Genomic DNA, 144179 nt, shown 5'->3' with positions numbered 1-144179 from the left:
GGTACAGTTAAGCAAGGAAACAATTCCAGTAAAACATAAATGAGTCTGAGCTATTACCCCCCAAACTCAACCAAAGCAGGAATGAACTCCCCCCCCCCCACAAATTTTAATTATTTTTTTTAAATTAAAGTTAAACTTATTGACATCTCTGCACTTCCTGGTTGTGTTATAAGTAAGCAAGTCCGGCATATATTTGTCCTAAAATTTCTAGTTCAATTGTTATTTTTGGAGGGGAGGGGGATGGAATTGGTAACATTTTATTATCCATGATTTTATTAATTTAAACATAACATCAAGCTTCAGAGAAGCTAAACCAAACTCCAGTTTTCAGAATATGAGATTGTTATTTAGGAACTTTTAAGGTCAACTGTTCTCTTTAAAAGTCTTGTCTTATATATCCAATGCTTGGGGATAGATGGCCATTTTCAAAAATTTATAGCCGTGTTCCCTGGATATTGGAAGGTAGAAATAAATCAGTAAAAAATACCAAATATGCAGACCCCTTTAAAATCTTTATACCAAGAGGAATTTCCAAGTGCAATAGCATTAATAAAATCACCAATTCTTATTCAGATATCCACTCTTAACATAAACAAAAGGTTCTCTGTCCAAATGCCCTACTTTTTTTGAGTAAGCAGATGGGATTAACAGCAAATATCATTATCTATCTCAACTGAATATCTGCTTCAGCAGGTCCATTCTCAGAGACGTTTTCCTCCTCCGTAAATCTTTCCCCAGAATAATTCCCCCTGCCATGGTGCTTGTCCTTGTGCTGAATTCAAAGTTTGGCTGAATACAGAAGTGGTACTTGAGTGTTCTAGTTTATGAAAGCAATAAGTCACATCCTTTAGCCTGAGCAGTAAGTCCTGGGTGAAATCCTGGCTTTGCTGAACTCAAGGGAAGTTCTGCATTTCAGTTCAGTGGGGCTAGAGTTTCAACTTTAAGTCTATGTTGATAAGATGTTTCTTTCCGTCTATGCTGAATCTCTTCCTTTTTCTTGGTTGTTATCATACATTTTCTTAACCTTCTAAATCCATATAGTGTAACGCTGTCTGAATGTCTATGTGTTTTAATCCTACTAATATTAAAAGAACTCTGAAGAGAGTCATCCTAAAGTTTATAGACCAGACTTTTTGGAAACTTTTTTTTTCCAAAAAACAAAACCAACAGAGTGTGCGTGTTGTCTGAACCTTCCCTTTCTTTCCCTATCAGCCTTTGGAACTGGAGACAGTACTCTTATTGATAATTCACCTTTACAACTCCCAGTTTTATTTCCTTTTAAGGTGTTGTTGCTCACAGTGGTCCCGATTCACATGTTTAACTTTAAGCACATGAACAGACCCACTGACTTCAACTGGAGCCAATTAGAATAGATAATGACCCATTTTTGTGGTTTGCATCTGTATTTGTGGGGGGAAGAAATGGATGGAGCAGGTAGATCGACAACTATATAGACCCACTGGTCATGCTTCTCCCATCAATGCCTAGAGAAGAGGTGGGAATAGAAAAGAGTGTTAGAGCAGCTGGTCTCCCCGTCATTGATATGTTTGTGTACTAAAGAACTCACAGACAGTTAAGCTGAGGTCCATAAGTGGCAGTACTATATTTTTCATTTTATCTTGTATAGTGTGCATCAGTAACAAGCCTAAACTAGCCACGTCACTGGTGTGTCTGTAGAATAATGGCCTGTATGTGGTCATCAGCTTCACTGTTGGATATAATAATGGATGAGATCTAATAAACATCTCTTACCCACTACCCAAAGGGCAATTACAGCCATTTCCTTATTGGAATCTGCAATCCCTTATTTGGTTGGCACTAAAATTATTACCTCTTTTAAAAAGTTGCAAGATGGATTAATCAATACAAATGCTCTTTATATTGTCCTGATAATGATCCATTATCCTGTAATCTGATTCTGGAGCATCCTCAGGGTAGGAAGATATTTTTTAAAATATGAATATCATATCTTTGGTAATGGGCACATTGGAAAGCTAAGTGGACTTTCTTCCACAGCCATATTATGCAATTCATTTTCTCTCTCAGGACAAGATACATTTCTGGAAAAATGCTGCATTCAGGAAAAAAAATGATAATGTAACAACATACGTAATACTGACATGTTTAAGTGATGAAGCCAAATATAGCCAAACATATCCTTTTTGTAAGTGAAATCATGAGCAGGGTTAAGTCTTTACTCCATTCCCAGATGTCAATTCTGTGTTACTTGGACAACGATCTTCGATACTTACATTTACAATTAGAAAATCATTTTTTGTTGTTGTAAATGGAGAAGTTAACATATAGCAAGAGTTTTCCTGCTTGTGAGATCAAGTTAATGTTAATTATTTCTCCTGGAAAGGTAATGATTTTAGTACATACAAAAAAAAAAAAAAAGAAAATCAGGGTTAGATGATATCCAATACTCAGATATGTTACCGCTTTCAACATGCTAACAACTGCAAATATAAATACACAGTAGGGACCTGATTCTGCAACGAACTCTGTGACAGGTCAGAGTTCTGTCTGTACAAAGCTCATTGAAAGACTGGGACTTAAAGATCTGATTATAGTTAGGCAAAACAGCTCAAGTAAAACAAGGTAGCACATTCTTCCAACCCCAGTGAACCATGCTCATGAACGATATTAGAAGTCTAGGGCCCTGCAGGTCAGCTTCTCCATACAGGAGAAATCAGTGACATGGAGTCTGGGTATGTGCTAAGTGTAACTTGTTTTATTTACACATTACACCAGCCCTGGAAGAGAGATGGTCGAACAACGTGCAGGCCAGCATTCCAAACCAGTGATCAGTTCCCATAGAGCAATGCTGTCTCAAGTATTGACTCTCATCAGAAAAAAGGCAGAGACAACACAAACTTTTAGAGACAAAAGCTGAAAGACAGTAAGCCTGGCAGTTGTACCCTAACATATGAAACACAGGGATACCATTTTTTTAAAATTACTCACTAAGCTAAGAGTGATGGGAAATGGCAAAAGTTAATTAGCAAATATTTGTTGTGCCCCTCCCCTAATTTAAATTCAGCTCCATGTTTTTAGAATTAAATTGTGTGGGCCATTAGTTAGTCCATAATACATAATTTAAAGTCTTGAACTATTTCAGGAAAATAATAAGTGCTTTTAGTTTAATTTAGAAAACCAGCTACTGTGCATTGTAATCTGTTTGTCAGCCAGTATCAGTAGTGTGTGTTCTGGTAGCAAGTGACAGGTGGTCTGTTAAAAGTTGGAGAGCGCTCCTGGAAAGTCAACTTGTGCATGCTGCAACAGTAAACAAAATGGGAATGATACTTTATATTGAACACAGATTTCATGGCATTTCTTCTACTGTATCCAACACAGAACTAGGTTACAATGTCTCTTGCTTTAGTATACTACAGATTATTATTATTTATTATAGCCAGAGTGCCAGCTACAGATATACTTAAGGTTGCTGGAATATTTCCAGTATAAACATCTGTTTTCAGTTGCTTATAATATTCCAAGTTTCACTTGGTAGTCTGGATTTATCCTGTCCTGGCTTTTCCCTGAAGGTGAATATATATTACCTGGAAAGTTTGAGCCAAACCTAGTCTCCATTTACACTCAATATGGATAGGGATAGAAGCATGGGATTTGATATGGAGATGGGCCTTATGGAAAGGAGTTGCTTTCTGACTCTTGAGTGCTTACGCAGGCAACTTTAATGTTCTCTCAGTATAGTTGTACTTGTGGCACCTTAGAGACTAACCAATTTATTTGAGCATGAGCTTTCGTGAGCTACAGCTCACTTCATCGGATGCATACCGTGGAAACTGCAGCAGACTTTATATACACACAGAGATCATAAAACAATACCTCCTCCCACCCCACTGTCCTGCTGGTAATAGCTTATCTAAAGTGATCATCAAGTTGGGCCATTTCCAGCACAAATCCTGGTTTTCTCACCCTCCACCCCCCCCACCCCTGAAGCAAATACTCACCAACAACCACATACCACACAACAGAACCACTAACCCAGGAACTTATCCTTGCAACAAAGCCCGTTGCCAACTGTGCCCACATATCTATTCAGGGGACACCATCACAGGGCCTAATAACATCAGCCACACTATCAGAGGCTCATTCACCTGCACATCCACCAATGTGATATATGCCATCGTGTGCCAGCAATGCCCCTCTGCCATTTACATTGGTCAAACTGGACAGTCTCTACGTAAAAGAATAAATGGACACAAATCAGATGTCAAGAATTATAACATTCATAAACCAGTTGGAGAACACTTCAATCTCTCTGGTCACGCGATTACAGACATGAAGGTCGCTCTCTTAAAACAAAAAAACTTCAAATCCAGACTCCAGCGAGAAACTGCTGAATTGGAATTCATTTGCAAATTGGATACTATTAATTTAGGCTTAAATAGAGACTGGGAGTGGCTAAGTCATTATGCAAGGTAGCCTATTTCCCCTTGTTTTTTCCTACCCCCCCCCCCCCGACGTTCTGGTTAAACTTGGATTTAAACTTGGAGAGTGGTCAGTTTGGATGAGCTATTGCCAGCAGGAGAGTGAGTTTGTGTGTGTGCGTGTGTGTGTCCCCGGGGAAAAAAAAGGGTGGGGTGGGGTGAGAAAGCCTGGATTTGTGCTGGACATGGTCCACCTTGATTACCATGCACATTGTAGGGAGAGTGGTCACTTTGGATGAGCTATTACCAGCAGGAGAGTGAGTTTGTGTGTGTGGTTTTTGGAGGGGGTGAGGGGGTGAGAGAACCTGGATTTGTGCAGAAAATGGCCCACCTTGATTATCATGCACATTGTGTAGAGAGTTGTCACTTTGGATGGGCTATTACCAGCAGGAGAGTGAGTTTGTGTGTGGGGGGGTGGAGGGTGAGAAAACCTGGGTTTGTGCTGGAAATGGCCCAACTTGATGATCACTTTAGATAAGCTATTACCAGCAGGAGAGTGGGGTGGGAGGAGGTATTGTTTCATGGTTTCTGTGTATATAATGTCTTCTGCAGTTTCCACAGTATGCATCCGATGAAGTGAGCTGTAGCTCACGAAAGCTCATGCTCAAATAAATTGGTTAGTCTCTAAGGTGCCACAAGTACTCCTTTTCTTTTTTGCGAATACAGACTAACACGGCTGTTACTCTGAAACCTCTCAGTATAGTTGTATTAATTATTATTTATATATTACCATAGGTGTGCATGGTGCCTCAAAAGGTAAAGAAAAAAGACAAGGTCTCTGTTACAGATTCTCACAGTTTACCCAGGGAATTTATAATCTAAATATAATTAGAAACCTGGCTAAAATGAAAAGTAGGACTAAGAGTAGGAGATTTCCAGTGCATGAATCATAGAATATCAGGGTTGGAAGGGACCTCAGGAGGTCATCTAGTCCAACCCCCTGCTCAAAGCAGGACCAATCCCCAACTAAATCATTCCAGCCAGGGCTTTGTCAAGCCTGACCTTGAAAGGCCATTTAAACTCACTGGGAGTCCAAAGCTTAGGTTTGGAACCATTCAAGACAACATGCAAACCCTGTTTATTTGGTTTCATTTTTTGGTGGTTAATTTGAATGAGCTTTTTCCCAGCACAGCACGTTATTTGGTTTTCAGCGTATTTCTTGCAGTGACATTATCAATATTTCATTCAACCGACTGTTGTTTGCTGATTTAGTATATTTAATTTCTATAAATAACACCTACTTGCTATAGATATGGGGACAATATAATATAATAAAAGGTAAAATAACCACACATCAAGGATTTGACTTAGTATATTAGGCCTAAGATGCATAGTATTCAACCATATATATCTTAAAAGTCTGCTTCTTCATAAATTCAATACCAAGTTTTTGGGGTTTTGCAGTGACAAATCATGAATTTCAGATTATAATTTAATCTTAAAGCTAAAGGGCATGATAATTTGGAAAATACATTTACCATCTATGAGGACAATGATCAGCATTTTTAAAAGTCTCTACATAATTACCAATTACAGTATACCTCAGTGCCTCTAGAGGAAGTATTTTTGTCTATCAGTTTCACAAACCTTTCTTAAAATGCCTTCAGATCATGTGATAAACATGTGTTGTGAAGTTGGGTGTTAACTGTGTCTCCCCAATTCTAGCTTAATAATTTGACACCCACCTTTTATTAGAATAATTTTGACCAAGACACTCCAAATAGAGTATGGTGATCCAGCAATCTCTAACCATGAGTAATGATGATGACCAGCAGTGACCAAGTCTATTTGCGACCATGACAGTAGTAAGTACTAAGTGTAGAATAAAATATTTTGCAGCAGGAAGGATAATTAGAGTTGGGCAAGTATCTCAAATCAATTTCCACTAAGAGTCACATGAATAAAATAATCAGATTTGCGTTGACTATGTTCATTATCCTTTTCTATTAATTTTCCATGAATAATATTAGTTTACTGGCAGTAATTTTAAGCAAACATATTAAAAAAAAAAGCATAGTGATTTTTGAATTCACTACTCCAGAAACCTGATCTTAATTTGCCACTCACCCAATTAATGAACAGACACTCTGACCTTTATGTATAATGAAAACTACACTGTATAACAGATTTTGAATGAACTACTCATGAACTAACTACAAAGATGTCTGTTGAGTAAAAGTATCTGAAGAAGAAACTGTTTTTGTGGGAAAACTCCCTTCTGATCAGAAAACCATTTCCAAAAATCTCTTCAGAAAACCTGATCCCATAAGATTTCCAGGGACTTCTTGATGTCAAGTGGCAAAGGGGATGCATAGGATTTTACAGGGTTCCCTATGGTTGGATATGGATAATTCACTAAAGGGCGGCACGTGAGGTCTCTGCCAAAAGCCAGTAGCTGACCACTTAGCATAATGATTGTGAAATGTACGTAAGGATAATATTTTGTGTCTAAACTGAAAATTATGTTAAAGGCAGGAGATGACATGTCTCAGACAGGTTCCTTTCAGGCAGAGGATAACAGACTCTTATCTCCCTGTCTGATCATTATGTGTCCCCACACTTTATCCTTATTTACATACTGAGCCAGATACTGATATAAGAGATTGTGAACAAAAAGGAGCATACACAAACAAACAACCTGCAGGCAGTAACCTGCTTATGAATAAGGACAAGGGATTGTTCTGAAATATCCAGGAGTGCAGACAGACATCCGGGATCTCTCAGTGAGGCGGCAAGCTGACAGCATGACTTCATCTCATGAATGGAAGGTCACAGCCAAGCCTGGCTGTAAAACACTGGAAGGACTTTGAGTGAACGTTACTCTGAGACATAAAGGTATCTAGTTAGGTAAGTTGAGGTACTAGATGCATCCTATTTTATAGGTAACCATTTGTTTCCAATACTTCTACTTGCTCTCACTTGAATCTCTACACTCTGTTTAATAAACTTTTACCTAATTTCATTATAAAAACATATCTAAGTGTGGTGTGTTAAGTGAAGTAATAGGCTGAGGTGAAATTGATAAGCTGGGATGTACTACTTCTTTGGAAGCAGCAAATTTGTGAATACTGTGAGTGTCCAGTGGATTGGAGCTAGACACTCCAAGGAGGCGTTTGGAGGACTTCGGGGTTGGAGTGTTCCCATCTCTAACCTTTAGAGAGAGAGCAGAGCCTATATAGGACTAGAGGGACTGCTTGTATGATCCATGGCTGATGGAGTCAGGGAGATGACCCCCAGCAGGCACCAATGAGGCTTCCTTACGGAGGGTGGGGGTAGCGAAGTGCCTCACAACCCTGGGTACCCCCCTACAAGCATCACACAGCCCAAGACTGAAAATATTCAGATGAAGTCAGAATAATCATCTGAAACGTGGGTGCTTATAAAAGCAGAATGAAAGCTCCAAATCCTTGGACATTGCCCATCATCAGTGCTTGCAAACCACTTAATTATTGTAACCCCTTCAAATAGGCATCAATAGAGTTGACATTTACATCTTATCCTTGTTCTGCTGGTGTTATTTGTCATACTCTCTCTGTGAATTTTGATTTTACATCACCACATTTCAAGTAAGCATACAGAGAAGAGAACATATTGGACGATAAATCTGATATTCAATGATTGAGTGTCTATTCAGTTCTACAGCTGAGGAATCACTACTGTGAGGAATCCATTAAGTGATTCAGTGTGGAGGCCTGAATCTCAAATGAATACTAGACAAAATTATGCCACTGGTAAACGAGGGAGAAAGAAAACCAGCATTTTACTTCAATTGCTCTAGGAATTCTGCTTTCAGCAACTTTAAAAGTACTGCTTAGCAGAAACAAAAATGAATTGGTTAGTCTCTAAGGTGCCACAAGTCCTCCTTTTCTTTTTGCAAAAATGTTTATGATTAAGAAAGGCAAGCCTAAGCAAAGTGTGATCACTTGTAACTGTGCCTCCTGTGCTTTTTCAATATTAATGAATCATTAAGTATTGTTTCTGGAAACTCCATAAGTGATTAAATAGCTGATATTACCCCACTAGTGTATTTAAATCTGTTGGTAGAATCAGCTTAAAGCTTGTGCCTACTTTATATACATTATGTATAGATTACATATGGATTTCCAATAAGTGTTGGAGAAGACAACCATTAAACTCATGCTTGAAAAGTCTAAAGTAACACTACTTATTCAGGCTTACAAGCCATCAGCATCTGTCAAATTCCAGTGACAGGATACCATAACTACTGTGTGGTGAGCACTAATTACAATAACTCTGTGCTCAGGATTTTTTGCAGATAAGCTTATTTATTTATTTTATTTTATTTTTAAAGACCTATTCCATAGTAAAAGATTACACCACACTTACTCCCACAAATTTATGTATTTGGAGATAACAGAAATAAATTCTTTCTAAGCTTTCTTCACGCTGTCATTACTATGCAGATCATTTCTTTTCAGATACAAATTTCCCTTATTTTAGCTTTATTACATTTCCAATTAAGAAAATAAAAAGCACTTTGGCTCTCCTTTAAGTGAAATGGTGTCTTTCCAATTCTTAATTTAATTGTTTGGTGATGTCTGGGGAAGATAAAAAATCGTTAGAATTAAAAGTATGAACTTTTGGTCAACCAAATCAGCATTAAGAATTCCAACCCTCTCTGAACTAATGTATACTAACGCTCTAAGCATATTTTAAATTGTTAGTTCCTCTGGTGCTATAGTCTGCATGATAGATGGAATTATAACTATAAATTCAAAATCCAGACTATCTACCAGAGAGAGATTTTATTATAGAACAATTAACCAATATGTTGTGATATACCACTGGAATTAGTGGGAACAGGAGGAAAGGAGCAAAGAAAATTTAAAAACCCACCTAACTGATAGGGCTAGAAAAAATAGCTAGAGGAAGAATGTAATTGTAGAGAGACAATAAGGATATAGATAGTGTCAGCACTAGTTATTGCTTTTTACGCAGCACATGTGACAGGACAGAGGGTACAAACAGTAAATGAACTTGGAGCAAGACAAATTCCAAATACAGGGGACTTTTCATTATTTTAGGTTAATCCATTTTTAGAATAGTGAGGCTGCTCTTTCATTGATTTCTGGTTGCCCTAACAATTAGATGCTGTTTAATTAGAAACAGATACAACAGCTGGATGAAGTACTAGAGAAAACAGTATCTTAAATACTAACAGATATCAAAGAACTTTGAATAGCCTTATTAAGTTTGCAGAATTTATAAGTCTTTTTCTCATGCATGGTCTCCATGAAAAGTATTTGCCTATAACTTTATATAATACACAAATGTTCCTAAGCCTTTATATATATATCTTTTATTAAATATAGCCTTAGCTCATACCCCCTGGCCTCTAGCCCCCACCCACCTATTTTCTATTAACTCTCTACACTGCAGCATTCTGCTCTTAAATGAACTTTTTTCCCAACATGCATTTCTGGGGGTTGGGCCTTTAAATTTGGCAAAGTCAAGCACTTGTAGCCCTAAATTAGCCATTTTGAAACTTGCTGCTGCTGTAATTGTTTGTTAGTGAATCTTTCTCTTCTATTTGAAAACCATTCTCAACGTCCTTTACTTATTCCTGAAAAACTCACATTCTTGCTAAACTGTGTGTGTATCTATATTTTTACTTAACTATATGTGGTAAGTTTAAAATCTGAAAATTACAGTAGTACACAACAATTATAAAATGTGTACTGCATGTATAGTGGGGCTTAGATATCAAGCTGATGTGTGCTTTATGAATGCAGCTGGACTTTGTGGACCTTTTGAAACCCATAGCTATGTTCTCCTCCTTTAATCTGGATGGTTTAGAAAAGTAAAGCAGATTTTCTGCCTCCATTAAAAAAAATGTCTCATGAAGACTGTCCTGAAAGATTAAACTGATCACTGATCACTGATTAAACTGATCCACTGCAAGTTCTTTAATAGCTAACTGCTTGAAACTGATTCAGCTCCTTTGCCGTGAAACCAGTGAAAGTTCTGGCCACACGGGGAGGTATCTCAACACTAAGCAAGAGATTAATCTCAGCTCTGAAACTAACTTCCTTCATGGCTTTTGCAGTTCATATAGGGCCAAGACTTTCATACTTGGGCAACCACAGGTCCACTGACTTTGATGGGGTCTGTTAGTGTTCAGCACTTCTGAAAATCATGCCACGCTCATTCGTCCTTTACAGTAAATGTGCAAATAGGTGCCTACATTTATATACCCAAGTTCAAAAACTTTGGACTTCATTGCATTCGCTGATTTTTGTTTTTGTTTTTTCCCCAATCTGTGAAATGGTAACAATATTTACCTCCCACAAAGGGGCTTGCTAGTAAGTAAGTAGTTCATATTTGCAAAGTACTACCTAAATCCTAAAACTGAGCATGCAAAACACACTAGTGGCTGAGACTTAGCTGCCTCAGAACCTTGGCTTATTTGTTCAATTGTCCTTTGCAAAACATTTTGAATGGTGATAACTGTGTGCAGACTCTAGTACAAGCAACTGGGCTGTGCTTCTTCCAGAGCAGAATTGGGAAGATGACATCAGAAGAGCCCTTCCCTCCCACACATACTATGACATAAATGATTGATCTGTATTATGGTAGCATCCAACGTATGCGGGGTAGTGTGCAAACATATAGTAGGACACAGTCCATGCCCAGAAGAGCTTATAGTCTACCAAGAACAAGTGAGTTCATTTTATTCCTTGGCATTCTAGTGGATGTTGTCATCATAAAACTCTAGAATTAGTATGTTGGGAGAGTGTTTGCCACCAGGAAACAAGTCAAGTGTCTGGAACAAAATACAATTACTAAACATAGGAATTTCCCTGCTGGATAGGACCGATGGTCCACGTAGTCCAGTATGTTGCCACTGACAGTGGTCAGACCAGCTGCTTCAGAAGAACATATAAGAAACCCAGCAGTGGGCAGTTATGGACCATTCTTCCTCCAGGGGATGTTTCCTGAGTACACCCAATAGTTAGAGGTAGGTTGATGCCTTGAAGCATGAAAGTTTATTAACCTTTTAAAACTCTTATTTTCATATGTACTGTTATAACTCTACCTTTTCTTATTTTTCGTCAATCTGGAGGCTATCTATGTTTCAGTCAAGGCCAGTCTTGGGTAAGTGAATTCCTTTTCTCTGCCTCTGTTTTGCCTCTTACCCGTTTGTCTTGTCTGTGTAGATTCTTTGTTCAATGCATGTTTATGTCAATAAAACTATCAAGGCTAGGGTTGTGCTGGTACAACTATATTGGCTTAAAAATCTGGAACTGGAATATTTATTTGTTACAGAAACTGTGAAGACTAGACACAATTGCTTTGGGGCTGGGACTGTCTCTTACAATATGTCTGTACAATGTTTAGTACAATGGCACCCTGATTTTGGGTAGGACCTCTTGGAACTACTTTAATAAAATAATAAGATTACAGATTCAATAAGAAAGTATATACTATTTCATTACTCTTTTGTTTTCACTCTTTGCTCAGCTTGCAGGCCAACAATGGCAATATTCTACATACTTTATTTGTTGCTAACACTTGTGTCCAGTAACATTGCTAGTGTAGCTTAATGTTGGAACACTAAAGTTTCCACCAGGTCCAGATACCTAAAAGCAGCTATTTCAGAAAGACCAAGTCACATTGCTCATCTAGAAAATGGGCTAATCAGCAGAATATGTAGCTCAACAATGGTATGATTAATGTATCCTTCAGGGTAGTAGTCTTTTTTTTTCTCCTCTGCTCCGTTCATGCCCAGTGTGTCTCCAATTCGTCATATATCAAAGTATAGCCCTGCAATATGGCAAGACATTCCTACTGCATTAGTTCAAAAATTGATTACTGTAATTCTCTATCTTTAATTTTAAATGTTTTCTTTACAATAGCAATTCAGCATGTGAAAACCTCTCAGTTTATCAGATCTTACAGGGCCCGATTCTGCCTCCTTTACTCACGTTGAATAGCGCTTTATTCCATGAGTTTTCATATTGGAATCCATGAGAATAACTTTAATAATTAACTTGAGTCAGGATGCCAGAATCTAAACTGTAGTGATTTACACCTTTCTAAATCAAGCTATCCTTCAAATGTGGGAAGGAAGGTACTGTACTCTAAATTGTTGCAGGGAAAAGACTGCCACTCTAGTTTAATAGATCTGCAAATCATGATAATGCTCCTGTTGAACTTGGAATAACATTGGCTGCTATTTGAAGTAACTTCAAGATACATTTGTAAAGGCAGGCTTTACTTTCTGTTCTTGCAGTCCATAACAATGATCCTAGAAGAAATGAACGGCCAATCAGAGAATAGAGAAAAGACCAGGGCAATTTTTTCTTTAGTGTACATCTTTTCAGAGTTAAATCAGCTAACAATCTACTTTACTATTTAATCTTCACTGGCAAGCTTTATATTTCAGGTAGTATTAAGCAGTATTCTGCATTCTATGCTTCTTATTTAAGAAGGCGAAACATTGGATGATATAGTGATTCATGGTATAAAAGATTAGTTCAAGATCAGGATAATTGGGATTGATTGTGCAACTCAGAATACATTTTTAACACTTTTGCCTTAATTGGAAAACTTTCACTATTACTTAACTTGCTTTGCAATATCATATGTGCATGTTTTTTTCTGGTATTTCCCACTGAAAATATTCTGAGTTAACATCAAGGGAAGGTTTGCTTATTTCTTTAGGCAAATAGCAAATATCTGTTCATTTAGCTGTGTAAGGATGAATAGATTAGATTTACATTGTCTTGCTGCCTGTGGTGGGGCAAAGCCCCATCCCCTGACAAAAAGGGCTGAACCAGGCTGGAGAGGCTGCACAGACCAGCAGCCAATCAGTGAAGGCCTGGGGAGAGCAAATCAGGGCAGGGGAAGGGGCAGCCAATCAGGACCAGGCTAGGTCCTATATAAAGGCTGCCCAGCTAAGGAGAAGGCAGTCACTCCCTGGCCAGCAAGAGAGAAGGACTGGCTCCTGAGGAAAGGAGCAGCACCTTGAACAGAGCAGTGTTGGGCAGGCTTGGGGGAGCAGATAGGGGCTCCAGCCCATTACCTGCCAGGCTGCAAAGGGTCAGGAAGGTGCATAGGGCCAAAGAGGAAGTGTCCTAGGGAAACTGAGCAGGCAAGAGGGGAACCAAGAAGGGCAGAGAGAGGCTGCTGCTAGAGGGTCCCTGGGTCAGGGCCCAGAGTAGCAGGAGGGCCTGGGTCCCTCCCTTTGCACTGCACCAGGCCATTAAGGAGAGGGGCCGAGACAGACCGCAACTGGCCCCTGAGATAAGGGGCTAGACTACAGGGTTGCGGTTGGCCACCGAGGTGGGTACAGATAGAAGGACTGCTTTTAACAACACCCTCCCCTCCCCTCCTTCCCCGGAAGGGGGTGAGACTGAAGTGGTGGGCACTGCTGGAGGGTAGTGTCCTGAAGCAGACAAGGACTATCCTGAAGAGGACGCCACTGAGCAGGGAGCAACGCAGGTCCCAGGGCAGCAGAGTAAATGATGGGACTGATACCACACATCGAGGGTGCTCTGCAGCGGTCGAGAACTAATTCCTGGAGCGACCCACAGGAGGCGACAGCGAGGGTGAGTTGAATCCTATCACAGTGCCAAGGAACCTATTATTCTAATAATGTTACATGGAATGAACAATTTTAAGAGACTTTCTATCTTAATATTAGGAAGAAAAATATAATATATATTAAAAGGAAAGGAATTCATGTTAATATTGAGGAACAGATGTGGATTTAAAATTATTTTGACATCTTATGTGGTCCAAGAATTAGTCCTTCCCTGTATAGTGCCTAAAACCACACACATGGAAGCAGCTGTAAAACTCATAACGGTAAGCCACATATTAAAAATGAGAATTTTGAAACTAAACTGAAGAGAGTTCAATATATCTTGCTCAAAGAAACTTCATTTAGAGTACTGGGTACTCAGCACTTCTGAAAATTAACACCAAGTTATCTCAGTTTGGACATCCAAAATGCATGGGCACTTTCAGAAATGTTGGGTAAATTTGTTAGGTAGCCCTTCATTGACTTTGCCTCAGTCACATATGGGGAGAGACATATGAGAGTTCCCTTTCCAATACTCTCTGACTTTGTTAGCACGTTGCAATTGAATCCTTACCTGAATAAGTATAGCTCTACAAAGTAGAACAATAAAATGACCAGCACTCTTGTTTTATATTCTGGCCATTTGAACCAGACTTTGAGCCTGGAGAGTCTCCCTGTCCTCCCAATCATAGTATGATTTCTAATGTTATTCCTAACTCTTGGAAAGATTTTTTTCATCATTTATCTGTATCATCTCCTTTGTCTTTTTCAAAGTGGCTACAGAAGTTTCTCCATTCTGAACCCAGAAAGGGGAGCTGAACTTTACATCGTAAGAAGTAGGTAGACAAGAAGGGCACTGTTTCAGACACGGTTGATAGCTGGATTTGTACAGTAATATACTTCTTTCAGTATTTGAGTGCAACACCTGTATACATAAGACTAAGCAGCTGCCTTCAGTCCTGAGGCGTTATCTGGTTACATTGGTTTTCAGAGCCAGCACATCATCAAAATAACCTTCAAAGGCTGCATTTAAAAATAAAATTATTGAACACTCATCTGTTGAAGGATTTGAATGATCTTCCCACTTGACAGAAGAAGGAAAAAAAATCTGTGTACAGCTGCAGTTCCTGTAGGGAATGATAGTAGTCAGGTTATCCGTACCTCTGGGCTTCAACTAATTAATTTCCTTCCTAATAGTTTACTTGGAGCAGGTCAGATCATTAAACTTTGCATGAAATTGCTTAAGCCACAACATTTTGACAGGGAATAATAAGCACCTGCTGTTCTCAGATTCTGAGCAAAGAAGCATTGCTTATAACGCTGCAGATGATGTGCTCTCTGCTTTCTGAGAAATGTTCATATGTAATAATGACAGAGGGCCATAGGCTGCAATCTGTTTTAAGCAGAACTCCTACTGCCTTCAGTTGGGAGTTCTAGCTAAAATGAGTAACATGAAAAGGCTCAGGTTTGGTGGTTGGAATATGGGACGAAGAACCAGGAACTTCAGAGTTCAAATCCTGGCTTTTAAATTTACTCTTTCTATGGTTTGGGGCTAGTTGCTTAGCTGCCATCTGTCACAGTTTCCGCATCTCTAAAACTGGGGATTGTAATACATATATATACATACCATACCTTGCAGGCGTATTGGTATAACTGATTATTCAAGTGTGCACAGCATCTTGAAGATGAAGGGTGCCTGGTGTATAACTATGGGCGAGATTTTACTGCAGCCCTGCACTCTGCATATGGTGATAGTGTGGCTTGGGAGGTATGGTGTCTGTGGGAGGCACTATTAATCCGAGACGCACAAAGCGAGGGTACCTGCTGCATTTCTTCTCAGGGACATGTAACATCTGCCCCATTCAAGGCCAATGAGGTGTGCAAAGGGGATGGTAGGGCCATTTTCTCCATATTCCCCTTTGGGTAGCTAGTACCCCAGAAGCACAAGCAGAGGGCTCTCCCACTCTTCTTCCACCTGAGGCTGTTTCCTGATGGAGCTCCAAAGCAGGGGACTAAAACTCCCAGCAGGCCCCTTCTCACTGTACATCTCTTTCCTCTTGGCTAAGCAGGGACTATGTTTTCCTCCCCACTGCACATCCCTTTCCCCTGGCAAGGTAAAGAGAGGTCCTGAACCAGGAGTTGGCCAGGCTGTGTATAGGAGTGGGAACTGCATAGCAGTAGCGGTCTGAAGAGAAGTTCCAGGAACTGTGGAACAGGCTGTGACAACCGGACATCACAGCCACTTGCACATCTGTGTGGGTTTCTGGGAGAGCAGCAGAGCCTGGCTAGGTAGCCAGTACAGAGAGGCCCCATGAGAGACTGGGCTTGGAATCCTACAAGTGCTTATTTGCTTGGACTAGAGAGGGCACCCCAGGCACTAGGCCTGAAGAGCCCTGACTCTTTACTGGACTGCCCCATGGAGCCAAATAAGAAACACTGTTTCTCACTTTGAACTGTACCTGTTTAAGCATCTGCAACCTTTTCCCTTTCCTAGCTTATAAAACCTTTCCCTTGGCCATGTGTCTGAGCGGTTATTGGGACCCACCAGGACTAGTGCCTATAAGGCCTAGCTACTGAGGCAGTTACAGTTAGGGTGGCCACTCGCACATTAGCAGAATACCAGATATACCATGACCTCAGAAGCATGGGGTGTGCAAAGTCATGCTGGTGGGGGAAGAGTGCTGCACTTTTCATTATGGCACCCCCCCGCCCATCTGATACCAGGCAAAACCACATCTGCTTTTGTTTCAGTACTGAACAGGGAACTAACATTAGAAAAGCGGGACTGTCTGGTTTAAAACTAGATGAATGTAGACTGCTCGCCTCTGAGAGGCGCTACACTGGGCTCACTACTGCCACATCTTGGGGTAAAGAATAATCCCAGTGATTACAATATTAATCTATTGATTTTATGGATCACTATTGTACAGTTTAATACAAGGCACAATTGTGTTCAAAAATAGTACACCTTAAGGGAGGGTGGATGCAACAGTAGAGATGGATGGGAAATTATTTCTTTTTCCTACAAAAAATTACAAGAAAACTGTTTGATAGTAAATAAAGTCTTTGAAATTTTTCAGGTTTTCTTTCAAAAAAAATCTGAATTTCCAAAACAAAAATCAGGTTTTTTATGGGGGGGGGGAACGACAGAAGAGCCATTTTGCATTTAAATAAAACATTTTGGTGTAAAATGCATAGCACCAGTCAAACAAGGGTTCCATTTCTATTCTCCTCCCAGTTCCCCAAACACACTACAATTGTTAACAAGTCCCATTACAGCTTTTAAAGATAACTCAAGGGCAGCAAAACAGGGAGAACCTCAAAGGAGGTAATTCACACGGGGGAGGTCATTCATCTTAATAGTGCTTAATTAAGGAAACCAGGACAAGATAAGATTATTCTACTTTACTAGGTCTTTTTTTTATATGGCTCACTAAAGGAGGGTAATTTAATTTTAAAGGATCAGAAGTTCGGTGAGATAAGCACACTCCTAGGCATTTAATAGAATTAAAAACACAGGTGAAGGGAAACTTACTCACATTTATTCAAATCTTCTTTAGAAAATCATCTGGGAAATGCCCTTGTTTTTCTGTAACATATTTTTGAAACCAGAGAAATTACCCCCAAAATGGCACTTCAAAAATGATTAGGAAGTGATGTGTTAGGATGTGCTTGCAAAGGACAGAGATAAAACAGAGAACAATGTGTGCCCCAGTCTGATAACAGTAACTGTGTTGCATGGAATCATGCAAAGGGTACCAGAATGAGCACAAAGAGTAACCCTGTCTTGTGCCCTTTTATTAAACAAACCCATTTAGGGTTTAAATCAGCAAAATCTATTCTATGGATATGGAGGCACATGTGATTTCATCCAAGGTAAATACTTTATTGAAGATAATCCAGTAGTGACACAGATAATCGGCACTGCTTCTCGGTCAACCCCTTAAGAGCTTTCCAATACAATTTATACCAGTGTAAATATAAATGGTTACAATGGTGTAAAAACACAGATCAGAATTAAACCCAAACTCATAAGGCCAAGTTCACTGGTCACGTAAGTGGTGGCATAAGTTACACGCAGCGTGTAATTTGGGTCAGAAGACTGGTGCTGGCAGAAAAATGAATTCAGCCATTCTGCTATGGCTGTGTGTGACTCTAGTGGGTATAAATCATCACAGAATTTGGCTGTATGCATGTAATATAAGTATAGCAGCCAACAGGAGACTGTAAAAGTGAAGGCTACTCCCTGCAAGTTGTTTTGCCTTGTACCTATCCTCTTCCATGCCAAACAAAAATCAAGTGTTTCCCTTTACTGTCTCCTCTATTCACTTTCCCACCTTAAATAATTTTAAAAATCATCACTGTTTTCTGGTGGTATTAATCATACCTTTACTACCAAAATTACAGGAAATTAATTCCTTTTGGTGGTACTAAGCCCTGGTCTACACTAGGACTTTAGGTCGAATTTAGCAGCGTTAAATCGATGTAAACCTGCACCCGTCCACACAATGAAGCCCTTTATTTCGACTTAAAGGGCTCTTAAAATCAATTTCCTTACTCCACCCCGACAAGTGGATTAGCGCTTAAATCAACGTTGCCGGCTCGAATTTGGGGTATTGTGGACACAATTCGATGGTATTGGCCTCCGGGAGCTATCCAAGAGTGCTCCATTATGACCGCTCTGGACAGCACTCTCAACTCAGATGCACTGGCCAGGTAGACAGGAAAAGAACCGCGAACTTTTGAATCTCATTTCCTGTTTGGCCAGCATGGCAAGCTGCAGGTAACCATGCAGAGCTCATCAGCACAGGTGACCATGATGGAGTCCCAGAATCGCAAAAGAGCTCCAGCATGGACCGAATGGGAGGTACGGGATCTGATCGCTGTTTGGGGAGAGGAATCCGTGCTATCAGAACTCCGTTCCAGTTTTCAAAATGCCAAAACCTTTGTCAAAATCTCCCAGGGCATGAAGGACAGAGGCCATAACAGGGACCCGAAGCAGTGTCGCGTGAAACTGAAGGAGCTGAGGCAAGCCTACCAGAAAACCAGAGAGGTGAACAGCCACTCTGGGTCAGAGCCCCAAACATGCCGCTTCTATGATGAGCTGCATGCCATTTTAGGGGGTTCAGCCACCACTACCCCAGCCGTGTTGTTTGACTCCTTCAATGGAGATGGAGGCAACATGGAAGCAGGTTTTGGGGACGAAGAAGATAGCTCACAGCAAGCAAGCGGAGAAATCGGTTTTCCTGACAGCCAGGAACTGTTTCTCACCCTAGACCTGGAGCCAGTACCCCCCGAACCCACCCAAGGCTGCCTCCTGGACCCAGCAGGCGGAGAAGGGACCTCTGGTGAGTGTACCTTTTAAAATACTATACATGGTTTAAAAGCAAGCATGTGAAAGGATTACTTTGCCCTGGCATTTGCGGTTCTCCTAGATGTAGTCCTAAAGCCTTTGCAAAAGGTTTCTGGGGAGGGCAGCCTTATTGCGTCCTTCATGGTAGGACACTTTACCACTCCAGGCCAGTAACACGTCCTCGGGAATCATTGTAGAACAAAGCATTGCAGTGTATGTTTGCTGGCATTCAAACATCCGTTCTTTATCTCTCTGTGTTATCCTCAGGAGAGTGAGATATAATTCATGGTCACCTGGTTGAAATAGAGTGCTTTTCTTCAGGGGACACTCAGAGGAGCCCATTCCTGCTGGGCTGTTTGCCTGTGGCTAAACAGAAATGTTCCCCGCTGTTAGCCACAGGGAGGGGGGAAGGTTGAGGGGGTAGTCACATGGTGGGAGGAGGCAAAATGCGACCTTGTAATGAAAGCACATGTGCTATGTATGTAATGTTAACAGCAAGGTTAACCCTGAAAGAGTGTAGCCACTGTTTTATAAAATGTGTCTTTTTAAATACCGCTGTCCCTTTTTTTTTCTCCACCAGCTGCATGTGTTTCAATGATCACAGGATCTTCTCCTTCCCAGAGGCTAGTGAAGCTTAGAAAGAAAAAAAAAAACGCACTCGCGATGAAATGTTCTCCGAGCTCATGCTGTCCTCCCACACTGACAGAGCACAGACGAATGCGTGGAGGCAAATAATGTCAGAGTGCAGGAAAGCACAAAATGACCGGGAGGAGAGGTGGTGGGCTGAAGAGAGTAAGTGGCGGGCTGAAGAGAGGGCTGAAGCTCAAATGTGGCGGCACCGTGATGAGAGGAGGCAGGATTCAATGCTGAGGCTGCTGCAGGACCAAACCAGTATGCTCCAGTGTATGGTTGAGCTGCAGCAAAGGCAGCTGGAGCACAGACTGCCACTGCAGCCCCTCTGTAACCAACCGCCCTCCTCCCCAAGTTCCATAGCCTCCACACCCAGACACCCAAGAACGCAGTGGGGGGGGCCTCCGGCCAACCAGCCACTCCACCACAGAGGATTGCCCAAAAAAAAAGAAGGCTGTCATTCAATAAATTTTAAAGTTGTAAACTTTTAAAGTGCTGTGCTTAAAGTGCTGTGTGGCATTTTCCTTCCCTCCTGCACCACCCCTCCTGGGCTACCGTGGTAGTCATCCCCCTATTTGTGTGATGAATGAATAAAGAATGCATGAATGTGAAGCAACAATGACTTAATTGCCTCTGCAAGTGGTGATTGAAGGGAGGAGGGGCGGGTGGTTAGCTTACAGGGAAGTAGAGTGAACCAAGGGGCGGGGGGTTTCATCAAGGAGAAACAAACAGAACTTTCACACCGTAGCCTGGCCAGTCATGAAACTGGTTTTCAAAGCTTCTCTGATGCGTACCACGCCCTCCTGTGCTCTGGTGTCTGGCTGTGCGTAACCAGCAGCCAGGCGATTTGCCTCAACCTCCCACCCCGCCATAAACGTCTCCCCCTTACTCTCACAGATATTGTGGAGCACACAGCAAGCAGTAATAAGAGTGGAAATATTGGTTTCGCTGAGGTCTAAGCGAGTCAGTAAACTGCGCCAGCGCGCCTTTAAACGTCCAAATGCACATTCTACCACCATTCTGCACTTGCTCAGCCTGTAGTTGAACAGCTCCTGACTACTGTCCAGGCTGCCTGTGTACGGCTTCATGAGCCATGGCATTAAGGGGTAGGCTGGGTCCCCAAGGATACATATAGGCATTTCAACATCCCCAACAGTTATTTTCTGGTCTGGGAATAAAGTCCCTTCCTGCAGCTTTTGAAACAGACCAGAGTTCCTGAAGATGCGAGCATCATGCACCTTTCCCGGCCATCCCACCTTGATGTTGGTGAAACGTCCCTTGTGATCCACCAGAGCTTGCAGCACTATCGAAAAGTACCCCTTGCGGTTTATGTACTCGGCGGCTTGGTGCTCCGGTGCCAAGATAGGGATATGGGTTCCGTCTATAGCCCCACCACAGTTAGGGAATCCCATTGCAGCAAAGCCATCCACTATGACCTGCACATTTCCCAGGGTCACTACCCTTGATATCAGCAGATCTTTGATTGCGTGGGCTACTTGCATCACAGCAGCCCCCACAGTAGATTTGCCCACTCCAAATTGATTCCCAACTGACCGGTAGCTGTCTGGCGTTGCAAGCTTCCACAGGGCTATCGCCACTCGCTTCTCAACTGTGAGGGCTGCTCTCATCTTGGTATTCATGCACCTCAGGGCAGGGGAAAGCAAGTCACAAAGTTCCATGAAAGTGCCCTTACGCATGTGAAAGTTTTGCAGCCACTGGGAATCGTCCCAGACCTGCAACACTATGCAGTCCCACCAGTCTGTGCTTGTTTCCCGAGCCCAGAATCGGCGTTCCACAGCATTAACCTGCCCCATTAGCACCATGCATGCATGCATAGGCAGGGCCCATGCTTTCAGAGAAATCTGTGTCCATGTCCTGATCACTCACGTGACCGCGCTGACGTCGCCTCCTCGCCCGGTATCACTTTGCCAGGTTCTGGTGCTGCATATACTGCTGGATAATGCGTGTGGTGTTTAATGTGCTCCTAATTGCCAAAGTGAGCTGAGCGGCCTCCATGCTTGCCTTGGTATGGCGTCCGCACAGAAAAAAGGCGCGGAACGATTGTCTGCCGTTGCTCTGACGGAGGGAGGGGCGACTGACGACACGGCTTACAGGGTTGGCTTCAGGGAGCTAAAATCAACAAAGGGGGTGTCTTTACATCAAGGAGTATTTCAGGCAGGACTTCACAGAGGGTTCCAATAAGAAATGGTGCACCTAAGTTATCGTTGTTATTGGAACAAGGAGGTTAGCCTGGCCTCTGATTGATACATGGCTAGATTTACCTCGCTGCACCTTCTCTGTGAGTGACTGCAGTGTGACCTAGAGGAATGAATCCCCTAGACAGGGGAGGTGGCAAATGAGTACAAAACAAATCTGGTCTATTTCTTGTTTTGACCCACTCCATCTATCTTTTACATCTTTGGCTGGCAGCAGACGGTGCAGAAGGACTGCATGCCATCCACATCTCTTGCCTGCCTGGCAGAAGATGGTACAGTACGACTGCTAGCAGTCTGTATCGCCTGCCCACACACCATAAGACGGTTCAATAGGACTGACTGGCCGACGTGGCCAGGAGCACCTCGGACACGACGAGGACGACTACCAGTCGTATTGCACCGTCTGCTGCCAGAAGGCAATGGGTTGCTGCTACTGTGCAGCAAAGCCGTACCGCATCTGCCAGCACCCAGGAGACATAGGGTGACGGTTACCTGAGCGGGCTCCATGCTTGCCGTGGTATGGAGTCTGCACAGGTAACTCAGGAAAAAAGGCGCGAAATGATTGTCTGCCCTTGCTTTCACGGAGGGAGGGAGGGAACGGGGGCCTGACGATACGTACCCAGAACTACCCGCGACAATGTTATAGCCCCATCAGAGTGCTCCATTGTGATTGCTCTGGACAGCACTCTCAGATGCCCGATTGTTTGCCGTTGCTCTGATGCCGGGAGGGGCGACTGAGGACACGGCTTACAGGGTTGGCTTCAGGGAGCTAAAATCAACAAAGGGGGTGGCTTTACATCAAGGAGTATTTCAGGCAGGACTTCACGGAGGGTTCCAATAAGAAATGGTGCACCTAAGTTATTGTCCTTATTGGAACAAGAAGGTTAGCCTGGCCTCTGATTGATACATGGCTAGATTTACCTCGCTGCACCTTCTCTGTGAGTGACTGCAGTGTGACCTAGAAGAATGAGTCCCCTAGACAGGGGAGGAGGGGAAGCAAATGAGTACAAAACAAATCTGGTCTATTTCTTGTTTTGATCCACTCCATCTATCTTTTACATCTTTGTCTGGCAGCAGACGGTGCAGAAGGACTGCATGCCATCCACATCTCATGGCTGCTCGGCAGAAGATGGTACAGTACGACTGCTAGCAGTCCGTATCGCCTGCCCGCTCACCATAAGACGGTTCAATAGGACTGACTGCAGGACTAAAGAGAATGACCTGGTCAAGTCACTCCAAATTTAGTCCCTGCGCCCATGTCTGTCCAGGCGCTCCCAGCCGACGTGGCCAGGAGCACCTCGGACATGACGATGACGGCTACCAGTCGTACTGCACCGTCTGCTGCCACAAGGCAAGGGGTTGCTGCTACTGTGTAGCAATGCCGTACCGCGTCTGCCAGCACCCAGGAGACATAGGGTGACGGTTACCTGAGCGGGCTCCATGCTTGCCGTGGTATGGAGTCTGCACAGGTAACTCAGGAAAAAAGGCGCGAAATGATTGTCTGCCCTTGCTTTCACGGAGGGAGGGAGGGAACGGGGGCCTGACGATACGTACCCAGAACTACCCGCGACAATGTTATAGCCCCATCAGAGTGCTCCATTGTGATTGCTCTGGACAGCACTCTCAGATGCCCGATTGTTTGCCGTTGCTCTGATGCCGGGAGGGGCGACTGAGGACACGGCTTACAGGGTTGGCTTCAGGGAGCTAAAATCAACAAAGGGGGTGGCTTTACATCAAGGAGTATTTCAGGCAGGACTTCACGGAGGGTTCCAATAAGAAATGGTGCACCTAAGTTATTGTCCTTATTGGAACAAGAAGGTTAGCCTGGCCTCTGATTGATACATGGCTAGATTTACCTCGCTGCACCTTCTCTGTGAGTGACTGCAGTGTGACCTAGAAGAATGAGTCCCCTAGACAGGGGAGGAGGGGAAGCAAATGAGTACAAAACAAATCTGGTCTATTTCTTGTTTTGATCCACTCCATCTATCTTTTACATCTTTGTCTGGCAGCAGACGGTGCAGAAGGACTGCATGCCATCCACATCTCATGGCTGCTCGGCAGAAGATGGTACAGTACGACTGCTAGCAGTCCGTATCGCCTGCCCGCTCACCATAAGACGGTTCAATAGGACTGACTGCAGGACTAAAGAGAATGACCTGGTCAAGTCACTCCAAATTTAGTCCCTGCGCCCATGTCTGTCCAGGCGCTCCCAGCCGACGTGGCCAGGAGCACCTCGGACATGACGATGACGGCTACCAGTCGTACTGCACCGTCTGCTGCCACAAGGCAAGGGGTTGCTGCTACTGTGTAGCAATGCCGTACCGCGTCTGCCAGCACCCAGGAGACATAGGGTGACGGTTACCTGAGCGGGCTCCATGCTTGCCGTGGTATGGCGTCTGCACAGGTAACTCAGGAAAAAAGGCGCGAAACGATTGTCTGCCCTTGCTTTCACGGAGGGAGGGAGGGAACGGGGGCCTGACGATATGTACCCAGAACCACCCGCGACAATGTTTTAGCCCCATCAGGCATTGGGATCTCAACCCAGAATTCCAATGGGCAGCGGAGACTGCGGGAACTGTGGGATAGCTACCCACAGTGCAACGCTCTGGAAGTCGACTCTAGCCTCGGTACTGTGGATGCGCTCCGCCGAGTTAATGCACTTAATGCACTTAGAGCATTTTCTGTGGGGACACACACACTCGAATATATAAAACCGATTTCTAAAAAAACGACTTCTATAAATTCGACCTTATTCCGTAGTGTAGACATACCCTAAGTTGCACATAATTTGAGCTTGGGCTGTATTTATTAGCCTGAGTCAGATATCTTTCACTGCTGTGTTTAGCATTTTCAAAATACTTTGTTTTGTTTCTTTTCAGATTGATCTGGTGTTGTGTCAAACTGAGCCTGGATACTTTTGAGAGATCTGAATTGTTACTTTTTTCCTCTAGGAAAGTAACATAAGAATGGCCATACTGGGTCAGACCAAAGGTCCATCCATTCCAGTATCCTGTCTACCGACAGTGGCCAATGCCAGGTGCCCCAGAAGGAGTGAACCTAACAGGTAATGATCAAGTGATCTCTCTCCTGCCATCCATCTCCACCCTCTGACAAACAGAGACTAGGGACACCAATCCTTACCCATCCTGGCTAATAGCCATTATTAGACTTAACCTCCATGAATTTATCCAGTTCTCTTTTAAACTCTGTTATAGTCCTAGCCTTCACAACCTCCTCAGGCAAGGAGTTTCACAGGTTGACTGTGTGCTGAGTGAAGAAGAATTTCCTTTTATTTGTTTTAAACCTGCTGCCCATTAATTTCATTTGGTGGCCCCTAGTTCTTACATTATGGGAACAAGTAAATTACTTTTCATTATTCACTTTCTCCACACCACTCATGATTTTATATACCTCGATCATATCCCCCCTTAGTCTCCTCTTTTCCAAGATGAAAAGTCCTAGCCTTTTTAATCTCCCCTCATATGGGACCCGTTCCAAACCCCTAATCATTTTAGTTGCTCTTCTCTGAACCTTTTCTAATGCCAGTATATCTTTTTTGAGATGAGGGACCACATCTGTACACAGTATTCAAGATGTGGGTGTACCATGGATTTATATAAGGGCAATAAGATATTTTCCATCTTATTCTCTATCCCTTTTTTAATGATTCCTAACATCCCGTTTGCTTTTCTGGCTGCCGCTGCACACTGCATGGGCGTTTTCAGAGAACTATCCACGATGACTCCAAGATCTTTCTCCTGATTAGTTTTAGCTAAATTAGCCCCCATCATATTGTATGTATGGTTGAGGTTATTTTTTCCAATGTCCATTACTTTACATTTATCCACATTAAATTTCATTTGCCATTTTGTTGTCCAGTCACATAGTTTTGTGAGATCTTTTTGAAGTTCTTCAGTCTGCTTTGGTCTTAACTACCTTGAGCAGTTTAGTATCATCTGCAAACTTTTCCACCTCACTGTTTACCCCTTTCTCCAGATCATTTATGAATAAGTTGAATAGGATTGGTCCTAGGACTGACTCTTGGAGAACACCACTAGTTACCCCTCTCCATTCTGGAAATTTACCATTTATTCCTACCCTTTGTTCCCTGTCCTTTAATCAGTTCTCAGTCAATCTTCCTTCTTATCCCATGACAACTTAATCTACATAAGAGCCTTTGGTGAGGGACCTTGTCAAAGGCTTTCTGGAAATCTAAGTACACTCTGTCCACTGGATCCCCCTTGTCAACATCTTTGACCCCCCTCAAAGAACTCTAATAGATTAGTAAGACATGATCTCCCTCTACAGAAACCATGTTGACTTTTGCACAACAATTTATGTTCTTCTAAGTGTCTGATAATTTTATTCTTTACTATTGTTTCAACTAATTTGCCCAGTAGTGATGTTAGACTTACCGGTCTGTAATTGCCAGGATCACCTCCAGCACCCTTCTTAAATATTGGTGTTACATTAGCTATCTTCCAGTCATTGGGTAGAGTAGCTGATCCACTTTGGTTCGGGTGGAGCCCATCCTTCCTGTATAGGCTCCCCATCCCAAAAAGTTTCCCCAGTTCCTAATCTAAATCCCACCTCTCTACACCATCATCTCATCCACACATTGAGACTCTGAAGCTCTGCCTGGCTACCTGGCACTGCACATGAAACTGGAAGCATTTCTGAGAATACCACCATAAAGGTCCTGGATTTCAGTCTCTTTCCTAGCAGCCTAAATTTTGCCTCCAGGACATCTCTCCTAACCTTCCCTATGTCATTGGTACCTACACGTACCATGACCACCAGCTTCTCCCCAGCGCTACACATAAGTCTATCTAGATGCCCCGAGAGATCCGCAACCTTTGCACCAGGGAGGCAAGTCACCATACGGTTCTCCCAGTCATCACAAACTGACTATCTGTTTCTAATGATTGAATCTCTCATTACTAACACCTGCCTTTTCCTAAAGACTGGAGTTCCCTCCCCTGGAGAAGTAACTTCAGTGCGAGAGGATACCCCAACACCTGGAAGGAGGGTTCCAACTATGGGAAGGTTTGTTCCCGTTTGTTCCCGTTGACTGCTCTCCTTCTCTGGGCCTTTCGTCCTCCGTAACCCTGACAATGATCCATGAATTTTTGCTAAATGTACTAGCTGATCATCAAATTTGCTGAGTCCTGATTGCCTCCTCTTAAAGGTTTTATCCTTTTGTACAATATTTCTGACAACATTTTATCATGACCCATTTTTCAGTTAACTCAAATATATGTATTATGGCCCAAATTCTGCTGCCCATTTTCCTGTTTAGAGTAGTACCTTACGCCACATATATCTGCCCCATCTGTGGAACAACCCTATTGGTGGCCATTGTAAATTAGAGCAGCCCTCACACAACTCTAACTTATGCCCAAGGGTCCAGGGGGCTCATGGAGGGCATTCACCTGGGTTGTTCCTGAGGTTAGAGGCAGTTAGAATGAAGATCTTTTCTGGTGGTCACCAGCTGGTAGATGGCCCTTTGGGTTGCTCTAAATTACAAGTAGCCCTGGGGTTGCTCTCAATTATGCTGATAATTGAATTGCCCCCTGGGCAGGCCGAGGACTGGGGAGCTGCAAATGGCTCTTTTTGGAGTTTCCCCCAATGAGGCATCCAGCTCCTACTGGTCATAGTTGAGGACTTAATCCTTCCAGTCATGTTGGTCCAAATGTTTTCTCTGTGTACATACAATTTTCTCCCTCACTGGAACTAGAAACCCATGGGATTACACTGAGTTACACAGCTGGATAATATAGATCTTACTGCACTCGAGTGCAGTAATTCAGTTAGGGATGCTATTCCAGTTCTGTTTAACTTGTTCTGGGACCCTTCTTTCCCATGCCTAAGGCATAAAACCACTTTATTTTTTTAATATTCGTTTCTCCAGGTGCCTCTGCCACACACAAACCTCCTGCCTTCCCACTCTTTTTGTGGGTGGACAGGATTGTACAAGAAGTCTGTACAACCTTTTGTATTAAAATTCCGTTTCTGGATCTTGAAAATCTTAAACTTCTATCATAAATCTGGGTATACCACATGTATAAAGAAGTGGGTAAGAGCAGAAATTACATATTTGAAAAGCTGAATTGCTGTATGACACTGGAACAAAGAAAACTAAGATTAGGAAAGTACTTCATGGGGGCTAGAGAAGCTTTACAAGGTCTTTTCTTTGCCAGTGCTGCAGTATATGTTTATCACAGACTTCTCTCCCTGATGGCTCAGCTGTGTGCATTCAGTTCTCATCTATGTGACATAGCCTGAACCTCTATTAGACGTCCATAGTTGTATCACTCTCTGTACCTGGCCCACTGTCTGGGCTTGGAATGAGAAAAGGGGCTGTGATTCAAACAATCTGCCTAGCTATAATGAGGTCAGAACACATTTGGTGGTAAGGGACTGGTTCTCTCTAGGGTAATTTTCCTCTGGTTGATACAGCTTTGGAGAATACATTCTTAATTAAAATGCAATCAAAGTGATTTATACTTATAGCACTGATTAATTATTTCCAAGGCAAAAAACTACAACTGGAGATGAGTTGCACAACTCCCTGTGGTAGGGAGCCTTCCGCAGTGTGACATTATGCAGGATAATAAGGGTAGTTGATGCAAAGCTTAGAGAAGAAGAGGCTGTATTCAGGCCCGAGAGATCCTATGTAGATTGGATAGTCACATAAAGAACATTGTAGAAGAAGAATGTATAGAATGCTTAGAGAAGAAGAGGCTGTATTCAGGCCCGAGAGATCCTATGTAGATTGGATAGTCACATAAAGAACATTGTAGAAGAAGAATGTATAGAATGGCAAACTCCCTCATCAATTTCACTGATTTTTCAAAAGGTCCCCCCACATTGTTGAATAATTCTTCAGCCCTGAAGTTGTTACCATCATCAAGAGTATGTACAGAGATGAGAAGTGCTTGGTAAAGATTAAAACCCAGACAATAGAACTGTTCAATGTGGACACACTGCCATCAAACATGGCTGCATTTTATCTCTACTATTATTTGGCATTGGCATAGACATGGCAATGAAGTATACAACAAAAACACTGATAAAGCATGGGTATATGGCAAGGCCCAGAAGACCTACATTTTACAGTTGATATTGTGTTATTCAGTGACACCGCCTAAAACTTACAAACAAAGACAGATAACCTGGCAAAAAACAGCAGGCCAAACAGGTCTCAGAATTAGTATTCTAAATCTAAAACATCCTTGAAACCCAGATGTCAAATGGTAACATCACATTAGAATGCAAAAATATCAAGAGAGTAGAACAGTTCACCTACCTGGGCAGTACCATAGTGGCCAGCAGAGACATCAAGAAGGAAATGACATCTAGGATAGGAAAAGCAGCCACAGCATTTACTAAATGTAATGGAAATCAAAGACATAACACCATCACAAGACTGAGAATTTTCAATTCAAATGTAACTTCAGTACAGCTAGTAACATACAGCTGTGAGAGCTACCAAAACATCGGACCGAAAACTAGAATCCTTAGAAAAATGAGGGACTCAGGGCACTGGTTGAAGACTTCATTATCAAGGAAAAGATCCAAGAAATTATCAGCAGCTCATTTTCACTAGAATCACAGGGAAGTGGTCGACATATTTGAGTCATGTACTCAATGGTAATTTTTAACTCATGCTTTTGGATCATTGTTCAAAGTTTAAATTATACATACATAGTGGTGTGAAATTCACCCTTGTGCAGAGGATCAGCATCATTAAGTCCCACCTAACTCCTACCTTGAAGTCTTAAGTGTCGTTAACATTGTTCATGGAGCTTGTGCTGACCTTGTGCACAGGGGTGAATTTAAGCTGCTGTGAATTCATATGAATTCCAGATACACAATAAATGGAGTGTGTGGGGGGGAAGGAAATCATTTATAATTTTTATTTTCCTCAAAGAGAAGAAATCAGACCTTTACCTACTTTACCTTGTAATTTGATGCAAACTAGTAACATTAGCTTACTCCTCCCATCAAAAACCAACAACAAATATAAGTAATGAATATATTTTATGGCATTGCTTCTGTTCCATTTGTCTTGGGTGTGTTAGAATGTCAGTGTGAATCTTGCCGTCATGTCTTCATATGAAAAAGTAATTTATATCCTAGAAAACAACATGAAAGAGTTTAATAAGCTCTGGAATCAGTTTTATTCTTTATAGGAAGAATTTGCAAACATTTACTAAAGTTTTAGATATATTGTTTTGTGTGCTAGGAATAAGTAAGAATAAAACTAGTATGTGCACAGATTATTAAAATGGGGATGGGGCTGGAAAGGGGGTTGTTATTTCTATTAGCTTTGTGTGTGTGGACACACTGAGGTTAATTTACAAATTAAACTAATACTGGAATACATGATTTGGGAATTAGTATATGATGTATTTCATTCATTTTGGGGGAAGGAAATTTAACTTCTATCTTTTCTATGGTTTTGTTTGATTTTTTGTTTGTGATCTAAAATCGATGAAGAAAATAAAGAAAATGCTCTTCTATGCTGTTATGATGGTTTGGTTCTTTCAGACCTAATACCACATGGGAAGTGGTGCAGAGGGGTTTCAAACTCTCTTCCAGTCACATGCTGGAATAGCAGCTGTACTCCGCCCCCATCTTCCAGGGATAACTAATGCCTTACAACCTGCTTGTGGGGGAGGAAGCATGTTGGATTTTACTTCCCCTGAACCTGGCACATGGCACTCACATAATTCTCGATTACTGATGCTTTCTGTGGGTGGAATGAAAAAATGCAGCTGAAAGCTCACTTGTGACAAGAACAGGTGTGTTCATTAAACATTTTTCACATATATTGCAATCCATTGTATGTGAAAACAAAACAGCAGAGCTTCCTTGAACAGACTCCTGCAAAATGATTAGATTATAAGATTTTTCTTGTGCAGCAACATTCTCCTTGATATAGATTTGCACAGTACTTAAGAATATAATGCTACCCATTGACACACCTTTATACCACACCTTCTGAGGTATGGCCTGCCCCGCCAAAGGGACCGTTACCATGTCTGCCATTAGGCCAACCTCCATTTACAAAACTACCAATCCTTTTCATAGGGTAGGGATGACAGAGAGCCAGCAATGTTATTTGCCTACCATTGAAATGTCTTCTCTTAATTCTGGTGTCAGCAGATGAGTGTGTGATCAGGGCAGGTAGAGATTGGCAGCTGGTATTATTATCCTGATTCTGTCTTTAAGTATAGAATGGGGAAAACAGATATTTTGTGCAGAACACTGCAAGTAAATATGCCACATATTAAACCATGGAACGTGGTATATACCTGGGTTGTGCCCAGCCCTGTGTGGTTCTGTCCCCCTTGCAAAGCTGGCAGGCCTAGGCCTGTTGCAGAGAACATGAGCATCCCTCTAATAGTGTCCTCAAAGGTGTAGCTACCTGAAAGGCAGTGGTATGATGGAAGAGCCAAGAATTTGCCCTTCCTCCATTTGCACCAGCGAGGGGAACTAGTGAGCCACAGAGGGCAGCCCTTAAAGGCCAGGCAGAACTCCAGATTGATCCAGGCTAGTGCCTGGCCAGTATGACGGCTAGCCTCCTCAAAGGGATGAGCAAGGATAGGGCATGATCCTGTCTCCGCTCCACACCAGCCAAGAGAGCAGGGTTGGTACAAAAATGGGTTGGGGAGCATGTGCTGCTCCTTTTTTAAAGGGATAGCTTTTGTCCAAGCTCTTCTGGCTCTCTTAAAGTCATTGTGCCTATGTCTGGTGTGGTGGACCAATTTATGAACTTAGTTATAAGTGGTGTAAATCTGGGGTAACACCAGTGAAGTCAAGAGCATCTCTCTGGATTCACTCTGAGCTGAACATGAATGAATGTTTCTTGCAGCTCTCTGGGGTTGTTCATCTTTGCATTCTTTTCATACTCCAGCCTCCCATTAGCTTCTGTGGGAGATTCTGGTGCATTGGCCCTTCAGCAAGACTGATTCTCACATATAGAGCAACAGAAGCAAACATTATTTTTAAACACCTGAACATGGATTAGTGAGAAGTCGCCACATGGCATATTGTGAAATGATCACTTCAGGCGTTGGTGTAGCAGTGATCTTCTGTTGGCTCAAATACTAGAGATTTAGCTGAGAGAGCACTTCCATTAGAAGTTTAGAATTGTAACTTAAAAAAAAAGACTTTGGTCTGAAAGGTCTTAGAGCGCAGGGGGGAAATAATTTGGCTGCTTGAATTATTTGATTATGGAGAAAAAAAATAAAAAAAACAAAGGGCTTGTTCCCAATTAACAAGGGTGACTTAAAACAGGAAATGAGTGCAAAACTATTCAAACTGGTGGCAGGATGCTTCAAGTGACCATGCCTATGTGTATTTGAATTAACTCATTGTTCACTATCATAAAAGGGCAACAGAAATTGAGTGATCCCATTCTCTTATAATAATTCCAGTCCATAACTGTAATACAGTGAAATTCATGGTTGGAATTTGTGATTCTCATCATATAATTAATGCTACAAGTTCCAGGAGCAATGATTGGAATACAGCACACTTTAAGAGTTTCTGAATTTATGGGGTTCATCAGTTAACAGAAACAGGCAGGAGAAATCAAGTGATGTGATTGGCCAATAAGAATTCTGTAAGCAGTGACTATAACACACAATATATTGACATGGACCTTATGAGATGCATATACACACACACACACACACATTTTGACACTATTCTGTCTTTGCAGATGACACTTCAGTGAGAATTGTGTTGTATTAATTCACACCTAATTGCTTGACAGCACTGTGCCTTCAGTTTCATGCGTACTGATATAATAGCTATGAATTATAACAACAAAATATAGGCCCTGTCATGTCATATTACTTAAGTCTGACATCCAAATCATCAATTAAAATGTTTGGCCTGATACCACAGACATGAATTATAAATATATATTTTAATGTTGGTTGGCTGTGAAAGGCTGAATGGAGTAAATATGTTATAGACAATGAGCTCTTAACCCTAGAAGCAGTTCCTCTAGGCCATGGTGATGTTTGTTTTCCAGTTAATGTGAAAAGCTTCCATTGTGGCTGCCAACGTTGTAGCTACATTCTGGATAAAGGGTAAATTTTTCTAATTTGCCTAAGTGATTGAAGTGCACAAGGGTTTGATTTTTAAAGGCATGTATGTACCTAAAGATTTTTAGTAAATATTAACCTTTTATTGTTCTTTTTATATTAAACTCTCCAGATTTCTTAGCCAGACATCCCAGAATCTTTTCTTTATTAGCCAAAGGTGCTGGCTAAACTCTTATGTTAAAGAACGCTTTGTTTTGGATCAATGAATGTCTTTGTCTTAGTAGGCCCATACTTTATTATCCACTTTGTTTTACTCTGAACTTTAGCTGGACCCCAGTGTGTTATCAATAAGCTAAATCTTAGCTGGACCTTAGCATGTTATTGAATAATGGATTGTGTGTCCTTTTTACTCTAAACTCATGATCCTTCGGGAAATGTCCAGAAAGGAACCACCTGTAACCTATATGGGGCAAGTGTCTTCTGTAATTAATAAGCTTATAATCATCAAAGGATACTTTTAGCCTATCAGGAATTATTCTAACAGATGGTTTCTATCGTAATGACTTGGTTATAGATATCTTTTGTAATTGATAAAATAGTGGATGTTTGAACAGATGTCTTTAGTTTACCAATTATGTAAACCAGCTACTATGAAAAGAAGTCCATAGTCAATAGCTCTTTTTTGTTGTCTCGTTTCTGAAAACACACACAGTAGTCAAGAGATGTCTGTTGTTATAGGTGTGTGGTAATGGATAAAATGGTGTAATTGATAAGGAATGTTTATAAATGCTCTCTAATCAATAAACTTAGTAATTGACAAAATAGCAAAGGAACATGTGATATAGCAAGTGTGTTCTATAATCAATGCATCAGCAAAACCTTAATGTATAGATTAATGTCTAAGTATTAAGAGCTAATTGTGGTCACAGATGTCCTAGTAATGATAAATTAGTTACAAATATTATGAGCTTGCTGATTCAAAATAAGATCAAGCATGAAAAAAGATTCTTTGTTTTGAACAGTATATAAGAGGTAAGTTTTAGGGAGTAGTCAGAAGTGAACTCAGGTAGGCTGCCTCACTTCTCTAGTCTCATATTTGGTACATATGTTTCCTTTTCTGTATTCTGTATAGTATTGCCTTAAGTAAGACAATCAAGGAATTCTTAATTAAAACATCAACTGAATTAGTTATTTAACAGCATGACTTATTAAATCCAAACACACAAGATGCAAATAGGTGACCACTCAGATTTTTCAAAAGCACCTAAGGAAACTAACTCCCCATTGAAATCAATGGTAATTAGGTGCCTAAATACCTTTGAAGATCTGGGTCTAAGTCACTTATGAAAATGAGACTTAGGAGCCTAAGTCACTAACCCACTTTTAAAATGTTTACCCAACTCTCCATAAGGCTGTCAATTTGACAACTTTCAGTTCCAAATTTAATCTAATTCCAAATATTAATAAAGAAAAGTAAGCAAAGAAAAAAGGTACAAATCCATTTTAAAGATGAAAGACCTTTCTGATGTCACCTTTTAGTAGCTATCCAAGGAGAATAAAGATCTCTGCTTGGTCCCCAGACCAGAGACGTGAAAGAGGAATGATCTGGCATTACAACAGCACAGAGAATAGGGCCCAATAGTTGCATTAATGTAGAGAACCCTGAATATGCAAAAGACTAGTTTTGTGTGGACCTTTCAACTGGTGATCATGGAAGCTGATAGTGAATTAGGGCAAGAAAAGTTAGAAAGGAGATGCACCATGAAAATAGACAATATCAGTGCAGGGGTGAAAATTACGGGACCAGAGTCAGGGTGTTGTCAGTGCTGAAGCAGATCTGTCTGCGGCTTAGCCTAGCCTTTATCAGAGTCGACCGCAAACCCTGCCTTTTTCACAGCTGCATATCAATAGCAACAGGTACTGAAGAACAAAGATGAAGAGATAAAAGCGAGAGAAAGGAAATGAAGTATAAGAAGGAAGGGAAAAAAGATTTTGTATTAAGCAAGGGATTTTTCACTAAGATGGCAAGAGCACCGTCCATTTCACATACCCCTGTAGTTTGTGTAATTTGTGTTTGGCACCTGCATCCACCCCATGAACACCTATGAGATATAGATAGTAAGATGCCAACATATCTTTTGACATCCTTTGAAAATGCTCTTTTCTTTTTAACTATATACAGAGAAAAAAACCTTCATTGAATTAGAAGTCAATTGTACATTTGTATACTCCATAGTAATCCTATGTTACATACAGACCAGAGATAATCAACTGCAATGTTCCCAGAGGTATGAAGGGGAAAAAAGCATATTGAATAACTCTGGAATTAACCTAGCAAACATTAGAAAAGTAGTCAGGGCAGCAGGCTGCACTGTGGACGTAACAATAAGATAGCACCATATTTTTAGCCATTTACATAGCATACATAGGCCCCAGTCTTGGAATGAGTTCCACACAGCTAGACACCTGCACCCATGCAGAGCATATTGGAGCCATAGATAGAATGAATCAAATTTGGAGTTTCTGGGCTGAGTTGGGGTTTTTAGAGCCACAATGTGCCAAAAATATGATTTTTTTCAAAAGTCCAGCCCCTTGATTTTTTTTTTTTTATTTTTAACATTTGCCAAATGTCTTGTCTGAATATCCTCATTTTTCTTTTCTAAAAGATCCTCCAAAGGCAGGCAAAGTCCATCTGTTTGGTTTAGTTTGAGCCAAGTTAATAGGTAGGAGTGGCACTCTGTGCCTCAAAACAGCACCCTGGAACCCCCATATTTACCACTGTCATGTAATTATGATATGTTTTGTACAAAGTATGCCAAGACTTTAGTAGTCTTGATCTGTTGAACATTAATATCCTGTTGGATTGTATGTGCTATCATGGTACATGAATTTATGAAGTTTTGCTATGTGTGCGTTACTGAAATATGTTGTGAGGTTGGGAACACCAACAACCAGCCTTTCAGGTACAACAGTGGAGGAGCCAGACATGCTGATGGCCCATTAAAAGGAATCCACACTCCCAAGGAGAATCCCAAGAACTGTATGCAATAGAGACTTCTCAGAGATAGCCTGTAGAAAATGGAGACTGCTTGGCCCACATCATAGCAAAGGATCTTTACAGCAAGCTGGAAGAAACTATAAAAGAGAGGGAGTGACACCATCACTTGGCCTCACTCCCCCCACAACTCAACATCTGGAAACACGACTGGACAACAAAGACTGAACAGGGGAAGGTGGTCCTGTGTGGGAGGAAAATTCCAGCTTCTGTATTGAAGATCTGTAACTTGCTTGTACTATCTATTGCGGGAGACACTGCTTGATTCAAATCCTGTTTAGTTTATAGAACTTAGACTGCAAATTTATTTATTTTTTCCTTAGGTAACCAACTTTGAGCTCTACGCTCACTACTTACAATAACTGAAAATCTATCTTTCTGTAGTTAATAAACCTGCTTTATGTTTTATTTAAAACAGTGTATTTTGTTTAAAGTGCTTGGGAAACCTCAGCTCAAGAACAAAACCTGGTGCATGTCCTCTTCTCACTGAGGGAGGAGTGGACTGAGTTTTAAACATACCCTGGTCAGGCTTCTGACCATAGTAGGACGATAAGGCTCAGGGGAACACAGTTGGGGAGCTGGGGGGAATTGGCTGGAGCCTCCCTATTGTTAGTTCATGTGTGACAGGGAGAAGCATTCATGTAACTCAGCTGGGTGTGTCCCTGCCTGTGGATGTCTATATGAGTGCAGTACCTACCAGAGGTTTACAGCTTGTCACAGCATCACAGGGTGAGAGGGAGCCCAGGTTGGTGGAACAGGGGGCTCAGCAGTGTCCCAGTTCCAGGTTGCACCAACCACAGTAGGTCAACATTAGAATTATAGTCCTAGGACCTAAATATGCATGTATCTTGCAGGAGTTTTCTTTCCCTGAATGCTGAATAATGAGCCCCCTTCTTGCAAGACAGGTAGAATGTTAAGGCTCCAGAAGTATACAGATAAAAGCTAGTAAAAACTTTAGCTAGGGACAGACTGCCATATTTCCATGATATTTCTCAGTTCTCATATGGTACGTAATTAAGAGGTTCTAAGTGGAGGTGGCTAAAATTTTTTACTGATGAATTTTTATAAAAAAAATATAGGTGGAAAGTTTCTCAAGTTTCCACAAAATTGCTGTCCCATTTTTAACCATCTCTGCTCAGTAACTATCTTATGTATCTGTCTAAATATAACTGTTTCTTATATAGATATATATTTAGTATGCATCTTTGCTCTGTAGATAGTTTAAAAAATATGCTAGAACCAAATACCTTTTGTCTATATCCTACTTAAAAGTGTAGTTCTTGAAAGATGCATTCTGCACTTTTCAAATCTGTTTGTGTCTTAAGTGCATTAGCCAAGGAGACGGTTTGAAATGCAGACACCATCAGGAGATCACACACAGGCTGTTACCTGGGTATCCCTGTGCATTCAGGCTGTTTCACTGTGATAGAGAGAGAATTGAGGTGTCTGTGATAAATTGCCAAGCACTTCTTTTCTTCCCCTGCACGGGCTAGACAGGAGTTTTGGCACACATCATTTAAAACTTGCCTAAATGCTTCTGCAGAGTCTGTAGCTCCCCTCTTACTGTACTATTTAAAGAATTAACCAAGAGAAGTTTATTTTTGTCATTGAAATTTCTCAGGTGTTATAGACTAGGCACAATGTGCACTGAATATCTGATGCCTCCTTTCTAGCAGGAATGCACCTGGAGTTTAAGAATAAATAAATAAATATCCCTGTGTGAGAATAAATGGATCTCATTTGGCTCAAGGAAATGTCAAGTCCTACAAAAAAAATTAAATTGTGGTTGGGGAATTGTTCATTTCTTTAAAAGAAAGAATCTGGGGGAAAATGAGGTAGCTTCTGGTGCCTGTTTCAGTGGCTTTGCACCAGGCACTCTACATTCTTCCTGTGGGCTTATAAAGAGTATAGGGCCAGAATTTGGGGCAATTTAACTGGATCTTTCAGAAAACTTACACTATAAAGGACTGATATGAAAAAAAAACCTGGATATGGAAACTTTACATTGGCCTATTATGCAGGCTAGGTGGTTGAAAGGGACCCAAGAAGTCCAAAGTTAGAACCTCAGATTTACAGTGGCCATGAATATACTACAGCAGTGAACATACAATTATAGTAACTACTTCACTACTTTTCTAAGCTACACATCTACTTACAAAGCTCTTTGTGGCAGGGACAATATATTTGTTGTGTATGTGCATAGTGCATAGCACAATCAGCTCCTGCTTCATGACTGAAGCCCAGAGGTGCTACCTCCATAAAATAAATAAAACAATAATAAAATGCTGTCTGCCTTCTACAAAGGAAGCCACAGGCAAACTAGCTAAGCCATATTTCTACTGTGTACACAATGCACAGGGAGCAGGTCTGAGCTCTTGCTGCTTCTGATGTAGCAAGAAAGTGTCACGCTTCACATGATCTATTATTTAAAAAAATAGTGCATTTATATGTATATTGTGTAAATAAATGGAAGACCTCTATGGGGCAAATCCTGCTCCTCTCCCGCAGCCCTCCATGGACAAAGAAATGCTAATGCAGTGGCTCTGCACAACCTCCCTCCTGACCACCAGCAAAAGGGATTGTGTCTGGGGTATAAGTCAAGTGGCTGGATCTCCTAGCAGTTGCTTCTTCTTTGGGATCTGTTACTATCTGGCACAAAGTGCAGCCCCAGGATCAGGTGGGTATAAAGGAGTTTTCAATCCTTCTCTCTTCCTGAGAGAAAAGAGGACCAAAAATAAGACACGATGATTTTCTGGGAAGTTTTGAGGGCTTCTTATTTTATCCAAAGCAGTTTGCCTATCCCTATCCGTTATACAAAAAAGTGAGTACTTGTAAATAAGTATCGCACAGAAGTAATCAGAGACTACAAGAGTTTCCCTTTCGACATAGAATAGGAGATGTCTGTCATAACTGTGTTGGAACAATTGGCCTATTGTTGACTTTTTAATGGCTTCTATTCTGCACATCGTTCTAAACATTTATTTGTCAGGTATTTTTCATCTGTCTGGTATTTTGGGGGGGAAATGTCAGTGTTCTTTAAGTTAAATGGAAAACAGATTTTTTTTTTTGTTCACTGTTTGCAAAGTAAGATTTAAGTTGCAAAGAATGATAGACATTATCTTGAAGAAAATATATAGGGATATATAGAGACTTTCCTTGTTTGTGCTTTCATTTCTTCCATACTAGTGTAACAAGGTGTCACATCTTTCTGCCTTCAAAGTAGACAGGTAAATGCTTGCAAGTGCAGTCTGTAAGTGGCTTAGTCACACAATCACTACTGCTTAATGTATTAAGCTTCTGAAATCATTGTCTTTTCACCTATTTATATATTCAATTGCATGCTCATTTATAGCGTTCTTGAGTGAGCATTTTATCATGCACATTCCCTCTGGAAAGCATTGTCCAAAATCTATCCTTAGTCATCAAAAGCATGCTAGCCTTAATCTTCTTGGCATAAATGTAGAAGGCAGTCATCTCCTGAGAATAGGCTGCTTTCTCGACTCAATGTTTTTTCAAGTGATAAAGCAAAACTGGGCTTCTTATCTGGCATTGAACCAACAGAGTGTTAACCACATGGGGAAAGATTTCAGGCATTCATGAAAGTTAAAAAAACAACATGAAATGCAGACAAATAACTGTGTCTAAAGTTAATTTCTATTTTCACAGCCATCTATGCAACGGGGTAACTTGATAGTTTGGCTTCATATCCTGATCATGAGAATGAATCAGGTGCTTCTGTCTGAAAACAAATTGTTATAGTATGACTAACCTATTCAGACAAATGCACTATTAACTCAGTGTGTACGCCAGGTGTCTGATTAATAATGGAGAGGTGATTGCTCTCTTTGGGACAAGAACTTAATATTTTGTGCAGGTTTTCTTCTTACTTACTGTTTTTCCTCCCCCCCCCCCCATCCTTTTTCCTGTTTGTATCACAAAGAGTTCAAGAAAAAATGAATTTTTATAAAAATGAATTAAACTTTCTGGGCCAGACCTTCAGCTTGTGTAAAATGATGGAGCTCCTTTTAAGTCAAAGTTACATCGACTTCAATGGAGGTAGATTAGTGTACACCAGCTAAGCATCTAGTCCCATAAATGCAATAAGAATGCACTTTTAGAGCCATGTATTGTTGATTTTGTACAAGCATTTTTATTACTGAAACAGTGACCAAAGGAGAGTGGTTCGGGACTACAAAATTCTATCCCATCAGTCAGTGAAACAGTTTGGTGGATACTAGAAAAGAGAAAGCAGCTCCCAAAGTCTAGCTCAGGGATTGGCAACCTTTGGCACGCAGCCCACCAGCACATCCCTCGGCCTGCACCGCTTCCTGCAGCCCCCATTGGCCTGCAGCAGCCACTGGGAGCTGCGATCAGCCGAACCTGCAGATGTGGCAGGTAAACAAACCAGCCCGGCCCGCCAAGGGGGCTTACCCTGGTGGGCTGCGTGCCAAAAGTTGCCTATCCTTGGTCTAGCTCTAATCTGTTTTGGACCTAGAATCTCATTGATTATCCTGAAAAGGGCTGTAATATACAGGTGCTTGTTTGGTTTGTTTGTATTTATTTTACAAGTACCATTCCAATTGTACAAATTGCCTCCTGCCATGAGTTTCGAAATGGCAACCCAGAAAGATCACACCAAGAGCAAGGGACAGATCTTCAGCTGGTGTAAATTGCCAGAGCTCCACCAATTGAAGATCTGCCTTCAAGTTACATATGAATGAAATAAAACATGCCATTTTTTCTCCAGACATATCTGGTTGTATATGCAGAACAGAAGAGTGAAAGGATTCTGATAAAGTAAAATAATCACTACTCTTTGTTGCCACACTGGAGAAAAATGATGGTACAGAAGACAAACAACAGCTTAGCTCTGCTTTCAGCCACCCACCAAGACCTTTTCTCCTTTAATTAGTTTTCTTCTCACATAATCCAATTTTCAAAATAAAAATAAGAGACAGAATTACTTCTTTTAGAAAAAAGTGATTCAAAACAAGCACACAGTATAAAGTAGGATACAACTATAATTACACAAATATGTTCTCCTGAAAGCATTATTTAAAAACGAAACACCACAGATTTGGATCACCCCATTTCCATGGAAAGATCTACAGGAGATGGTCAGAAGGAAGAAAACTCGATAATCTTTTCTACACAACAGAACTACACTGTTGTAACTGGGCCAGTCTGATTGAATCAATGCAAGCTGAAGTGATGCATTACATCCCCATTAACTCCGTGGATTGTCCATGTTAACTATTGCAAACCCTGTGATTGTTCAAACTATCCCCAAATGACAAGTGCAATTAAGTGGAGTAGTTGCACATTGCATATAATGTCTATTTCCACCTGTTCACTGTTTGCTTTGATCCATGGGATGCTGTGAATGAGTCTGTCCTGGCAATTAGCTACAAACATGTCCTGAGGGATAGGAGCTAAGGGCTTGTCTATATGAGAAAGTTGCACTGATTTACCTTCAACAGATACATTTAAACCAGTGCAAAAAAAAACCCCAAACCAAAACCAAAACAAAAAACTGTTTGGACTCTTTTATATGCAGTGTTGTAGACGTGCCAGTCCCAGGATATTAGAGAGACAAGGTGGGTGAGGTAATATGTTTTATTGGACCAACTTCTGTTGGTGAAAGAGACAGGCTTTCAAGCTGACACAGAGATGAAGAAGATAAAAGATATTACCTCACCCACCTTAACTCTAATATCCTGGGCCTGGCACGGCTACAACTACACTGCATACTCTTATTACAATCTAACAGTGTCTTACTTTGGTTCAGCTTAATTTATTTAAACTAAACTGAAATAAGCCACTCTTAAGTTGGGTTAACATTATTGGTTTAGAATAACACTTTAAGTCTAACCAGCACAACTTTTTCATCTACACAAGCTCTAAGTCCTCTCATGCTTGCAAATGCCATGGCAGAGGCACGGACTTTGAAGGCCTCGAGCTTGAGGATGAGAAGGAAGGCAACAGCTGGGCTTAGAAACAAACAAAAACTTCAGCCAGTAGTGATTTTTTAAAATTTAAATTTATTTATTTGACATAGGTCTAGAATCTGCACAGGTCACTCAGCAACCATCTTATCAGAAGAGCTGGTCATAAAATGGAACAGTTTTCATGAAACTTTTCACAAAAAAAATCATCTCTTTTTCCCATCAAAATTTTGAATTCCAATGAACAGTGCTGTAAAAAAAATATCTAAATTCAGAACGTTTCAACCAGCTTCAATTATGTCATAATGGCATAATAAATTATACAAAAAATATACAAAAAGAAGTAGATGTTTATATACATAAAATATCTAGAGTTACCATTTTTAAAGTAAGTTTTAGAAAGGATGTAAGCCCTCCTGCTTCAAGGTATAACACAACCGCTAAACTGATGGGGTTTAGGAGGAAACTTTTCCTGTTAAAACTATTATTGCAGTGTTTCTTGTTCCTTCCTTTGGAGTTTCTGATACTGGGGACTGTCAGAGACAGGACACTAGATTAGATTGACCTCTGATCTAAGCCAGTACGGATTCCTTTAATTGCAATGTTACTGGAACTCATCAGAAAACTTGGGGTAAATATCAAATTAGCCCTTGCCCTCCCTGGTCAAATGCAACATGTTGCTGTGATTCTTCGGAGCAAAGTTCTTTAAAATAGTAAATAATCAGATATTAAGAGTGAGCCTTGGCAGATGGTTGTTCAACATATTAAGAACATAAGAATATAAAAATGGCCATACTGGGTCAGAACAAAGGTCCATCTAGCCCAGTATTCTGTCTTCTGACAGTGGCCAATACCAGGTGCCCCAGAGGGAATGAACAGAACTGGTAATCATCAAGTGATCCATCCCATCACCCATTCCCAGCTTCTGGCTTTGGCAAACATTTTGCGACATTAGTTAATGTCTGAGAAAAATGCTTGAAATTGCATGTAAATGATACATTACTGTTTCATGTATTGGATCCGGAGATTGTATTTCTCAGGATGTTGGTGTTAAAAATTATTTTAAGCAAAATTGAAATGAACTATGCCTCTTGCGTTTGGACAAAATAAATAACACTCTTAGTTCTGCACCTTTGCATACTGTTAAAACATGGGGCTATAGCTATCAGCCCTGAAACTATTAGAAGTTTCTTCATCCACGCATCCCCCCAGGGCTTCCTTGTTCTAAAGTCTTTATGTGGTAAAGGTACAATAACTGAAATGATTCAGACCACAGAGAATAATGTTTTTATTTAGTCTTTCGAAAGGTCAGTAAAGCCAAACAGCAGTAAATTACATGACTAAAAATGCATTGTCTGTCAACACAACACACTTTCACAGCTGGTTTCCTCACTGTTTGTTAGATTTGTATTTATTCAATCAGCATAATGTTCTGGTTGTGAGGCAGATACTTTGAGCACGGAATTGAGGGATTTAGAGAAGGAGAACTATCTTCTGTTTAGAAAAAGAATTATCATTAATAATAGTTACTTGGCCCACATCCTGAATTGCTATGAGGCAGCTTTGTGATGCACTACTGCAAAGTGGCACTCAAACCAACATATCTAGCTTTGGAAGGATCATCCAATTACAGGGGAATCTCTAGGACAAAGACCTAGTATAGCGGTTCCTACACTAACCTACTCCATGCTGCCAGCGTAGGGGTCACAGCAAAAGAAAGGGGCATGGGTGGGACTTCCTTATACCCGAGTCATCTTCATGCATTGTATTGGCTTCTTGGGGCTGCTGGCAGCTGGCATAAGTGGGAGAGGTTTAGCATACAGCTAGCACAAAGTCCATCAATGCTCCTAAATGTATTGCATTCCTTGGCCATACCCAAGGACATAGGCACTGACTCTGTGGAGCACCCACAGAAAAGAATTAGTGGGTGTTTAGCATCCACCAGCAGCCAGCTCCCCATCCTCCCCCAGCACCTCCCATCTGCCAGCTGCCCCACCGATCAATTCTTCCCCCTCCCGCCCACCAGAATCAGCTTTTTTGCAGCGTGCAGGAGGCACTGGGGGTTGGGGGGAGGAGGGCAGATGGGGCACGCTTGGAGAAGAGGGTGGAACTGGGCGGGAAGAGGTGGGACAGAAGTGAGTGGGGGCGGGAAGAAGTGGGGTGGGGGTAGGGGCTTGGGGAAAGGGGCGAGTGGAGGAGGGCGGAGCGGGGGGTTGAGCACCCCCGGCACCTGTGCCCAAGGATCTGGGATGCGTTTGGCTATGTGATGATATATTATACTTGTAAATATGAAAAATAAACAGCTGTTTCATGCTGTGAAAGGTCCTGTTTAGAGCAGTAACCACAGGTTCTAATATATACACACAGCTGTGCTTGAAGTATATTTTTGCTAATCAGATTAAGACTAGTAGTTGCCCAAATCTGTCCAGATGGCCAGATGCTGTCCAGGGATTTCTTCAGATGTGCAGCCTGTAGACTGAACCGTAGAGATAGTTAAAAAGGGTTTTTCTAATCATGATTATCTTTTCAAAATATTTTATGTTTTTTTTTTTTTTCATTTTCATTGATTCCAAGGCCAGAAGGGACTATTGTGATCCTCTAGTCTGACCTCCTATATAACACAGGCCATAGAATTTCCCCCAAATAATTCTCATTTTGAAAGTTTTTGTTTTGTTTCTGTGAGAAAGTCCCACTCCGTCACTTTTATTCTTCCCTTCCCCTCCTTTTTCCAGTGGGGAAAAGGGAAAAAATAGTAAGAAAAAGTACGTGTGCTAGGGGAAATTTCCGTCTCGCTTCTTAATTATTTTCCACTGGACAAAAAGCCAGTGTTACTTCATTACCTGCTCTCACAGAAAATTAAAAACCAAGAGAAAGGGTTTGTTTGTTTTTAAATGGAAGTGTTACTCTAACGGTGTTAAAATTTCACTTTCAAAAGTGAAAAACGAACACTTTCAGAGAAAGTTACTTTCTCTCGCTTTTACATTTTCTTTTTAATGAAATATTTCAATTTGAATTATTTTGGTAGAATGAAATCAAATCTGAAAAAGTCATAACAAATAATTTTTGATAACCACTCTTTTTGGAAAAAAAAAACACTTTGAAAAGATTTGGAAAACAGGCCACTGGGATCAGGGCACACTGGGACCTGTTGCTGCTAAAGTCCACATTTCCCTGTTAAAGTTTGGGCTAAGTGTATTTCATTCTGCTCTAGTGCATACAGATTATATAAAGCCCTTAGGCATCTGCTAAATTACCAATTAGGCCCTTTTTTGGTTAAAATTTGGGTGCCTTAATCTGTGCTTTTAGTTCCTTATGTAAAACACATTTTGTTTTTAACATAATCATGCAGAAAAAAATGATTAGCTAGTCATGATTTATACCTAATCAAAGTTGTAAGAGGAAACTTGATAACATATCTTCTAGTATAGAGCCAATTGAAACTTCAGAATAGCTACCAAAAAAAAAAAAAAAAAAAATAGCACAGGACTCAAACCACTGCATATGGAACAGAGATCAATTCTTTCTAACCTTATAACACAGGCATTTCAGGGATTTCTTCCAGAAGTCAGTGGGGTTTTGAAAAACAAATGGACACTCCAATTAATTGGAAAATATCTGTTTGGCAGGGCTTGGAGGCTTTGATTATTTTTTTTTCTTCTGCTAAAGATTTTAATCACAATGATCCCATCTTGGCCTAGGTCATTAGACCACCATAAATACTGCACCACCATTAATACTACAAGGAAATGGGATTCAAAGACATTTATAATCTAATACAGAATTATAGCAATAATATGGTAGATCCTTCAGGCAATATACATGCTACTGAACTGAGGAGGTGACAAATAGTGGCTTTATTATTTATCCAAGTAAAAAAGTATATTATAAATAGAAATAAAGAACACATTTTGCAGAATCTTATACATCATGCTTAATTGGCAAGTCTTACTGTATCTGCCATCATTACTGGATAGTTATAGAAATATTTTTTAGAAGTTCAACTCAATAAGAATATTAGAATTCTATTACTTTCAGATTGTGCAATATTGCTGTAATTAATTATACATACAAGCATTAGTAATAGAGCTGCAAGAACAGTTTGGGTCTCTCTGAGTTTTATCCAAACCCACAGATAATTAGCCCAGGTCCTTTAAAGTTATGTGGACCCTGGCCAGGCTATCCACATAGGCATCACATTGCAGGGCACCTACCCCCTAGCTTTCCTCTTGTCACAAGGACATTTTGACTGACACCCACCCATGTTTGCTATTAGACATTGCCATTAAGAAATACTTGCCCTTGTGTACTGCAGGCAGGTTAGGATGACCAGATGTCCCGATTTTATAGGGACAGTCCCGATTTTTGGGTCTTGTTCTTACATAGGCTCCTATTACCCCCCACCCCGTCCCGACTTTTCACATTTGCTGTCTGGTCACCCTAAGGCAAGTTACACCTCCATTGCTTCTGAACTCTTCCAGTAGCTATCTGTGCCCCACCTCAGAACCAAAACCTTCTGGATTCTCTTTGTATAATGACCATGACATGAACCATGAAGGATGTGTGCTGGCCCTGATCCAGCTTGCAGCAAAACACTGAAGACCACTCCTCCTCCCACTCAAGCACTCCCATTGTGCATCTGGGAGTGATCAGCACTTTGCAGTCAATGTCTAGAACACACAGTGTATTTGATTATTATTAAACATTTTAATGGTAAAAATAATCAAAATAGGTAATGGGCCATATCCCACATGCATTTCACCAGTACAACTCCCATTGACTGTAATGGGAGCTCCAGATGCAGTGTTCTTCCAGGTTGGGTCCAATATAGGAAAAAAGAATTCAAGTACTATACAATGAATAAGATGAGTCAGACACCGCTAAGTGTATTCTAGTAGTTGTCTTCCTTATAGGGAAAGCAAAATAATGTGCAAGATTTTGGACTGCTTAATCATAGTTATTCACATAACTAGTCCCACTGATTTCATTGTGGATTACTCACATGAGTAAGGTCTATGGACTATGGTCCTATCACTAACACTGTGTTTGGTTATATTTTCAGGTTAACTAGCATTAAAATTACACACACACACACAAATTATCTCTCTCTCTCTCTTAAATACAACCTATTACTAAAATGAATGCAATGACTGATATTTTCCATAGCAATACAGGAAAGTTAGCCACACATTTTCCATTACTTTTAAGATAAGTGGCTAATTCCACTACACCAGAATTACTACAGAGGATGTAAAGAAAAATATTATTGCACTACAGTGCATTAGATATTTCTATGGCAGTAAATATAGGACATTAGTAATCATGTTTTGTCCCTGACAGGTACCATTTTATAAGTCAGCCTCTGCATACTCTAAGAAAGAAGTTTGCTTCCATAATAATAATCAGCTTAAACCTCTTCAGTACTCAGGGATCCCTTGGATATTTAAAACTGAAATGTTTGGTCAGCCCAATGAGAAGTTAAACAAGGAATGGACAGTGCTTTGTTACCTGAGTCCACAGAAAAACTTCTGAGATGAGATTTTATCTTCTTTAACTTCTGAGATGTGATTTGAGAATATTGAATAGGTTAACATAACCTGGGTCCTTCACAGTATAATGAAGTTTAAATCTATTCCTATTATCTCATTAAGAGAGGTGCTGTCTCAGTCTTCCATATTCTCAGCACTTCGATATTCCAGGGACTCTTCTGAGCAGCACAGTTGTCAAAAGTTTACTGGACTTGACTGACTTTCTGAAGAGTTATTCCAAATAAAACATAACATGTTTCTTTGTTTACCCACTGGTTGAACTCAGGCAGTGCTTCTGAATTGTATATGGCTTATCACAGCACCTGACATATGAGATCACATTACCCTGAGAGAGTGTGTTTTTATAAATGGTGTTTGCAGAATTATTCCCATATTGTTCCTTCAAAAATATTTTAATAGAGGCTGCCAGCAGCCCCTATTCCTTTCCAGTCTTATGAGGGAAGAGTTTATATCCCTGGTTCCCTTTCCCCGCATCCCTTTTCGTGGCTTACAATTCCTATCAATCTCCCAGAGCACAACTCCCAGACAACCCCTGTGCTGGGCCAAAACTAACAACAGAATAATGGCAGACCTGGAGGCTGCCTTAACGAGTCAGTACATCCTGTTCCAACACGATAAAAAAAAAACAGGTCAGAATCTGGATTTTCAACACAGCTATTTCTCATAAGAATTCAAAACGGAAACTTGTGCACAAGAGCAGTGTAATTAGCTATATTTTAATTTTATCTAATTTGCCCAATGTCTTGTCTTGCCCATCTGATGCTGGTAGGGAAGGTATCAGCTCCTGCCAAGGCTGTAGTCATAAGCTGAGCACTGACAAATTCATAGCTGGAAATCAGACCAGTTCACCTGCATGTTAGTATTGTTCAAGATAGGTGTTAAACTTGTCAGGGTGTGATTAGACTTTATAAAATGTTGCTGCATATATTAACCTTACTTGAAATGTATGTATCCCATGCTATAAGGTAATATGTAAATTTTGCTTTATAACTGTAAAAATGCCTGCTCTGAACTTGTGAACCCAGGCAGAAGGAGTGGTTCCTCCACCCATCGAGGAGGACTATCAAAATTAGATGGGCCACTGTGGAACATCAAAGACTGGGTTACTGGTCATCTCACACTCATGAAGGTGCTACATGTAAGAAATCTCGTCCCACCAGCTTGAATTCTGGAAGAAGGAAATAAAGATAGCTCACATTAAAATTGTTCATCTCTTTGCTGTTTGGATTCTCACAGGGCTGGAGCTAGGAAACAAAAGCAGAGATTCACCAGGTTCAACATGAGTTGGCCCTAAAAGACATTCAGTGCTGACAGATCACTACTACTCTGTCGCCTGTTGGGAACAGACTATAACACATCTGTGTATATATCTTTGCCTGCTTTAACCTGTAAACAACATTCTCATTTCTTTTTCCCACTTAATAAAGCCTTAGTTAGTTTACCTTGGGATTGGCCATAAAGGTTGACTTTGATGTGAGATCTGACATACAAATTGACCTGGGGTAAGGGACAGGGAACAGCCTGAATATTTTGTGATTTTTGGTGTTTAGTGACCATTTATCACTAAATCCAGCTTGTCTGGGAGGCAAGATAGATTGGAGTGCCTCAGGGGACTGTCTGTGACTCCACGGTAAGACTATTATAGTGTTTCAGGAGTTCACATTTGTTACTGGGTTGGTGAAATCTAATTATTGAACATACAACCAGTTTGGAGTGTCTGCCCTATTTTTTGACAGTCTGCCCTGCGGTTGGCACTCATGGTTGTGAACCATTCCAGATAGTGTGACGGCCCACATGCCACCTGAATGGTATAGCACTCGAGAATGATCAGCTTTATTGTTGTGTCACCAAAGAAAAATCTGATTAATTGCCACATTTGTTGTTTTGTTTTTGTTAATTGTGTCTTTTCATTGAGCACAATTTCAGCAGATACAAAGAATGTGAAAATGAATAGAAATATTTCATCACATCCCTTATTTAGCTCTTAGAAAGAGGCATCTGGATTAAGGGATTTTAGAATGGTGTCAGGAAGAAGAAGGTTATTGGTGTGTATTTTTGTCTGTGCTGAATGACGGATAAAGTTCTAAAGAAAGAACACAGTCAGACAACATCCATTGTGTTGGTTTGCAAGTATTCAGGCAACAAACCAAACAAAGTTCAAGACAAATGGACTCTGTAAGTATACTAAGGACTGATAAAGGATCACAAGGTGCTGATGACTTAGAACAAGGACAGAAGTTGGCATAAAGCTAATGCATCACTACAATATACAACATTAAAGCACTTCCCAAATAGAAAAATGTGATTTCTGTCTATACTTATTCAGCTAACACCATTTCATGCCTTTGGATATGCACAAAGACACAAGATGCTTATTGATTGGAGTGTTCTTTTACAGTGTGTGTCTATTTCAACAACTGGGCATTTTAGGAGATATTGTACAAACAATTCCACCCAGAGGGCTTAGAATGACTTTTTGGATCTTGCCTAATGAATAATGGTATACAGGGCTGTCCTTACCATGAGGTGAACTGAGGCGGCCACCTCAGGTGCCAGACTGGGAGGGTGGGGGGAGGATGCCACTAGGACCCAGAGTGTAGAAAATTGTGTCTGCTGCTGGTGCACATGTACTCTCTCTGCTCTAGATGCACAGAGATGGTGGAGTGCTGCGCTGGAGGAAGGAGGACACAAGAGACATAACAGGCAGGGAGGAGAAAAGGTGAGAGGGAATAACAGAAAGCAGCAGGAGCTGCAGGGAGTGAGAGGAGGAGAAGCCTCTTATGTACCTCTCTAGCACACCCAGGAGCCTGGACTGATTAACACCAGCTTCTCAGGGACCTTCCTGTTTCCTTCTACTTCCTTGAACCCACTTGAGGAGAACAGGCAGTCAACTGAAGTAGTAGGAGCCAGTTAGGCCCTTACGAAGCTGATATTTTCCCTCACTCAGGTCCTGCTACCAGCCTGCTTATTTGTCCCCTTTTTTTGAGTGTGGAGAGCCACTGTAGCTGGCACAGAATAGCAGTCATGAGTGAAAGAAGAAAACGCCCATATGGGGCAGCATTCAGAAAAAAAAAGAAAGGAAAGAAAGCTTTTCTATCTAAGCAGGAAGGAGCTCTCCTGAGATACATAGACACAAATGTTCACGGTGAGCCTTCTGGCCCCAGTGAGGATGTGAATGGTGAGGAGATGCCTAATTTTCCGGTTAGTCGGAGTGCAGGTGACCTGGCAGCTACTGCAGCATCCATATCTCCATCTCAAATGGATGTAACCCTGTAGATTCCTGAAGAAAAGTGTAGATCAGAGAAGAGTGTGGTGGAGGCACAAGAAACAGCTGCTGCTGAATTTAGTTCCTTAAGTCTAGATGATCCAGGACTGTGGACCCACTTGAGCAGCAGCCTGAGGGACTTCCTTGTACTGCGTGGGCCAAAGCAAGTGAAAAACTTCATGTTCCCCAAAGCCAGTGAAAATAGAAGTTTCCATCCAACACGCTACTGGCATGAAATCCCCAATGATGACAAAGTGGAGAGGCCATGGCTTATGTACTCAAAAACCCAGAATGTTGCATACTGTTTTTGTTACAAACTCTTCCAGCCATATTGGGTTCTACAGGAACAAATGACTGGAAAAATCTGGCTAGAAATCTGGCATGCCATGAGGAGACAGCAAATCACCAGAGAGCATTCCATAGGTAGAAAGAGCTTGAGATGAGACTAAGGTTAAAGGCCACCATAGATGATCAATAGAAGATTGCATCAGAGTCACTTTACTGGTAAATTGTTCTGAAAAGGCTCATTTCCGTTGTAAGAATGATTCCTACCCACAGCCTAGCACTGCATGGCGCTTCAGAACAGCTGTATGTGCCAAACAATGGAAACTTCCTTAAAATTGTGGAGCTGATGGCTGAGTTTGATGCTGTACTCCAGGAGCATCTAAGAAGAGTCAGCACCCAAGAAATGTACACACACCACTACCTTGGAAAAACAATTCAAAATGAGATCATACTGTTACTGGCAACAAAAGTCAAACAGAATATTGTGGCAGATCTGAAGTCAGCAAGATATTACTCTGTTATTCTGGACTGCACACCTGACATCAGCCATACGGAACAAATGACTTTAATGATGCATTTTGTAACAACAACAGAACCTAATAAAAATGTCCCTGCAATGGTAACTGTCAGAGAGCATTTTCTGGAATGTATTGACATTGATGATACCACAGGAACTGGTATGACAAATGTGCTTCTTAAAAAGCTGGAAGATATGGGAATTGCGATAGCTGACATGAGAGGTCAGGGCTACGATAATGGTGCCAACATGAGAGGAAAGAACAGAGGAGTGCAGACACGGATCCGAGAGTTAAACCCTCGAGCTTTTTTTGTTCCATGCAGTTCTCATTCATTGAACTTGGTGGTCAGTGATGCTGCATCAGCTTCTAGTGAGGCTGCTGAATTTTTTAATGTAATTCAAAGCATCTATGTATTTTTCTCTGCATCAAGTCATCGATGGGCAAATTTTGAAGCAACATCTGGAAACATCCTCTCTGACACGGAAACCACTAAGTGCCACATAATGGGAAAGTCGAGTGGAGGCGATAAAACCTATCAAACACCAAATTGGGAAGATAGATGATGCCATAGTTGCCATTATGGAGGATAATGCTATGACAGGAACTGTTCATGGGAGAACAGTGGCAGAGGGAAATGGAATCACCAGAAACATGCATAACTTCAAATTTGTGTGTGACTTAGTGTTGTGTCGTGACATACTGTTTGAAATAAATGTTGCAAGCAAGAGACTCCAAGGTGTTGACCGTGATATATTTGGAGCAATGGAACAACTGGACAAAGCAAATCATACCTACAGTCTTACCAGTCAGATGAGGGATTTCAAAATGTTCTGAAGAGTGCACAGAAGTTGGCAGAGGAACTTCACACTGAAGCTATTTTCCCACTCATTGAAGAATACAAGAGTCACCGAAAAAGAAAACATTTTGATTACGAGGCACAGTAGAATCCCATAAGAGACCCAAAACAACAATTCAAAGTTGAATTCTTTAACCAGGTGCTAAATTGTGCAATACAGTCAGTTGAAGAACGTTTCATGCAGCTCAAGGAACACAGCAGCATATTTGGGATGTTGTACGATATTCCAAAACTCCTCGCTATACCTGAAGAAGACCTACACCAGCAATGCAGGGCACTAGAGACAGTGTTGACACATGATGACATGCGTGATATTGATGTGAGTGGTTTAGGTGACGAACTGAAATCCCTTTCAAGATACATTTCAGCAGGATCAACTCCAAAGGCTGTTCTGGAATATCTGAGCACAGATAAGATGACCACCTTCTTTTGTTGCTCTGCGCATACTTCTAACACTTCTTGTAACAGTTGCCAGTGGAGAACGCAGCTTCTCCAAGCTGAAGTTCATAAAAACACATCTACGCTCCACAATGACACAGGAGAGGCTGGTCGGCCTTGCAACCATCTCAATAGAGCATGAGCTGGCCCAGACTGTGGGCCTTCAGCAGGAAGCAGTTCAAATCTTTGCAACCAAGAAGGCATGGAAAGCACCACTTTGATTATTCAAACAGATAAAAATGCCAGTGTTTACTATGCAGACAAGAAAAATTAACTTTCAAACACCTGAACAGAAAATGTAAGTGATACCTAAATTTTTTGAATAAGGCATTTTAAGTTGTTTGTTCTCCTTTATTGGGGTAGGCAGCAGAGCAGTACCATGAGAGGAGTAGAACAGGAAGAAGGCAGAATTGAGACCTTTCAAAGTTTTGGCCCAAGCGAGGAGGCTTGGGGGTGTCATTTGAGCTCTCCACCTCAGGTGCCAAAATGTTGTGGGCCGGCCCTGATGATATAATTCTGGAAGTGTCTTTTCTGAAAACTGAGTTGAAAAAGGTGATTAGTAGATAGTTAGAGAAAGTCAAAAGGAGAATGGGCATCATGAAAGACTTCCAGGATAGCAACAAAAAAAAAAAAGCAGAGGTGGAAAACACTTGTACTTTCTGCCCTAAGGCCAAGACTGAGAAATACAGTTAGCTGGCTTTGCTAATGTTGAATAAGTAAATAATTCCCCAATACAAACCAAGCAACAGCAACAAAAAATCTCTGATAAAAGATTAACTCTGTAGCCAGACTAGGTAACATTTCAAAAGAAAATAAAGGAGGTAAGCTGTCCAGGACAGGCTCTATGCAAATAGCGCAATGGGACCTTACCCTGACTAGAGCCTTTGTACATTGCTATAGTAAGATTTATTATTAACCAGAGCAATGGTGTTTTGCTAGAATATTTATCGTGTTTGAATATAAACTGCTTAACTAAAGAAAACCCTAAGATTATATGGGTATTTGCAGTATTTAACATAGGGATATGTAATGTAAATATAAATGTGGCAGCTTGCAAGAGGTCTGTTTGATGATATAAAGTGCTTCTGATGCCTTGTATGGTAAGCAAAAACATTTTAAATATTAAATTTTGAGAGTAAATGGGGAAACTTATTTATGTATAGAGCCTAATGCCTGTGAGGTGTTTTGTTTTTAAAGAGAGTCATTTCTGTAAGAAAAAGCCATGCAATGCCTGTTGAATGATACAATTTTTTTGGTCACTCACATTCTCATTCTGAAGCCATATTGCTATGGAGGAGAAATGTTCTACCTTGGGCAATGGTTTGTGATAACTTACAATGTAAAGGACAGGTGTACAAAATAAACAAATCAAGTAACTTTACATTGGCCTGATCATTATACAGGTTGAGTGTTTTGAAAAGGACCCCAGAACCAAGAAAGCTAAAGATAAAACTTTAATATTGCCCTCAAATTTATAATGGCCATTGCTATATAAATCAACTGCAGTGATGGGCATACAAATGCAACCACTAATTAGTTGCTGTTTTAAGAAACACAGCTTGAATGTTGGAAGGCATTTCAGACACTGGAAATTAGGTAATTTTTACAGAATTGTGCCTTGTATACACAGTTCTCAGGAAACAGATTTGATTTCTTGCTGCTTCCAATGTAACAAAAAATCTTTACATCTGGTTTAAAATATTCTTCTTATTGGTGTAATTTTATGCATATTGTTTGCATAAGTGAAAGGCTTTGGCTGAAAATGGGAAACTCCACTACTGAGCAAACTGTGCTCCCTTCCCTCAGAACTCCATGGGCTCACAGCAGCTGATAGAAGTGTGCAGCATGGAACATAGTGCTCATGCCCCTGAAAAACTGACATCACGGGTTGGGGCTGACTGAACCTTACTGTGCAGATGTGCCTGGAGCGCGTCTGGTAAATCCACAACTACCCGTATCTTATGACAAAGTGGAGGTGAGAGGTGTCTCTCTTGAAGAGGGTCTAGGGCTCTAACAGCAACTACGCAATTATATCACTAAAAGAAAAGGAGTATCGATGAAGTGAGCTGTAGCTTACGAAAGCTTATGCTCAAATAAATTTGTTAGTCTCTAAGGTGCCACAAGTCCTCCTTTTCTTTTTGCGAATACAGACTAACACGGCTGCTACTCTGAAACCTGTAATTATATCAGTGTCACTCTTCAGGCTGAAGGAGGAAGCCCCTCTTCCCAGCAACACTCTTTGCACAAGATTCAGGGTTTGGAACTAAGTATCCTAGAAGAGACAGTAGAGGCCTAAAAAGCAGAAATTGAGCACTGAGCTCTTTTCAAAATCTGTGCCAGGAAATCCAATTTCTAGCCCTTTCTTAAATAGAAAAGCATGTATGACGTTAACTGTTATATCCCTTGAAATAGAGACAAGTTTGTTCAATAAATGTGTCAGCTGTCCTATTTCCCTAGCTTAGTATTTCTGGTTTTGCACAGTAAAATGATTCTTTGAAAATTAGGATTTTTAAAGGTGCGCTACACATTTTAATAGAAATGCTGGTAATCTGCAGAAAGTTGAGGTTTTTTGTTTCTTTTTATCTGATTTTTTGCCTTTTTTATATTGGAGAATATTATATAACTTTTAATATGACAAAATATTGTAATATATCGTGTTTAAATATTTACATAAATGTATAGTATTTAATAAAATGATGTTGTCAGAAATCCTTTAACATCTCTTTCGCAAAAAATGATCCCCCTCTCTCCCCATTTTCTAGTAAGTGACCACAAAGCTTAACTGTGAGATAACAGAATACGATGGCAAGTGGTAATTAAAGTACATCTTCTCCTGCAGGATAAATCAGCAATTGTGAAGTAGCGTATAATGCATTTGTAATTCTCAGAACAACAGAGGTTTTTTAACTAGAGTGAATAAGGTTAACAAGGGAAAAGCAAAACTTAGTCAAAGCATTTTCTTGGACGGAAGGTCAAGTTAAATAAAAGTCCCAGGGGTTTAGAGACTCTAGCAGCATTTAATGATGGCAGCATTAATGCAATCAAAGTTGTCTATATTGTAGGTATTCTTTGATATCTTGGTGCAGGAGTCCAGGTGGAATATGCTGGCAGCTATCCTCTCAGACCCTGGTGTTTACAAAATAAACAATTCGAGAGAATAGCCTTTTAAGCGGTTTCATTATTTTGCTTAAACTGGTAAAATTAATTACAAAAAGCAGCCACAATAATTTTCTATTAAGAAATGTTTTTGTTAAAAATAAAATCCTATGTCCTAACCAAGTAAGGTAATAAGATCCTCTTCTAACAAAGGGCTTTTCTTTCAGGCTTTTCACAACATGATGTCAGAGATAATTATATTTCAGTGTTTAGCCAATTAAAAAATCTGCTCAATACAATAATATTCACTGAGTTATTTAAAAGGTATTACCTACAATGAGCAATTATAGTGGGCTTAGGAGCTATTTTAAATTTTGCAAATAAATAATTTTTCGTTTACTGTCAACTAGAAACATTGGCATGATTCTGATCAAAACAGAGGCCTGGTTCTCACTTAAAACAGATGTAAATCAGGAATCACTTCACTTAGAGTTAAAGGAGTTTAGCCAATGAGAGAATTGGAGAATCACACCCAAAATATTGATGACATGCACTGATTTTTTAAGCTGTAATGGACGGCTATGATACATCAGGGAAACAAATACTTCTGGTTATTGCAGGCATAGCATCATGTCTTCTGTAACATCTGAGAGGGTGAAATGCAACACAATTCTGTCTTTTAGTCTTTAAAAGTAAGGCACTAATGTCATGGGCACCATAAAGCATATACAGTAGTCACACTTTGATTAAAATTATAGCACGTTGTTGCATCTTTTTTAAACATAATCATATGAATAATATTGGAAAACATAGAATCCCACAGCTGAGTTCCAATCATATGCTGCCTCTTGTTTTTATTAGAGAGACAATGTTCTGAGACTGACACGGCTACAAGTACACCGCATATAACAGTGGAAGACATCTTCTTTGCATTGTCACTGCTACATTATGTGCTGAACATAGAATGAAATTAAACAGAATTCAGAACACAACACTGGTGACAAAGTTGATGGCAATGGAACGTGCATGATGCAAGTGTGATTTCTGTTGGTTTAATTTTTCAAATAGTAGGAAAGTACTAGAATATGTGAGTATTGTTGCTGGCATCAGTCAATGACATGAAAGTGTAATTGAGTGCGTTCAGGCATTCATTTGAGGAATTGCTTATCTTTATTGAATATCAGTTTCAGATAAGTGACAAGTCCACTTTAATTTTCAGGTAGAGAATAAACCCCTGAAATGTTAATGGTTACTAAATACAAACCCATGTGAGAAGATAAGCCACGGTTTCTGGTGAATAATAAAAACAAAAAAGGCTAATTTATTCCGGTAGTTCTTTAACAGCAAATCCATAAAACTACACTATAGCTTTTAAAAGCTAAACCAAAAAAACTAGTTCACGTAGGAACTACTACACATAGCATATCTACTCATATCACACCAAATTCACTTTTGGAAGTGTGATGCTGTATGATTCAAATATGATCTCTTATATCATTGATATTGCCACTGTTAGGCAATCTTGTACAAAGTATGTCATGTAAGGTGTTAATGGAAAAGTTATGATTTGCTAAATAAGATTATTCTGTTTAAATCCATGTATCATCACCGTACCTGAAATTATTAATATTGGCTATGTATCTATATCTCATGTTGATGGCTGGGGTAACAGACACAAGGTAGTTTACATCCGCTCTAGCCAGCACATTTGTGAATGGACTATTCAAGTTTGATGGCCCATCAAATACACTTCACTCTACCAATGGGCCACAGAAAAAACTCTTTCCACCGTCATAGATCTTCCTGTGGATGTCTCAGCATGGATATGGGCAATGGCTGCCTCTGGGAGTCCTCAAAGCATGTAAGAACATGTGATATGTTCATGTGACACTGGATTCCATCTCAGGCCAGTAACTTTCCACAAACTGAGCTGTGAGCTTTGTTTGAAACAGAAAATTTCCAGGCACATGGCAAATGGTATAAAAGACCCCTAGGATGAGTCCATTTTGCCTTTTTCCTGCTCTCATTCTCTAGACTATGGATTTACAATGAAAAGGAGCATATTGAACTATGGACTGAAGACTTCCAATCTTTTGGAAGTCACCAGAGATACTTTACAAGCCAGCAGTCTATAACATCACCGCTACAAAGCTGATAAAAGGACCTTGCAATTATTGTAGATATATGGTCTAGAAACCGTTTTAACTCTATATTTGTTATATATTGACCTGGCTAAGTGGCTGATCTCTTGAGATTGGAACGACCCTATATTTGATTAAATTGATTTCCAGTAACCACTTATCATAGAATCTAGTGTCTGGGTGGTGAGACAAAGGCTGGAATGCCTAAATAGACTGCATTTTTGATTTCTTGTTAACCAGTGTGGTGAGTCAGAAGTTTATTTTTGGTACTGGTTTGGTATAATCCAATGCTAGAATAACCACTAGTTTGGGATGAGCCTGGCCTATTTTTCAGCAGTTTGTCCTGAATCTAGAATTCTCGGCTGTGACCCACTGAGGCATGGGTGACCGTAGGGTGTCACACAATGCCATTTACATTATTAGTAAAATACTATATTGCATAAATTAGAATATGTAAAGCATATGATATATAAACTAATTAGTCAGATACTAAAAATGGCAAAAGGGCGCTAAAAAGCAACATTCAATATTGAAACTTATTGGCCAATTTTAAATTGTATCCTGGCCGACTGCGACATCTATATGCAAAATATCGGAGTGCAATGAGTGAATATAGCTTTGGCATGGCTATGCAGAGCTCCAGGGAAAGACAGCATGAGAAAAGAAAGTTCCGGAAGGCTGATAGAATTATGGTTCTTCCAGCCTGCAGAGACAGTTGTTTACAGCATATTGGCCTTTGAAAAATACAGAAAATGTCCTCTTTCCATAGCATTTTCATTAACAGTATAGACTAGCTATTATTATTATTACTTAGTGTTTCTATAACATGGTCAGCATACATATTGTACAATCGGTGAGCTGTGCAACTAAAAATCAGTCCATAACTTCCCCCAGATACATCACACACGTCAGTTGTAATATCTGCTCTGGTTTTCTTTAAAGATTTCATAACAACTCATCTGTCTTCCATGTTTATTTGGGGCTTTTCGGTTTTTTGGTTCTTTTTGTAGTTGAACAGTGGCACTGAAAAGCACGTTGATCTTAAAATGAAAGTCCAAACTTTTCTGGTCTGTCATCAGGCCTGAAATGGATTTTAAAAGCTATATTTTCCTGGCTCTGAGACCTTCGTCTAGGGCTTTTTTTTCGTTTCGGTGCACTGTCAGTGCTTGAACTCCAGATTTCACCACAGCAGTGTGTCACACTGCAGGCTTAGCAGGAGCTGACCTTACAGGATTGCACCTCAGATGGAGCCAGGACAGTGTCTGTAGCAATCATCTAGGATTCTGTTAGTGAGTTGATACTATTATTTCAAACATGAGAGTAAAAGCTTTCCCCCGCACTTAACAGCCAGTTTCTTAACATGTTGTTATTGAAGTTCCACCAGGTCACAACAACTGGAATCAATTGTAGAAGAGCCTGTCCTAAATCCCTTTGTAATTTAGAGACAACAGAAGAGTGCTTGAAATGTCTAATCAGCTTCTGGTTTTTGTTCTAACCATCCTTCCTTGATGCAAAGCAGCTGGACATGTGCAAAATATCCCACTCTGTGTACATTAGAATCATTTATACCTTTTATTCTGCTAGGGACCATATAGATGTTACTAATATCTTTGTCAACCTGCCATTTTTCAACCATGCCAAAAATGTTTCCAAAATGGTAGCTCCCGTGCCTTTGCTATGGAATGCCAGTGAAGTACAGCTCTTCTACTTGAGAATGTAGGTGTCCAGCTAGCACCTCAGCCATAGGACCATTCTTCCTCTTGTGGTTTAAAGTAATGGGAAATAACTTCTGGCTATACTGTGGTTATTTTCACTTGTAAAGTCTTACCTCCAGACAAGTACCAACTATCATAACCTTAACCTACCCAGCTGGCCTCTCTGTGTTCAAAAGCAACCAATCATGGACTTGGCAGATTTAGCATGACACCTCAACATACCCTATTTGATAGTCTGATATCTTTCTTCAAAACATTGTCCATGTCATTTTAAATACCTTTCCTAATGATAGATGTGGATTTGCGTACAAAATCAAAACTGATCTGGGCATTCATACCATCCCTGATCAATTCACTCTTGCATTCATTTGCTTAAGCTATTGTTCAGTAGTTTAGCTCTCCCCTGGGGTTGACCTAATATACATATTGAACTTTTCCAAAATATTTCCGTTATTTTAATTCACTGGGAGTCAGCCTTTTTTGCATGGTTATGCAGATATGAGTGCTCTATATGCTCTCCTGTTCCACTTTATGGCTTACTCACCTACAGATTGCAGGTAATTGCCCTGTTGTGTGCCAAACATTCTATCTTGATAGATACCAATGTTGTGCAATTTATACGGAGGACACAACCTTTATGATTTTTCCATATAAATTAAATCAAAATTGTCTCTAGATGGGGCATAAATCATTCATGAATGAAGTCGTAGGTGGATAACTATATGGTACCAGAAATAATATTTTACTTTAGGCAGCAACAGAGATACATTATATTTCTTCTGGAAATATAAGATAGATCTATATGTCCACAGGAGAAATGTTTGATCCAAGTCTTTGATATCATTTTTATTTGGGAATATCATAATGTTCAAAGTAAACTCAGAGCAACAGAGCATTAAATAATGTAATGTAGTCATCATATGGATTTTAGACAGTGTGTCATTGAATAAAAGTGTTTCCTAAAAGATGGCAGAAACCTCCAGTGGGAAGTCAGTGGGAGCTGACAGCACTCAGTATTGTTCAAGAAGCAGTCAACACCTTGCAGATCAGGCCCATACTCAGCAGTGGCTAAAGAAACAAAGCCACTTGAACAGCAAATCAACAAAAGATTTCAGAAATCTTTACAGACTATCTCCTTGAGAATAAAATTTAAATATAAACATGGAATTAGATGGTAAATATTTTTATATATAAACACTTTAAAACTCGTATAGTTCTTTTAAATTCAGTGCAATAGACTTTTCACTATAAATTCATATAGACATAGGGACAGATTTAAGTACCTAAAGATGCAAATAGGCACCTAGTGGGATTGAAAAACATGCCTGAGGAGTTACGTGCCTAACTCAATCAGGCTCTTTTTTCAACCCCACTAGGCTCCTATTTGCATCAGTAGGTGCCTAAACAGCTGTGTAATATTGCCCATAATTCATAGAACTCTACTGTGACAATCAAATTGTATTGCTCTTCCAAAATAAGTAGGTTGGTGGCAAATACTTAAAAAATATTGTCAATATAAGCCAACATTTTCGAAGTTAGATGCCTAAAGTTAGGCCCCTAAGCAAAAAGGAACCTGATCTTCAAAGGTACTGAGAAAACACAGCTGCCATGAGGTCAATGATGCAACATATTTATTTGAAGGTGGGAGATTTCCATGGACCTAAAGGCCATGGCTGGCCACCTGTATTTACCTGCCTAAATATGGATTTAGATGCTAAGTTCCGGTTACCCAAATTTGGCTGGCATGTATAACTAAATAATTGTGATAAAACATAAAATAGTTTTTTAAAACTTCACTGTTCTGAAATTAATTTAATACTAGACAAAGTCATGGCTTTTTTCCTTTCACATTATTCATGATGAAAAAGATACAGGATACTTGAAACAATAGTGCTGATTTTCCTCACATTTACCTTTTTATTTATGCTGGTGGTCTTCATGGACTTCAACAGAGTTCCTCCAGACTTAGGGCCCAAACAATTTCCCATTAAAAATCAATGGAAGGCTTTCTGTAGATGCTGGATTTGGGTCTCAAACCTGGCAGAATCAGATTGAATAATATATTGAGGTGTAATCTGACATTACCAGCCACCATAGTTCTGCCAAGAAGTAAAGTTTTTTGTATAAGGAAAATGAATCTGTTGTTGTCTTTATCTTGTCCTGCAATGATGATATCGGGCCATAACATTTGAGAATAATGTCCTTTGTTAGGGCTTGATCCAAGCTGTTACTTTGCAGATATGGATCCAAACATCACAGGATGGGATTCATACAAATCACAGTCAGACTTTCAACACTATTTCCATTTTTAAATATACCAATGAATTAACGCTTATTTTTGACTTGCGAGACTCCATTATAAAAAGCATCGCACACCTTTATTCTTTATTTCATTTACTTATTCAATAAAGAACTTTAGAACTCTGCTCTGTGCCATTCACCAAGCCCAGGTTGCTGTAGGACTGTGCATGACTTAAGTGCTACACTTTTTATTTCTAAAACCATCGACAATTATTAAACACTTTAGGAATAAATGTCCTTATTAGCATGAAGATTAGAGCATTCAAGGTGCTGTGAAATGTCAGCTGCTTGTCAGAAGTCATTTGGAGTGGGCTCTCTTGACCGATCCCAATGTAAAAGTCTGTTTCACTGGAACAAGACAGATAACGAGTGCACACAAAAGCAGCTCATTAAATGAGCTATACAAAAAAATGGTCTTGCTAATTGAAAGAGCATAAGCTAAAATTATGGTACCTTAGTTAAATATCCAAAGTGTTTAAAAATGTCATGAGAAATAAATAACTTCATTTTAGGACTGACTTTTTTAGAAGTTAATTAAGTAAATTAATTGTGGATTAGAATAAATGAGAATATATAATGAAGCAGAGTCAGAAAGCCTATCAGGCTCACAGGAACTTGGTCAGAGAGTGAGAGAAGGAGAGATCACAACAAGGAGAGTCAGGCAGGAATTCAGATGTAGGATGCAAATAAAGTTCATCATCAGAAGAAAGAATGTGATGGGGAAAGATCTTTCATGTCTACTTCTTTTAGAGGAGTTTTGAATAATAACAACATAGTAGTAGATCTTTATATTAAATGGAGTGACATCTCAGCCTGGAAGAAAACATACACTACTAATAAAAACAGTTTTAGTCCAACTAAACAGTCATCCTAAAAGAGTCAAATCAGTGGTTATTATACTGAATGTCACTACTGAGCTAAGTCACAGTGAATATGTAGGTCCTGATTTGGATCTCATTTATGTTAGTGTAAATCAGGAGAAACTCCAGTGAAGTCAATGAATTATACCAGTGTAAAACTGGTGTACACAAGATCAGAATCTGGCCTTCAGTTTAGAGATGTCAGGGTTGATAATCCCTTATGGTTTTGGGAGACATTGACTAGTTTCATTTAAAGATAGATAAGCATTTGTTAGGAAAACTATGGCTCATTTACTGTTCTTGAACGATTACTGTTACATACCATCTCCATCTGTTTCATCTATTTCTGATTTTATCCCAGGCATACATATCATTATATGTGTGTGTGTGTATTTATATTCATTCACTGATTTATAAAGGTTATATCTCAAATTGTTCTGCCAACACACTTAGGAAGATTGTGATAGGTATGTACTAAACACAAATCTATATTAATAAAAATAAATACTCCCATACAAACTAGGCCCAAGTAGAGTCAATTTATTACTTAATTTGCTAACCAATACATATATTATTATTTTTTGCCAACAGTGCTTGTTTCATTCAGGGACATCATTTCAGAAAAAAAAAATAGGATGGGGTGGGACAAAGTGGTGTCAGCATATAGAACATCAGATATGATTATAACATTGGGGCAGATGTAAAAAGTGACCTATGAAAAGTCTGGGGGGAGGTGGACTACTACATCCCTTGCCCCATAGCAAATGATGCCCCAGATTTTATTCCTAAACTAACTAATGCACTGGGGGGGACGGGGAGGCTATTTTAATTTGGGCTAAGAGCTGGCTATCTGATTATGAACACAACGAAGTTGCATTTGTAACTGATTTGCTTGTGAATCAACATGGTTTTTGTAAAGGGAAATCATGCCTCACCACTCTACTAGAATTCTCTGAGGGGGTCAGCAAACACGTGGACAAGGGTGATCCTGTGGATATAGTGCACTTAGACTTTTAGAAAGCCTTTGACAAGGTCCCTCACCACAGGCTCTTACACAAAGTAAGCAGTCATGGGATAAGAGGGAAGGTCTTCTCATGGATCGGTAACTGGTGAAAAGATAGGAAACAAAGGGTAGTAATAAATGGTCAGTTTTCAGAATGGAGAGAGGTAAACAGTGGTGACCCCCAGGGGTCTGTACTGGTACCAGTACTTTTCAACATCTTCATAAATGATCTGGAAAAAGGGATAAACAGTGAGGTGGCAAAATTTTCAGATTATCTACTCAAGATACCACTCAAGACACTTAAGTCCAAAGCAGACTGCGAAGAGTTACAAAGGGATCTCACAAAACTAGGTGACCGGGCAACAAAATGGCAGATGAAATTCAGTGTTGATAAATGCAAAGTAATGCACATTGAAAAACATAATCCAACTATACAAATAAAATGATGGGGTCTAAATTAGCAGTTACCACGCAAGAAAGAGATCTTGGAGTTATTGTGGATAGTTCTCTTGAAAACAGCCACGCAACGGGCAGCAGCAGTAAAAAAAGCTAACAGAATGTTGGGAATCATTAAGAAAGGGATAGCTAATAAGACAGAAAATATCATATTGCCTCTATATAAATCTATGGAATGCCCACATCTTAAGTACTGCATGCAGATTTGGTCACTCCAACTCAAAAAAGGTATATTGGAATTGGAAAAGGTACAAAAAAGGGCAACATAAATAATTAGGAGTATGGAACAGCATTCATATGAGGAGAGATTAATATGACTGGGATTTTTCCGTTTGAAAAAGAGATGACTAAAGGGGAGATATGACTGAGGCCTATAAAATCATGACTGGCATAGAGAAAGTAAATAAGGAAGTGTTATTTACTCCTTCTCATAACAAAAGAACTAGGGGGTCACCAAATGAAATTAATAGGCAGCAGGTTTAAAACAGACAAACAAAAGGACGTATTTCTTCATACAATGCACAGTCAAACTGTGGCACTCTTTGCCAGAGGACGTTGTGCAGGCCAAGACTATAACAGGGTTCAAAAAAGAACTAGATAAATTCATGAAGGATAGATCCATCAATGGCTATTAGCCATTAGCTGTTTACCAGAAGCTGGGAATGGGCGATAGGGGATGGATCACTTGGTGATTGCCTGCTCTGTTCATTCCCTCTGTGGCACCTGGCATTGGCCACTGTCAGAAGACAGGATACTGGACTAGATGGGCCTTTGGTCTGATTCAGTATGGCCATTCTTATGTTAACTACTCATATTTTTCAGCTATACTGAAATTGCAGGTACAAAAATGTGAGCACAGAAGACTATTGCTCTATCATTCACTCAAGAGCAAGATGGGTTGGATAAATCTGTCTATGTAGGCTTATGAATTTCTGATCTGATTTTATGAACTCTATTTCTGACTATGACCTTCAGTGTGGGTTAAAACTTATTCTATATTGCAGAAGACAGACCATGTCTGTGAATCTGAAACAGGGTCATCAAGTAGTCATCTACCTTGAATAGTTCCACCCTAGTGGGACAATGGGGGTTACCTGCCGAACCATTAGCTTTTAGTGACCCTCTGATAGCATTCCTTTTCAGGGGCTGGAGAATGAAAAATCACAATATATGAACAGAAGCAAGAAAAGGTTTTAGAAACCTGTTTAGGGAGAGAAGAGGTTCTGAAATCCTCCCCTTTAACTCTCTCTTCCAGAGGAGGACTAAAAGAGCTGCATTTTTTTCTCCAACTGACCATCTGGTAAGGTGTTCAAGCTGCTTTTCAAAAGAGACATGAGCTCTGAGGAGGGGAACCATATCATCACCATGCTGAAGACATGCTGAAGAGTGGAGCAGGAAGGGCATTCCTTCCCCTGTGAAAGACACTGACCAAAAACCAAAAGACTTTCAGGAACTGTGCAGACACTCGGGAGAGATTCACATTCAGGTTTTGGTTATTTTTCCATAAATCTGTATCTCTCTTGTACTCTCCGAGAGTAAAGTGTGTGTGTGTTTAAGAAATTCCTTTGTAAAGCCTCTGTTCCTTACTTTATCTGCCATGTATCCCTGAAGAGTTCAGCTACACATCAGAGTGCTTGTGAGGATGATGCTCTGGGGGAGGAGCATATATAAAGCTGGTGGGGGACTCAGGAAGGCTGAGGCACTGGTTTCAGGGTCTAGATCACGGGTGGCCAACCTGTGGCTCTGGAGACACGTGCAGCTCTTCAGAAGTTAATATGCGACTCCTTGTATAGGCACCGACTCCGGGACTGGAGCTACAGGTGCCAACTTTCCAATGAGATGGGTGGGGGGATGCTCATTGCTCAACCCCTGCTCCTGCCTCCTCTCCACCCCTTCCTGCCCTCTCCCCGAGCCTGCCATGCCCTCTCTCCCCCCAGCCCCAAGCCTCCTGCATGCCACGAAACAGCTAATCGGGAGGTGAGGGGAGGGAGGGGGAGGCACTGATTGATAGGGCTGCCGGTGGGCAGGAGGCGCTGGGAGCAGCAAGGGACCAGCTGACGGGGTCTGCTGATGTATTACTGTGGCTCTTTGGCAATGTACATTGGTAAATTCTGGCTCATTCTCAGGCTCAGGTTGGTCACCTCTGGTCTAGATGGCTGGACCACAGAGATCTACTGCCAAGAAGGGTGTCAGTCCTAGAGTCTGCACCAGTGGAGCACGCTCTGAGTGACCCAGGGGTAGGAGCAGCGTTCAGTCACTATCTAGACCCAGAGAGCTCGCAGCACATGGGATCCAGAAGCTTGGGTCCAATACAATACATTTGGTGCCCATCCGCAAGAGGAAGTGGGTGGCAAACTCAGCCCAGGGCTGTAATAGTTGTGCTCACCTCAAGGCAAATGCATCTGTTATTATGGAATTCAGAAACTACTCTGTACATATTAATACATCCAATTTAATCCTCCCAGCTTCCCTGCTGCTGATTCTACAAGTGCCTCTCATAAGATGTTAAGCATTCCCAACTCCCATTCATATATTTATTTAGGTTTATTTAAAACACACTTCCAATTGTTTAAATGTTCAGCAACTTGAAAGATCAGTTCCATTCAATAACTACAGTCCCCCCCAAATCTTATTGTCTTCCAATGGTTTTGAGTCATCATGTTAAGTGTTGGTCCCCTTGTTTCACACGTAACATGGCACAATTACAGCTTAATAACAAGAAAATTAATTATGAATTTAATTTACTTATACAATCCCAATGTAACTGAGTTCATCAAAGGTCAGGTATACATTATTTTTACCCACCAGCACGGACAGAAAAAGGAGTAATGGATTAAGTTAGAGCAGAGAAAAATTACATTAAATATCAGGAAAGCTTTATAACTAAGAATGGTCAAACAATAGAACAAGCCATCAAGGGAGGTTTGCTAGGCCAATTACTAGGGATATTAAAGCCACACTAGAGTCCAATTCATTAGAAATCAAGCATCCGGAGTGAAGTAGATGAGAATTTCACCATTCATATGAATACAGTCAGGATGTCACTCCTAGTTTGCAAAGCTGACTCAGACTGGGGCAGGTGTGCATGCATGTGTGCATTTAAAATGGTGGTGTAGACATTCACTCTCAGGCTAGAGCCTGGGCTCTGGGACCCCATTATGAAGGAAGGTCCCAGAGCCCAGGCTCTAGCCTGAGTAGCTACATCGCAATTTTACAGCCTTTCAGCCTGAGCCCATGGAGCCCAACTCAACTGACCCAGGGCCGCCAGCGTGGCCTCTCTTCAGTGCATGCTTAACTTTGCACTCGTATTAACGCAAAGTACACACAGCACTGCTCCTGCTCACCACTGAAGCCAACGAGCAGTTTGTTAGGACCAGATCTGCAAAGATATTTAGGCACCTAACTTCAAATGATTTAATTGGAAACAAGATCTGGCCCACAACTGATAAACCTTAACATCCTTTGTATATATACAATTTCTGTCACCTGTGCACATGTATAAGTATTTGAAAAGTGCACTTGCAGTTATCTGCAGGTGAAACGGATGGGAAATTAAACCACTTTATGAAATTCAGCTCCCAGATCTATGAAGAAAGCTGGCTCATTAGAGGTCTCTTATTTCTAACCAAGGGTTTAGCAACATGAAAATACTCAGGAAAGTTAAGTGAGTCAATGAAAGCTGTGAAGTTAATGCACTTTAACTTATGCACATTGAAGCCCTGTGTGGGTGCTCTCATTCAGAAATAAAGGATTAAATTACAGTGAGCTACTTCTGAATGGGGGTGTTAACTTGTGCACATTAGCTTCACACCTTTAGTTAATTGAGTTTAACTTTCCTGAGTGAGCCCATGTAGAGAAGCCCCTAATAATTCTATCACTTAAATCATTTCAGAACCACTAGTTTCACCAGTCCCCTACACCAGAACTCTGCCCAGTTTATCACACAAGCCTCAGGAACCATCGACTTTGGAATGTTGCAGAGTAGTTTCTTTTGTAACGTGAAGATGTTGGGGAACCAGATTGCCATATTACAGCAGAATTTGTAACAGTAAATCTTCTAATGAGGGCAGAGTGTACACATATTCATTAAAAAATGGTGGGGGTTGCATAAGTTACAGTAGATAAGGGCAGCTGTAACTTCCAGTGCATACATTACTGTGTATATGACTTTGTGCAACTAATTAACCTGCCAGTCAATAAAAATGAATAATTACCTTAGCAATAAATGTCATTAAGTATATTTCTGAATGTACAAAGGAATAAATTGGTTTATTCCAGTAACATTTTTAGTTTGCATTCTAATTTTTAAGATAATAGTTTTGAGAAGCTAAAATGGCTGATACTGTAAGGTTCATCCCCATTAGATATGTGCCGTGTAAGGAAATATTCCCAAAGATTCAGCTAGCAGAGGGTCTGTTTTTAGGATTGGCTGTTAAAGCCAGTTGCATTGCAGTCTTAAAAGCTAGGTGGTAATTCTGTACAGAAGTTCCACTGAGGTAATTTCCTTTAAAGAAATCATTTATTTCTCAATTTTTAGAATAAAAGGTGTATTGGGGAGATGGTGTTCTCTATAGCAAAGATTACAAGGGAACCTATTCACCAGCAGGTTTCAGAGTAGCAGCCGTGTTAGTCTGTATCCGCAAAAAGAAAAGGAGGACTTGTGGCACCTTAGAGACGGACAAATTTATTTGAGCGTGAGCTACAGCTCACTTCATCGGATGCATACCGTGGAAAATACAGTGGGGAGATTTATATACATAGAGAACATGAAACAATGGATGTTACCATGCACGCTGTAATGAGAGTGATCAGGTAAGGTGAGCTATTACCAGCAGGAGAGCGGGGGGGAAAACCTTTTGTAGTGATAATCTGGGAACACAATCATAGGGCCTAATCACATCAGCCACACTATCAGAGGCTCATTCACCTGCACATCTACCAATGTGATATATGCCATCATGTGCCAGCAATGCCCCTCTGCCATGTACATTGGCCAAACTGGACAGTCTCTATGTAAAAGAATAAATGGACACAAATCAGACGTCAAGAATTATAACATTCAAAAACCAGTCGGAGAACACTTCAATCTCTTTGGTCACTCGATTACAGACCTAAAAGTGGCAATTCTTCAACAAAAAAACTTCAAACACAGACTCCAACAAAAGACTGCTGAATCGGAATTAATTTGCAAACTGGATACAATTAACTTAGGCTTGAATAAAGCCTGGGAGTGGATGTGTCATTACACAAAGTAAAACTATTTCCCCACGTTTATCCCCCCCACACACACTGTTCCTCACATGTTGTTGTCAACTGCTGGAAATGGCCCACCTTGATTATCACTACAAAAGGTCCCCCCCCGACACCCGTTCTCCTGCTGGTAATAACTCATGAAAGCATATGCTCAAATAAAATTGTTAAAAGTAAATAAAAGTAGATAAAGCATAAAAAAACTTGCTTGCTTGCTTGCAACACCCTTTGGCCAAGGCTTACCGGCTCTCTTCATAACAAAGCATATAAAGCATAAAAAAAACATAAAATAAAATCATGGTGGACCACGGATGTTGCTGGACCAGAGTGCCGGACTAGAGAGGTTCAGCCTGTATTAATTCCTGTTTGAACTAGAGCAGATCTTTTAGAAAAACATATAATCTCAATTTTAAAAGGACTAGTGATAAAGAATCCACTACAACCCTTGGTAAATTGTTCCAGTGTTTAATTACCGTCACTTGTTAAAAAATTTGGTCTTATTTCCAGTCTGACTTCATCTAGTTTCAACTTCTAGCCACTGGTTCTTGTTATATCTTTGTCTGCTAGATTGAAGAGTCCATTATCCAATTTTTGTTCCCCATGTAGATACTTTTAGACTGATCAAGTTACCTCTTAACCTTCTGTTTATAAGAAAACTGATGGCACTCTTCTTGAGTTTATCACCCTCTATCATTTATCAACATCCTTCTTGCATTGTGGACACCAGGACAAGACACAGTATTCCATTAACAGTTGCACCCCTACCAAATACTCCTATTCAAAAATCTGCAGTTTATACATCCATTTATACATCCAAGGATTGCATAAGCCCTTTTGGCCACAGTGTGTCAAAGGGAGCACACCTTCAGATGATTATCCACTGGGATCCACAAATCTTTTTCTAGTCACTATGTCCCACGATAGAATTGCCCATCCTGTAAATATGGCCTATGCTCTTTGGCCAAACAAAATTTCACATCTAGGATCATATATAATGTATTTATAAATATAGAAACACAAGTGCATTTTATGATAAATACATGACCTTTGTACAGAATTTTCTACATAGAAAAAAATTCCACCATGCTGAACAGTTAAGACACAGAATGAGAACAAACAATAGGTCAAAATTTGTATAGTGAGGCAGGACTCTTACATCGTTTCAAAAGCATCTTTCTATGTAGATAGATGAAAGCAGATCTCCTTTCAAGCCCTGCCTCTTTCACTGATGCCTCAACTATTTTATGGGAAGGAGGCAGGGATCTTTTTGAGCCTAATTTTCATTCATACACATCTTCAGCTATTCTAATGAAGGAGTCAGGACTCTATCAGATTCCTTGACTTAGCACAAAACATAAATGTCAGAGAAAAAGGTAAAGCTCTGAGAAAGTGCAGAGTATAAATCACTGTAGAAGACTGAAAATGCGCCTTTACTGTAGGTTTTGCTATCTACAATTCACTTAATCATTAATGACTAGAACATATTCTGATCCAATGTGTATGTACGGGTAGGAAGGGTGGTAAAGGGGGTAAGATTCAACCAACCTCTCTTTGTGACTGTTAGCACTGCAGCTCTGGGTGTGTGTGCATATGGAGAGAGTAGGACTGTGTACTCAATGTTTCTATCAATCCCACCAAAGGAACAAGCAGGCAGGACATCCAGGGGCGAGAATTCTGCACCATTTTATGGTCCGTAGCAACTCGCTTTTTTGGTCTGTAGCAACTTCGCTCCAGTGCTACAGGAGCTAGTGTCTCAAAGAAAAGACTTTGCAGCATGAACCCTTGCAGTGTTACTCCTGGGAGCTGAGGTCCTACGTACGATCCCTTGCACGGTGCGTGTCTAAGGGAACAAGCTAATCTTAACTTACCAATTTGAATGACAATTGAAAAGATGCCATTGACAATTATACCAAAGAAACATGCAGTAATGACAACACCATTTCATTTTCTCAGCCAGCCAATGTGAAAGGCTGATTGCTATTTCCCACTACATTGCAGGCTAAGTTAGGGAACAATACGTTTACGTAGTTTTGAAGCAATATGGGAATGTACAGTGGTGGCTCTACTATTAAGTTAAACACTGGTGCACAGTATAAACCATTGTAGAAGACTGACTGATGAGATGAGGGCCTACAAAAGATGTTCTTTTCTTCTTCCTGACATTAGCTGTGCTTCTACAAATTTGCTCATGTGGAACCTCTTTTTTTGCCCCTCTTCATTAATTCTATTAGGAGGGACAAGTAGTTTTGACAAGACCCTCTTTAAAATCTGACAGCCTCCTCTACTCTAACCATGTGTATTGTCAAGTCACTCTAACAATAGTGTAGGTGTAATTTAAAAGGGAAACTTAAATATAAGTGTGATTGTGGAGGTTGTGATGATGTGTATAAATCTATATCTATATTCATCTCAATATGTACATGTGAATCTGTTATGCATTTGTTGGCATCTTATTTATTTTTAAGATAAACAGGTAATCTTTTTTCTCACAGCTTGGGAATGGACAAAAATATTAACAAGGGGCAAGGCTGAAAAATGAGAGTGATGAAAATTCACTTCTGACACCAAATACATGATGGACTTTCCTGGGGATCTGGTGACATTATCATTAGATTGTCTTTTTAGAGAGGTCAGTATTCCTGTATTTTAGGGCCAAATTCTCAGGTGATGCAAATCAGTTTAGCTCCATTGACTTCATATTTCTGTCTCTGTATTGCATTGGTTGTGATTTAGATATTTTAAACTACCATTCTACCTTTCAAAAGTATTTTTCATTTTATCTGCAGTTTTGTCTATATTTAAAGGTAATAGCAGTTCTATAGCACTATAAACCTTCAAACACCCATAAACAATAACTAACCAATCCTTCTAACACCTCTGTGAGGTAGGTGTTATCCAAGTTATAGAGATGGAGTTACTGAGACTAAGGCTATGTCTACACTGCACTTTCTTTGTTAAAACTTCTGTTGTTCAGGGGTGTGAAAAAAAAGTCATCTCTCAGACCTTCAACAAAGACATACCGGTTCTTATAACCTTTCCCATTCCATGGATTGTTCCAAAGAAAGGGTCTAATCTCTGTCTTTTATGACCTACTGGTTACTAGAATTCCTGCTCCCCAGTAGCAATGGGATCCATTGGGAACATACTATATTTACTCTCTGTATCTAACAGACTACATCCAGTACATTTGTTTCATGTTCTGCATTGGCTCCTTTGTAACCATCTCTTCACACTATATCACTTATTCTCCCCATAATTAGTAGCCCCATAATTGTAGTAGCTCTAACTATGCACACAGCCAGAAACACTCCTTCCATAGGGTCACTCAGTCCAGTAAGCTTAAAAGGATTTTTGGGTCTCTCCCCTCACCATTTTCAGTATGGACTTCCATGAACTAATCGATCTGGGGACAAGAGGAGTTCTGGGACCTGATATCTTAAGACAGCAGCTTTAACAGATTTGCTATCCCCAAAATCTTATTAGTCATACTCCATTCTTATTCAAGAGAAATTCCCATTGGAGCAAATAATCCTCTCCTCAGCACACAGCTCAAATAAGTGTTCTGCATGGCAGGGAGGTCAGTAAGGAAAGAAACAGAAGCCTCCCTACAATTGTTATGGTTGCCACAGTCCTACAATAGCCTTGTTGTCTACTGGTCAATTATTGATCTATTTCACAGAGATATATATTTGGGGTCAGTTATTTTCTCATAAATGTGATATTGATAAATCACATGTAGATAGTATATACTGTTTCTTCACTTATGTTTAAAATACAGCCAGTATATAGATTTTAGCTTTAAATTTTGCAAAGAAATGTACATAAATGTACCATGCATGAATCTGGCTTAACACATGCTTGTTACAGGAAATACCATCTCAAACTGAATATTTTTTAGCAGATAGTTTTTTAATACGATATCTATATCCATCATCAGTTTCTGCAGCAGACCATACACAGCAATTCATTTGGCACCAGGTATGAGCTCACTTGATAACAGAAATGTAAGATGTCAAGCCTCTAATTTAACAAGTATTACTTTATGTTATAAGCCATTAATAATCCAAGAAAACAAACAAAAATGCCCCAGAAATGACAGGAAATGAGTAACTAATGATAACTGCAGTACTATCATGACCATTAAGCAGAATCATATCAAATGAAAATTGCAATATTACTTATTTATAAAATTAACTCAATATTTTATCATAATAAGTATGCAGTAATTATCTTAACAAGGTGAATTTCAGTTATTACATATTTGTTATTTAAAAATTGCCCTTGGATCAGTATTACAGTGGATACAATTAATATATCTTCTCCTAAACATTTTAGTTAAAGATTTGTCATGATAAGAAGATACAGAACATGTTCTTTTAACTGATACAGTCAGTTTTGGGGTAATAACCAGGTCATTTTACAAGGACAATACTTCACCTTTGGAGAATGCATTAGATGATCATGCCTGAACTGCATAATTACTGGTGATTTTTAATTGTTTTGTTCCATTTCTCTTACTGCAATGGTACTTAGAGTAATGCAATTATTCACCTAATTATTTAACATGGTTGTAATAAAACAAGCATTTGGACTAACTATTGATGACATTTGAAAATGTACTTTGAACCCGCAAATATATAGGCAGAATGTCATTGTATAAATACAGTGTTGTTTTTTTTTAAAATTAGTTACCTGTGTTATAATCGTAGTAAGGTGCCCCTGGGTTGCAGTTAGTAGTGCAGAAAACTACCAGTTTTCAATGTGAAAGACTATTTGTATGCAAAACCTGGCACAGTAGCTGTAGATTTCTTATAGACCTCAAAGCACAACCCCCTTTCCAAAACAAACAAAATCCTAATTTTTTCATGGTAAGAACCACAAAATTGTGAATCAGGGTAAAAGAAAATCAAGGTTTTAAATTACCTATTTTTCAAATGAGTAGTTTCCTTCTTCTGTCCAATTCCCACTTTCTCATGATGGACCTAATTGTGCAGCTGAGTCCAGGGCCTGCTCTATATTCTGAAATGGACCCCATTGATGACAATGGAGCTCCACAGACTCAGAAATTCAGTCATGTGCAACAAGTTACAGAATCTGGACCTATGTTGTTTCACTGGTTTTGTCAGTGGTGAGAAACTTTTCATTCAGCTCCACATTGGCAGACTAGTTGACATCAAATAAGATCCAAACTGAGCATGTACCCATCTGTGACCCTAAGAGCCCCTCAGTGCCAACTGGGAAAGGGTTCACTGTCATGTAACAGCAACTCCCATTAGGCCTGAATAACTCATTACACCTAACACATTGCTCTCCTAGTATTTATCTATGAAAAATATTATGTAAGATATCAAATAAAAACTTATATCATACTGGTCATCGTAAGTATTACAAAATGTATGTGCAGGTGTCATGCAAGAAGGTGTAGGTATGTACTAAAAATATGTCTGAACTCTGTAACGAGGCAGGGATGATGAACAAGATTTTCCCAGACAGAGGAATGTTAATTTGCCTGTTTGCCTAGATCTCTGATGTAAAGTAAGGAGGATATAAGCCAACACAAAGGAAGCCTCATGTGAATATTAATTCAACAGGAAAACAGGTTGAAGGTGGGGGTAGGAATGTGAAATCAGCATAGGAGACCAAGTTCACAGGGGGCTTGCCTATTTCTGGGGGCAGAACAATGGGGAAATATAAAGAGAATGACATTTTGTTATCCATTTATGGAGGACATCTCTAATAGTGCATGGAAAAATTATGAAAATCTGAATTCTGATTTGATTGAAAATCAGCAAGCTCCACAGAAGCTTGGGGGTAAAGTAGCTAAGCTAACTGCTGATGTACCATTGTGGCAGGTGCTTAGGCAGGTGCTTAAACCAGCACTGGAAGTGTACTTAGGGGAAGGCATCCTCAGAAGAAGCTGGGGAACTGTTTGAGGGCTCCTAATGTCTGGTACAGTGAGAAGATGACCCTTTCCCCCAGCTTCTCAACCTCTATATAATGGGAGTCCCAACAACAGGCTGGAACCAGGTGTGGGGGATATTGTCTGCTCTCCATCAGGCAGAAATGAGAGAGGAAGGAATCATGCTTGTATGATATGAGTTATGGTTGGATAGTTTCCAGATGAGTTATGTAAATAAAGTTTTGGCTGCATTAAACCACATTGCTTGAAACTTATCTAATACTTAGAGTCCAAATCAAAAATATTTGTGCAAAACACTGGAGGTGCAAAAAGTGTCATATTCTGAGTCTAAGCAGAGTGTCTTTTTATTTATTTTGGAAGCAACCTTAGATAATGAAAAAGTAAAAATTTTGCAAATGCGAATAAAGAAATAAAAATAAAAATAATGATTGGTTTATGGCTAACATTAGTTTCCTCCTCTTTGGAGGATTTAATTTACCAGTACATGGTTGGAAGTGTACGATAACTAATTCATTTTCAAATAAGAGAAATTTCCTAGGAAAACGTTGAGCCCCTGTATCTGTTCAAAAGAAATTATTTTGGAGCCAAAAGTCCTTTGAAAGCAAAAAATACATATTTGGAACAAAACAGAATAGACTTATCCTGTGCTTGTCCATTTGGGGTTTTGTTATTTGTGTGTTTTTTAAATCTTTCAAGAATTACTTAATTTAGAATCAAGCTATTTAATTTTGGATGTCTGACAAGAGACTATTCAAAAATTCCTGTGAAGGGCTAAGCACATAGTGGCATTTTATTCTGAAAACAGAAATGAGACATTTATAACCATATCTGTGACAGACAATTGCCAGCCAGGGAGAAGTATTTGTGACTTAGTGCAACAGCATCCAACAGAAGGAAAAGCAAAGCTCTCTCCTCTTCAGATGCTTTCCTAGGGCTTTCTGAATTTAAGCAAAAAGTCCCCACTTTGTAATTTAAAAAGATGTTTTGCAAAATCATGATAAAGAAGAAATAAATCAAGTTAACAACTCACAAGAGAGAAATAAATAGATTTGTTCCATGATTATGTTTTTCAGTCCATCTGAGATGGAGGCATAAACTATCAGCTATTTAACATGAGGATCTATGGCCCAAATTCTGATAACTCACACACTGGTTTACTGATGGAGGGGGAGAAGCGGAAGAGGGAGACTTCCATTCTCCCAGAGTGCCTACAAAGAAGCCATCCACAACTGACAACTTTGAGCCCTATGTTAGGAGCTTGGCTCACTAGACACGCTGTATAGAATACCCTGAACCCAACAGGGTGAGACCAGTTTGGTTCATGGCTTAGCGTTGTCCCTATTCCCACTGAACTCCAGCTGGCATCTGAGGCAGGCTGCAAGGAGAGAAGAGGCATTCATTTTGCACCTTTCCAAGGCCATTGGTGACAATGCTCAACCTGTGCAAAGACTGGCAAGTAAGCTACACCCTCCAGCAGACATTGTGCCTCAGACACACATCTGAGTTGCAGTTCTTCACGAGTCCTCCTTGCTTTAAGAGGGCAGCATTTTATTGCTGGTCTATACAGCAATAAATGATTAGACCTAATACTCTGCCTCAGCTCCTCTGACCAGTGAAAAGGGGGAAAGCTAAGGTTCTCTATTCCCTGGACCATTCCCCTCCCACCTACTCCAGAGATGATGTAATTGGGTGAATAGCCCTGTTTGCTTCTGTGTTCCCAGACCCAAGATGAAGGCAGCCCATGTAGATGATTAAGAGGAGTTCTTACTCCCTTATGCTTGGGTATGTAGGCCAAGCCACAATCTACTTCATAGAATTTAACAGAACCCTATAACATGGATCGAAAAATCTTGCAGATCTCTATTATATTCTATAGGAGTATAGAGAAATCAAGAACATTCATAGATTCCAAGGCCAAAAGGGACCATTTTGATCATCTGGATTGACCTCCTGTATAAAAGAGGCCCATAGAACTTCCCCAAAATAATTCTGTTGAATAAAGAACATATCTTTAAATAAAATCCAAACTTGCTTTAAATATTGCCAGTGACAGAATCCATGATGACCCTTGGTAAATTGTTTCAGTGGTAAATTACTCTCATTGATACAATGCTATTCCTTATTTCCAGTCTGAATTTGTCTAGCTTCAACTTCTAGTCATTGGATCTTGCTATACCTTTGTCTGCTAGATTGAAGAGCCCCTTATCAATTATTTGTTTTCTATGTAGGTACTTACAGATTGTGATTAAGTCAATTTTTAACCTTCTCTTTGCTAAACTAAATAGTTTCCAGGGGCTCAGTCTATCACTATAATACATGTTTTCCAATCCTTTAATCATTCTTGTGGCTCTTCTCTGAACCCTCTCCAATTTATCAACGTTGTCCTTGAATTGTAGATGCCAGAACTAGACATGGTATTCCAGCAGCAGTCACAGCCATGTCAAATAAAGAGGTAAAGTAACCTCTCTACTCCTACTCAAAATTCCCCTATTTATGCATCCAATGACCGCACTGGCCCTTTTGGCCACAGTGTTGCACTAGGAACTCCTGGCCAGCTCAAATCTTTTTCAGAGTCATTGCTTTCTAGGATAGAGTCCCCCATCTTGTAAGTATGGGCTACGCTCTTTGGTTCTAGATGTATACATTTAGCCATATTAAAACACATATTGTTTGCTTGCACACAACTTGCTTACCAAGAGATTTGGATTGCTCTGCATTAGTGACATGTCCTCTTAATTATTCATTAGTCTACCAATCTTTGTGTTATCTGCAAACTTTTTCGGTGATGATTTTATGTTCTCTTCCAAGTCATTCATAAACATGTTAACTAGCATAAGGCCAAGGACCCATCCTTGCAGGACACCACTAGAAATATATCTGCTTGATGATGATTCCCTGCTAACAATTTTGAGACCTATCAGTGAACCAATTTTTCATCCATTTAATGTATTCCATGTTAATTTTGTCTCATTCTAGTTTTTAAATCAAAATGTCATAGTGTACCACATCAAACGCCTTATAGAATTCTAAGTATATTATGTTAACATTATAACCTTTATCAATCCAATTTGTAATCTCGTAAAAAAATATCATGTTAATTTCACAGGATCTATTTTCCATAAAGCCATGTTGATTAAAATTAATTATATTACCCTCCTTTAATTCTTAATGGTTTTCCATCACATTGTATAGGACATTTCCACATGGTACAATGGTTTAAAATAAAAATATATTGATATTTTCATGAAAATCGTGAAAGACCTAGGGGCATGGAATCAAAAACATCTTGATTTAACATGATTAATCTCTGCTATTTTTAAACTGCCCTTGTTAGTTTCTAAAATAAAGCAATTTTGTAATATCTTCTGGAACTCTGAATGTGTCTCAGACCGAGTCATAGCTACCACATTATGATGCTGACTTTTTTCCTCCCTTCAATTATGCATCATTAAATGACTTTCAAATAAATATGATATAGGGTTCATCTAAAGTTTCTGTCAGGGTCTTGAAAATGCAGGTCTGATGAAGCTAAGAGGGAAAAAAATAGGAAAAGAAGAACAAAAAAGGGGATTTCAGACAAACAGTTGCAGGCTGTGTGATGCCTGTTTAATATCAGCATGGAGCCTCAAGATCAGAAGATTACTACTGATTACTGAATGGCATGCTAAAATATAAATATCACATAAAAGTTTCAGACTATTACAATTATAGCCCCTAAAACTTCTTTATCTTTCAACTACTTGGCTGCTTAAAGTCACTGGTTTCAAATTAAGGTTCAGGAAGGTGTAAAATATTTTCCTTTCAATTTTAGTATTTTGATACATTGTTTTGGGGCACAATTTTGACTAACTCTAGCCTTAAAAGAGATGTCCACTGTGCTTTTTAAAAAGTCTGCAGTAATAGTATTGTGACACATTTCTCTTGTTGTTACTCAGTATAGCTCTACTGAAGGCAGAGGAAAATGGTCGCTCCGTCTGGTCCTAGGTATGTTCATTCTTGACATCATGAGGATCTTTAGTATAGCCATTGTAAAAATTAACAAAATATATACAAGAAAACAAAGGAATGTGCCTGAATTACTATTGTTCAGGAGGAATCATACTGCCGGCTACTCCCATCAAAATAAAAAGAAAGCATTTGTGAATTGTGGCATGAGGAGACCGAATACTTTGGCATAATGAGAAGAATTACTTGGAAGATGATTTCTTGCACGTTTTTCATCATGTCTTAAGAAAATAAGTGCATTTAATGCTTTGCCTCGCACACTGGGTACCTAGTCCATAACTGAGGCTTCTAGGTGCTATGATAACAAACAAACAAACAAAACAATAACAATGGAATGTCAACCCTACAGACTGAAGTCCTCTATCTACAGGAGAAGTATAATGTGACATTAGGAGTACAAGTTTCCTCATAGTACCCCAGTGGGTTTTAATGGTGAGATGAAGATGCCACCTCTACAGCTATGTTCTCCATGCCCATTCTGGCCTTGACTTCTCTGAAACCACCACCAACTGGGAGAACACATTCAAAGGCCACATGGGGAGTTCCGATATGGGGAGTCCCAGTTAGTATCATGTCTAATTTCTGACACAAATTCTATCCCCATCTGAGGTTTGACCATGAGAAATGCCAGAGACTCTATGAAGTCCACTAGGAACTCCATTATTTTCCAGTGATTTTACATGGAAGGTACTCAGATACAACGGTATAAAATCCTAATACAGATAGATATGTGAATTCAGATGAAGTACCTGTAGGGCTGTTTAATGTGTGCAAATTAACTAGAGAAAGTCATGATTCCAATGTAAATGAATTCAAGTGATATATAAAGAAATAATTAGCAAAAATATGACAGATTCATTGATGTTTTTATCCCCACTGCAATAATGCAAATTTAGTTATTAAGCTTAATGTTTATTTTTCTTCAGGATTTTACACTTTGATCCAAAAATGCCTTTTCAGGTGCCAGAGATTCTGCCTTGAAAACAAACAAATGCAAGAACCAAAACAAAACCTCTCTAGAAATCTTTTAATTAATAGGATTGGATTAAATAATAAGCACGGACAATAAGGGAATGAATTAAACCCAGAGATAGAAAATGGAACAACTTTTCTGTGATTGATATAAAAAAAACTATTTATAGAATGTATTGTGCAGATTTCAGGCTAAAGAAATACACACACAAGGAAACCTGAAATGCTCACTTGTCCCTCAATAGTTTAGTAACAAATACACTAATAATCTAGGGACAGATTGTACCTGGTTCTTATGTAGATGCACAGTGAAGAAAGGGAAGCATCCAAGGAGTCTTCTTCCTTTGCTTAAACCCACATAACAATCAGAGAAAATTATAATACCTGCCTTCTAGGGAACCTAGGGACAGGTGCACTCCTACTGCCAAGTTAGGGATGTGCAATACCCGAAAAGGGACAAACAGCAGCATGAGGGCATATCTCTGAGCATACAGCATTTGATTACAAACTACACAATACCATGTAAATGTTTAGCTGTAATTAATGAAAAAAAGACTTATGTCCTCTTTGGTTGGAAAATACAATAGTTCATATATGGTAATATAAATTGCAAGATGTATTGCTATCATGATTCATATTCAGACTAGTTTTTGCACTTATGGGGGACATACAGAAAGTTATTAAATGCACTTATTCCATACCTTTGAATCTATTGCACCATTCTGTTGCTCTCAGATATAGTTAATTAATACTCATTCAATAAACTCGCAGTCAATTTGTGTCTTTAACCATTTTCATGTAACTAGTAAAATACGGCAGAAACTTTTTATTTTAGGACAGTGGGGAACCTGACAGCAAGAGAAAACAAAAACATCTCTCTTTTAAATCTAAATAACTTTTTCTGAAATTGAAAAACAAAATGAGCTTTTACAAAGTTCTTTTGTTTCTCCTCATTTTACATATTCTTTAATTTCTTCTTTTTGTTTTAATTGCATATCAGAAGTAGATTAAATTTACATTTAGATGCCCAGGGGTCCCTCGCAGACAGAGAAAACAAAATGAGTACTTGATAACCCCGCTTTCTGATTGAATGCCAGACAAATTGAGAAATACATTAGCCAGATGTCATGCTGAATAGCCCCTCTAGAAACAGCGAAAAAAAAAATTTACGTGTAATGCTAAGTGATGAAAGAGTTGATCACACAGCATATATATCTATATCTATCTACTGTGGCAAGGCATCTCCTTCGTCTCGCCAGATTTAGTGCTTCTCCCTCTGCTGATGGCAGGCCTGAGGTAATCAGCCCCACTCACAGCAGGGTTTGCCTTCCCCGTTCTGTGCTTCCTTGGTCGTCATTTCAGGATGGGCTTGAAGGTTGGCCTAAGGGCTGATCCTCCACCAAACAAAATAGAAAACAGTCTCATAAACAAAGAAAACCCAGGGGCTATCTTTAGCTGCCTCCTCCCTGGTGCAGGGTATCGCCTTGTTGGTTGCCCTGGGGTGTCCGTCGTTCCCCAGAAGGCCTCAGGTTTGGCAACTTCCCCTATGGGAAGGAGCCTAGCCTGCCACGCTGGAGAAGCTTCTTTCTCTTAGCAGTAGCTTCTCTCTCTCTTTCCCCCCTTCTCTCACAAGGGTTGTGGGGGGCATTAAAAGGCCTCAGGCAGGCCTTAATTGGAATCAGGTGTCCCTCATTGACCCGGAACCCAACATGAGCACCCTCTTGCAGCCTTCCAGCCTGACTTTGTCACACTATCTATATGTAAAAAGTAAAACTGAATATTTTGGTCAATAAAAGTACAGAGTTTGCTCACTATGATTTGTGAAATTATTTTGGGTTTGAATCTGCAACCATATATTTGAAGATGCCAGCTTCTTTTATATGGGCTCTGCACAGGAGCGAGAAATTCTTGCTTCTAGTTCCTTTCAGGATAAAGGTTATCATTTATTACTTGTGAATATTTGGACAGCGTCCTGGGTTTGTAATAATGTTTGGGGATGCAAAGAGTTTCTTCATGAAAGTGTATTTGCTGAAAAGTTTGACCAAAAAACAAATTATTTGTTATTTCTTATTTTTCTTTTTAAATCATTCAGTTCATTCAGTCAGAAACATAAACAAGGCCATGTAACAGAACTGACTGAAATGTTTGGAACAAAAAAAAAAGGAGAAGCCCTTTTAAGATTATCTCACATCTGCCTGCTGCAGGGTTCTTACAACTTCCTCTGAAACATCTGATGCTAGCCATTGTCAAAGACAAGATATCTGATCAGACAGACCTCAGGTCTGATCCAGTATGCAAATTCCTTTGTGCCTATGTTATTGAGACATTTACTACTGCTAAGTGAAATCAAATGATTTGGAGTTGCACATTATTACGATTTCAAATATCAGCTGTTTACCTGAATCTCCTGACTCTGCAAAGCTGGGCAAGAAATCCCTTGAGAATGGGCCTTGGTGTGAGATTTCGGAGACTCACTCATTTCAGTCAGGCTGGGAATAGCATAGGAACAGACTATTTTACAGCATTGCCATTTCCAGCCCCAGGCAAAACCCAGCAGTGCTGCTGCACACAAAATTGATAACTGTGAAGACAAGTTAGCCAAGAATGTTCAAAGGTGCACACACACAAAAAAAAAAAATTCTCGGTTCAGGTTCTGAGTGAGAGTTTTATTTTAGTGTAACCTTTTTACCCATGCTGTAAATTACTTGTCTTGATTTGAGATAAATTGGACAGGGAAAATGGTCAATAGTGAGACCATATCAAAGTGAAAACAAATTTTGTCATCTCAATGTACTCTTCCCTTTTAATTCCACTTTCTCATATTCATTGGGATCTTTTTTTCCTTTATCTTGTAACAGAAATGCTAACCATTCAGGCAACTCTTAATCTAATTCCAGGTACTTTGGAGAAATTGGGTAATTTGAATATCTATATCCTGATCCAAAACCCATTAAAGTCAGAGGGAGTCTACTAATTGGGTTCCATGGACTTTAGATCAGATCTTTAACACCTGCATTTTAACAGAGCCACTCAGGAAGTTATTTAATTTTCCTGTGAAATTTGACAAAAAATATTTTTTTAAATGTTTGTTAAAGTTTTTCTTTAATTTTTAAGAGTTTTGGAAAAAAATAAATCAGAAAACAGTTACATAAAAACTATTTACTATCAAAAGAGGATTTAATTGAAAAATTTCAACCAGCTTTAAATTGAGGATATCTGCCAGGTTTAGGTTAGGACAGGTTAGAAACCTTAAACATTTTTCAGGGCAGCTATGTAGTTCCAATTTTTCAATTCCAAGCCGTCTCCAGTTTGTAAATATTGAACACTAGCCACTCTGTGGGAACTGATTCATCTCTACATGGTTAAGAGCTAGATATGACACGCATCAAATAAGATTCTAAACCTTATCTGCCTATTCAGCGAATCAAAGCATGACATATATATATATATATATATTTTTTTTTGGTAACTTTATGTATGTTAAATTAGCACACCTGCCGCAACGTTTAAGGGTCTTCATACCACATTATCCAGTACCCATATCTTCTAAAATGAATTACTTATTGGAACTTCTTTATATTTACTATCATGCCGCTATGCATGGCAATGAACTAGGGGTGGTGCATGAACTGCATTACCCTAGCAATAGCCCTAGGAAGAATTGTGACTCTGAAACACCCCTTTAAGGCACAATTCCCTCCCTGCTTCCCCCTTTCCCTGGAATGGGTAGTACTTTGCTGCTAGCCTATACCAGAAATATATTAAAACACAACACCCTAACATCTACTATGAGCTATGCTCATTCCCACTGGCTTTCTTTAAGACAGAAGCAAGTGCATAAGATGTAAGAGGGTACTGAACAGGTGTTCAGTCTAAGTCACAACCTAGACATGAGCGGGTAAAATTTTGATATGAGTGTCACCAGTGTAAATCTGAAATAATTCTACCGAAAGCAACAGAGTTACTTTGGATTTATTTTAGTGTAAAAATGAGAGCTTTATTTAGCCCAGAGTATATAGTGGTGACCTTTATCATCTTTCCCTCCAGTGTGAAGCTGCATCAATTTTGCACTCCATGCCACTTGCTTCATAGTAACCAGTGCAGAGTTTCAGAGTAACTGCACCTGTATTCCCACTCCATGGTCCCTCAAGGGCATCCACTTAAAGGTTTCCAGCTCCCAGCCATCACCTGTCTTGGGCAGAGGCCTGCTGTCACACCCATATCTCACTCCTACCTGACCAGAGTTTTAAGCCCACACAGCATTCTGGATTTACACCTTTGCTTTCTCTCCAGAGACTATGTCTATTGTATCGCCTGCATTTACAAATTACCAACCAGCTTTCTAAGCAAGCATATGTATTCTTAAGGTGAAAGCATTATAGAGAAACCATGTTAAAACAATACAAGAACCGACACATGCTTTAAAAACAAAACAACAAAAAACTTAGAGGTCACCCCTCAGCCTTATGTGGTGCTGGTAGGTCAAGTCCTTCCACCCCTTCCACAAGGGCCCCCCTTTGGACAGAAGATCATGTCCATTTGCTTGATCAGAAAGAAGTTCCTAAATCAATTTAAGTTCCGGCTATTTATCCAAAAGACCTTTCTTTGGCTCTTTGTAGAATCCAGTTTGAACCAGTATAGGCAAGCTTCTCCAAGTAATGGAATATCTCTGCCTAATCATCTCCCACTGTTCCCATTGTTCTTAATACTGGCACGAGCTGTGGTTAACCTCCCCCATGGAATTACATACAATCCCTGGCCCATAATGATACATAAACTTAATACAATAAGATCTCCCAAAGGAATTGAAGGAAATTGCCATCTATCACAACCAGAACATATTTTTAGAAGAAATAAGGGTAACTGGAAGACTCATATTGAGAACACAACCATATTACCTAATTGTGACAGGGATTGCCATTACACTGATGACACAGATGTTACACTAATTAGCCTCAAGAAATACATATCTGTGATTGCTATTTAAAGTCTTACTAGGATGTTTAACTGGTGATTTTTCAACAATATTAATAACCATCTCAACTGCCATTTACCTTTATTTTAATTTGCATATAAATCTTAGTAACAATGATTTGCACTTGTGCTATTAAAACTAAAACTTAATCCAAATGCATTTGTTGTAGGAATGGGAAAAGGTTAACTTGGACTCAGTTCTGAATTTTTGGATGTAATAATGTGTCATTACTTAAAGCTGTTTAAAAATATACAGAAATCACTAATTTCAACTGATCAGAAGTAAGTAAATAAGCTCAAATAAATCTTTTGATCTTACAATAGTGACTTTTAAAATCTGATTCAAATATGGCACCTCAGTACTGCTGAAATTAGTCATCATCGACTATATTTTTGTACTTACCAACAGATGTGAAAGCATTATTATGGAAGTGGTGTATAGCAACCAATATTTTATTTATGCATTTATTTTATTTTAATTTTTAATCCAAGAAAAATAACGCAGCAACAAAGGGCCCCCATCCAAAGTTCTGTACACTTTTGACAGACATTTAAGAACTTAGTACTAAAGAGGTTATAACATAGATCATTCAAAACAGAAGCACACCACTTTTCTCCATCACAATACACCTCCTCTAACCACCAGTCAGTAGACCAACATGACTTAAAACCTGAAGTTCCCACCTCACATATACACCAAAGAAACATCCCACCTTCTGTTCCACCATGGTCACAGTGCTCCACCAAGCTTCTCAATCAGACTGGTTGTTCAGAATGCCTGAAAGGTCAACAGATTGAGTCTGCTTTGGACCAGGGAAGGAAGGGAGAAAACTTTCTAAAGCAAAGAGACCTTCATAGAGAGCAGCAAGGAGATGCAAGGATTCTGTCCGCCTCTACATTTGGATAAAATCCCTGCTCAAGAGAATGTACATCATTTTAAAAAAATCTAATATGTTGCCATATGTTTTATTAAAAAAATATAATTTGATAAGTCATGATTGATTTCATGAAGTTTTAACTTTTTTAATTAGTATACAAGCATGCTAATATTCAAAGGGAAAACATATCACTCTCTCATTTCCAAATGGAGAGTATTGCAAATGGGGCAAGATTTTGGAAAACAGCACCTACTTACATTTGTCATCCTTGGACATTTTTCATACTTTTCTGGCTGTGATCTCACTTAACTCTCCCATTGACTTCAGTGGGCTTTCATTCAGGCTGTAGGTGTTCGGGATTAGACTAGTTATTGTCTCAACAATTAGTATCAATGTTACAATATAAAGAAAAAAAATCCCAAAAGGATATGAAAAAGTGGAAAGATAAAGGGAGAGGAGTGAGAAGACAAAGTTTGTTTTCAACTTCATTGTGATGTGGTCTCTTTGAGATCTAATATTCCAGAAAATGACAATATGTCCCTGGAAATTTTTCTCTGACTGTAGTGCCATTCGCTGAAGTAGACAGTGTTTCCAAGAATTACATTGAAGTTACTGAGAAGCAAAATTCAGCATTTTGGTTACAGTGATAGCATTTGAATCTTTTTGTATTTATTTCAGTTTGTCTGGGTTAATTGAAATTTGAGGCTTGGGACTAAATCTATGGCTTGTGTAAAAGTTGCCACTTAATTTAAATCAATAGGGCTGGGTAATTTACACCAGCTAAGGATCTGACCCCTGAAAGTCACATGTGAAAGTGAATGAGCTCATTGGTTTTCATGGTTTCCATTCCAAAAACATCTCTCTCAGCAACACAAAATTCAACCTAGAGCTGCCAGGGGGAAAAATATGGGGTTTATATAGATATATTACTTTTGAAAAAAATTGACCACTCTATAAGGTGGTCAAAATACAGCAAAAATATTTTCCAGATGTTTTTAATGAACTTTCAAAAGCTTAGTCCTTCAGCTCAATTGATGGACAATATGCTTTTAACACAAGAGTTTCAAGGTTCAAATCCTGATCTGAGTTCAGGCAATATTGGTTGTATTTTGCCTCTTAATTCAGCTAACAAACAGATACAGGACCAGATCATCACTGGTTTAAATCAGGTTTCAGAGTAACAGCCGTGTTAGTCCGTATTCGCAAAAAGAAAAGGAGTACTTGTGGCACCTTAGAGACTAACCAATTTATCTGAGCATAAGCTTTCGTGAGCTACAGCTCACTTCATCGGATGCATACTGTGGAAAGTATGATGGATGCATACTGTGGAAAATATACTTTCTACAGTATGCATCCGATGAAGTGAGCTGTAGCTCACGAAAGCTTATGCTCAAATAAATTGGTTAGTCTCGAAGGTGCCACAAGTACTCCTTTTCTTTTTGGTTTAAATCAGTATCTGTTCAGTGTAGCTATGCTAATAAGCATTAAGAATTTGACCCCATAATGCCACATGACTGTTCTGTTCAATCACAACAAAGCTACAATTTTGGATATTCGTGATCAATTTATAGTAAAAGAATGCAAAAAATATATTTTTGTTGTGTACATTTAAATAATGAATAAAATGAAGGAAATCATGGTCTACTGAGTGTATCAGAAAATGAGACAAAATCAAATACGTTATTTATTGAAAATCACGTATAATTTCAAAATATCATATTTCCAAGGTCATATTCTGTGATATTTACCACCAACCAAAGTTTCCCTTTACCTATCACATATCATTAATGACAAACTGAAAATCACCAATCTGTCGAACCTGTGGAATATTTAGCTTATATGTAGTCTTGCAGGGTATGCAAGTTTCAGTGAACTACTTTTTTTGACAGTACATATTTGACACACTAACTATTCGTTCTAAACAGTCACAACAGTACATGAAGCATTAATAGTGAATCAGTTCACTGCACCTAACTGAGCATCAGCAAACTGCAATTTGTAAAAGCATCCCTGGAGCAACACAGAGACTTTATTTTATCTAACATCAAATCTCTTTTATTTCCCATGAAGATGTTAATACATACTTCAAACTAAATTTTGAGCATGCTGCTATGGGCTAAATATCAATGTGGTCTCCCATATGAATGCAAAGAAGCTGATTTGCAGGAGCAAATCTGAATACATCACCCACCTTTAATTACCAGATGGTAGGCACAAATCAGGTAGTCAGATACACAAGTATTTTATGGCATCTGCAATCCACTTTGGGGCTCCAAACTAGGAATGCTTTTGCACCAGAAAAGTGACAAAAGACTCAGCCCTTCATAAACATCTACATTTAAAATGTATTACTTCCTGTGTTCGCCTGAAGTTAATACTATCGCTGTTCCTCACCCATTCAGGGCTTACACAGGACTTAGTCCTATGTGCACCTTGTCCTACTCTTTTGCACAAGGGCGAATTTTTAACTTTTTTGATATTACACCAAGCAGCAGTGGATTTAAGGAGAGCTTATCAATAAATCGTCATAATTAAATTTGCATTAACATTCTATTAACTAACATTTTGCTGATTTTAAAATCCCCAAACTGAGATCATCACCTTCCTTTCTCCCTACTGAAGCTAGACTTCAGCATTTGTAGACTTCTCTAGTATAGGTGAGTTCTGCTTGTGCCTTTACATCCCAAGACATCCTATGTGCCCGAAGGAAGTCCTCCGTCATGTCATGCCACACTCCCATCTTCCTTCGGAGAGGGTAGCAGCCTAGATATCCAGAGATATGTCCTGTTCTCCAATTTGTGTTAAATCTTGGGCAGGTATGCTGGATTGCTAGTTAGGTAGGACTCAATAGACAGCTTGTTGCTGGTAGCCACTGTCAGCTTCAGGGGAATAGCTAACCACAGTCATCCCTAATTAAGGCTATTCTCCAACTGGTGTGTAAGAGGTAGAATTCCTCCAAATGATACAAGCTTGCCCTGAAGGGACATTACTCATCAGCACAGAGTGAGAGGATGCAGAAAATGATGCTCTCGAGAAATGAATAGTTGCCTGGTGTGAGAATATTATGCTTCTATTTCATTCTTTTCTTTTTTAAAGTGAGACTTTGGGGTGTATTTTTGGCATCTGGGTAAATTCTTATTTTACTTTCTCTATGGATCAGGTTTTTTCTGCCCTTCTCCATCTTCCACTTCATGGGCTTTGTTTGTTGTATTCATCTGATTTCTACTTACTTTCCTCCTTCACAGTTCCCGGTCACTGCTCTCACAGAAAATGGACTCAACTCAAAAGGGTATACAGAAGGTAATTGTTTGTTTCCCCATTGGCTGCACAACCTTGCTTTCCTTCATGTTTTGACAGTATGTTCATGTCAGTAAGTGTCAGCCTGAGAGCAAGCGATACAGCAAGCTGAATTTCATCCTTGTCCTTCAGCTCTTCCAAATCCACTGAGATGAAAAACTTCATTTTCTGAAAGTTTGGTCTGGTTACAAAAAATGTCACAGTAGACTCATTTGCTAATTTTGTTCAAAATCCTTTTTTCTGACAAGTTTACCACGTCAATTGAATTGTGCATCTTAACAGATTACACACATTAGATATGTTCCTTTACTTCCCGCACTCTGAGCTACAGTTACAGCCAACCTAGCATCTGGGGGAACACATGACTTGTTCTTCAACTTGTTATATATATATATATTTAAAGAGCTTTAAAAAAAAAGAAAATGCAGGAGAATGAGTGACCCAGCTCCAAGGCCAAACTTGCAAATGTTATGCCTCAAAGGATATGACACATCTAGTAAAGACTCCCAATATATTCTATTTTGTTTTGTTTTGTCAATGACAGCTGTTGCACCACCTCCAGTGTTCCTTTATGAATCTTCCCCAAGTCTGAAGTCAACATGCAGATGTTGAAAGGAATGGTTTTCCCTCCCTGGTTTGGCTCCGCAATGGAGTGGCAGCTCATTCAGGCTTGATTAACATTAAACAAATCTGATTTTATAAAAAATAATCCTTGTGATTTTTTTTTTAAATCAACCAAGTTTTCACTAGCTCTTTTTCTATAAGAGCCACTAAATCTTAAAGATGAAGAAAGTTCTTCCCTGAGGAGATGTGCCATTTCTGTGCCAGAAGAGCCATTCTTCCACAGCAAGGCATTGAGCTGATTAATGCCCCAGAGACCAATGTTTACATCATCATCCTTCCAGGAGACGCAGTTTAAAATTGTGGTTGAAGTTCCATAGCTAGTGGTAGAGGTGCTAGGCATGAAAGCATTCTCCAAGCTTTCCTGGGCCTATGTCCTTTCCTATCCAATGCCACTTACCTTCGGAGGAATCACATAGAAATCAAGTGCTTGCTGGTGAAAAACAAACCTGTCAAAACTCTAGTTCCTGTTATACTGCTTTGCTGAACTAGCACAATGAAGTTTCCAGTTTCAGCACTCAGCATCTTATTGACAATGATTTCTAGACGGTTAATGGTGACATTCGTTTAGAAAACATAACATATCATTAGTTATATACATGCTCTTTATAAGCAGTACCATAGAAAAGCCCTTAAACAATAAATAATGACCAGATCCCCAGCTTATGTAAATCAGCGCAGAGCCATTGACTTCAATGGAGCTAGGTCAATTTACACCAGCTGGGGATCTGGCCCTTACATTATAAAACATAGCAAGAGAAGAGAAATCTAACTCAATTGAAAGATTTGTTCTCAAACCCCAAGCCCACAACAGTGTCTTATCTTATTCTGTGTGCAGTGCTGGTTGTTTTTTCCCATACAAGTTCTGACAAAATTAAATTGATCAAGTCAGGTATAGAAACCACAACAAGCTGCTTCAATTTGCATACAACAATCCCAACCTCTCTTGCAATCACAAAATTCACATAGAGCAGTTGATTGAATTATCTCAACTCTTGCTCAAGTCTCAAGATGAAAATGTAATTTTTTCTCCTCTCCCAATTCTTACTCAGTCAGTCTATTCTGACCCCCATCTTGCCTGGCTCTGCATGCAATTTCCAATATGTGTTGTTGTTTCGGGGGAAGAGAGGGAGGAGGCATAGCAGGATGTAGATTGATTTGCATTGGTACTTTGGCCAGTCCCTCATTTCCCATTTGCCCGTTGTCAGATTTTATGAAGGACACTGAGTGCACAGTTGCCAGCCTCTTTTACGAATTGATCTGTAACATTGTACCATGTGCCTTTCCCAGTTTGAGCTTGTTTACTGCAGTTTCAATCTCTGCCAGAAAAGGTGAAGGTGATATTATGGTTCTGCTGATGATTGCCTCACACTCGGTACTGTCTATAATGTCCCTTGATAATCCCTGAAATATACTTTCCCGTGGTTCTTGATGTCTTCCTGTGCCGTTAACACTGTGCCATCTGCTGCCCTGATACCACTGTAGTGGGGAATGAGCCTTTCAGTCGGATCTCTGACAGTGTGAAAAAGCCCTTTTGCATTCAAAATTTCCTCTGTTTCCATCTGTCTCCTAAACCATAATTTTTCATACTCTTGGGCCCCCATCCTCTCAGTGGGCATCACACCGAGAAAAGTTGTGCCTTAATCTACACTGAAGCAGGGAATGTTGCAATGTCATGCCCCTACAATTAAAATGCACAAAGCCAGCCTGTACCCTAGCAGGAGCGTGTGGTGGCTAATGCAGCACACCTCCCTGTAAGGGTAGGGAGTTGTTGATGGTAACCGTTATAAAAAAAAAAATACTGCCACACACAATGGTAGCAATAATGAAAAGAGAGCACGGCTACCAGGGTAAGGAAGCAGAGTTACCAGTTTGACCAAAGAGGGGAGATCATCAGGGCTACACTGAACAATCTGCAAATGCTGTTAAAAAGATGGACCCCGCAAAAAGAATATGCAGAGACAACACCACAGATAGCAGAAGTTTATAAAGATACCTGGGGAAGCTTTATATTATCCATTTCTTGCATGTTTCCCTACCAAACTGGAAATAGAAACGCGTGGCACTTTTTTTCCTTTTCACTGTGGCATACTGCCTTTGCTTTTGCAGCACTAGTCCTGCATATAGCAATTGTGCAGTGGTGGGCAGGTGACTCTAGTGAGTGGTTTCCAAATGCTTGAAAGACGAACTCTGCCCCCTTCCAGAAAATTTAACTGATCATGCTCCTCATCATAACTCTACTATATGTTATTAAAAGGCACATCTTCCATATCCTCTGGCTAGTCCTTTGTGGTCTGCTACATTCCCACTGTGGGAAATGCTGGTGTAGACCTTCATATTATGATGCGTTAACTCTCTTATTATAGTGAAATAGTTAAAGAATCATCATTTGAGTGAGTTAGCACGCACTGAAATGAATGAGGCAGTTCACATGCCACAGCTAATTTTTAAGATTCTTTGCAAATTCAGGAAGTAGTCTGCACCAGTTTCACTTGGGTCATATTTTGAAAACTTTCTTCACACCCTTAACAGCTGGATATGCTGAAGAATAGCTGAGAGGACAGTCAGCTCTCTCCTGGCTAATATTTGATGACCCCCCCCAATGGGATGTGCCCCACATTCTGAAAAATGCTGCTCTAAGCATCAGGTAGAATAAATTCCATGTTTGTTGTATGCTACACATCCTTTATCTCCTAGGATTGCCACTTGCACCTTTTCTTGTGCACCCTAGCTCCACATCTCACAAAATGACAGATCCCATAATGCCTTTTATTGCTTGTTTCAACGCAGCTAATGTTTGATCAAGGTCTGTATTTTAAAATTTCACCATTCCATTTCCTCACTAATCAACAACCTTTCTTTCAGTCTTAATTATAGGTTGCCTACAATAGATATACACACACACATTTATTTAAATGCTTGCACAAGAAAACATAGAGAATCCTTAAGTGTTTCAGAGAAATGAGTTGCAGGCACAAAGCAGCTTTAAATTGTTTAGAAAATAAACATTGGGCCAAGAGTATGCTGTATTATTTTGCACACTATAGGCATTTCATGATGAGCATGACATACAGTATTTAAATGCTCAGCAGCACGTTGGAGTTTTCCAAATATTATTTAAGTCTTTTAAATAAATCCCCACTACTCTATGAAAACAATCATCACCCTGTTTGCACTCCTTACCCCAAAACTATCATCACTGACAGTTTCCTGAGACATGTTTGGACATGTCCGACACTTCCATCCGAAAATCCATTGCTCATAAAGTGCAAGACATTTTAGCTTTCGACAAGTGTGTGAGCATGAGTGTGTATGTATGAAATATCCATATGTGATAAATTGCAGAACCAAGTGATACATTCATTTATGCACCTTTCATTTAATTTAGTAGCACAAGGCTGCTCTGAAGTTTCATATTACTGACTTATTCTTTAACAAAATATACTCCAGTCCAATTAATATCATATTAAGCATTATCACAAATAAGTCAAATGAAACAACTGTCAAAATAAATGAACAAAGTATATTTTGTGATGCACTAGCCTGGGTGTTTCTTCTATTGTGCTTGTTCACTCACATACTGCTAACTTGCACGTTAATCACACTACATGTTCATTTGCTAAGTGTTCTAGGGACTGATATTCAGATATATAGTTAATTACAGCAGTTAGTTGTTTTCTTTTGGGACACAGATTATTACTTTTTGGAAAAAATATTTTGTGAATAACTTTGATTCATTTGCTTTATAAAGACAGGAGATTCAGGCAAAGATAACTCCTAAAGATCTTATCCAAAGCTCACCAAAATCAATGGGAGTTTTTGTATTGAGTTCAATAGAGTTTGAATCAGGCTCTATAGGGAGTAGGTTTGAGCGAAAGTATTATGAAGTATAGTTACATAATGTAAGGCGCTGTCAGCTATACTGTAGTGTGTGCTGAAGACCAGCAAAACAGCTGGAGTCCCTAGGAGGAAATCTAGCTGGCACAGTCAGAATTGCTTTTGTTATCTCCCAAACCATGCACACTGGTACACAAGCTTGACTACCCTCAAAGAGCAAGCAACTTATTCTCCCTCTATGCCCAACCCACCATGACTTAATCCTCCTTATACCGCACTCTCTAGCTTTTATCACCTGTCAGGGAGCAGAATCTATGCTCCCCATTCAGATTTTTGCATGGAAAAGTCTAAGGGTATGTCTACACTACGGAATAAGGTCGAATTTATAGAAGTCGTTTTTTTAGAAATCGGTTTTATATATTCGAGTGTGTGTGTCCCCACAGAAAATGCTCTAAGTGCATTAAGTGCATTAACTCGGCGGAGCGCTTCCACAGTACCGAGGCTAGAGTCGACTTCCGGAGCGTTGCAGTGTGGATAGCTATCCCACAGTTCCCACAGTCTCCGCTGCCCATTGGAATTCTGGGTTGAGATCCCAATGCCTGATGGGGCTAAAACATTGTTGCGGGTGGTTCTGGGTACATATCGTCAGGCCCCCGTTCCCTCCCTCCCTCCCTCCATGAAAGCAAGGGCAGACAATCGTTTCGCGCCTTTTTTCCTGAGTTACCTGTGCAGACGCCATACCACGGCAAGCATAGAGCCCGCTCAGGTAACCGTCACCCTATGTCTCCTGGGTGCTGGCAGACGTGGTACGGCTTTGCTACAGAGTAGCAGCAACCCATTACCTTCTGGCAGCAGACGGTAGTTGTCCTCGCCGTGTCCGAGGTGCTCCTGGCCACGTCGGCTGGGAGCGCCTGGGCAGACATGGGCGCAGGGACTAAATTTGGAGTGACTTGACCAGGTCATTCTCTTTAGTCCTGCAGTCAGTCCTATTGAACCGTCTTATGGTGAGCAGGCAGGCGATACGGATTGCTAGCAGTCGTACTGTACCATCTTCTGCCGGGCAGGCAAGAGATGAGGATTGCTAGCAGTCGTATTGTACCATCTTCTACCAGGCAGGCAAGAGATGAGGATGGCTAGCAGTCGTACTGTACCATCTTCTGCCGAGCAGCCATGAGATGTGGATGGCATGCAGTCCTTCTGCACCGTCTGCTGCCAGACAAAGATGTAAAAGATAGATGGAGTGGATCAAAACAAGAAATAGACCAGATTTGTTTGGTACTCATTTGCCTCCTCCCCTGTCTAGGGGACTCATTCCTCTAGGTCACACTGCAGTCACTCACAGAGAAGGTGCAGTGAGGTAAATCTAGCCATGTATCAATCAGAGGCCAGGCTAACCTCCTTGTTCCAATAAGAACAATAACTTAGGTGCACCATTTCTTATTGGAACCCTCCGTGAAGTCCGGCCTGAAATACTCCTTGATGTAAAGACACCTCCTTTGTTGATTTTAGCTCCCTGAAGCCAACCCTGTAAGCCGTGTCGTCAGAAGCCCCTCCCTCTGTCAGAGCAACGGCAGACAATCATTCCGCGCCTTTTTTCTGTGCGGACGCCATACCAAGGCAAGCATGGAGGCCGCTCAGCTCACTTTGGCAATTAGGAGCACATTAAACACCACACGCATTATCCAGCAGTATATGCAGCACCAGAACCTGGCAAAGCGATACCAGGCGAGGAGGCGACGTCAGCGCGGTCATGTGAGTGATCAGGACATGGACACAGATTTCTCTGAAAGCATGGGCCCTGCCAATGCATGCATCATGGTGCTAATGGGGCAGGTTCATGCTGTGGAACGCCGATTCTGGGCTCGGGAAACAAGCACAGACTGGTGGGACCGCATAGCGTTGCAGGTCTGGGACGATTCCCAGTGGCTGTGAAACTTTCGCATGCGTAAGGGCACTTTCATGGAACTTTGTGACTTGCTTTCCCCTGCCCTGAGGCGCATGAACACCAAGATGAGAGCAGCCCTCACAGTTGAGAAGCGAGTGGCGATAGCCCTGTGGAAGCTTGCAACGCCAGACAGCTACCGGTTAGTTGGGAATCAATTTGGAGTGGGCAAATCTACTGTGGGGGCTGCTGTGATGCAAGTAGCCCACGCAATCAAAGATCTGCTGATATCAAGGGTAGTGACCCTGGGAAATGTGCAGGTCATAGTGGATGGCTTTGCTGCAATGGGATTCCCTAACTGTGGTGGGGCCATAGACGGAACCCATATCCCTATCTTGGCACCGGAGCACCAAGCCGCCGAGTACATAAACCGCAAGGGGTACTTTTCGATAGTGCTGCAAGCTCTGGTGGATCACAAGGGACGTTTCACCAACATCAACGTGGGATGGCCGGGAAAGGTACATGACGCTCGCATCTTCAGGAACTCTGGTCTGTTTCAAAAGCTGCAGGAAGGGACTTTATTCCCAGACCAGAAAATAACTGTTGGGGATGTTGAAATGCCTATATGTATTCTTGGGGACCCAGCCTACCCCTTAATGCCATGGCTCATGAAGCCGTACACAGGCAGCCTGGACAGTAGTCAGGAGCTGTTCAACTACAGGCTGAGCAAGTGCAGAATGGTGGTAGAATGTGCATTTGGACGTTTAAAGGCACGCTGGCGCAGTTTACTGACTCACTTAGACCTAAGCGAAACCAATATTCCCACTGTTATTACTGCTTGCTGTGTGCTCCACAATATCTGTGAGAGTAAGGGGGAGACGTTTATAGCGGGGTGGGAGGTTGAGGCAAATCACCTGGCTGCTGGTTAAGCGCAGCCAGACACCAGGGCGGTTAGAAGAGCACAGGAGGGCGCGGTATGCATCAGAGAAGCTTTGAAAACCAGTTTCATGACTGGCCAGGCTACGGTGTGAAAGTTCTGTTTGTTTCTCCTTGATGAAACCCCCCACCCCTTGGTTCACTCTACTTCCCTGTAAGCTAACCACCCGCCCCTCCTCCCTTCAATCACCGCTTGCAGAGGCAATAAAGTCATTGTTGCTTCACATTCATGCATTCTTTATTCATTCATCACACAAATAGGGGGATGACTACCAAGGTAGCCCAGGAGGGGTGGTGGAGGAGGGAAGGAAAATGCCACACAGCACTTTAAAAGTTTACAACTTTAAAATTTATTGAATGACAGCCTTCTTTTTTTGGGGCAATCTTCTGTGGTGGAGTGGCTGGTTGGCCGGAGGCCCCCCCACCGCGTTCTTGGGCGTCTGGGTGTGGAGGCTATGGAACTTGGGGAGGAGGGCGGTTGGTTACACAGGGGCTGTAGTGGCAGTCTGTGCTCCAGCTGCCTTTGCTGCAGCTCAACCATGCACTGGAGCATACTGGTTTGGTCCTCCAGCAGCCTCAGCATTGAAACCTGCCTCCTCTCATCACGCTGCCACCACATTTGAGCTTCAGCCCTCTCTTCAGCCTGCCACTTACTCTCTTCAGCCCGCCACCTCTCCTCCCGGTCATTTTGTGCTTTTCTGCACTCTGACATTATTTGCCTCCACGCATTCGTCTGTGCTCTGTCAGTGTGGGAGGACAGCATGAGCTCGGAGAACATTTCATTGCGAGTGCATTTTTTTTTTCTTTCTAAGCTTCACTAGCCTCTGGGAAGGAGAAGATCCTGTGATCATTGAAACACATGCAGCTGGTGGAGAAAAAAAAAAAGGGACAGCGGTATTTAAAAAGACACATTTTATAAAACAGTGGCTACACTCTTTCAGGGTAAACCTTGCTGTTAACATTACATACATAGCACATGTGCTTTCGTTACAAGGTCGCATTTTGCCTCCCCCCACCGCGTGGCTACCTCCTCAACCTTCCCCCCTCCCTGTGGCTAACAGCGGGGAACATTTCTGTTTAGCCACAGGCAAACAGCCCAGCAGGGAATGGGCTCCTCTGAGTGTCCCCTGAAGAAAAGCACTCTATTTCAACCAGGTGACCATGAATTATATCTCACTCTCCTGAGGATAACACAGAGAGATAAAGAACGGATGTTGTTTGAATGCCAGCAAACATACACTGCAATGCTTTGTTCTACAATGATTCCCGAGGACGTGTTACTGGCCTGGAGTGGTAAAGTGTCCTACCATGAAGGACGCAATAAGGCTGCCCTCTCCAGAAACCTTTTGCAAAGGCTTTAGGACTACATCTAGGAGAACCGCAAATGCCAGGGCAAAGTAATCCTTTCACATGCTTGCTTTTAAACCATGTATAGTATTTTAAAAGGTACACTCACCAGAGGTCCCTTCTCCGCCTGCTTGGTCCAGGAGGCAGCCTTGGGTGGGTTCGGGGGGTACTGGCTCCAGGTCCAGGGTGAGAAACAGTTCCTGACTGTCAGGAAAACCGGTTTCTCCGCTTGCTTGCTGTGAGCTATCTACAACCTCATCATCATCATCATCTTCTTCGTCCCCAAAACCTGCTTCCGTATTGCCTCCATCTCCATTGAAGGAGTCAAACAACACGGCTGGGGAAGTGGTGGCTGAACCCCCTAAAATGGCATGCAGCTCATCATAGAAGCGGCATGTTTGGGGCTCTGACCCGGAGCGGCCGTTCGCCTCTCTGGTTTTCTGGTAGGCTTGCCTCAGCTCCTTCAGTTTCACGCGGCACTGCTTCGGGTCCCTGTTTCGGCCTCTGTCCTTCATGCCCTGGGAGATTTTGACAAAGGTTTTAGCATTTCGAAAACTGGAACGGAGTTCTGATAGCACGGATTCCTCTCCCCAAACAGCGATCAGATCCCGTACCTCCCGTTCGGTCCATGCTGGAGCTCTTTTGCGATTCTGGGACTCCATCATGGTCACCTGTGCTGATGAGCTCTGCATGGTCACCTGCAGCTTGCCACGCTGGCCAAACAGGAAATGAGATTCAAAAGTTCGCAGTTCTTTTCCTGTCTACCTGGCCAGTGCATCTGAGTTGAGAGTGCTGTCCAGAGCGGTCACAATAGAGCACTCTGGGATAGCTCCCGGGGGCCAATACCATCGAATTGTGTCCACAGTACCCCAAATTCGAGCCGGCAAGGCCGATTTAAGCGCTAATCCACTTGTCAGGGGTGGAGTAAGGAAATCGATTTTAAGAGCCCTTTAAGTCTAAATAAAGGGCTTCATCATGTGGACGGGTGCAGGTTTACATTGATTTAATGCTGCTAAATTCGACCTAAAGTCCTAGTGTAGACCAGGGCTAAGGGAAACCAAGGAGATGGGGGAAGTGCATTGCTCCTCCCCTTGCTCCTGTAGAGTGGACAGCTGGAAGTCAGTCCCATAAATAGAGAATAAAAAGAGATTGCATTAGAACAAGGAAGAAATAGCCTGGCCCTTCAAGGGAGGGGGCGGTTTGATCCAATAGTGTCAGATAAGAACTAAACTATGCAGAACAACTTTATTTTATTTATTTAGTTCCTAGCAATCTGATCTTGGCTCAGAGAGGATATGATTTTTCCTCCCATATATTACATCTTCATTTACTAAATGGTGGGAAATACCTAAACTGGATAAAGATTAACATTGTGCAATTAAGTTGGGGACCTTAGGCAGGGTGGTTATGTAGTTTCTTGCTTATTATTTTGAATGTTAGGTTGAATTGTCATGTTCCTATCTCTTTTTTTTTTAATTACTCACTCTTGGTATAATGGGACAATAATGCAAAGCATGTCATTGATTTCATAGGTTCCAAGGCCAGAAGGGTCCATTGTAATCATTTAGTCTTTGTGGAAAACAAACACCATAGAATTTCCCCCAAATAATTCCTAGAGCATCTCTTTTAGAAAAAAGTGGCTACTAAATGACTTTTTCTCTTCTAAATAGAAATATTTAAAGATTGAGTGAGAGGGGAGGACAGGGGAGCCTGTACGTAATGAGTGTGTTGGTATTAGTAAAGTTTCTAGTGGAAAAGTATTCCTATGACAAAAAAGGCAGACATGGACAGTGATCTCTCTTTTCCCCTTTAGAATGATATCACATCAACAATGAACTATGTGGAAGCTAGTGCTGCCACTCGCTGTGCCTCTTCTGTGTATAAGAAGAAGACTTCAGTTTGAAAGAATAGCATAAACAGATAAAGGATGGGAGAGAGAAGGTTTCAGGCAAAGATGGGATGTCCTTGTAAGTTTGCCTTTAATTATAAACGCCATGATCATCATTTGACTTCAGTGAATTTACTCCTTATTTACACCAGTGTGAGATCAGAATCAAGTCTAAAGGACAAAACTTTGCCATTTAACAGTCAAGGAAGGGCAGCAAACTCTTTTACATCAGAATGTTGATTTCAAAGATGCAGGGACTGTCTAGGCTTAACACATAACTGGGGAACTTCTATGGAGGATAAGAGCAAAGAAAGGTGGCGACTTGTTAAAAAATCCCCACCAGGGCAGAAAAAAAGGTAGCTGCAACAATCACTGGTACCAGACCATGGCCAACTGGAAGAAGCCATCGAGGCATGAAGTCCATAAAGATAACAGCCAGATTCATTACAGGGTGTTCATCAGCAGATGCTGGCAGAGAACTGCTAACAAGGAAACATCTGACAGGAGTGGGGATGTCCCTCAACATCTCCTCAGCTATCGGTCTGCAGCTGGCCACTGCCACCCCAAAAAGGGGTGTTGCTGATCAGGGAAGGCAGGTTAGGACTGCTAAGTGATGTTATGATTCCACAAATCTCTTTACCAAGGCTTTTATGGAGCCCCAGCTGGAGATTTAAGCTGCACCTGACTGGCAGAATCCCTAGCTGTGAATCCCACTAGAGCTCAAAGAACATAGCTGGCATAAGTAGGTGCAATTAACAATTCTCCCTATGACACAAGAGTGAAGTTCCTCAACTGTCTACTCTTCTGTGTATACAGAAACCAGATTTTCAGAGCAACTGTATACCTGCAGTTGCCATTGTAGCCAAGTATGTGTTTAGATGTCTAACATTTAGGCACCCAAATTTGAAAATGTTTGCCCTTTTTATATGTATATAATTTTCTTATAATAGTCATAACTGCCTGACTCGTTAAGGAGGCTTGGATATTATTAATTTTTACAAGGACATTATAATTTGTGGAAGCTATACAAGTTTGTACTTTTTTATTTTACAATTCCTCTCAACATGCAGTGAGATTTTAGATTTTATTATAAAATCGGAAAGTGATACATAACACCTCAAGTTAAGAAAATTGATGGCATAATAACTGCCATTATTGTGAATGGAGGTATAGAAGTGACATGTACAAATAGGTTTTGCACCTGGAAAATCTCTCTCTTGCATATGTAAGTAATGCTGTAGCTTCCACCCTGTGGAACAAAGTAAGAGCACAGTTGTGTATATGCACAAGTATAGTATGGTTTTTGAAAATAGCCCTAAAGATCTCCTGGCACTTTTGTGAGAATGAGTCACTGTATTTAACATTTCCAATTCAGAGTTATGATCATGTTTTTGAGGATCTTAAATTATTGAAGAGGAAAGGCTGAGGAAAGTGTATTACGTTTAAGGCACTAGATTAGGAGTCAGAATATCTGAGTCTTATTCCTGGCTTTGCTACACAAATGACTTAATCCAGCTCCAGCTCTCCAATCTCACCACAGGAGTGTGGTGGAGATTCAGTCATTAAAGGGTGAGAGGTGCTTAGCTACTACAGCTATGACTACCAAAGAAAAGCATATAAATAAACTTCTGTAACATTTTCATGCCAAAATTTTACACTCAACAATTGCAGGCACAATTTTTCATCTGCTAAATTAGAGGCCATTTAAAAAAAACAACGGTTCATAAGGCAAAATCTTGGATCCAGTGAAGCCTACTGGAGTTTTTTCACAGAGTTCAAAGGGGCCAGGTTTTGTCCCTTCAGATCTGATCCAACTCCTATGAAAATGAATGGAAAGACTCTCATTAGATTTCAGCGGGAGTTGGATCAGGCACATGCTTTGTTAGCCACAGTTTGGTCATCTTCACATTCGGCTGTACAGAGAGTGGGACTCCAACTGCTAAATGCAGAATAATTTTCAAGCTTTTACTCTCCTTCCCCAAATGTTCTAGATGGAGTTTTTGTGTGAGCCATCTTTAGCTATAATAAGACAACTCATTAAAAATGCAGGCATTTATAAGCATAATGCTGAGGTTCTTCCTTTATACATTCCCTAAGATTATCACCTGAGGAAATGTTGCTTATTTTTAAACCTTGCTGCTTGCATGGTTTGGGAATTTGTTTGGAACAAAAATGCCTACCCATAAATTATACTTCTTTGCTATGAAGTTTTAGCTTAAAAGTAAAAAAGAGAGAGAGAGAGCTCCTGCAGTTGCTATTAAGTTCTTAAACTCATGCATAAACATTTTGTTAATTCCTGGAGGCACACCTAAAGGCAGGTTAGTTTGCAGCTGTGAAATTTGAATACTTTAACATTCTCTATTTACAAAGATCAGAACCTAAATTGACTTGTTATGCTGCACTATGGCAAATATACAGTTGTTTAATTCGTTACCAGGGCTAGTGCAGTTTCAATATAGCAACAACAGTTTAACACCCACCCAGGCATTTCTAAATGGAAAATTAAATTATACATTTGCTTTAGCTCAAGCTAGGAATTGATATATTAGACAATACAAATTAAATATAATTGAATAGAAGATTTCTGTACTGATGTCAGTTTTTTAAAGTATTACAATAAAACGGTTAGCTTCATGAGGGAGGGGGAAGAAATCACAACAGATAGGTAAAGGACCAACCAAAATCAATGGTATGAGCAACACGAATAATTACGGGCATGGAAAATCTCTCCTATCAAGAGAGATTGAAAAGTTTGGAACTGATTATTTCAGAAAGGGCATTTACAAGAGTGATCACAATAAAAGTGGAGTGGTATGGAGAATGTGGATCAGGAACTTCCATTCTCCCTCTCCCATAATGCAAGGATAAGGAGACAGTAACAAGGCACTGGGGTATATGCACACATCCCACTGTGCCTGTTGCAGCCTTGAGCCCTTCAAAACTGTGCAGGGCACATGACTGAGAGCAAACATGTGACCTACAGGAAGTGAAATGTAAGGCTTCCTGCCTCGTAAGAAGGGGGAGCAGATTTAGGATCAGGGAAATTTTAGTGTCGGTCTCTCCACAATAGCCAGGAAGGGTTTCTCCTCTCTCCTGCTAGCAGGTGAAGGCTGTGAAAGCATTGGGCAGTTAGCACTGGAGTTTTATTTTGCAACATTTACTCAAGCTGAGTCATGACTTAAGTCACTAGACCCATTGATTTCAATGGGATTTTCGTAAGTGCCACTCAATTAAGTAATCTGCCTCATAAATACTTGACAAAATAGTGGCACTAATGTATAGTGCTGGGGGTTGTAAGAGCTGCCCCATTGCAGTGGGAGCTCACGGAGGCATAGCCTCAACTGCACAAAGCCTCCTGGAGCACCCTTGACCCACAAAAAGAATGCACACTTCTCTTCCCTCTTAGGAAGGTGCAGTGCAGGCTCCCAGCTGCAGCTGACCACCTCCACTCAGTGCTGCAGTTGTGTGAGAATAAGGCAACAAAGCTGTTCTTTCACAGTGGGGTCTCCAGCTCCAAGGGTCACTAGCAGCTGTCATTCTCTCTGGTCAGACAGCTTTTGTGCCAGGCTCATGCCCTGAGCCAGACACAATCTGGCTCTACGTGTCATAATCCACAACTAACATAAAAACACCCGCTATTTTTAAACTTGACATTCTCCCTGAAGTACCACAGTCACCTGGCTAGGTCATCCCTGGTATCCCCAGCTGCAAGGCTGCCTTGCATTCTGCTGTATGGCTTCAGCACTATTTGTGGTTGTGCAGCAACAGCAGGGAATCTTTGATTATATCTCCTCCAAACCACTTCAGCCTCTATCTGCATCTGTAGCACAAGTATAAGAAACTGCCAGCTATTCTATATTAGCAAGGAGCCTTTTACTGCATGCCAGGAGACTATTTATAGAATTTGGTTTTGTGAAGGGACTAAGAAAAATAATGCCTGGCTTAGAGGGAGTAAAATTAGCTAAATAATCAAAAGCTGATATTGTGCATTTGGATCTTGTATCCAATATAACTGAAATTGCAGCAACATGCCTGAAGGGTGATCAAATAATGTTAATTTAATTTTGCATGAAGGCAAATGTAAAAATATAAACCACAAAACGAGCTCTTTTAGAAGTCATCATGCAATAACTGCAACTAGAGTGCTTGTAATAAAGCTTCCCTGGCACAGAGCTGGTCAAACTTCTTCCTTTACTCAGAATGGAATGGGAGATAGGTTGGCAAACAAATGGTATGGTCCTTTCTTCAGGCATTTGTTCCACAATCTGTCTCCACTCTACTGGACATCAATTGCAAAAGCCAACATTATTAGATTCAGTGGCATATTTATTTTTTAAAAATTGTGAATATCATGCCCATAGGAAGAACTTAAAAAGGGGTCATTTTATAAAGGATTTACAGGAACTCAGAAGCCTGAATGTATGGGGTTGTTAAGCTGCAACTTGGTTCTTCATTTTCCCTTTATTTTGCTTTAATTCTCTGGGAATCTGATCAGGGAAAGTGAATGGAATGACAACAAAAGGAATATTAGGCCTAAGGAACCTCCTGTATAACACAGGACAAAGAATTTCAGTTAGTTATTTCATGTTTAGTTCAATAACTTAGAACCATACAATCATAGGATGGAAGGGACCTCAAGAGGTCTTCTAATCCAGTCTCCTGCACTCATGGCAGGACTAAGTATTATCTAGGTCATCCCTGACAGGTGTTTGTCTAACTTGCTCTTAAAGATCTCCAATGATGGAGATTCCACAATCTCCCTAGACAATTTATTCCTGTGCTTTACCATCCTGAGAGTTAGGAAGTTTTTCCTAATGTCCAACATAAACCTCCCTTGTTGCAATTTAAGCCCATTGCTTCTTGTCCTATCCTCAGAGGTTAAGGGGAAAAAAAATCTCCCTTCTCCTTTTATGTACTTGAAAACTGTTATGTTGCCTCTCACTGTTCTCTTCCGCAGACTAAACAAACCCAATTTTTTCAATCTTCCCTCATAGGTCTAGACCCTTAATCATTTTTGTTGCTCTTTTCTGGACTTTCCACATGTTTCCAGAACTGGACACAGTACTCCAGTTAGGCCTAATCAGCACTTACAAACACTCCTGCTAATACATCCCAGAATGATGTTTGCTTCCCTCGTGCCCACACACAACAGTGTTACCCTTTTGATTCATATTTAGCTTGTCATATTTAGCATCCACTATGATCCCCAGATCCCTTTCAGCAGTACTCCTTCCTAGGCAGTCATTTCCCATTTTGTATGTATGCAACTGATTGTTCCTTCCTTCCTATGTGGAGGACTTTGCATTTATCCTTGTGGTTGACCAAAGTATATCTCCTGTCATGCTTCATGGAGAGCACTGATCAAATCAGCCACTTTTGTGGGACCATCTGAGCTTACTCTACAGGTTCAAGGGAAAATAAAGCTGCTGGAATCTCATCATGTAAAAGCGTAACACCCTCTGCACTTACAGCCTATACAAAGGTAAATAGAGCTAAGACAGCCTTTTTCCCCAGCAGTGAGGTGTGGAGAAAGAGGAGACTACAAATGTCGCCATATGGGGAAGTTTTGATGATACAACATCATGGGACAACAGAACATACAGGGGGTTAAATAATTGCAGAAGTTTGCACTAAGTGTCCAAGATAGGATGGTGCCATCATACAATAAGATGTAGTTTGCATGAAATAGTTCTCTCGTTTATTTCAAAGGAAATTAAATGGTTAAAATAGTGCGGTGGTCATTTCCAAAGTAGTACAACTGATTTGAAAGCAGAGAAGGAAAAAAAGGAGAAAAATATTGCTACTAGACTGAAGACCTGCTATTACATTATACAGCAAGCATCCAATCCAACTTATATTTGACAGATAAAAAGTAAATGAACAAGGGAGTTCCATTTACTTTATGAAGTAGTGACTAGCGGTGTTCTTAAGCTATCCCAAAATGTTTTCTTTGCAGGGAATAGTGTTTCTTCAACTCCTTCAAATCCTGCTGCTGAAGAAAATCTCAGAGTATTTTGAATATATACCAAGACCCTTATCCTGCAGTGAGCTTCCTGTGGATGCAACCTGAGCAAACCCCCGTTGACTTCAGTAGGGTTGCATGAAGGCAAGGGTTCATCTACATGGAAAGTACTGAAAGATGCTCTAGCCTCCACAAAGAAAATTATTATGAGGTGCAAGGTTACTTCCCAAAAAGTCAAGCTAAAGCTTATCAGATAGGCAAAGGATTACTTCAGTTACAGCCATGTAAGTAATTTAGTGACACAGTGTTGAAATAAGATAAGACTGGGAGTAATTAGATACTTATTTAACAGACAAAAACAGAACACTGCACAGAGCACAGACTTTCCACCATCTGCTGCAGGCCCTTTAAAGGTCATCTGGATCACCTAAAATGCACTTGTGGCTAGTAAACTTAATTAAGAGCACAGGGTAGAGTTTGACAAAAACAAATAATATCCACATCAAAAAGGCAAATATATATTTGCCAAGCCTAGTACTTTCTAAGCATATTTTTAACTAGAGAAATTTGCTTTGTTAACCCAGTACATAAAAACATTACATAGAATATGCAGATTTGTTATCTACATAGAATCACAGAATATCAGGATTGGAAGGGACCTCAGGAGGTCATCTAGTCCAACCCCCTGCTCAAAGCAGGACCAATCCCCAACTAAATCATCCCAGCTTTGTCAAGCCTGACCTTAAAAACCTCTAAGGAATGACATTCCACCACCTCCCTACATAACCCATTCCAGTGCTTTCCCACCCTCCTAGTGAAAAAGTTTCTCCTAATATCCAACCTAAACCTCCCCCACTGCAATTTGAGACCATTACTCCTTGTTCTGTCATCTGGTACTACTGAGAACAGTTTAGATCCATCCTCTTTGGAACCCCGATTCAGGTAGTTGAAAACAGCTATCAAATCCCCCCTCATTCTCCTCTTCTGCAGGCTAAGCAATCCCAGTTCCCTCAGCCTCTCCTCATAAATCATGTGCTCCAGCCCCCTAATCATTTTTGTGGCCCTCCGCTGGACTCTTTCCAATTTTTCCACATCCTTCTTGTAGTGTGGGGCCCAAAATTGGACACAGTACTCCAGATGAGGCATTGCCAGTGACGAGTAGAGGGGCAAGATCACATCCCTCGATCTGCTGGCAATGTTCCTGCTTATACAGCCCAAAATGCTGTTAGCCTTCTTGGCAACAAGGGCACGCTGTCAACTCATATCCAGCTTCTTGTCCACTGTAACCCCTAGGTCCTTTTCTTCAGAACTGCTGCCTAACCACTCGGTCCCTAGTCTGTAGCGGTGCATGGGATTCTTCTGTCCTAAGTGCAGGACTCTGCACTTGTCCTTGTTGAACCTCATCAGATTTCTTTTGGCCCAATCCTCTAATTTGTCTAGGTCCCTCTGTACCCTCTCTCTATCCTCCAGCATATCTACCACTCCTCCCAGTTTAGTGTCATCTACATGTGGAGTTGTTTTAGAAGCCAATGGATTATCATATGCATTCCCCACAGAAAAAGTATTTTTAAAACAAATGCATAATAATTAGAAATATCTTTAATATTTGATTACTAAATTTAAATAAAAAAGTCAAAGAATCCAAGTAGACTTTTAATTTTACTGACAAATTTGCAATGGAAAAATGTGTCTCAATTCTCTTCTGTGTTCTTTGTATTATATGTTATCAGCACATGGATTTTATTTTTTATCTCTAACCTCAAGTTCCTCAAGAATGTGTGTATATTGTCCAACAAATCTGCACAAAGCCCCCATTCTATCTCAAGGTCTTTGCAATACAGCTGATTGTTTCTAGTCCATACTCTCTCCACTGTTTTGTACCCCATGCAGTCATTTACACCTATGTAGAGTGAAAATAAATTCCTGCCATCAATATAGATAGGTGGAGAATTCTGATTTGACAACATTCCTCTCTCACTTCACACTGGTATAAATTATTACGTAAATTGCAAGACAGCAGAGAATCAGCCCTCTTACCCTACCACTTTGATTGTAAATATTTTGCAACAGAGACTGTCTGGTTTGTACAGATGTTGGATCATATTAAAGAAGTTCTGTATTAAAATCACAAATGAGTTTGATTCCCCATAGTTTAAATTCCAGGGTATTACTAATTAAGAGGTCTCTTGGTTTTTGGTACTGTTTCTCTCCCTCTATGTGTGAAACTTGCAAGCTGCTAATTGTGTTAGTACATTCTAAGACAGAGTCCGTTCTCAAAGCAATTCACAGAGAGAGAGACTCAAAGCGATACTCTAACAACAGAAACAGCACCCAGAGACTCCCCGCCCTTTTGTTGTATTAACAATTGTGATTAAAATAGAGATAGAGGATGTATGTGGATGGATGCTTGGTGTGGATAATAACTGAATGATCAGGGAGGTGCCAGCCTAAGAATCTAGTGTCCATCGGCTGAAGAAGGCGTCAAGTGGAAATAACCAGAGGACCGGGAGGGCAGACTGGAATCCACCCAACAGCCTCAAGAATGGGAGAACCAAAGAACAAGATAACATCTTGGAGCCGTCAGGAATGTGCTATCTGCTGATTGATTCAGCAACAGCATGATGAAGCAATTCCCATAGACTGCCATAGGAAGAAATTCCTATAAAAATAGACTCTAAAAAGTGAGAACTTTGGGGTCTGATTCTGCAAACCAACTTCCAGGAGCATCAGATGAGCATCTGACAAGGCCCTGCTCCCTCCTCATGTCCAGGCCACCTGGCCAGTAGCTTGGCATGAGCAATTCTTAGGCTGGTAACTATGATAACAACCTTGCAGAACCTGTGTGTGTGTGTGTGTGTGTGTGTTTGTATGAATGAATGTGTGAATAAATATGAGATTGAATGGAATGTTATAACTAAAACTAACTGCTTACTATGATTCTTTCTGTATTCACAATAAATGTGGTATTTTGCCTTTTTCTCTTTAATAAGATCCTGCTGGTTTTTATTTTATTGGTATAACACAGACCCTAGCACAGTGTGCTCCTGGGCCTTGACTGGGGAACCTAGGGTGCTACTGCAGCACTAATAATAATAAATAATGATATTTAACTATTAAAGGTTTTTTTTATCTGTCCCTCCTCATGCTGGGAAACCGGGCTTGATCCTACACTCATTGAAGTAAATGATCATCTCCCATTAACATTAATGATGCAGAATTAGGGCCAAAAGAAAGTTATATCTACATTTTTATCATAATTTCTAACTGAGTCACATGAGTTATAAGAGAAGACTTGTAACCAACATCTGGTACTGCAGTAATAAATTAAACAAATTAAGAATAATCATTATTGGAACTCCATCTTCCACAGTGTTTTTACTAGTTCAATAAAATAAGCTAGGCAAAAGGATAATTTCCCTTAGTTCCCTGAAAGACAGCATCAAAGATGGGCAACAACAGTGGAAACAAAGAAAAAAAATTAGTATCACTGAAAGGGACGGACATAGTTCTGAAAACGAGCATATTAATAGGTCCTTATCGTGCACATGTGCATTTTAAAAATTGGGTCCAAATTACTAAACTGCTTCTTTCTTTTGCCCCTATTTCATCTGTCCTCAGCTTTGGGATCTAGGGTGTAAAATGGATACAAAACATTCTTATAATTTAAGTACAGCTCTCAAACATTAGACACGCAAAGCAATGAAATGTGGTATGCAGATTGATTCAGTTATGAGGCTACCTGCACAGGAAATATATTCAAAGGAAAGTGACTTGCCCTCATTAAGTACTTGGCACCGAATGCTCCAAGCTGTTTCTGGAAAGGATTTTGGGGGTTTGTTCCCCCCAGGATATTTCAGTTGCTCTTAAAAGCAGATTTTCTTTTTTTTAAACACCCATTGATTTCAGTGTGACTACTCTAGCTCTTCACCAGTGTGAGATCAGAGTCTAGTGCTGTCGGAAAATGTAAGCTATTTCCTTTAAGCTCCTCTATGGCACAGTTGTGAGTTAAAGGCAGCGTAGTGCTGCACCACCCTAAGGATATTCAGGAAGGCCTCAGGAAGTTGTAATGTTATGTTAAACTAGTTCCTGAAACCCACTGTCACTCTTCTAAATGCCTTCTCTGGAATGCTGTAACAGATCAGTATGCTTTAGTAATTATGACCTAACCCAATGCCCTTTGACTTCAGTGAGTTCTGGATCTGATGCCATATAACTCATATAGTCTGCCAGTGTTATGGAACACTTGAAACCAACAACATCAGGGTAAAAGTTAAACTAACCTGTACACTTCTACTATGAGATAGACCCTGATCTTGCAAGCTACTCAATGTTGATACCAGAATCCACCTGCCTAGGGAAACATGCAGAACTGGGGACATGCCATGTCAGTGGAAATGGAGATGGGAAAGAGTGCCTTGCATATAAAAGTGTATTGACTACCAATATTTCAGAAATAATTACAAAGGAATCTCTGGAGCAACTTGTTTCCTTGTTGTTCTAAAAGAAATTAAATTGTATTTGATTTTCTTTCTGGAGCATAAGATTTTTAGAAGGCCATCCTTTAATTTAATTTAATCTCTAAGCATCTCTTTGGAAGTTATAGGCTTTTAAATGAAGTAGCAATTTTTCCAAAGATTTGATAGGGTAATTTTAAAACGTATTCCATTAGACATTTAAGAGATGAGGCTTGTTTTTTTGTTTTTTTTCAGGTATTGTAAATAGAGAGATATCTTCCAGTCAATTTTTAATCTAGGATCCAGCCTAGAAAATGTAGGTCTCATTCTTTTGTTTTAGACTATATGTGGCTTTAAATCAAACTGGAAATTCTGCTAGGGATGTAGCATGATATAGCTGGAAATATGTCATAATATCAGAAATAGTAGCTAGTAAATCAAGGCGGGAAATGACTTCAGCTGTAAAAATAGACAAATAACTTTATATTTGAAAGCACTAGTCTGTTCTTTAAAAAAAAGGTTTTCTTAGCAATGTAAAGTAGAGAGCTGTAAACCCAAACTACAGTAGCTTTAATGTGTCATAGTTTTTTTAAACTAACAGCTCTTGCCCACTTGATGCATGCTATAGCATGCTGTACTAGCTCCTGAAAGCAACTGTCACTCTTCTGAATGTCTTCTGTATGGCTAATCACAGTGTCATTAATCAATTTATTTTCCACAGGGCTCTGCTCAAAATACACTCTCCTCTCACTTTCCTTATCGGATAGGAACAGCCGCATGTTCCATTAGCAGTGAAAACATCAGACAGAGTAGCCAGATGTGTTAGCTTGAACGCACATGAACAGAGCCATTTGTGTCCCTGGACTTCATTGCACTTTATTTCATTGGTTTATTTTAACACAGTGATTTGCCATTGCTTCTAAGGATTGCCTTTCCTGAAGCCAATACAAGGAGTAATGGTCTCAAGTTGCAGTAGGGGAGGTTTAGGTTGGATATTAGGAAAAAAACTTTTTCACTAGGAGGGTGATGAAGCACTGGAATGGGTTACCTAGGGAAGTGGTGGAATCTCCTTCCTTAGAGGTTTTTAAGGCCCGGCTTGACAAAGCCCTGGCTGGGATGATTTAGTTGGGGATTAAGTCCTGCTTTGAGCAGGGGGTTGGACTAGATGACCTCCTGAGTTCCCTTCTAACCCTCATATTCTATGATTCTTTGAATAGACTGGTGTTTAAATGACTTCAGACACAAAGCCCTGAAGAGTTTTGAAATGCCGGAGTGAAGTTTTGTTTTGTTCTGTTTCCAGTTTTTCTTGCTACCCCCAATTCCATAACTTGGTAAATGTGAGTAGGGGTACATCTGACTTCAGTAGATAAGGTGTGTGAGAGGGAAATCACACTTGTTTCTCTTATTAAAAAAAAAACTAGATAAAACGAAATCTTCCTTACCATGTTTGATCCAAATTTCATGCATTACCTCAAAACTTATGTTATCATTGGGCTTCAGATGGTACAGTCCAAGGAAGCTAATGATCCTCCTAGTAAACTGAATCCGCAAGCTCACACTTGAAGAATCCCAGTATCGCCACTTCTGGTAACCCTAAGAACGTGCAGTCCCACAGTTCCCATACTGTCAGGCCCACATTCCGAGTCTTACAACTCAACATTGAGGGTTTATTGACAGCCAAGTGACATTTAAATCAGTGCTCTTGCTGATCAACATACTATCGATGTGATCTGCATACAAGAAACTCATATTTTATCGAATGAAGCTGGTCAATACAAGATTGATGGCTTCGACCTGATATGCCATGCTGCACATCCAAAGCATGGCAGTGCCACATAAAATTGGGCTACCATGGCAGGCACAGTCCATTTGTTATCCCCTGAATACTGGGATGTCATCAAGACTGACGCATTTCAGACAGCAAACGTCTGTAAGACTCCTAGCGATAGCTGGGGTCAACAGTTTCCATACTTACTGCAAGTATCTGTTTAAATTGGAGACTTTAACAAACATCATATAGACTAGGATCACGAAGTGGCTGATGCTGATGAAGAACTTGTGTATTGGGCCTCATGAAATGACCTTGCCCTCGTTCTGATCCAAAACAGCTCAGGACATTCAATTTTTCTACATGAAACGGCAACTGCTCACCAGACAGATGTTGAATCAGGTCAACATACAGCAATTCAAATCCAGTGTCATGCCAAGTCTTGCACAACTTTCCACAGAGCCAGCACAGACCATCACTGATCCATATTGGTCTTCAGCTACCAATCGTCACGAGCACAAAGATGATGTGGTGCAACCTGCTCAAAGCCAACTGGGAGAAATAGAGTGAGGCACTGGAACAGAGCGTTGTAACAATACCACTACACCGCATCCCAACAGACCAGGCTTACAGACATATCTGTAGAGCCAGCTACAAAGCAGCCACCAAAGCCATTCCACGTGGATATCACACTGTGTACATCTCCTGCCTTGAAGAGGAGTGTCCGCTCTACTTAAGCGGGTATGAGTTAACTGGTGACCCAGAAATGACCGACTGCTTAATTGAAGCTTTGAGCTGTGCTCGCTGAGCCAGATGGGAGGAAAAGACAAAGAACCTGGACTTTACTCATTTCAGCTAGAAATGGTGGAGTTTACTTCATTGACTTGGAGTAGACCAGCAACCACTGATACCAACCTGATCATCTGAGAGTGCTAACCAAGAAGCCAGTCACCTGCTTCACATGGGAAAGATACCCCTGGAAAAGTGAAGTGAAGTGAAGAGTCAAGTCCAGATAGAGTTGGGGGGGGGGGGGGGAGGAGGGGAGGATCTTCCACAGGCAGGAAACATCCAGAGGTTGCCCTGCACCTTTCACAGTTCCAGAGCTGGATGGAGTGCTATATAACATCAAGTCTGACACCACTGCTGGCTATGACAAAATCTTCCCTGAGTTCCTGAAACATCTTGGTCCACATGCCCATTCCTGGCTGGCTCAATTCTTCACAAAGGTCAACAGTGAAGGAGAACTGCCGGAAATCTGGTGCATATCAAAAGTCATCAGTCTCCCAAACCCTGGTAAAGACCCAGACTAGGCATCAAGCTACCACCTGATATTGCTGCCGTCTGTGTGTCTCTCAAGATTCTAATTTTACAGTGACCCCACACCAGAGGGAGAGAACATTAATTGAACATTAATCGAAAAAAGTTTTCAAAGAAATCTGAAAACAGGCACTGGTCTCCTGTACCTCAGTGCAGCCTATGATATAGTGTGGCATATGGGTCTACTTGTTAAAATGTCAAGAGTCCTCCAGTCATGGACTACTGATGCCATCAAACTGCTACTCCGAGACAAAAACAACAAGGAGTCCGGTGGCATCTCTTTTTTTGTTTTTGTGGATACAGACTAACACGGCTACCCCCTGATACTTTACTCCGAGACAGACAGTTCAGGGTGTATGTGAGTGAGAAAACAAGTGGTTGGAAAAAAACAGATGAACAGGTTACCCCAGGGGTCTATTCTAGCTCCAACCTTGTTCAAGCTATACATCAATGACCTGCCACCAATCCAGTCATGAAAGTTTATTTATGCAGATGACATGTGCTACGGGCTATAGGCTCCAACTTTGTCTGAGCTGGTGAAGACCGAGTGACGCCTCTGCAAAGCTGGCCAACTGCTGCAAGACATGGCACCTTCAGCCTAGCACCAGCAAGACTGTCTCTAGCATATTCCATTTCCACTTCTAGACAGGGGAAGGTCTCTGTGCAGCCATCCAACACCATTGAAGTCTTTCAGACAACCCAAGCTACAGCTGTGGTGCAGATCAAACAATGACACACATTGTTGAGGTGTGCCCACTAACCAAGTTTAGTGGTGGGCTGCAAGAACTCCACTTGGACGCTAAGAATGCTATTGCTTGGCTCGGTGAACATGCAAATGGTAAATAAATAAATGGTGATCACAGAGCTTTTGTACATTAACTTTTGTTACTGTCCCATAAATTATCACATACCTTGATCCTCTGTTATGTGATGCCATTCTCTGAAGTACTGCCTCCAGAAGGAGACAACCATTCCACACACAATGCTACAATATATGAGAATCAATGGGCTTTGTTCTCCACAGTAACTTAAATCTCAGCAAAGTGGGTACAAAACACCATTCTGAAACTCAGGCTAGGTCTACATTACCACTTATGTCACTACAACTTAGGTTGCTCAAGGGTGTGAATAAGCCACCCTCCACAGTAACATAAATCACATTGACCTAAACACCAGTATGGACAACATTATGCTGGCAGGAGAGCTTCTCTCACCAACATAATGCAATGAACAGTAGCAGCTAATTAAATCAATGGGAGAGCTCTTTGCTCCCTCGGTTTAGAGCAGCTACACTAGAGAGCTTGCAGCTGTGCTGCCCTAAGCTTTCTAGTGTAGCCATACCCTCATTCTTTTACTCCCAGTGAATGACTACACAAAAAGCCATGGAGTATCTGTCTTAGTATTTCTATTGCTATATCATTCCTACAACTAGCATCTTCTAAGACAGCCTTATAAGGCTACATTTCCAATATATTTCCACTTAAAAAAAAAACAAACCACCTAATGGTAGCCCCAAATAAATAAAATATTTTTTTCCAATTTATTGGCTAGTGATCACCATTGGTTTGGAAGGTACCTGTAGTATTTCTACTGATCAGGGCCAGCACCTACAGCAGAAACCAGTCTAGTTCTTCCTTATTAATCACAATAGAGAAGTATTTCTTGAACCAGTAAGCAATTTATCATTTTCTGCATGCATGGGAATACAGATTTATAGCATTCTACTAGCAGGCAATTTTAGTCAAGGAAAATTTAAAATGGGCAAACACGTAAGTCACAGTCTTCACAGCAAGCATAGCTTGCATTATAAATGGCGTTCATACGTTTCACAGAAATTACCCACTGGTACTTAAAAAGAAAAAGCTCACTGTAGCTCACGAAAGCTTATGCTCAAATAAATTTGTTAGTCTCTAAGGTGCCACAAGTACTCCTTTTCTTTTTGCGAAAACAGACGGCTGCTATTCTGAAACCTGCCACTGGTACTTGTTTCTAATTCAGCCTTTCTATCCATAAACCACAAAAAACAAACAAACAAAAAAAACCACCAAGGTGTGAATAGTTCTCACCCATATTACATGCTTATTTATTCAATAAGTTATTTGCTTCATGAAATAAGTGTGAACTTTTGAATTTCTACCAAAGACTAGATCAGAAGCAAAGTGATATGTACACTGTGAGATATAAGGACCCAGACATGAAGCAGCCATATCATATCTGCCAAGGGGCATTTTCTCTAAGACGACAGTTACATATTCCCTCCTGTTGTCACTCATACCTGATGAAATGTCACTCATTACAGGAAATACTTCTATGGGTACCCGCATGGCCCCACAGTATGCCAACATTTTTATGGCTGACTTAGAATAACGCTTTCTTAGCTCTTGTGACCTAGCGCCCCTCTTCTACTTGCGCTACATTGATGACATCTTCATCATATGGACCCACGGGAAGGAGGCCCTTGAAAACTTCCACCTGCATTTTAACAATTTCCACCCCATCATCAACCTCAGCCTGGACCATTCCACACAAGAGATCCACTTCCTGGACACTACACTTACCTACATGCCTCCAGCTTCCATCCAGGACACATCACATGATCCATTGTCTACAGCCAAGCTCAAAGATACAACCGAATTTGCTCCCATCCCTCAGACAAGATCTTTATCAAGCATTCTTAAAACTACAATACCCACCTGGGGAAGTGAGAAAACAGACTGACAGAGTGAGACAGGTACCCAGAAGTCACCTACTACAGGACAGGCCCCAACAAGGAAAACAACAGACCACCACTGGCCATCACATACAGCCCCCAGCTAAAACCTCTCCCAGATTGTAAATCAGTGATCTACAGCCTATCCTGGAAAATGATCCCTCACTCTCCCAGACCTTGGGAGTCAGGCCAGTCCTCGCTTACAGACAGCCCCGCAACCTGAAGCAAATATGCACCAGCAACTACACACCACTCCACAGAAACACTAACTTGGGAACCAATCCCTGTAACAAACTGCATTGCCTACTCTGTCCTCTAACTATCCTAATAGTACATGGATGGACCTATCCTCCATGCATCTTTATAGACTTGTAAATTATATTAGAACATTTGCATTTAGAAATCACTTTATCCAAAATTCTGCTCCCCCACACTTTATTGTAGCTATCAGGTTATAGTTAGTGTTATAATTAATCCAAGATTTTGATGATCTCTGTCACTTGGCCTTTGTGATATCACTTCAGGAGTCACCATCTCTTGGAGTAGTCTTATGGGTAAAGTGGATATTTGGGGGTTTGCTACAGCAGGTGGATGAAGTACTCTTTGCTCATCTCTAGTACCTGAAAGAGTTCTTGTGAGACCTCTGTTCACTCATCTCAGGAGTCTACATAGAATATTCAGCACCACAAACAAATGTTATGTAGCTTCTGCTGCCATCATAAATCCTCATTTTATAGTTTATTGTGCAAGACATCAGCCCAGTTAATGCCAATTCTGTTTTACAATACAAGACTACAAAAAAATGCCTATAATGATCTACCTAATGATAGCATCTCATGAGAAATTTTTATGTTACGACAATAAAGTGCCTGTTTGTTTTAATCTTTTACTGCTCTCTGGGGCCTTATTGACATGCTATTGCCTATACGTACCCAGTGAAGGTTTCATATCCGTTAGCCTCATATGATTATATAATAGTTTTTCTTTTTAAAAGCACTTTGTAGATTGGATAGGTTACATTTTTCCCTGATGTCATGCCACAATTTTGACAACCGTAGGCAAAAGAAGACAGACATCCTTTACACTGCGATATCAAGGGGATGGAGTTCCAAGGCGCACCTTCCATTATCTGCAGATAAAATATTTTTCAGTCTTGGTTATCACAGGTACTGGAAGTGGTTACTTATACCTCACTCTGAAATGATAAAAGTGAGTAGCAAGGATTAGGTGTCAAAATACTTGAAGTGTATTCCTTTCAACAAGATCAAAATCAAGACTGAACTTTGAATACAATGTGCTAGTACATTTCAATGGTTCTTTTGAAGAGAGGGAAAAATATAAATTTATGAACACGTAACACTGTTGCTATGAATGAAATGGGAAAGTCAATTTCTTATTCCCTCTTCCTCACAACTTTTTATATACACACACAACACCTGCTATTTTAACCCTCTTGACCTTATAGACTTTTACCTTTATTCTTTGGAAGGTCTCTGAAAACAAGATTTAACACTTAGTGGAATTGAAAGATTCATATGCTGTTTTGTAGAGGGGCTTGTTAGGAATCTCAGGCCTTACACATTTTTCACAAATCTACTGCTAACAAATTCCTTTAGATTTGTGACCAGAAGAAAATGCAATTGTATTACTTACTTGTAATCAGGGCCCCATTTTTCTAGGCACTGTAAAAACATATATGAAGACAGTGTCCTTGCTTCCAAATGCTTGCACTCTGATTTCACAGAATATCCAGCCAGTGTGACATTAAAAAAAGGAGGGAAGAGACATAACATAAAAATTAAGATAATGTGCTTACATAGATTGGCAGTTGAATGCTTTCATGACCAGAAATCATCTTATAAAAATAAAATAATAAAATTAGCTGCCCTAAATTGGTTAGCTTATTTTTTGAATGTGTCATAGCAAAAGTGAGTCTAGAGGACAGACCTAAAGAAGACAGGAGGAGTGATTTTATGATTAACTCAAGAAAGGCCATTCCAAGCTTGTAAAAAAACATGGAGACCTTTTGGAGACAAGCAGACAAATGGGCATTCAAGGCAGACATCCTTATGAAGCAGAAGGGGTAACATTATAGGAGACAAAAGGAAGAGTTCTGAGGGACCTGGAAGGCAATTAAGTGCATATTGATCAAGAGTCCTTACTGTATGTCTATAGTAATGACATTAAGCAGCTGGCAAGGAGCATATTTCAATGTACATGTCTACCAATGTCTTGTTACATATATCCCACATGAAAACACATTGATACTTTCCAGGACAATGCTGACCCACTTTTCAAATTTTTTCTTTCTCAAAAGGAAGATAGAGGCTTTATTCAGCAATGATTCTTCATCCGTACCATCCTTCAAAATGATGGTGGACGCAGGTGTTCTGAGCACTGGTCAGCAAGGGCTTTTCTTTAGTAGGTTCCAGTTCTTTCTAATTACAAAACCTGCCCCATAACTTTCCCAAAAGGCTAAAATAGTAGGTCTGTTCCTACTATCTCAAAATTTTAGGTTTACACAAGGCATTATGCCAAAGCAACCAAGGTAGCATAACCACCATAATTAATAGTAGGGCAATACACCAAAAAAAAAAAAGAGTTAATAATATGCACAGGAAAAAAATATTGGATAGTCAACTAACTGGAATAAATAAGAATCTAGAATGGCACCAAAAGCCTCCTCCGTCAGGCAGTAGCTTCATACAAGTGGTCTTATTGTAACTAGCCACCTCACAGGAACCATGACTCAATTAAACTTTAAAAATAAATTAATGTAAGAATTGTAAATAAGCTGGCAGGTTAGAGATATCTGAAGAAGATTCAGATGCATGTGAGCTGGTCAGAAAAATAAGCAAAGAAGAAAAAGGCACCAAAAAACAAAAAACAAAATAAACAAACAAACAGACAAGATTCAAAGAGGCATTATTGTACCAGAGAGAAGTGAAAAACAGAAAAACAGAATTAAGCATATTTGCTATGGATTTAGAAAAGACTCACAAAACAAAAGCCCCACAAACTGTTTGAGTTTGGTATCACTTGAAATATGAAAAGTTGACTGTCCACTAGCACTACATGGGCCTGATTCTCCATTATTTTGCGCCTTGTGGTCAGTTACATCTGTACAATGCAAATGCAAAAGGGATACACAAAATGTTACCATTCTCATCTGGCAGTGATTTTCACTAACTTTGCAGCAGTCCAAATGACAACTCAAAGTACAATGCAGTAGAAATTCAGGCCATATGTGTACAGATTCAATAGAAAAAGTGAATTATAGTAGTTGTCTTGTGTACTGGCTTAAAAAGATTATCCTAACTTCTGTTTTCAGATTAACTGCCTGATTGTTCAGCAAGGAATTGATCGCACCCCACTGAACTTGTTGGGAGTTTGCCATTCACCTCGTGGTGTTCAGTGATCACAGCCCCTTATCCCACAAGCATCAGGGGGCACAGGAGTGGTCACCTAGTCATCCACACTTGTAAAAAATAAATAAAACACTACTATTCTCACTTGGCAGTGTTTTACACATTTTTCCCTTCCTTTGCACAAGTTTGAGTGACGATAGGTGTACAAAGCAGTGGAAAATAAAGATTCTAATATTCTCTTTTTATTTAGTATGGTTCAAAATTTTGAAAAAAAAGTACTGAAATAAGCCAAAACAAATTCAGGCAGGGAAATTACATTACTAAAAGATGGATGGGACTTTGTCACATCACATTTTGCAAGTATAAAACTTATTTAAGCTTATCTACACCTGAGGAAGTAATTATTGTATATATTTTACAAAATGTGGCACTGAGAGGTTAAGTGACTTGCTCAGGTTCACACAACAAAATCAGTGGCAGAACCACAAGTCCTGACTCCCACTCTCGTTTTGTTTTTCTCAGACCACCCTCTTGATCATATTTTTAGAACTTTTTTTTTTTTTTTTTTTTACATAGAGTGAAAACCTGGACCCAATTAAATCAATGGGTGTTTTGCAGGGATTTTATCCCAAATATGCACAATTCTCTGTAGACATCTCGAGAGGATTGTGTAAAATGAATGAAGTAATTAATTGAACTATTAAGGTAAATGACAACACTGGCGACAGGATATGAGAACATGTCAAGAAGGAGACACAGGCAGTGATGACAAAAAATATATCCCCACAGTATTAAAGCAGAAAGGCATGTGAAAGAGCTGGTAATAGCGCCTCAGTCTGAAAAATAACGCACGGGGTAATAAGACAAAACAGGCATATTATATGTTGGGACATTAGAAACCAATTTACTTGTTGCATCATTCTTATAGAAGTGAATGTTGTTGCTGACATAATTTCAAGTGTCTACTTTCTGCCATGCTGTGTCACATTACTGCATTTCACATCCTTTTTGGTAGAAAGATAATACAAATCATCACTGTATGGAAACACATGCTGCTCCTCCCTTCAAGATATTATGCATGAAATAGGGCTACAAATTAACACTGCCTGCTGTTGCTCAGAAGTTAGATAAATTATTCTATGTTAACAGAAATTAACTGTGCTAATGATGACCTTTGCTAAATGTCAACAAATAAAGACAAAACTCAGGCAAGTTTAGGAAAGAAAAAGCCTGCAAATAAATGAAAAGAAAACTGAAATCATAAGAGCCTGCCCAGGTAGTCTAGGAAAGCTCATGTTGAGATGTTACTCTCAACCAGTGTTCAGAAACATCTGGCATATGCCTGTAGACAATACTAGCCTCTCTTTGAAGGTAACTTTTGTTCTCCAGAATCTTGGCTTTCATTTAAAAAAAAAAATGTCTTTTGCTGTTATGGTTATGAAGAAAATCTAAAAAACATGAAATGAGTATAACTAATGCAGAAACAAGTCTTCAGAGAACCTGGAACAATGAAGCTGAGAGGTGTGACCTGCCCCACTCCTCTCAGTGAGGAGTTAACTCAGACACGCAGTCATAACTAGAATATCAACATTGTTAACTATTTCCTTTCTGTGTAAAAAAGGAGGGAGAGGATCAGAAATGCACACAATTTTCTGTTATTGACATCTCCTTTTGGTGCCATGAGTAGGTGTTATCTGGGACACACCCTACTTTTTTTTTTTCTTTTCTTCTAATCAAGAAGAAGCCAAGCCCAAAGAGTCTTGTGGAGGCCAGGGGCATATTCACTGCAATGAGCCGCTTATTTTTTTTTTGGGGGGGGGGGGAGGGGGAATGACTCACTTGGATGGAATTTATCTTAAGGGTGGAGCTTGAAAAAGTACCACTTCCTTACCTTCCCCAAGGGAGTTAGGTACACAAATTCCTGCAGAAGTCCATGGGAGTTGGGGCCTAATTCTCTTTGGTCCCATTGAAAATTCCACATTGAAAGTAAATTTAAAATGGTCTTCACTGAGGAATATGCACATAGAAAGTAGTAATCACAATCAGTGTTGGGTTCATAATAGTTCCATCCGCTCCAGTAACCAACTAGCCCAATCATAACAAGAACTAGGGTTGCCCAGTTTGGACACCAACTAGGGAGAATATGTCACTAATGAGAATTCATAATAGAATAAATCCTGAAAAAAGAACAAAAACAAAACTAGTCTGGCCATGTTCTGTAAATCAAATTAGAAATGGGCCTTAGTAGACTTTTGTTTGTTTGTTCATCTTGTTTAACGTAATTAAAGATGGCCTTTAATTAAAACCCACAATTTCCTATTCTGGAATTTGGTTCCTGGATGTTATTTCTGAACCATCTAACTTACTTATTATAATATCTGTTTCCCAAGAAATGGGTGTTCAACATGGTACATCTTCCGACTCAAACAAATTAATTGCTTACTGGCTTTTAGACAAGAAACTTTAATCCCTAGACAAATACAAAAAACTAACTGTGGTCATACCTCGTCAGTCAGTTTTAAAAAGTGCAGAGTTCCTCTAAAGAAGTGACTATGTAAAAATGACACCTTCTTATTCAATAGATGTTTCCTGTGTCTAGTCAGTTATATCTAGTGACTGAATAAGCACTTTTTTATGTTTGAGTTTATTATAATTTATAGTTCATTTTATTATCATTTTTAATATATTGCATAACCAATCCAGCTCCAGGAGAATAAACTGGATTATTTTCTGTTTCTCACATCAGTACATTTATAAAAGATTTGAAAACAGGGCCATCTATGTGACCTCAATGTTTTCCAGGTTGAATGTCAGTTATACCCCTGAATCTCCAGTATAGGCCAAACGACTATACAGGTGTAATTGGGGGATTAATTTGCAGAAAATGGGATTGTACAGGTATAACAGGAGGCAGTATTAGGATTGCTGTATCTTTTTTATCATTAATTTTAAAAAGTAGCCTGCCTTTGAGAAGCTGAGTTTCAAAGTCTGACTGGTTCAAAAACAAAAAATTGATTTTTTTCCTTAGAAAATGAAAAAAATCAATCTGGAAATCAGTAGGGCACAGTAGATATGAAGTTTCTTGATGCTGCTTTTACAAAGTCAATTTTTGGAGCAGAACCACACCTTCATATATATGATATCCATTTGAGATTGTTCTAATGTTCAGTTCTACATAGTCTTCAAAGAGTTAAAAGATACTTGCGGCGTAAAAAACAAGAAATTTCCTGTAAGAAGTAATTTATGCAGCCCTTAATATTTTCATTTTTCCAAAGCATGTTTCATAGATTACTGTATAGAAAAATTGGCTAAAATGTCTAACTCTTTAAGAGTACAGTAATTCCAAGATAGTGATAATTTGGAAATTTGTTATGGACATTTAAGTTTAAGATGAGGATGGAAAGAGATAAGTACTTCAAGACTGAGGAACTACTTTCAGAAGTAAAAATAATTTCTAATACATAATGTTCATTTAATATGTTGTATCTCTCACACACAGGTTCATTTAGCAATTTCAAATATGTTTCTTGTACTAAGAACATTCCTTAATGCTTGAAAGATGTAACCTTGAAAAGGTAGTAATTTGCTCTGAGACAATGGTTCACTTTTAAGGCTCCAAAGTTTGGCTCCTTTTAAAGACTGAGACAGGGAAGTTATACTGAAGAAGTATTTCTGACTGTTTGGTGGTCTAATATCCCACTATTGTGGGAGAGAGTTTATCCACATAATTCCCTTTAGCATTAATATTTTGCTAGTCAAATTTTCAATGGGCTTTTGATTGGGATTGTCTTCTTTTTCTGTCTGTGTTGCCTGTGATACTAGTGATATCACCATTCTTGCCAACTTCTGAACGGTTGAAAGAACTACTATGAACAGTGAGAGTGGGTCAGACTCAAAGGTGAACCTAAGTCAATCTAAATAAAGGAATTAGTTGCTGCAACTTACATCACCCCCCAAAAATAGAAGTTATACTAGGTTAGACTCTTAGTCCCCTTTGAATCCTTTAATACGGTTACTAAAATATTTCATATGGTAATAGAGAACCCAGGGTCATGGGTCAAACAATTAAAAGGCAAAGTCTGTAATATCTGATCGAAATAGGAATGGAGATCGCTTTTTTGTTGCATCTGATTCTTTCTCCCCGTTTCAGTCTGTATGATGTTTGTTTAGACTAAACTCTTTGGGTAGAGGATCTTTCACCTGACATGTCTTCACAGAACCAAGCACACATTCGGATAAATGGAATATTCGCTCAGATTCATTATTACGAATTAATATTTCTTCATGGCAACTTTGACTATGTGCTAAGTGATTTCCAGACAAAAAGAAAGAAAGAACAGTTCCTGCCTTGAGGAGCTCATAGTAGAAGGAAAAGACAAACAGCTAGACAGAGGCTAAGGGTGATGGAAAACAACACCAGTTTGCTTTCTTTTTACTTGTTACTTGCTTGCCTATGTGTATCACCCCTTCCAACCTCTACACATTACCTCTGAATATGGCCCTCTGAACCTGAGTCTAGGGGAGTCTACGGATGTAACTAATATTCTGAGGAGCTTTGAAGAAAGGACAGTATGTATAATGTTAAGATATACCATGCTCCTACTTTAAATGTTATTTTCTTTCAGTTCCCCAGCATATAAACTATACTAGTTTTGGTTACCTTATTCTTACTTTCACACTGGTGAACATGAAAGGGTTTAATTTACACAAGCTTGCATATTGACTTGCATATTGGCCAGGTATACATATTAGACACTCCAAAATAGGACAGACCATGAGCTATTCTGTAACAAAGAAATCATAAGATTAAAATTCTTTGAGACTTCAATCTTCAAAATATGAAGGAAAATCTTTTAAATAAATGGTATTCAAACCCTTAAAATCTGTGTAGTATGCTAATGGTTTAGATCTGACCTATCAGGTAGATTATTGTTTCTTGAGCTAATGTCAGAAGGCCATCTAAAAATGTACCATACAATAGATTAGCACATACAAAAGAACACTTACATAGCTCTTTTCATTCAATAATCTCTATGTACTTTACAAACAAACAAATTTCAAACCAACTCTCTGGTTTAAACAGAGGCATATAAGCATCAGAAATAGAACCCAGTAGTCTACTCCAGACTTTGAATCCCTGTATTAATCTCCGTATTTCAAAGTGTGACCAGAAATGCTAGAGAGCTGAAAAAGAAGTAAATGTACTTTCTACATAAATCTTGTGCAGATATGTATGTGCCTTAAAGTATGCAATATACTATTTGCCTTGTGTGTTTGTGTTGGTTTTTCCCCTCCCTCTTTTTACTTGAAGCTGTGGTTTGGGGCAGGACAATAGTTACATACCATATGGCAAAATGTAGTCTTTACCCAGGGGAAGTTGAAAAATCTGAAACTCTATTCCCCTTCCTTGAGGAACAAGCCTTTGATTAAGAAACAATTGCCAGCTCTTCCTGCTGCTGTTTTGGGGATATTAGCCCACTTGTTATTACGAACACAAATGTTCTGGAAAAAGAAATCCTTCAAAATTAATTCAAAGAATGAAATGCAGGAATGCATCCAATATTGTTTGGGTCAGATGGCTGCAATGGGGATAAGATGTACAGTAACTCCCAGATTTTAACAACAGAAATAAAATGTAAAAGGGGAAAAGATACTGTTGCCCCATATTTTAGAGACTCGGGGACATTCCAGCTGGAAGAAGAAAATGATTGGTATTCTCTTTGATGCAATCTTGGTTTGTTTGTCCGTCCTCACCCCACAAGGAATATAAAAAGTTCTGCTTCTCCGAACGAGGAGGAACTAAAAACAGAAAATATTTTCTTAGTTTATAGCTGCAGGAATCTCTAGCAATAGACCCAGTTTTTTCCAGGTTCACACTGTGCTCAGACTACTGTTTGGCTGTCTTGTTTGTCTCTGCCTCTCTGTTTTTGTCTTTTCTTTCTTTCACACACAGACACGCACCTGGTCACAATGCCCAGTGGAACCTCCCACCCACCTGGTGCTAGTTTCTAGGCAGATTCTATTAGAACTTGTTTTAGGTGTGCCCCCTTAAGTATATCTTAAGAGAAGGACGCATTCACACATCAGTTTGAATGAAGTTTTACAAAAAGGTTTTGCTCAGCTTAAAACAATCCTAGCATTGCTATTAGAGGTTACCCAAATCAAAATGATTCAACCCTGGAGCAGCAGGATGGAAAATAAAAGAGTGGCATTTTGTAGTCCTCCTTCCTATGTGCTATCCCTCACCTCTGCAAGGTTACAGTATCCCAGAAGTGTCAAAAAGGGATAGCTATTACTGTGATTCTAAAGGTACAGGCTCATTATTTCACTCAGATGTTTTCTGAAAATATCAGGTGGTCAGCACTAGGTCTCTTGCTAATACATGTGAAGAAGTTGTAACAAGGAAATAAGGCATTTTGAACTGACAGAATGAGAAGTAAGTGACATCTCATCACATAGATGGGAATATCTATTTCAGATTCTATTGAAACACATAGCTGACACATTTTACACAATCAGAGACCCAGTCAGCAGTAAGTATCTGACCAAAAAAATGAGAGGAAATGTCTAGGGCAGATGCCTTCTAATGACTACATTCATACGGGTAAGGAGCAGAGGCTTGAAAGATACTACATAATTATTGCAATGAAAGCTTTCCGTGTACACAAGCCTTACCACCAAAAAATTAGCTTGGCTCTTCCACCTTATAAACAGGATTTTTTTCTCTTTAAAAAAAATATTCAAAGAAAAAAACCATTTCCTTCAAAGAAAAAGAAAGCATGAGATGGGGCCAACCAATAAATACAATGTACCATATGTACAATATTACTGAAAGTACACATCTAGTACAGATGGAATGTCTCAGAAGATGCATTCTTTCATGAAGGGCCAGATTATAGATTTGCTAAAAGCTGTCTGTGTGAGGCAGCATAGAGAAGAAATTATCTCTCTGAATAGGACAGTTGTGTGATATATGCCATCATTATATGTGATAAATGTGGTAGATGCCACCATGTGCCAGCAATGCCCCTCTGCCATGTACGTTGGCCAAACCGGACAGTCTCTAGGTAAAATAATAAATGGACACAAATCAGACATCAGGAATGGTAACATACAAAAGCCAGTAGGAGAACACTTCAATCTCCCTAGACATTCTATAATAGATTTAAAAGTAGCCATCCTTCAACAACAACAACAAAAAAAAACCCTTCAAAAACAGACTTCAGAGAGAAACTGCAGAGCTACAATTCATTTGCAAATTTAACACCATTAATCTGGGCTTGATTAGGGACTGGGAGTGGCTGGCTCACTACAAAAGCAATTTTCCCTCTCTTGGTATTGACAAGTCCTCATCAATTAATGGGAGTAGACCACATCCACCCTGACTGAACTGGCCCTATCAACACTGGTTCTCAGTTTGTAAGGTAACTCCCTTCTCTTCATGTGTCAGTATATTTATGCCCACATCTATAATTTTCACTCCATGCATCTGAAGAAGTGGGGTTTTTACCCACAAAAGATTATGCCCAAATAACTGTTAGTCTTTAAGGTGCCACTGGACTCCTCGTTGTTTTTGTGGATACAGACTCACACGGCTACACCCCACTGATACTTCACAGTTATGTTGCTGATTCTCCCTTGTTTCATAGAAGTTTGCTACTGGCCTATATCTGCAGCACATGTCTGCTCCAACTGCACTGTCTGGTGCATTATAGAGGCATAGCCAAGGTTCTGCCCACCTCTTCCAGGTGGAAGAAATAGTCCTGGGGTCACAGAATATCTATATGCTTGCACATCCAGCTGCAAGGTTCTCACTTCCACTCATACCTCTGCACCCCATGCAGCCCCATTCAGAATCTAGTCAAGAAATGTTGAATAAATTGATTTATTTGGGCCCAGCATTTCTTCTGTTATAGTTAACCTAAATGATAATTGAGCACAGAAACAAGCAGCTATACTTATCAGGTTTTGCTGTCTTTTTGGTAGTGCTGCAAGGAGGGGAGTCCACAATAAATACGTGGGGAAACCCTATATTATTGCCTACAAAAAATTCTAGCCTCCATCTATAACTTGTAAGAGTGGGAGAAAAGGCTCCCTAAACTCTTTTTAGAGCTACCGGGGTGGGTGAAGGTACCAGAGCAGCAAGCCATGTTGGCTGTTCTTGCAAAGGTATATAAACCCTGAAACACTGCAGAAGCATTTCATTTCCTGCTGCATGGATGGGGGTTGTCAGGCAGCAGTGATGGGTGCATAACAGGCATTCATACTCCAGGGCTTTCTTCACTACAGTGTAAACAGAAGATAATTGGAGTTGGCATGTTACAAGCATCTTGGAATAGATGGGTAGTGGTCTTATGCTCAGCATAAATCCACTGGGTTGTAAACTCACACAACGGAAAGTTGGCCACAGCCGCTATTCTTCGCTATACACTATAGTAGCTGCCTCATGCATTGTGACAGTGCCCTAGGCACTACATACAGGTTTTGGGGAGAATTGTTTGAAGGCTAACCAGTTCAGATCTGTATCAGCTGTTGCAGCTGTAGACACCATTAGGAGATCTGTTACAGCTAGGCTAAGTAAATGCTTACCCCATGTGATTGTGCACACCCACTACCTCTTAAGAAAAATAAATCAGTTCAGCTTTTTTTTTTTTAAATGACATTAAATTAATGGAATCTTTAGCAGTTTGCCTTTAAGTGAGATTACTTCCTTGACACTGGCCACAGATATTCCCTGATAACTCTTCACTGGTGTGCAACTCTGAGCAGCAATGAACTGGATAAAAATAACCCAGCAGCTTCTTATAACTAATCAATAACAGGTTCTTCTGGTTTACATAGATATTTATCTGCAATCTCCACCTACTCTTTTTTTAATTGTTAGGCGGGAGGGTTAGTCTGTGAAGTCTTGCCAGTTTAAGTTTTGCTAACTGGAGTAAAACGCACTCAGAATCACTAAAACCATTAACATGGTTAAACTAGATTTATCCTCTAGCATGGATGACAAGTCTAATCTCTCTCACACACCCAGATGCCCTAGTTAATACAGCACTAGTGTTTTTAATGCTTTTCTCCTAAATTACAGGTCTTGAAGGTCTACAACAACAACATGGCTGGAAAAAAAAAAACACTCTCCTGCTGGGACAGGTTGGGAGGGTGCTCTTGCCCCTCAAAAGGGCCTGCTGCTCTAATCTTCAACTTCTTCTCCACCACTACCCTTGGAGGTACTCAGGTCACACAATTAGTGTTTTAACTACACTCTCCCCAGGTTTATCAACAAATAAACCTCTTCACTCTTTTGCCATCAGTTCAGATTTCCCCACATCCTTTCAGCTCTCCTGCACAGCTTCCCAGTCACCCTTACTTATATCAGTGCCCCTCCTAATCTTATTCCAGGACTTTTAGCCTGCTCTGTTTGAACAGAGACCTCTACCATTCCTAACATAGCTTATTTGCAATCTGTTGGGCAAATACCACCTCTAAACTCTCTCCAAGCTAATCACCAGGCCCTGTTTTTAAACCTTTCCAGGCTCATATGACCAATCACATGACAACCCCACCCACTGTTTCTGCATTGATTGCAGGCACCAGGGGGCCTTTTAGGAGCAAAAGGTTAATACTTTCCCGTGCCAGTCCAGGGCCAGCATCTGTGCACCTTGTCAAACAAGTTCACACATTTTTATGTATGATATGCCTAGTATATACTGTCAAAGTATATTGTGCTTTGAGCATTAATGGTGCACTAATAAGGGGTGCCAGTTTTGCAGAAGGGAGAGAAAAACATCCAGAAAGCCTATAGGGATGCTATGGAAAGGTGCTCAGAAGCAGCAAATATAGTACTGTTTGCAATATTCACCGACCATGGCACCAGCCTCCAGCCACTAGTAAATGTGCAGGAGTGTGACATACCAGAGTTGAACTCCTAACTAGAGCTGCCCAAAATTTTTCAGTTTGTCAAAAAATGCAGTCAGTTGACCCCAAACAATTTTTGAATTTGATTCACTGGTTTTGGCTGGGGAAAGGTTTTTCAGGGCCAGAACACTGCATGCGTCCCACTTTATAACTTGCAGCCTATGGATGGGGGTACTTTCCTGGGGCATGGGAGATCCAGGCTTTAATCACCATGCTGGAGCTGGGACTTAAACTCAGTCACACTCCCACCCTCAAATAAGCATCCTAACCACTAGGCAATTGTGCTGTAGGTTACTTCTAGTCTGTCTTTTTGAAGCTTAGTCTAATCACTTAACTATTCATTGGGCCAAAGACGGAGCAAGAGTATGAGAATGACTCTATATCCTGGTGAATAAGGTAATCACCCAGTAGCAGATGTAGAGTCAAATCTCTCCTCTGAATCAGACGGAGAGAAGCTTTAAATCCACATCTACCATTTTCTAGCTCAGAGTGTCATGTGGGAGGGGAAAAAAGAGTCACATGCCCCTCCCATGACACCTGGGGGGGTGCACATTCAGCAGGGAACCACAGCAGCGAAAGGAGAAGAATGTGGGGCTGCTGGGCAACCCCAAGTCAGCAGCTTCTCTGGCACAGCTATACCAGAGCTGTACTATACTATACTATATATAGTATATATATATATATATATATAATATACTATAGCTCTGGCACAGCTATACCGCCACCCTTTGATGCAGCTGCGTTTCGTGGGGTCTGTACTGCCCCACTGGAGGACAGGGCTGGGGGTGGTACAGCCGCGCCAGAGGAGCTGTCTTTGTGGGGCCGCTGGGTGGCCTCACGTTCTGCTCCTTTTGCCGCTGCAGTTCTGGAGAGCCCTGCGGCTCAGAAACTTGTATCTGGTGCAGTGGGAGGACAGAGCCACTCCCAGTTTACATGGGATGGGGAGAACATGTTGGCATTGGGCTGGAGGTGGAGCAGGGAGGAGTCAGTGGGGGGTCATGTCGGGAGTCACGTGCCCCCCCCTTTAGCTGATGCCCCCCTTTGTGTCTCTCCCATGAGTCGCATATCAAACCAGGGTCTCCTATACCTCAGGCAAGCACCCTAATCACTAGGCTAAAGGGCAAGAAAGAAACACACACATGGTTTCGTGGCCTAACAGGGACTTTTCCAATATGCTGACAAACTCCAAACATTTTTGGAACCAAACCACTTATTTTCCCTGATTTTTCAGTTTGCTAGTGGAACCAAAAAAAATCTATTATTCACCCAGTTCAACTCCTTCCATCTCAGCTATCTCCCCCACCACACACTCCCTTTATGTGAGATAAAATACCTATGTCCTCTCTTCACATCCTTGGCCATTCTGGATGCCCTGTACATGAGTATGCAGACCTGGGCGGTTTATATGCTCTTCTTCCTCAGGGACTGAACAGAGGCAGTCAGAATCTGGCCCAAAAGGGTGTGTGATTTGGTTGACTTTGTAGATTGGTAACAGTAGTTTATATAGAACCTTTCACCTCTAGGTCACTGAGCTGGATGGGGATGGATCAGCAATAACTGAAAATACCATAGTGACAACTGAATCACCTTAGTGACCTATCTGATAGATGCCCACACACAAAATTCATTCAGACTCCTGCTGTTTAGAACCATTGTTTGTCACAGCAGACAGATCAAGGACCTATAATATCATGCTCCTAAGTCACTTAAGCATTCTTGAAAATCTCAGTGTTAATGACCAGGGAAAGAGATCTAACCTCTTTCCCTTAGAAGTATATCCTCCAGGTTGAAATATACTAGCAGACAAGTGTCAGGATCTTTGCAGTTGAGAAACACGTAACTACAGTTTCTAGGACTGCCGCTCACACTTACAAAATAAAGGACTATTACACTTCCATCAGATACAATATTTTTATATTAAAATTCTGTTATATGGTACAAAGAAAACAAAGCGTAAAATAATGACTAAAATTTGATAGACAGACCCCCACAAGAACTCTGCTTCATTCAGTGATACAAGCAGGGGAGAAGGAAGACAAAAAAATTGCATCCTTTAAATATTGAGATTGGGAACAGTTATCTTTCAACACATTTTTAAATCACTGCTATTAAAAAATGAGTTTTGCCAGCCAGTTACATCAAACTTATTTGGAGTAGTGTCAAGACTATTGCTTTCAAAATTCTTCTGTAACATCTCACAGTTTATAACACAAATGTTAAATGAGAATCAGGCCTATGAAATGAAGGCATCTTTATATCACACTAAAAGTGTAATGGGGTCTTGAAGGAGACATAATATAATTTACATCAGAGCAATAGAAAGAGACTGTAGTGTCTATGAGAGTCAGGTTCTCCTCTATTTGTTATACACTGTTCAGAGCTTTTGTACATGATGTAGCTGAGCATGAAATTAGAAACTGTGTGCCTCTGTGGACCAGATCTTCACCTGTTGTAAATTGCTGTAGCTCCTGTCACAGCTGAAGGTCATTTTGTTTATATGCAACAAACTCAACTCTCTCAAACATAAGAATGGCCATGCTGGGTCAGACCAAAAGGTCCATCCAGCCCAGTGTCCCATCTACCAATGGTGGCCAATGCCAGGTGCCCCAGAGGGAGTGAACCTAACAGGTAATGACCAAGTGATCTCTCTCCTGCCATCCATCTCCACCCTCTGACAAACAGAGGCTAGGGACACCCTTCCTTACCCATTCTGGCTAATAGCCATTAATGGACTTAACCTCCATGAATTTATCCAGTTCTCTTTTAAACCCTGTTATCGTCCTAGCCTTCACAGCCTCCTCAGGCAAGGAGTTCCACAAGCTGACTTAGCGCTGAGTGAAGAAGAACTTCCTTTTATTTGTTTTCAACCTGCTGCCCATTAATTTCATTTGGTGGCCCTTCGTTCTTATATTATGGGAACAAGTAAATGACTTTTCGTTATTCACTTTCTCCACACCACTCATGATTTTATGTACTTCTATCATATCCCCCCTTAGTCTCCTCTTTTCCAAGCTGAAAAATCCAAGCCTCTTTAATCTCTCCTCATATGGGACATGTTCCAAACCCCTAATCATTTTAGTTGCCCTTTTCTGAACCTTTTCTAATGCCAGTATATCTTTTTTAAGATGAGGGGACCACATCTGTGTGCAGTATTCAAGATGTGGGCGTACCATGGATTTATATAGGGGCAATAAGATATTCTCCGTCTTATTCGCTATTCCTTTTTTAATTATTCCTAACATCATTTAGTAACTTAAAATATATTACATAAGAAATAGCCATTATAACACATGAAAAAAAGTTTCACAACCTGTGAAAAAGTAAGAAAGGGATTTTTAATGGGGAAGAAATAAAAGCAGCAAGAATGACTGACTAATATTTTCCTTCACTCCACTACCTGGCTTGACAGTAGTCTGCAATAAAAAAGTAATTACTGGAATTAGCACCTTTTCAACACCTTTTTAAACTGTGTAATAAAAAAAAAAAGAAAGCAAATGGATGGAGAATGGGTTTTCTTGATATTTAAATCTGGGATTTCATTGGCACACCATAGATCACAAGATTCAGTGAAGATCTCGTTGATGGCTAGTTTGAATATCCATTTGCAGAACAGTCACAAGCAGTACGTAAATCTCATCTACATCTAAATCTCCCTTTAGCTGGCAAATACCAGACACACATATGGAAATGTTAAAGATGCCTTTGAGATGGCTGGATGAAATACTGGACTCCATGAAATCCATAGGAGTTTTGCCATTGACTTCAATGAGGCCAAGATTCCACCTCCTAAGTTTAAACAAAGGGTTGTTTGGAATATACTCTCCTTATCATTATTTTTGTGAGGAGACAAGGTATATTTTCACTTTAAGGAAGAAGAATATGTTTATGAGTTTTTTCCTACTCCACTTATCAGCTCTTTCTTATATCGTTTCTGAAAAAGGGATATGTGATAATTCACAGTCTCTGGGGTGTGCAGGCATGCATTATACTGTACATTATACAGTACATCATATAAAAGAGCAATGACCATTTGTTTTGTTTTTTTCCAACTTCCAATTGAAATACAAACCCAAGCTGCATGATTCAAAGCTATTCCACTTGGTCGTCTTGATGGATTTATAAATAATGGCTCTAGATATGATTATATTCATTTCCCAGAGTGGGATATTTTTTAGATCCTTTTACGGCTGGAAGCGTGAAGAAAAAAAAAGTGAGGGCTGAAACATTGACATTTAGCTCTCTCGCGCTCTCTCTGCATTTTAAATGTGTATTTATTCATTTATTTGAGTTTGTTAAATACCTATCTAAAGGAATCTACATCAACATTTGGGGCCAGGTCCTCAGCTGATGCAAATCAATGTGGCTTTCTGGTCTTCATTGGAAATATACAATCAGGTTGCAGCTGGCCCTATAAAAGGTCAGTGAGCCAGGAGCTTTTGAGAGGGAAGGACCTGGCTGCCTGGGAGCTGAGCAGGGACCTGAGGTAGGGCAGCGCTGGGGGGAAAGGCAAGAGGGGCTGGAGAGCCTTATGCGGGGCCTAAACCCGGTGCTGGGGCTGCAAAGGAGCAGCCTGGGGCTAGGCAGAGGCAGGACGTCCTAATCTCCCCTCCCTTGCCAATGATGAGTGGCTATTACAGGCTGCAGTCAGCCCCAGTGAGCGGGAGCTAAATGATAACTGGCAGTAGGCACTGAAGCAAGGTGGGGTTGGGGGATCCCTGGGGAGGGGAGACCCAGAGACTGAGGGGATACTCCTGGGGCAGAACCCCCAGACAAAGGGGCACCAGGGTCTGGAAGGGACATGGGGACCAGTGGCGGTGACGACACTGGCCTGCAGAGGGTGCTCCGGAGCTGGAAAATGAGCTCATTCCCAGACAGCCAGCAGGAGGTGCTGCAGGGGTGAGTCACGCATGGTTACAGTAAGCATGAGATAGCAATGGGTTTGATGCATTGTGGGAATAGCCCTGGAGGACTATAGAGTCTCATGGCCTGGTACATGTGCCTTGCCCATGTCCACACTGCATTTTAGTGAAAGGCCATGCCACAGCAGAGATATGTATATAGCCACAATCCCTGTGTTCTAGCTTTTTCACAATGTGCTCTCCTTCAGGAACATGCTTCAGATGTGGACAATGGGGGTTATGACACAACAATGCATATGTAGCAGTTTATAGTCGTAAGTGTAGACAGTCTAAGGCCTCTTTATACTCTCCTGGTAGTATAAAGTGGCCTTACAGTATATGTAAAATGTACTTCACACCCACTTTATGGCTGCTTTATGCTGCCAGCATGGTATAAAGGGGACCTAGTATAAATGAGAATCAGGACCTACCTACGGTTTTGCAATTTCAGTGATATGGGAGATCCTGCTGTCCACCAATACAATGATTACAGTAAAATGTTGAAAGAAAAATTAAATATAAGTGGAGAGCAAGATATTCCTTACACAAGTGTTCTTGTAACACAAAATATTCTCATAAAAATAAGACTTTTATGTAGGGTGATGTACATCAGGCAAAATTATGTCCTCTTTTATATACGTTCAATAAGAGTACAGACCTCTGAAAATATTAATACAGCCGTAATGTTGCTAAGGATGCAGGGATCTTAGTTCATTTGTTATATAATGCTGGCTGATTGTCTAAAATTTAATCTAACATGTGCATCCAAAGTTTTAGAATAGGTATCAGTGTCTGCTCATGCATGCTTGCTCCCCTTCATAACTCTCTGTTTGGTTTGCACATGTCTAATAATCAGGACCTTAGTTTACTACTTCCTGCTTAGTTTACTACTTCCTGACCAGACGTTTTGGGAAATGGGAAGAATCCTGGGAACTCTTCCCTGTTCCTCAAAACCAGATTCCTATTCCTACTGCTAAGAGGAGGAAGAAAAAAAGCTCTTTAGCAATTTTTCACCTTCTAATCTGTTCAGTATGTATGCTATGATTATAAAAGGGGTGGGTGGGAATAGTACACCAACCTGAGGATTACTCCAACAAAAAGTTTGGATCTCAACATCAGTCAGTGTTGTAAGTCAATGAAAATTAGAAATGCTCTTTTCAAAATATTAAAAAAAAAAATACATTGAAGTAAGGATACTCAACGTGTTCTGAAAGTTGAGTACATGTTTATGGCAAAGTTGGGGCCTTAGACATTTGGTCCTAGATTGCATACACCTAGGAAAATACATCATCCTCAAAACTCCTGAAGCTGCATGTACATATGAAATTATACATGCATGCAAATGATCACTTACATATGTAAGCAGCCATTTGTGAAAACTAAACTACTAAGTTGAACAAGGAAACCGCAAAGTGGACAAACGCTTGCATATTTTCTTTTAAAAGTTTTGTTCAAAAAGATGGAAGATTTAAAACAGTTATTTAAATTCTATTGCCTTTCCTGAGTTTTCAGTCTGTTAATAAATTTCTAGACAGTTAATCTTATTGAATATTTGTACAACGTGCTCTCCACAGGTATTAGACTCTGTTTAAAGAAATCTCCTATCACAAATCTATCTTGAATAAAGTACTTTTTATCCCATATTACAACATCCCTATTACCCAGCAGCAAGGCACAACTGAGTTTTGGAAATGATTTTCTATGGATTGTTTTATCACTTATTGATCACTTATACCCCTTGTATGCTTAGTATCAGATAGCTGTTTAATTTTGTTTTTATTATTTATTCAGCTAATCAATATTACCAAGATTCTCTTTCCCATGGCAGTAAATCATCATACAAATCGGTTCTCTTGCACTCATAAAAATATGCCCCTCTTGTATATGGTGTATAGTTTTAGCTTTCCAAGGTGGAAAATATGACTATTTATGGGATAAATGTGTTGTTTTTTTTAAATTACCAATAGATATTCAGATCCATTTACATTGTAAGCACCAGTAATTTATACCATTTGCAATTATGGATACAATGGGAGTATATGTCAAAATTCACTTACTATTCCTGAGCTCAAAATTTACACACATTCCAGATCTTTGGAAATCATATTAAGGGAAATCATTTATGAATTTTGGTACTGCTGGCACATTGGGATGACATGATTAATCTATACTAATACTTCAGGAAATCTGATTACCGGTAACTCCCCCAATGTCAATTGTGTTGGTTCAGGAATATTGTATAAATTAAATTGGAAGGAACTAGCAGGAAGAAGAGTCATGACTGTTAGGGCTTCTTTGTGGATTTTATCTACTGGCTCATGTTCAGAGTGGTACCAAGAAATATCACCTGAAGGCAAGTTTTTTGAGGAATAATCTCCGTTTAATCAGGCTGGTTGGGGGGGGGAAAAATTAGAGGAAAATTGGGGTTTTGACTAAATTTTCAAAGAAAATATCTGATTTTGAAGGAAAAGGTTGACTTTTCATTAAACAGTTCACAAGTACCATAACCAAAAAGTCAAAATTATCCACAGAAAAATAAATATTGGAACTTCAGGGGTAGAGATAGCCAGAAGACACAGAAGGAAAGATGTGCATGGAATAGGATGGCATGTTCCATTTCTTGTGCCAACAAGTTCTGCTTCATTGTATTAAGGTCGATGGCAGTATCGGTTGTGGTACAGTTCTTTTAGAAGATGAACATATTACAGGTGAATTTGTTCATGCTGTAGAAAAAATCGCTAGATCAGAAAAGCTACTTCCTATAGAATATATTCACACAAGCAAATGAAAACATTACATGGTTTCAAATCATTGTAAGATGTTAAAGGTGGAGAGTTATTGTTAATGCAGCCTTGATATTCCCTTTTAACAGTGCAACTTCTATGCCTTTTTTAGTGCTGCCCATGTGCATGGAATCCCATCCAAATCCCTGTTCATTAAACCTTTCCTAGTTCAAAGCCCTCCTGAAAACTCTCTTCTGCTGTGTATCTAACTAGCACGAAGGGACTGCACTGGTCGTGGTGAAACAGTGGGAATTTCCCCAAAAAGTATAGTTTAGACAAGATCTATGAAGAGGTGATTCAAGACGAGTGCCTGGAGCCTACTCTACTTCAGGTCAGTCCAATGGACAGCAGGATGAGGGTGAGTAACTAAATGGCTTTTACTTCCTGATAGCATTCAAGTCAGAAGATCATGGGGTAAGGAGTCCTCTCCCCTAAACTGTGTCACTTGCAGGAATACTATTCAGAGTAGACAGATTGTATAGAGGATATAGGATACCCAGGATGAAGCACATGTGAGCTGGGAAAAGACTGATATAGGTTAAAGGGCTAGAACAAACATCCAGAGGAGGTTAGGCAAACCCAAAGTCTACTGTCTTTAAGAAATAATGCAAAACCTTCTAATGATACTCACTACATTGATATCCGCTTCCTCCCATAGGTCCCCATGTCAACTCCAAACAGGCAGGCAAGCAATCGAACGTACTTAAAACAAAATCTATCAAGAGCAAAATGCCTACCTCAAGCAGAGTTTTCCCCCCAGAAAGGGAAATGTGTCAGACTTCATAAAGCCCACTAAGAACTTCACCATTGCGATCAATTTTTCATGGAAGGTGCTTAGCTAATATTGTGAGGGGTAGCAGTATATAAATGATAGAATTTAAGTATTTGCATCTGTATTACAAATATTAAAAATAACAATTTGACATTTATTAAATGGCATATTATACATTAGGACAGTTTCCTCACACTATCAGTCTGAAATTTTCAAAGCCATTGGGATTTAGAAGTCCAAATTCCCATTAATTTTAATGGGAATCTGGGTGTTCTGATCCCTTAGATGTCTTTGTAAATCTAAGCCTAATCATCGAACTCGTAAACATTTTAATTAGTTATTGGCTTTCAACAGTAGTTTTAGATACTAACTGCAGTGCTTCAACTAATCATTTTAACAACCATCATAAACTTACCCAAACAGTATCCTGTACCTAAAATATGACTGTAGTACACACATGCACCAGTTAAAACATTCTGCTGTGTATATGATCCAGAGCTTTAAATAGCATTATTTACATTGTGCTACAACTTGAAAACAAAATATTTCATAAAACAAAGGTTTACAATAAAGATATTCTTATGATGGGAGGTGAAATGTCACATACAAATGCCAAGCTTAGTCCCAAACATTTGGGACTAAATTCTGATTTCAGTGGAGTTACACCAATAATGAATTTGGCCTGATACGCAATACAGTAAAACCTCAGAATTGAAAACACCTTGGGAATGGAGGTTGTCCGTAACTCTGAAATGTTTGTAACTCTGAGCAAAACATGATTGTTTTTTTCAAAAGTTTATAACTGAACATTGACTTAATATAGCTTTGAAATTTGAAGGAAAATGCGGTTTTCCCTTTTTTTTTTTTTTTTAGTAGTTTACACAGTACTGTACTGCTGCCTGCTTGTGTACTGCCGGTTCCAAAAGAGGTATGTGGTTGACTGGTCAGTTCATAATTCTGGTGTTAGTAAATTTGAGATTCTACTGTATTTCTAGTTTTAAAATATCATGCAAAAATAGTCAGCTACTCTGCTTTGTGGTTAGCCAAAGACATGCTGTGCTGTCATTTCTTGTGAAACCATTTGGTTTCTCTGCACAAAGATTTCCAAGCATAACCTCAGTTCTCATTATTCTTGTCTGAGTTCTAGCTTCAGACCCAGAAAGTAACAGGGCTTAAATGTAATGTCTCCAACAAGGACCTCATCAATGATGTCACAGATTCATTGTCTCTCAGATGGAACTGGAATATGAACTAAAATAAATATAACATTCTTGGTTTACAATCTCAAAGGCATAAAACTCTGCCTATCACAATCCTCATCTCTACATTTTCACTTTCTCTATCTGGCATAAAATCACCAAAGGTCATGGTGAATAGAAGTGGCAAGAGCAGAAAATTGAAAGTGCCCTAAATTAAATATGAAAACCATGGGCTAGATTCTCAGCTGGTGTAAATTAGTGTAGCCACAATTTGCTCTACCACTTTAAACCGGATGAAGATCTGACTTTTAGACTTCTTGAGTCAGCTCTTCATCCAGTTTAAAGTGGTATGACCGTTGGTATGGTGCTCTCTCTACATGGAACTAACCTAGTGTCTGAACCACCACTTACTGAATACAACAGAGACTCCCAATGGGAGCTGGCTCAGAGTGCTGGAAAGGAATTCTTTAACCACACCAAGTCTCATCAGATCATATGACAAACAAAATCCTCTCCTCACGTGCACTTCAGACTAGATTTTTTTTCTAACAAATTGATTTTATTTAACATTCAAAACCCAACAAAAATGGACTAGTTTCTTTACCAACAAATTAGAAAGAAAAACATGCATTGCAATAACTACCCTTCCAAAGGGCATCAAGTAAAAAAAAATTGTATTTGTCTCTTTTTTTTTTTTTCCCCATTGCTCAGTGTACCAGTGTATTTATATGAACCAAAAAAGCAAGAAGAGGTTGTCTGGCACAAGACGAGAGAGGCCCAGGGAAGTACTGATTAGTATGTTATTCACAGGTATCAAAGGGAGCAAACACAGTGCTTGAGACTCACCATGTCTTCAAACACAAAAGCCAATGTCATGATTCTGTGTGATCTGAGACACTTGGTCTGCCAGCTGCGAACACCACCACTATCACCAGCAGAAAAATAAGGCAGGTCGGAACATTGCTAATCAGGGTTTGGAGTTGTCAGGCTGAAGTATTATGTGCCCTCCATCCACAAGCACTGCATTCCTTGATTTTAAAAAGGTCCAGTTCGGGACATCATGCTGTGCCACTTGGCAGTATGCTTTGGGTTTCTTTACAGAACACTACACTCCAACTTCTGTCAACGTAAAGTGACGTTTAAAATGTTTCTTTTTAGCTGAGCCTGGACCTTTGGATTATTTAGAAGTAAATATTTGAAAGGAAATATCAAAATATTCTGGGGATTACATCTACTATATTGCTTTCGAAGAAAATTAGAAAGATAAATATTTTAAATATAGGACTACAGTATTTTTTTTTGGAGCCAGATTTTTAAAGGCATTTAGGTGCCTAACTCCTATTGATTTCAATGGTACCTCAAATAACTTTAAAAATCTGGCCCTGGATGCATTGCATTTCCCAAGTATAATAAGCCTATCTTTATATGAATTGCCAATTTATTTTTAAGAGAAGATAAAGTACTTTTGCACTCTAAGCTCTGGATCCAGCAAAGCACTTGGTGCATGCCTATTTTCACTTCAATGGGATGATTTACAGGCTTAAAATTAAGCACCTGCTTAAACACTTTGCAGGACTGGAGTTTAAGGGCCTAGCTTCACTAGACAAGTGCATCCTAGCAGTGCTGCTGCATGAATCATTGGCTTCAGGGTTTGTGCCTGTAACTGTAGTTGTCACACCTCAAATCTCCAGTCAGATTTGGGTTTGTGCTGATCACTGACAAACATATAGTAATGTCCTCTGGCAACCGCAGCAAATACTTACATGGAAAAAGAATGAGGAGGCCTTGTGTCCTCCTTTTGGTAACCCTCAGTAGGATCAGAGGGTAATGGCCTGTAGAATGTGGTGTCAGAGTTGCCTAGCAGCCTCTGTCGTTCATAGTCTGACCTATTCATGATGACTCTTCTGTCAGCCTTTTTGATTATAATGTCAGAGTTGTTTCTGAGGCTGTGGATGGCGTTGTGTTCTGCATGGCTGAGGTTATGGGGCAAGTGATGCTGCTTTTCCACAATTTTGGCCCATGCACGTCGGCGGAAGCACTCTGTGTAGAAGTCCAGTCTATTGTTTCGACCTTCAGGAGGAGTCCACGCAGAATCCTTCTTTTTGTAGCTTTGGTAGGAAGGTTTCTGTGGGTTAGTGTGCTGTTCAGTGGTGTGTTGGAAATATTCCTTGAGTTGGAGATGGTGAAAGTAGGATTCCAGGTCACTGCAGAACTGTATCCTGTTCGAGGGGCTGGTGGGGCAGAAGGAGAGGCCCCAAAATAGGACAGACACTTCTGATGGGCTAAGAGTATAGCTGGATAGATTAACAATATTGTTGGGTGCCTTAAGGGACCCACTTGGGAGACAGGCTTACAAACGGCCCCCCAATCTGAATCAAATACTCACCAGAAACTACACACCACACAACCAAAACACTAGCCCAGGAATCAATCCTTGCAACAAACCCCATTGCCAACTCTGTCCGCATATCTATTCAAAGGACACCATCATAGACCTAACCACATCAGCCACACCATTACGAGCTCGTTCACCTGCACATCTACTAATGTGATATATACCATCATGTGCCAGCAATGCTCCTCTGCAATGTACATTGGCCAAACCGGACAGTCTCTATGCAAAAGAATAATGGACACAAATCAGACATCAAGAATTGTAACATTCAAAAACCACTAGGAGAGCACTTCAGTCTCCCTGGACACTCAATAAGAGACTTAAAAGTGGCGATTCTTCAAAAACAGACTTCAATAAGAAACTGCAGAACTGGAATTAATTTGCAAACTAGACACCATCAAATTAGGCCTGAATAAAGACTGGTAGTGGATGGGTCACTATAAAAAGTAATTTTCCCTCTGCTGATACTCACACCTTCTTGTCAACTGTTGGAAACAGGTGACATCCCCCTTTATTGGCCTCATTGGCACTAGAAAAGTAAATTTCACACTCTTGATATTCACCCCTTCTTGTCAACTGAGAATAGGCCACTTCCACCTTAATTGAATTGGCCTCATTAGCACTGACCCCTCCTCCCCAACTTGGTAAGGCAACTCCCATCTTTTCATGTGCTGTAATATTTATACTGCTTACTGTATTTTTCACTCCACACATCTGATGAAGTGGCTTTTAGCCCACAAGTTTATGCCCAGATAAATTTGTTGGTCTCTAAGGAGTCACAAGGACTCCTCATTGTCTTTTCTGATACAGACTAACATGGCTTCCACTCTGAAATCTGTTTACATGGAAAAGTAATATCAGGAAAGTATTTCTTGTATTTCAATGGTCTTTAATGTAGTAATTCACTCTCCCCTCAAAATAGGGACAAAGCACTTCTCACGTTGTCTATTTTGGCTTTTCATTTAATCTTCCCCTGCCCTCCTCATCATGTGTTCTCCCCCTATCTTCCCTGGACTTCTAACAGCAACCGAAACAACAAAGAGAGCTAGAAGCACATCACTAGCTACCAGCAAGTATTCCATGGACCACAGACTGGAAACCAATGGTGTAGAGATTGGATATGACTCTGGTGTCCATTTGGAAGGGATGGAAGCCGGGTGCCGAGTCTTATCTTCACTTGGGGTGCCAATGCACATAAGGCCAATTTTCATAACATCAGTGACAAAATTGACCTCAAATTCAGCCAGAAGACTGACTACACCTCACCAGGCTATATTGCTTTGCTTATTTGTTGGCTTTTTTCCACCCCAAATGTTTTTATTCTTTTAAATAATTAGCTATTTCCTTTCTGATTCTTTCCCCCTTCTCCCCCCCCCCCCCTCCCCAGGTGAATGCTCAATGGATTTCATTGTGCAGGTCATTCGATACAACGGGGGACAATTTTTGCTTATTAGACATAGTTCAAAAGGGACAATGCCTGTCTAAATGTATCAGGTTTGGCAGTTTACAAATCAGTTCTTTCGGTTAGATAGCCTGCTGTCTTGACCAATTGGGAAACAGATTATATCAGATAACTGCACTTTTAATTAGCTGATTGTGAGAGTCAAGGATTGAAGGAAAAAAAAAGACAATCAACTGGAAGCCGCCAAACTTAGCCAGCTGACTACACAGGGGCTTTACTGAATTTTACACGTTGTCCTGAAGCAATGCTTTAGTCTGTTGGGCTCCAACAAGGGGACTGGTCTTATAGAGAAATGACCATTCTGGAGACGGAAGGTTATTTCAGGAGCAAGGGTAGCCAGACATTGGCACAGGTCACTGATAACAAATGTCCATCATGAAAAGATGAGGAGCTGGTTAAGACATATCAGTCAGTGTCCTATTGTCTGTGACAATGCAGTTATAATTTTACCTTTCCATATAAATGATTTTATGATAAAATAACTCTGCCAACCAGAATAGCCTGCCTAAAGAATAAGATTTGTAGGTTACTGTCTTAGGTTCTGATTCTCCTCTATCTTGCACCTTGTGTTATTTACATCTGCAGAAAGTGGATATAAAATGCTACTGCATATGAAATGTTTTACA

The 144179-nt window shown here is 40.1% G+C and overlaps 2 long non-coding RNA genes across 2 annotated transcripts; both read left to right on the top strand.

Moving 5' to 3' along the window:
- Positions 1-19276: 19276 nt before the first annotated feature.
- On the top strand, positions 19277-20479 carry LOC142068462 (uncharacterized). The gene is made up of 2 exons (XR_012664293.1): positions 19277-19352; positions 19938-20479. It is a non-coding gene; the product is annotated as an uncharacterized LOC142068462 (long non-coding RNA).
- Positions 20480-54090: 33611 nt separating this feature from the next.
- On the top strand, positions 54091-138071 carry LOC142068568 (uncharacterized). Its single transcript, XR_012664424.1, has 3 exons — positions 54091-54274; positions 89991-90045; positions 137939-138071. It is a non-coding gene; the product is annotated as an uncharacterized LOC142068568 (long non-coding RNA).
- The last annotated feature ends 6108 nt before the right edge of the window (positions 138072-144179 follow it).

This window comes from Caretta caretta, chromosome 11 (assembly GCF_965140235.1).
Source record: "Caretta caretta isolate rCarCar2 chromosome 11, rCarCar1.hap1, whole genome shotgun sequence".
NCBI lineage: Eukaryota > Metazoa > Chordata > Testudines > Cheloniidae > Caretta > Caretta caretta.
This window is presented reverse-complemented; position numbering and strand designations above follow the sequence as displayed.